General features: G+C 39.8%; 2 protein-coding genes and 1 non-coding gene across 6 annotated transcripts in view; all 3 read right to left on the bottom strand.

Annotated features, from left to right (window-relative positions):
* Positions 1-74,831, bottom strand: part of PSEN1 (presenilin 1) — a 75,383-nt gene extending 552 nt beyond the window's left edge. The window contains exons 1-12 of one of the 4 annotated variants that reach the window (XM_044231158.1): positions 74,702-74,831; positions 64,003-64,081; positions 63,771-63,910; positions 38,512-38,765; positions 36,238-36,379; positions 29,119-29,186; positions 28,101-28,321; positions 23,617-23,715; positions 15,472-15,558; positions 12,392-12,565; positions 2,324-2,442; positions 1-702 (exon numbers count right to left, since the gene is read on the bottom strand). The exon at positions 1-702 is cut by the window's left edge and continues 552 nt beyond it. In XM_044231158.1, coding sequence (XP_044087093.1) covers positions 547-702; positions 2,324-2,442; positions 12,392-12,565; positions 15,472-15,558; positions 23,617-23,715; positions 28,101-28,321; positions 29,119-29,186; positions 36,238-36,379; positions 38,512-38,765; positions 63,771-63,857 — 1,407 coding nt within the window. In that variant the 5' untranslated portion in view covers positions 63,858-63,910; positions 64,003-64,081; positions 74,702-74,831 and the 3' untranslated portion in view covers positions 1-546. Of the gene's footprint in view, positions 703-2,323; positions 2,443-12,391; positions 12,566-15,471; positions 15,559-23,616; positions 23,716-28,100; positions 28,322-29,118; positions 29,187-36,237; positions 36,380-38,511; positions 38,766-63,770; positions 63,911-64,002; positions 64,082-68,293; positions 68,600-74,277; positions 74,368-74,701 lie in introns of those variants that run through there. The other 3 variants (XM_044231161.1, XM_044231160.1, XM_044231159.1) reach the window with 3 other exon arrangements.
* A 9,353-nt stretch (positions 74,832-84,184) lies between these two features.
* Positions 84,185-143,722, bottom strand: RBM25 (RNA binding motif protein 25). The gene is made up of 19 exons (XM_044231209.1): positions 143,534-143,722; positions 135,156-135,276; positions 127,681-127,730; positions 124,487-124,654; positions 117,818-117,875; positions 113,024-113,184; positions 106,668-106,853; positions 104,619-104,672; positions 104,309-104,392; positions 100,520-100,806; positions 98,815-99,037; positions 97,965-98,054; positions 95,333-95,406; positions 93,942-94,092; positions 91,210-91,534; positions 90,559-90,833; positions 90,129-90,227; positions 89,031-89,078; positions 84,185-84,629 (listed from the first exon to the last, which is right to left on the bottom strand). The coding sequence occupies exons 2-19, from the start codon at positions 135,259-135,261 to the stop codon at positions 84,537-84,539; spliced, it is 2,532 nt and encodes an 843-aa protein (XP_044087144.1). The 5' UTR covers positions 135,262-135,276; positions 143,534-143,722; the 3' UTR covers positions 84,185-84,536.
* On the bottom strand, positions 98,167-98,357 carry LOC122894773. The gene has a single exon (XR_006381839.1). It is a non-coding gene; the product is annotated as a U2 spliceosomal RNA (small nuclear RNA).
* Positions 143,723-144,179: the final 457 nt, after the last annotated feature.

The raw sequence follows: 144,179 nt of genomic DNA, 5'->3' as shown, positions 1-144,179 counted from the left end.
TGAAAGTGAAAGTTGGAGTCCCGTTTCAAAAACCTTTTCGTTTTGCTGCTGGTGCCCGCTCTCCTTACAGTACCTCCCGCAAAGGTTCAGAATTCAAGACAGGTTCGTTAGGTTGATCTTCAACATGTAGTTTAAGATGAGGAGTCCTGTTTGGTTTACACCACGCCGTTTAATTTCTTGGTAATGGTAGTCCTGAGAGTCTGCAGTGTTGGTAAAATCCACCTGTGACCAAGGGTTACACTGCTGGTGGGAGCACAGCAACTTCGTGGTCCATCCCTTTTCCTCAGCCACGTCCCTCAAATCTGGTAGTTTCTGCACCGAGGGACTCAGTCCATCACAATGATGTATGTTCGAACCGTTTTCTGGAGACATCTCCTTCCAGCGCCCAATGGTACAGGTGGTTAGGAAGACTTGGAAGGAAGCTGCAAAGAGTCCAGCTGGGAATCTTGCCTTTGTTAGATGTGGACACAGGAAAATCATCTTTTCCTCCCCAGATTTTATTATAGTCAAAGGAGAAAAATCCATGGGATTCTAACTGCAAATATGCTAAATATAAAATTGATGGAATGCTAATTGGTCCATAAAGGGCTGTACAAGATAATCTGTGGCAAAGTAGAAAACAAGCCCAAAAGTGATAGAGATCGGAAGAGCTGGCAACGCTTTCTTGAAAATGGCAAGGAGTAATAATGTAAGGCACAAACCCTGTGGAGAGGAGGGGAGAAGACACGAACTCAGACAAAATTTGGAAGTATATCATGCAAGAACCACCGAATCACAAGTCCTAGTCTTAATTCAGTTCACTGAATACTATCCTTTGAGGTTAAATTTTATGACAATTTTTTAATCTAAATTTTGAAACATTTATTTTCCTTTGCAGCACAGAGTTCATGAGGCACACACTGTTAAATTTTACCCCTTAATCCTAGGTAAGAAATAGAATCCAAAAATAAGTAAAACTATTTTAAATTAAATAATACTGAAATTTCTATCTAAAATATTGAGTCGGCTACTGCGAGTTCCGTGTGGCTGGCTAAAATCCCAGACGTGAAAAGCATCCTCTGTGCTGTACGGGGGCCAAGAGGTGCTCAGGGAACAAACCAGTCAAGGTTTATGAAGCACACACAGGCTTCTCTCGCTATCTGAAAGTAATGCGTTCCTATGAACTTTTTGTAAGCCAAAATGGCATAAAGTGAAGTATATCCCCATTTTCTCAGAGTTCAAATTAAGCCACTTCACTTTTAGGAAAGACCTTCACTAGTACGGGAATGTTTTATTTTTGTATATGCAAAAATCCTCCTCTGATTTCTTTTGGTTAGCAAAAATAGCTAAGCGAACTTTCAGACAGTGGAGGACGATCCGTAAATACAGAGCAGTCAAGTCATATATACGGTCCATGTTTTTACCCTAGCTATTGAGACAATGTCTGAAAACCGAGCATCATTTCGGCTTCATCCAGAATAAATCACTTCCTTCTTAAAAGATCACACATGCAGAAAACTAACCTCCAAATAAAAATAAAACACGTAAAAATTTGAATTGTTTTGTTATCGTGACAAACCACAGACGAAACCATAAATGTGGAAGTCAAGGCTCTCCTCTAACTTCACTCACGTATACCGAAGACATCTCATTAGCAAAAATACCAGTAAGAGACGTCTGATGACTTGATGGTTTTGAAAGCTGCAGGGTTCATGTTGTGACACTCAAAGCAAGACCTACATGGCATCACGCACTGTGTTGGCTCTTCTTGCCTCAAACTTGCTGCCCAAGGAGCACCGTCTGCTGCAGGTTGCAGCACTGAAGGCAAAATCACCACCAGACTCAGGGACTAAATAAGAACCCAAGTACCCCTTTCAGACTGACTAGCACGCCTAACTTCTACATGTCTACGCCGCCAGGCTTAAAGTAGCAGTTCCTAACTAGAGGTGCCTATCAGAACTCTCCGGGGCACTTAAAAACAACAACAACGACACACAATTATAACTTTAAATATCTCAGGGCAGGGGTCCTCTTGATCTAAGGGTTGGGAGTTCAAACCCCACGCTGGGTGGAGAGATTACTTAAATAAATAAAACTTTAAAAAAAAAAAAAACCTCTCAGGGGAGGGATGAAGCGTTCTAAAAGCACACACGTGATTTTAATGGATGGCCAGGTGACAACACATTCAAGTAAGTTTCTTTTCTTTTTCTTTTTTTTTTTTTAAAAGCGCTCCAGGTGACTGGCACACTCAACCCAGCTGGGGTGAAAATGAACCACCTTAAAGGGACAACATAAGCAGAGTTTTGAGATGAGCTGGGACATGTTTTTATTAATGTGTACTTACAATTAATATGGCTACAAAACAGGCTATGGTTGTGTTCCAGTCTCCACTGGCTGTTGCAGAAGCTTTACCAACCAGAACACTGTAGAAAATGAAATCTCCTAATCCAAGTTTGACTCCCCCTAAAAAAGAAGAATTATGAAGTTTGTTACTCTTTGCGATCAATTCAAAAGTGTAGGGGCCCTTGGGTGGCTCAGTGGGTTAAGTGTCTGCCTTTGGCTCAGGTCATGATCTCAGGGTCCTGGGATCCAGCCTCGTGTTGGGCTCTCTGCTCAGCAGGGAGCCTGCTTTTCCCCCCTCTCTATGCTTGCCTCTTTGTTTACTTGTGAACTGTCAAATAAATAAAATCTTTAAAAAAAAAAATGTAACTGTTCTCCCCCTCCCCAAAGTCACTGCTGCATTCCATCCAGTACTGAATGAGAAAGCAGTAGATGATATATAAAATTCGGCTTTAGCTACTAGCTTTTCTTTTTTGGCCCCTCCATTATGAGTTTCGGATTCTAGATAACTAACTCTGGGGTCTTCAACAGTAGATGCTGTTGTTATATATATATATAAAAAGAACAATAACTGTCCTCTACAGAATGGTTCGTTTACACATAGCATTTGCTCTCATAAATCCTCACGAGAACCCCTATGAGATAGGTATAATGTATTTCATAAAATAAACCCACTATAACTGTACAGTTCAATATTATAAAAAATTTATAGAGCTGTCCAACCATCACCACAACCCACATTTCCATCACCCCAGGCCTTACACAACCACTGATCTGTTCTCGCTATATGACTCTTCTAGATGTCTCGTAGGAATGGGACTCATAACAGCATGTCGCCTTTGTGACTCACTTCTTGCAATGAACATATTTTTGAGGTTTATCCATGATATTACATGTGTCTGTACTGTTTCTTTTTACTGACGAATAGTTTTCCATTGTATGGAAATACTGTATTTTGCCAGTTGACAGACATCTGGCTTGTGTGCAGTTTGGGGTTATTACGAATAACGGTGCTATGAACATTATGCTGTGACCAAGGGTACTCATCTTCGTGTGGACAGTTTTCACTTCCATTGGGTAGATTCCTACAAGTGGAATTGCTAGGTTATACGGTAAGCTTATCTTGAGTTTTGTAAAAACCTGCCAAATTGTTTTCCATACTGGCTCTACCAGTCTACATGGCCAGCAGCAATTCGAGAGTATTCTGGTTCCTTCACATCCCTCACCAGCGCTTGGTTCTGCTAGTCTGTTTGATTATAGGTTTTTTTTGTTTGTTTGTTTTTTTGTTTTTTTTAAAAAATATTTTATTTATTTATTTGACAGAGAGAGAGATCACAAGTAGGCAGAGAGGCAGGCAGAGAGAGAGAGGAGGAAGCAGGCTCCCTGCTGAGCAGAGAGCCCGATGTGGGACTCGATCCCAGGACCCTGAGATCATGACCTGAGCCGAAGGCAGCGGCTTAACCCACTGAGCCACCCAGGCGCCCTGTTTGTTTTTTAAGATTTTAGTTATTTATTTGAGAGAGAGGGGGGTGGAGAGAGCGCACACAGGGGAAGAAGCAGAAGGAGGCTCCCCGCTGGGGAGCCTGATGTGGGGTACCCCAGGATCATGACTTCAGCTAAAGGCAGACACATAACCAACTGAGCCACCCAAGGGCCCCATGATTATAGGCATTCTGATTAATGATGTTGAGTAACTTCTCATAGGCTTATTAGCTCTTATATTTCTCTGCTGGTGAAATATTTAGCCAAACCATTTCCCTATTTTTTATTAGGGTTATCTTTTTTAAAAATCTTATTTAAATGTGAACCAGAAATATTTACTGCAGAAATTTAATCAAAGTTCTCATCTGGTGGCCCCTGTTAAGGTTGGAGTGGGCCCCTCTGTCCAGGGCTCGACATATCTGAGCATTTTTTTTTTTTTTAAAGATTTTATTTATTTGAGAGTGAGAGAGAGAAAGCATGAGTGGGGCTTGAGGGACAGGAAAGGAAGAGGGAGAAGCAGACTCCCTGCTGAGCAGGGAGCCTGACAAGGGGCCAATCCCAAGACCCTGGGATCATGACCTGAGCTGAAGCCAGACGCTTAACCGACGGAGCCACCCAGGTGCCCCCGAGCCCTTTTTGTAGATCCTCAACACAAGTTCTTCAACAGGAGTTGAAATATGACTTTGTAAATATTTTTAGTTTGTGTCTTCTCTTTCCTAATAGTATCTTTTCTAAAAAAAGTTTTTTTTTTTTTAAAGATTTTTATTTATTTATTTGATAGACAGAGAGAGATCACAAGTAGGCAGAGAGGCAGGCAGAGAGAGAGGGGGAAGCAGGCTCCCTGCTGAGCAGAGAGCCTGATGCGGGGCTCGATCCCAGGACCCTGAGATCACGACCTGAGCCGAAGGCAGAGGTTTAAACCACTGAGCCACCCAGGCGCCCCTAAAAAAAGTTTTTTAATTGTGGTAAAATACACAAATCAACGGCATTAAATAAACTCATAGTAGTGTGCTACCATCCTTATCCTCCATTCCCAGAACTCCCTGTATCTTGCAAAACGAATGCTCTACACCCATTAAACACAAACGCCTCCTTCTCTCCCTCCAGCCTCTGGCAACCACATTCTGTTTTCTGTTTCTGAGTTTGACTACTCTTAGTACCTCATGGAATCATACAGTATTTGTTTTTGTGACTGGCTTATTTCACTTAGCATAATGTCAAGTTGTTATAGCATCTGTTAACAATTTCCTTCCTTGGGGCACCTGGGTGGCTCAGTCAGGTCAGTGTCTGCCTTAGGCTCAGGTCATGATCATTGGGGTTCTGGGATTGAGCTCCACGGTAGACTCCCTGCTCGGTAGGCAGTCTGCGTCTCCCTCTGCTGCCTGCCACTGCTCTCTCTCTCTCTCTCTCAAAAAAAAAAAAAAAAAAAAAAAAAGAATGTCCTTCCTTGTCAAGGCTGAACAACACTCCATGTATGCACACACATTTTATTTATACATTCATTCATCAGCGGACACTTGGGCTGCTTCTACCTCATTGCCACTGTGGATAATGTGAAGAAGTAGGGTGTACAAACATCTCTTCTTCTTCTTTTTATTTATTTAAAAAAATTTTTTAAAGATTTTATTTATTTATTTGACAGAGATCACAAGTAGGCAGAGAGGCAGGCAGAGGAGAGGGGAAGCGGACTCCCCGCTGAGCAGAGAGCCTGATGCGGGGCTGGATCCCAGGATGCTGGGATCATGACCTGAGCTGAAGGCAGAGGCTTTAACCCACTGAGCCACCCAGGCGCCCCCTCTCTTTTTAAACAACTCTTCTCTTAATGGCATCTTTTGAAGTGCGAAAGTTTTTAATTTTGGTGAAGTCCAGTCTATCAATTTTTTCTTCCATGTACTAGTGTTGTATTGAAGAACTCTGCCCAGCCCAAAGTCATAATGTTTTTCTTCTGTTTTCCTCTAGAAGTTTTAGTTTTACCACTTACATTTCAGTTTATGATCCATTTTTTTTAATTTTTTTTTATTTTTATTTTTATTTTTTTATGATCCATTTTGAGTTCATTTTCGATTGTGTGCCTGATGGATGGAGAGGGCGAGGCAGGGGTTTCCATTCATTCTTTTGCATGAGGACAGCTAATTGTCCTCGCACAATTTGTGGAAAAGATTATATTCTTTCAGCACCTTTGTAAAAGCTACTGACCATAAACATAAGGGTTCTGTAATTCTGTTCCACTGATTCATATGCCTGCCCTTGTGCCTTAATTGATTACTATGCCCTTAGAGTAAGTGTTGATGTCAAATAGTTTTAAGTCCACCAATTTTTCTTCTTTTTTAAGATTTTATTTATTTGAGAGAGCTAAGAAAGAGAGCACAACTAGGCAGAGCAGTAGGCAGAGGAAATGGGAGAAGCTCTCTGCTGAGCAGGGAGCCCGGTGTAGGGCTCGATCCCCCGGGATCATGACCTGAGTCAAAGGCAGCTGCTTAACTGACTGGGCCACCCAGGCGCCCCTTCTCTTTCAAAATGGTCTTGGATATTCAAAATTCCTTATATTTCCATCAACTTACAGACACTGACAAGCTGATCCTAAAATTTGCAAGAAATGCAAAGGCCTTAGGTTTTCTGTTATCAAACATTTTTTCCCCTTCAAATTCTTTTCAAAGTAATAAGGAAAGGCTAAACAATGGATTCAAAAGATATGTTTTAACTTTGGGGCCCACTACTAATCCATAAAGCTTTACAACTGCCTTTTACCTTTCCGTTAAGTAACTATTCCCAACTGAAGTTTGAGCCTGGTCTTAAAGGTTAGAGAAGCACTCCCAGGAGACAGGTGGAGGGCCCTGAGAGGTATGGTCCTTTCCACATGTTGGGGAGAAAGAAGCAGATTGCTGGATAATAAGATATTACTGAGAAATCAGTGTTCTTCTTGAGTTGTGGGAGCCAGGGTGAGCTCCTCCTTAGTGGAAAAGCTAAACATATGACCCATGAAATCTGAAGCTGTGAACCACCCTTTAACTTGCTAACATTCCCAGACTGATGAATACACTCTCCGGTTTCATGTGTACAGAACAGGACAGCTCTACTACTGAAGTACTTGTATGATCCGGAGCAAGTTGATTGAATTTCTCTAATCCTCAAATCCCTCAGCCCTAAGATGGGGATTACAAACAGGCCATTTCATAGAGTTGTTATCAAGAGTTAAAAAATAATACAGAAGGGGTTCCTGGGAGGCTCAGTGGGTTAAAGCCTCTGCCTTCTGCCTGGGTCATGAACCCAGGGTCCTGGGATTGAGCCCCACATCGGGCTCTCGGCTCAGCAGGGAGCCTGCTTTCCCCCTCTCTCTCTGACTGCCTCTCTGCCTACTTGTGATCTCTGTCTGTCAAATAAATAAATAAAATCTTAAAAAAAAAAAAAGTTGTTTAAAAAAGACAGATAAGTGTAGGTGAGGATGTGGAAAAACTGGAGCATTCACACACTGCTGGTGGGAATGTAAAGCAGGATGGCTGCTTCGGAAAACAGTCTGGCAGTTCCTCAAAAGGTTAAACAGAATTACCATATGACCTAGCAATTCCACTCCTGGGTATACACCCAAGAGAAATAAAAACATGTCCACACAAAAACCTGTACATGAATATGGACAGCAACATTAGGCATAACAGCCCCAAATGAAAACAGCCTCGATGTCTGTTAATTGATGAATGGGTAATAAATGTGGGATATACGTGAAATGTAATATTACTTGGCTATAGAAAGAAATGGAAGTACTGACACATACTACAACAGAGATGAACTTTGAAAACATTACCCTAAGGGAAAGAGACCAGTACAAAGGACCATATATTGTAGGATTCCATCTATATGAAATGTCCAGGATAGGCACCTCTATTAAGAGAGTACATTTGTAGGGGCGCCTGGGTGGCTCAGTCGTTAAGCCTCTGCCTTCAGCTCAGGTCATGATCCCAGAGTCCTGGGACTGAGCCCCGCATCTGGGTTCCCTGATCGGCGGGAAGCCTGCCTCCCCTCCTCCTCTCCCCCTCCTCCTGCTTGGGTTCCCCTCTGTCAAATAAATAACTGTTTAAAAAAAAAAAAAAAAGTATACTTGTTGGTGTTGGTGGGACATGGGGGCTAATGAGTTCAGGGTTTCTTTCTGAGGTGATGAAAATGTTCTAAAATTCACTTGTAGGGCAGCTGCACAACTCTGAATATAATAAAAATCACTGCATTATGTGTTTTAACTGGGGGGGGTGAGAGGGACTAGAGAGCTGGACAGCTAAGGAGTGTGGGTTCTTTTTGGGGTAATGAGATAGATCCGGTATTAATTGTGGAGACGGCTGAACAATTCGGTGAATATACTAAAGTTATCAAAAAGTAAACAAAAATGGAGCACCTGGGTGGCTCAGTCAGTTGAGCCTCTGCCTTCAGCTCAGGTCATGATCTCGGGGTCCTGGGATAGAGCCCCACATGAGGCTTTCTGCATGGCAGGAAGCCTGCTTCTCTCTCTTCCTCTGCTGCTCCCCCTGCTTATGTACTCTCTCTCTCTGTCAAATAAATGGGTAAAATCTTAAAAAAAAAAAAAGGTAAATGAAAATAATGTATTAAATCAAAGCTTTTAAAATCACAGCCTCGGGGGCGCCTGGGTGGCTCAGTGGGTTAAGCCGCTGCCTTCGGCTCAGGTCATGATCTCAGGGTCCTGGGATCGAGTCCCACATCGGGCTCTCTGCTCAGCAGGGAGCCTGCTTCCTCCTCTCTCTCTCTCTCTGCCTGCTTCTCTGCCTACTTGTGATCTCTCTCTGTCAAATAAGTAAATAAAATCTTTAAAAAAAAAAAAAAAAATCACAGCCTCGGGACTCCTGGGTGGCTCAGTGGGTTAGGCTGCTGCCTTCGGCTCAGGTCAGGATCCCAGGGTCCTGGGATCAAGTCTCACATCGGGCTCCTTGCTTGGCAAAGGAGACTGCTTCTCTCTCCGCCTCTGCCTGCCTCTCTGCCTGCTTGTGTGTTCTCTCTCTTTCTGACAAACAAACAAACAAATAAATAAATAAATCTTTTTAAAATAAATAAATAAATAAAATAAAAATAAAATCACAGCCTCACTTTTTTTTTTTTTAAAGATTTTATTTATTTATTTGACAGAGAGAGATCACAAGCAGGCAGAGAGGCAGGCAGAGAGAGAGAGGAGGAAGCAGGCTCCGTGCTGAGCAGAGAGCCCAATGCGGGCCTCGATCCCAGAACCCTGAGATCATGACCTGAGCCGAAGGCAGTGGCTTAACCCACTGAGCCACCCAGGCGCCCACTCACTTTTTCATTCAAAGGCTTATGTTTAGGGGTGCCTTGCTGGCTCAGTTGGAAGAGTGCCCAACTCTTGATCTTGGGGTCAAGAGTTCAAGTTCCACACTGGACGTAGAAATTACTTAAATAAATATTTAAAAATTTAAAAATAGGGGCACCTGGGTGGCTCAGTGGGTTAAAGCCTTTGCCTTCGGCTCAGGTCGTGATCCCAGGGTCCGGTCCTGGGATCGAGCCCCGAGTCGGGCTCTCTGCTCCACAGGGAACCTGCTTTCTCCCCTCTCTCTCTCTGCCTGCCTCTCTGCCTACTTGTGATTTCTCTCTCTCTGTCAAATAAATAAAATCTTAAAAAAAAAAAAAAATTTAAAAATAGGCTTACGTTTTCTGAACATAATAAAAATAAATTTAAAAAATAGGCTTCCATTTAACAGAAATATTATGGCAAATACTATAGTTATATTTCACAGAATTCATTTTAATGAAGAGAAAGATATACATTATTTATTAGCAAAATTAGAGTAAGGAAACAAGTAACCATCAGTTTTTTTCTTTAGGCATTTACTGAAATGTCAAGTTTTATTCACCTACAAGCAGAAGAAATTGAAGCAGAATAAAAATCTAAGAAATATCATATTGCTCAGGAATTTTTCTTTAGATAGCTCCTTTTGATTTATTCAATCAAAATTTGGCCATAGCCAAATAACTAAAACCACAGCAAAGGAAACTGCTTAAGTTGGTCAAAACGAATGAGCAGTATTCTACCAGCAAGTGTTAATGGTAGGACTGGCTGCTAGTATTTTACTGCTATTTGCTAATAGTAGTCTAGGCCTTCTATTGTGTTGTTTTGTTTTTATTAACTCTGAAAAATAATCTCAAGTAATACGGTGTTCCTTGACTATTAAAAGGAGCATCTGTTGGTCTACCAAACATAAAACATAGTAAAGACAATAAATGATGATTATTTAATTGTAAGATTTCTCTAAACAACCTCTAGCTGTGTAATATTTGCTAGCTTAAATGTAACATAAAAAATACTTCCTATTAACTTTTAAATAAATGTAAACATCTTAAAAACTGCCTGAAGGGTACCTGACCCAGCTGGCGGAGCGTGCGACTCTTGATCTCCGGACTGTGAGTTCTCGAGCCCCACACTGGGTGTAGAGATTACTTAAAATCTTTAAAAAAGTGGGGCTTTGAGGGGCTCCTAGGTGGCTTAGTCGGTGAAGCATCTGACTCGTAGTTTCAGCTCAGGTCACGATCTCAGGGTTGTAAGATCGAGCCCCACGTGAGGCCCTGTGTGCCGCAGGGAGTCGGCCTGAGATTCTCTTTCTCACCCTCTCCCTCTGTTCCCCCTCCCTCTCTCAAGCTCTCTCTAAAATAAATAAATAAATCTTACTAAAAATAAAACAAAACAAAATACTCAATACCGCCCGACGCTGCACCTGGTGGCTCAGTCAGTTAAGTGTCCAACTCGGTTTTGGCTCAGGTCATGAACCTGGGTGCTGGAATGGAGCAGCGCCTTGAGCTCTACATTCAGCAGGAAGTCTGCCTGAAGATTCCCTCTCGCGCCCTCTGCCCCTCACTCGCTCATGCTCTCTCACTTTTTCTAAATAAATAAATAAAATCTTAAAAAGAAAGTTCCTGAAAGGTGTTATTTCAGGAAATAATACATTTACTACTAAAATCTCTTCTTCCAGGGCACCAGGGTGGCTCAATGGGTTGAAGCCTCTGCGTTCGGCTCAGGTCATGATCCCAGGGTCCTGGGATCAAGCCCTGCATCGGGCTCTCTGCTCAGCGGGGAGCCTGCTTCCCCTCCACCTCCCTGCCTGCCTCTCTGCCTACTTGTGATCTCTATCTGTCAAATGAATAAATAAAATCTTTAAAAAAACAAAACAAAACACACACACACTCACACACACAGACATAAAAGACAAAGAGCACACAAGGAAATGATCAGGAGTGAGCACTCAAGTAGCAAGGACAATCATGAAAGAGTCAGGCTGCTGCTATGGTCAACAGCTATATCTTCTTTCCTTCCTTTGGCTGCAGGCACCCTTGAGAAATGAGAGGAAGGGAAGAGGCAACCTGACTACAGTGGTAACTTTGCAGGCAGAGAATACACCAGCAAAGACAAGATCAAGCCTGGCTGTAAGCCGAGGCAGCCGTGTCTAGTCTCCCTGGAGTATGAAAGTCACAGGGTGTAGCAGGCTCTAACATCTGGAAAATTCAGCCAAGCACCAAAGTCAAGGATACACCCAGGTTTTGACCAAGTTAAAAGAGGAAGGCTGAGCTGTAAGAAGTGTTCTGCTTAAGCTGAAGGATAATGTCCAGATCATAATAATCAATGATCAGTAAATAAAGAAACTAAGAAATCTAGGTGTTTCTTTCTCTAAAATTACTTAATATTTTTACTATAATGTTTTAATCCAGAGCTTCACTTTTGTGAGAAGAAAAAAAAAACCCACCAAGAATAATTTAGTTGGAAACTGTATTAATCTGTTAATAAATCACATCTTGGGGCACCTGGGTGGCTCAGTGGGTTAAAGCCTCTGTCTTTGGCTCAGGTCATGATCTCAAGGTCCCGGGATCGAGCCCCGCATCGGTGGGGGGTCGGGGAGTGTCTCTGCTCAGCAGGGAGCCTGCTTCCTCTCTCTCTGCCTGCCTCTCTGCCTACTTGTGATCTCTGTCAAATAAATGAACAAAATCTTAAAAAAAAAAAAAAAATCACATCTTTAAGACTAACTGAAGAGATGACTGAGCCCGAACCAAAGGGGCTCTTGATCATGTTCCCAAGAAGCCCCAAGTGCTAAAGGAAATCCAAGTGCCAACATATTTTAGACATTAAACAAATGTTTGCATTTCTCCCCATAACCTAAATCCCTTTGATTTTCTTTAAAATTCATAAAATACAGTGCTTGCTAGCAAAGGGAATATGTAAAAGGCTGAAATACTCAAGTCCACAGGTCTCTGCACAGGAAGAGGAAATGTACTAAGGAAATTTTTGTACACAAATATTGCTGTCATAAAGCCTTACTGCAATAATAATTCTGAAAAAAATCTTCTACCTTATAAAACAAATGCCTAATGTTCAAGCTATAATTGGCCATTTCCAAAAATCTAAGGAGCAGAATTTGGCCCATTGACAAACTGAACTATGAGAAAAGCAGTTAATTTTGAGCATGTCCCACTAAAAGCTTCAATCTGTCATTCAGAATTAGACCATAACATTCTCTATTCATTTTATTTTTGAGGAGTTTGGTAACGTAGCACGTAAAAGAACCCATGACTATTTAACACAGAGAAATGCACGTACTTTCTTCTGGGTCCTCACTGGTGAGGATGTTGCTGGAAAGTTCCTGCACAGCAGCTCGTGTCTCAGTTGTAGAATGATGAGGCCCTAGGCGACTGTCCCTCTGGGCTTCCCACTCTTCACTGAAGCCACCATCGTCGCTCTCTGTCACAGGGTCTTGGGACTCACTTTCAGTGCCTTCAAGAGAAAGTGGAAATTACAGCTAACATTTTAGAAAAATTTCTCAACACCTTTAATAAACTACACGGGAATAATAACTACCCAACTGTCATGTAACTAGGTTAGTTGGCTCTTAAACCACAAATCGTAAGCTGTAAAAGTGTCTGGAAGTTGCTTGACCGATAACCACTTCCCTTGTTTCCTGAGGGCAGAGTCCTGATTGGTTTGGGTTTCTGCCTCTCACGCACATGACTCTGGGGGTAAATCATGATCAAGCCAAGCCAAGCCAAGCATGGTAATCTCATTCCTCTTCCCAATAAAAGCTCTAAAGGTGGGGGTGGTACTAGCCAATGCGTGGGGAGGCAAAGTCTGCTCTGAATTTGGGGCTATTTTCCTCACTCTTTGAGAGAATCAAGGAAGAAACAAAACCGCCCCTTTCTAAGCCTGGATGATGTCTCATCTGGATATGATGTCTGGAACAACAGTTGTCATCTTCTGATTATGAGAAGCAGTGGGCTGAGGACCAAACCTGTATCTAAGAATGGCAGAGCAGGAAGATGGAAGGACTCTGGGCCCTCGATGACATCAATGGATCATAAAACCGACCAGCCCTACAAAGGCCTACACCTCAGGACTTCTGGTCACACGGGAGAACCTAATTCTTCTTTGTTTAAAGCAACTGACTTGGGTTTTCTGATCTTGGCAGCTGAAAGCCCAACCATGGCTTTAGTGACTAAGATAAAAAGCAGACCATTATGGGGGAGGTGGGGCAGGAGAGGGGGGAGAATTTTTGTAAGGACCAGCCATTGTGTCATAATGACTATCAATCAGACTCAAAATTGTATGCAGAACATCAAAGTCCTGAGAAACACCCATACATCAAAGATAATTAAAATACAGAAGTGAAGTTGATAAACTTTTTTTCCTCCTTTATTATTATTATTTAAGACAAGTAAAACATGTTCATAGAGGTGGATTTACCATGAAGACTGCAAGCCTCAGGCCTCTCACTTACATGGAATACTTCAGAGAGGCCATAGCAATTCTGTATTCATAACTTGCATTCTTTTTCTTAACCAAGTCCTCACAAATCCTGAATCATCCATGGTTTGGAGTTTACAAAGTCATATAAGCATAAGATTTATAAATAAAAACAGCAGTCCCTGCTCTGCCCCATCCCTCCTCACTTCCTACCTGTGAACCTTTCAAGCCACCCCTTTCGGAGCCCTGTGTTTTTCTGTTCCAATCTAACTTCTAGTTCTCCTAACACAGTCGTTTTTAGCCAGTGGGTAGCACCACCCCTTCCAGGGGGTGTTTGGAAATATCTAGGATGGAGGGCTTTCTGCCTACCGTAATACCGCGAAACCAAAATCAACATTTAGAGGGAGAGGCCAGAAAAGCTAATAACCTGCAAAGAGCAAAGCCCCACACAATGAAGAACTGCCCACCCAAAATACCACAGCACGCCCACTGAGGAACTCTGTAAGTTCACCTAGCTCCTTCTAACTCCAAGGCTCTTCCCCATTGTTTCCTCTTCTGGAAAGTTCTTCTACTTGTCAGTTGGTTGTCACCTATTATCACTTCCTCAGGGAAGCCTTCCTGACTTTCCAGAGTAAATGAAATTCCTCTACCGTAAACTTTCATAGCACGCATACTTCTCCTTTGTAGTGCGTATCATAACTGTATGAATTATTTATAAAATTATTTGTTGAACATTTGTATCTGTCCAAATAGGTCATGAGCTCTGAAGGGACAGGATATCTTGTTCAGTGCTGCATTCTCAGTGCCTAGTTAAAATACGAGGCACAGAGTTAGGCAATCAATATTTGTCATGGGGCACCTGGGTGGCTCAGATGGTTAAGCATCTGCCTTTGGCTCAGGTCATGATCTCCAGGGTTGAGGGATCGAGCCCCATGTTGGGGCTCCCTGCTCAGCAGGGAGTCAGGTTCTCCCTCTCCTCCTGCACATGTTCTCTGTCTCAAATGAATAAATAAAAATCTTTTAAAAAATTTTTGTCTAAAGAATAAAATGTTTTTCACTTACACTCACATATATACTCATAGACAACTCATATTTTAATTGTCTTCAGCTTAACACAATAGCTAGACTTGTAGCAATTGTTTCCGATATATTTCCTTCTTCTCCATCAGGTCTCCTACTGGTTCTGCTGCAAAATTCCCAGTTGAAAATGTGCTCTTGCAATTACCCGAATTTGAACTCAGCAGATCTCATGGGTCTTTAAACCTATACTTTCCTTTTTCCATTAAGGCCCTTTTTTCTTCTCTTGCCACTGCTCTGCCTATTTCCCAGCTTCCTCTAAGGTTAGCTCTTTGTTTTTCTTATCAAGTTTCTTTTCTTCTTGACTATTTTCAGTGTGCCATTATTCCAATTCTTCCTAACAACTCCTAACTTACGCCTGCCTGGACATCTCTGTATCCACAGGGGCCTTTCCATCTCCCAGCCTGATCCTCCGGCATCATCTACCCTCCTCCAGAATGTCATGTCCACCGGGAATATTTTATCTTCTTGGTATAAACATGATCGCATCTTAAGTCAAATCATGTTTAAGTTACCCTGGCCATATCAGGTAAGAGGCTCTCATTTTTACATGTTTGGAGAGCAAGATTACTGTTTCTTTTTTAAATCACAGCCTCAACTTGAACCTTTCCATAATGGTATTAATGGCACTTAATGGCAGAAATTCTTTACCTAGAGTCCCTTGGCGGTATGGTTGGGTTCAGAGCACCTGAACTTCTTAAATATTTATCTGTATTTACTGGGTATTACCACAGCTTCCAGGAGATTCTCAAGAGTCCATGACCAAAGACAGAGGTTAAAATCATTGCTTCACAGCTGTTAGCCAATATAACAGGACAATGACCCGGAAAAACCAGTCAGGAAATTACCAAATAAAAGACACCTACTTTGTGCATTATAATTGGAGTTTTTGGATACCTTCCTTTGGGCTTCTGGATCTCCCTCTGCCATATTCACCAACCACACCATTGTTGCTGTTGAGAAAGACAAAAGTCCAGTTAAAAACTTGAAACCCAGAAAGTACATATTGAATAGAGAACAGGCCATTATCTCTCTACAGAAATCACCAATCTTCTTAATGTTATCTTAAGAATCCTTAACAATCAGAAGCAAATGCATTATTGAAAACCACACAAGATTTTCCCTGATTTTGGCAGATTAAAGAAAAAATTCTAAAACTGAGCATTCACTCTAGCCTTCAAACTACAGTTGCTACTGTAAAAACCATAAATTTCATTGTTTCCAGTCCCTGAAAAGTAATCAGAGGAACTGTTCAGGCCAGCAAGATCTATTAAAAAACAGCTGGAGGGCTGAACATTCTAAAATAATGTGATGAAAATTACTTATTGGAACTAAATCAGAGAACAAACCGGGACTCAAAAAAGCATGACACAACCATTATGATTCTAAGGATGCCTGACCTCTGGGATTTTCGATAATGCTAAACTGTGATATATAAGGAATAAAAAAAGTTAAAAGCAATAAACATAAAGGGGATTGTCAACTGGCCTATTCTATGTCCCTTTCACAAAAATACATACATATCCATATAGATCTAAGTATATACACACACACCCCTCTCACATTTTAAATCTTTTTTTTTTTTTTTAAGATTTTATTTATTTATTTGTCAGAGAGAGAGAGGAGTGAGAGTGAGCACAGGCAGACAGAATGGCAGACAGAGGCAGAGGGAGAAGCAGGCTCCCTGCCGAGCAAGGAGCCCGATGTGGGACTCGATCCCAGGACGCTGGGATCACGACCCGAGCCGAAGGCAGCTGCTCAACCAACTGAGCCACCCAGGCGTCCCACCTCTCACATTTTAAAAAACAACATGAATACATTAAAATGGTACTTCTCCTATATTACAAGTGGAATGAAAAGTGGAATAGCCCCTATACAGCCCCTATTGAAGGGAATTTGGTAACATCTAACAAAACTACATATACCGTTACTCAGTCGTAAGAATGAAATTGGGGCACCTGGGTGGTTCAGTCAGTTAAGCGTTAACTCTTGATTTAGGCTCAGGGCCTGATCTTGGGATTGTGGGATCCAGCCCCACGGGGGCTCTGCACTCAGAGTCAGCTTGTCCCTCCCTGCGCCCCCCTCTGCTGCTCACTCATTCTCTAGCTCTAAAATAAATAACATCTTTAAAAAAAACACAATGAAATCTTGCCATTTTTATACTGTTATGCTAAAACAAATAAATAAGACAAACAACACAGAAGCAAACTCATAAATACAGGGAACAAACGTCTGGTGGTTGCCAGAGGGGAGGGGGGGAATGGGCAAACTAGGTGAAGGGGATTAAGAGCTACAAACTTCCAGTTTTTTGTTTTGATTTTAAAAATAATTTATTTATTTATTTGACAGAGAGAGAGAGAGAGGGAGAGAGAACAAGCAGGGAGAACAGCAGAGGGAGAGGGAGAAGCAGGCTCCCCACCGAGCAAGCAGTCTAATATGGGGCTTGATCCCAGGACCCTGGCACCACGACCTGAGCCAAAGGCAGATGCTTAACCAACTGAGCCACGCAAGTGCCTCAAACTTCCAGTTATAAAATATATCATGGATATAAAATACAGCAAGGGAATATAGTCGATAATATTATAATAATTTCGTAAGGTAACCGATGGTAACTACGCTTACCATGGTGCACATTTCATAATGTATATAAAGAATCACTATGCTGTACGTCTGAAACTACTATAAGACTGTATGTCAAATACACTTCAATTAAAAATAAAAAACTAGGGGTGCCTGGGTGGCTCAGTGGGTTAAAGCCTCTGCCTTCGACTCAGGTCATGATCCCAGGGTCCTGGGATTGAGCCCCGCATGGGGCTGTCTGCTCAGCAGGGAGCCGTTTCCCCCTCTCTCTCTGCCTGCCTCTCTGCCTACTTGTGATCTCTCTCTCTCTGTCAAATAAATAAATAAACTCTTAAAAAAAATAAATAAAAAATAAAAAACTACCTGTGCCTTAACTCTTTGACCCAGGAATTCCACTTTTGGGAATTTATCCTGAAAATACACCAATGATAATATAAAAATACATATAAACATGTACATACAGGGCTGTGGCAGGAACCAAATGCCAGCAAAAACCTGAGTCCAATCTGTTATCACTGGTACCCCCAAAGGACTGCATTTTTTTAAAGAACAAATAGTCAAGAATATTGATTTAAAACTTTTTAATATTTGTGTTTATTTCCATGTCAGGGGAAAAGTACTGATTAATAATACTGCTGCTTTAAAAAAATAAATAGGGAGGCCTGGGTGGCTCAGTAAGTTAAGCGCCTGCCTTTGGCTCGGGTCATGATCCTAGGGTCCTGGGATCGAGCCTCACATCTGGCTCTGTGCTCAGCAGGGAGCCTGCTTCTCCCTCTGCCTGCCATTCCCCCTGCTTGTGCAGGGTTAATAACATATATGTAAAATTCACTTAAAATTGGAAGCTTAAGAGGCGCCTGGGTGGCTCAGTGGGTTAAAGCCTCTGCCTTCGGCTCTGGTCATGATCTCAGGATCCTGGGATCAAGCCCCACATCGGGCTCTCTGCTCAGCAGGGAGCCTGGCTCCCCCTTTCTCTCTGCCTGCCTCTCTGCCTACTTGTGATCTCTGTCAAATGAATAAATAAAATCTTAAAAAATAAATAAAAATAAAATAAAATAAAAAATCAAAATCCTTCCACTTTGACACCCACAATTAAGTTTTTAAATAACACAAAGTACAGGGACGCCTGGGTGGCTCAGTTAGTTAAGCGTCTGCCTTCTGCTCAGGGTATGATCCCAGGTCCTGGGATCAAGCGCTGCATTGGGCTCCTTTCAGCAGGGAGCCCGCTTCTCCCTCTGCTTCCCCACTTGTGCTCTAATTAAAAAAACTTAAAAAAATAAACATAAATAAATAAAAATTTAAAAAATACACAAAGTACAATTAAAAACTCTACAAGTAGAGAAAGTATAAAGAAAAATGTAAAAGTTACTTCCATCTCTAAATCCCACTTCCCAGGGGTAAATACTATTAACCTTTTGTCAGTTATTTGTTTATTTAAAGATTTTATTTATTTATTTGACAGAGATCTCAAGTGGACAGAGAGGCAGGCAGAGAGAGAGGGGGAAGCAGGCTCCTGCTGAGCAGAGAGCCCGATGCGGGGCTCGATCCCAGGACCCTGGAATCATGACCTGAGCCAAAGACAGAGGCTTTAACCAACTGAGCCACCCAGGTGCCCCTTGTCAGTTTTTTAAATGTATCATTGGGATTGTATATGCACAGACACCAAACATAACTCCCTTCCTCCCATACAATATTGCATTATTGCTTTAAATCTCGCTTTCTTCTTCTTTTTAAAAAGATTTTGTTTATATATTTGAGAGAGTGAGAGCACACACCCAGGGGTGTGGGCAGAGCAGGGGCAGAGGGAAAGGGAGAAGCAGACTCCCCGCTCAGAGGGGAAACCGATGCAGGGCTCGATCCCGGGCTCGATCCCAGGACGCTGAGAACACGACCTGAGCCAAAGGCAGATACTTAACCAACTGAACCACCCAGGCGCCCCTAAATTTGCTGTTTTTAGTATATAATCTTTAACATTAAAAATACAATTGGACAGGGGCACCTGGGTGACTCAGTGGGTTAAAGCCTCTGCCTTCGGCTCAGGTCATGATCCCAGAGTCCTGGGATCGAGCCCCGCATCGGGCTCTCTGCTCAGCAGGGAGCCTGCTTCCCTTCCTCTCTCTCTGCCTGCCTCTCTGCCTACTTATGATCTCTGTCAAATAAATAAATAAAAATTAAAAACAAAAAACCAAAAACCCAAGAAACAACTGGACATATACAGGGCTACCTCATTCTTTCTAATGGCTGCACAACTCTCTACTGTATGAATGTACCGTAATTATTTGAAAGTGTTCCCACTGATGGATACTTAAGTTACTTCCACTGAGTATTTACTATCAACATTTGGTGGAACATTCTGTATGCACAAATATAAAATATGTAGTCAATTTTAATTTCCAGGAATAACACATAAGAAGCTCACACCCAAATGCTGATTAAGAGGAAAATGTTGATATTCAAAACTTCACCTTTTTTCTGCCAAAAAACACAGGAAGCACATGATGATAAATTTATATTGGAAAAAGAGCAAAACAAGATCCTTGCATTCCAGACAATGAGTTTTCTAACATTTGACCAGACTTCTCCACAGACAAGCACAGTCCTTGCCTCTCCACTTCCCCCAAATGATCTCACACTGAGTTCACAAGAAAACAAGGTCAACTACCTCATGCTCCGAACTTTACCTCTCTTTCATTAAGTCTCACTACCTTCTGCTTTTGTCTTCCTCTTCCCTCCCTCCAAGTCTTTCCTGTTCTCTTTTTAATTCCTTTAATTTTTAATTCCTCTTCCTGAATTCTCAAGGCAATTTTTTGGGAAAGATTTTTATTTATTGAGCACCTGGGTGGCTTAGTCATTAAGCGTCTGCCTTTGGCTCAGGTCATGATCCCAGAGGCCTGGGATCGGCCCCTCATCGGGCTCCCAGCTCTGCGGGAAGCCTGCTTCTCCCCCTCCCTCTCCCCCTGCCTGATCTCCCCTCTCGATGTCTCTTTCCCTCTGTCCAATAAATAAAGAGAATCTTTTGAAAAAAATATTTTTATTTATTTGACACAGAGCCCACGCGCACGTGAGAGTGTGAGCGCACAAGCACAGGGAACGGAAGGCAGGCACAGGAACCCCATGTGGGGCTTGATCCCAGGACCCTGGGATCATGACCTGAGCTGAAAGCAGCCACTTAACTGACTGAGCCACCCAGGCACCCCTCAGAGCAATGTCTACCTGCTTTGTTGATAACCTTGGTCCATGAACTATTCCTTCTTGTTGGTCTCATCAAAGGCTTTCTCCACTGGCTCCTTCCCCTCAGCCTTAGAGACACAGTTACATCTTCTGTCTCCTGGAAACACCTTTCCTCAGGCCTGCTCTCCCCTCAGGTCACCACTGCCCTGTGTGTGTGACAACAACCTCGGCAGTAGGGGATGTTTACTGAACCTCCCCTCCTTCACCACCCATTCTCTGGCTATACCATAACCTCCACTGCCAGCAACAGCAAAACACAGACACACTGTCTTCCCTTTGCAGCACTGCTTCTAGCCCTCCCACTCCACTGAAACTGTTCTCTTAAATGTCACCGAAGACATCCAAGGCACTGAATTCTCTATGGTTTACTTAGTCCTCATCTTTGGCTTCTTCTAGAGCATTTGATGTTCTTCTTGAAACTCTATTTTTCCAATAACCCAACAGAAGATTAGGCGGAAAAAAAAAAAAAAAAAGCCTACAAAGATACATCAAACTAGTAACAAGGTAACTGCTTGGTAAAGTATTAAGATTAGAGATGACAGTTACAGTGAAATTTAGCTTTCTTTACAATATTTAATTTTCTTCCAGCATAACAAATTAATGCATTACTTATGCAATTATAAATTTTGAAAATATAGAAAAGATTATACCCAGTCACAAAACAAGAAATATATGTAGCTTTTTTTTTTTTTTAAAGATTTTATTTATTTATTTGACAGAGAGAGATCACCAGTAGACGGAGAGGCAGGCAGAGAGACAGATAGAGGGAAGCAGGCTCCCTGCTGAGCAGAGAGCCCGATGCGGGACTCGATCCCAGGACCTGGAGACCATGACCGGAGCCGAAGGCAGCGGCCTAACCCACTGAGCCACCCAGGCACCCATGTAGCTTTTTTAAAAAAAATGAAAAAAGTCCAAATACCCATTAATAATTATTAGCTAATAAGCCAAAATCAAAATAAAACAAGAGGGGGTTTTTTTGCCTCTTAGTTTCACACACACATAATACTGAAGGTATAAGGAAAGTGGTGCCTTACACTATGAAAGGAAAAGCCTTTTTAGGAGGCAATTTGGATCCATCAAAATTTACATACATGCTTTGACTTAGCAATTTCATTTTTAAAAACGTATTATACCAAAAATTTCACGAAGATGGATGATCTCTGCAAGCACTGTTCGTGACAGAAGATCAACAAGGACACCCTTTTCTGAGTACCTAGAGAATACTGTGTAGCCTCTTCCCGTGCTGACATGGAAAACATGTCCTGATATTGATAAGTGAAAAATCCTAGCTACCCCAATTTTCTTTTCTTCCCTTTTCTGTTGTTGTCTCTTCATTTTCTCCCTCTTTAAGCACAGGAGCTGACAAACTTCTCTCCTTGACATCTTCTCATCCACTTCTGTTGAACTGCTCATCCACTCCCGAAGTTTCAACGGCCTCTGCTACGCTGTCAGTTCTGTACCTCTGATCAACCTTTCCCCAAGCACTAGAACTTCACTTCTAAACTCACGCTGGGCATTTCTACCTGGTTCACAGGTCCCACCAACTAAGGAAGATGTGGGCCACAGACAAAACGAAACGTTCCTGAACCAAGAACAACACCCCTCTTCATCACTTTTCCTTCAGGCCTGAAACTTCTCTCATCAGTTGCTAAGAACCACTGATTCTACCTGTACAACCTCTCATCAATCAGTCCTCTTCCTGGATCTGCCATTAACAATACCACAGTTCAGACCCTCATTATTTCCCTCCTAGATTACTATAGTATCTGCTTAGTTATTTAGACATTACTTCGGTTCTCCCCACCCATGAATCAGTCTGCACAACGCTGTAAGCCTGCGGAGCCACAGCTCTGATCACATAACTCTTGTGCTCAAGAACCTCTGCTTCCCAGCTATCAGCGAATAGCATACAGATATCTAAACCAGCCCCTCAAAGCTATCCCTGATCTTGCCCTAATCTGCCTTTCCAAATCCATCCTCCTAGAACTCTCCCCCATTTTTACTCCATGTTCTAGTCAATCTAAACACCTGAAACTTGATAAAGATGCCCCACGCTTCCGTCTCAAAGCCATTCTTTGCGACAAGCCCACTTACGGAATCAACTCTTCATCTGTGTTTGCTGAAATCCCCCCCCCCTTTTTTTTAAAGATTTTATTTATTTGACAGAGAGAGATCACAAGCAGACAGGCAGGCAGAGAGAGAGGGGGAAGCAGGCTCCCTGGTGAGTAGAGAGCCCAATACAGGGCTCCATCCCAGGACCCTGAGACAATGACCTGAGCCAAAGGCAGAGGCTTGAACCCACTGAGCCACTTGGGCGCCCCAAATTCCACCATCCTTAAAAAATTTAATACAAATGCTATCTCATCCACAAAGCCTTCCCTGTTTCCCCAGCCAGGTTTTCCTTCTTCTCAACTCTCTTTACACTTCAATTGTGCCTCCTCTGAATCTGGCAACAATGCTGTATGTTGCTTATTTATACATTTGTCTTATCTCACCTCTAAACTATAAGAAAAGGAGTTCTGGGTAAGGCAGAGCATCTTAAACATCTTTATGTCCCCCACAGTGCTCTGTGGCAGAAGGTCAATGCCCAAATGCATATGTACTGAATGATTAGGAAGAACAGGATCCCAAAATAACCAAAAGGGGCACATTGTGAAGGAACAGTACAATTTTTCTGGTAAGCTAGGGCAAGATTCCTCTGTAGTAAGTGGCTCAATAACTCTTGACTAATTAGATTTTATTTTATTTATTCTTTAAGATTTTATTTATTTGTCAAAAAGAGACAGAGAGAGAGAGATGGCATAAGCAGGGGGAGCAGCAGGCAGAGGGAGAAGCAGGCTCCCTGCTGAGCAAGGAGCCTGATGTGGGACTCGATCCCAGACTCTGGGATCATGACCTGAGCTAAAGGGAGATGCCCAACCGATTTAGCCACCCAGGCATCTAATAACTAGTAAGATTTTAGTTGAGAGAAATGGCTCCCCACTCTCTAAATATTTCTTCTATTTCTACATCTACTGAAAACTCTCTTGAACCAGCGTCAGGTGGAAGACAATAGTTTGCAAGGAAACAGGGATATGTAGAAGTTCTCTTAATGTTATGCATTTAAGACGAGAAAAAGTATAATAATGACTATAATTACATCTGTTTGAGTTCCTATAAATTATAAGCTGAGTAGTAATTTAACATCATTCCAAAATACTTACAGGAGTAAATAAGAGCCGGAAAGAGAGTTTCATTCCTCTCCTGAGCTGTTTCAACCAGCATACGAAGTGGGCCTTTTGGACACAAAACAGCCACTAAATCTAGAAAGAGAAAATTAAAAAAAAAAAAAAAAGTCTGCAAAAATGTATTGGCCAAGTTTACAAATGGGTGTGTCAGGGAGGAATTAACCAAGGGAAAAGGGGTTAATGTCTTCTTTACACAGGAAGATGCTGAACCATATGTAATAAACAGGAGGTACACTGGTGGGGGAAAAAACAACCTACACAAAACCACACAGAGGATCCGTGTAAACTTCGTTTTGGTTTTTGCCTATTTGGTTAGTTTACAGTGTATCATCACAGAGTTCCAGGAACAAGTCTTCTCTGAGTTTGAAAAAAAAAGGGCAGAGATCAGAACTACTCTGGAGCAGCTGTCAAGTTCCAATAAGCAAAAACAAAGAGAAGCGACTTCTGAACAAATCATATCTATGGGCCATAGATGGAAGCTTTACAACAAGAGGAATATAAGAGAGGGGATGACTGAATTTCTCAAAATATGAAGAGCAGAGTAACAGAGACTCATTCCCTCTCCTTTTTAAAAATAGTGTATGTGCTACTTAGGGATACCTGAATTAAAGGACAGTAAGTTTAAACAAAACAAAATAAATCTTTGCGTGAAATCCTTTTAGTATTTCTTTGTACCTCTGTCAAAAGCACTTCACAGTATCAGATCCTAAATGCATGTGGTACTGAAAAGTGGCTTATTTTACAAACACAGCAACTCAGAATAGGAGCAATCTGCCTAAACTATTCCTGATTCTACCACATTCTCTTTCCATCATGGCGATTTTTCTTACATTTTCTGTGCCATAAAAATTCACAATATAGAAGTACAGAAAATCTCAAACATTTAAAAATATTAAAACAAGTGTAGCTAAATTTGCGAAGGAAGACTTCACAGCTAATGTTGCCATCACCATCATTCAGGTGCATTTAAGTTAAAAAAAAAACCCTCATAACTGCAGGTGGTCACGTCTCCTTGAATATTACATCGACTACCACTAATATAATAAAACACACACACACACACAGAGAAGTCTCTGCTCTCACTGCTTCCACTTTGATTTGTTTGGGATGAGAAAAGGGAGATTTGCCATGCTCTGAAGTAAGGAGCTTTTCAACCTGTTTGGAGCTGCATGTCCTATAACTATCTTGGCTTTATGACATGCTGCCCCTAACAGAAGTGCTAAATGATCAACTACCTTATTTTTAGAGCAATTAAAGTGAATTTTGTTTCAAACATTTTAGAACTGTGGGACAAATTTAAAAATCTTCAGATGTTGTAAAAAGGGACTTGAGAATCACTCCTCTAAATCGTGGACACAAAAGTCTCTTACTTTAAAGGAACTCAAAGGTCTGGAGAAATGATCATTTGTATCACGTATGGAAGGAGTTGCTGATGGGAAATACTGTGACGCAGTACAAAGAATGCTGGACCTGGGATTCAGATTCTAGATCCAACGCTGTAAGCTTGGGCAAACACCTTCTCTCTCTAAATCTCAGGTCTGTTAGCAGTAACACAGGAAGTACTGCCTTGACTACTTTACAGGATTATATATTTTAAAAAATAACGGCTAACATTTACTGATACTGTTCTAAGTGTATTATAGGTATTTTTTCTCATTTAATCTTCACTTAAAGGTTGATCACTGTGCTAGTCACTCAGCCAAAACACGAAAGGAGAGGAGCCTGGATTGAGCCAGACATGGCTGCCTCCAGAACGGGCGCTGTTTTTGTTTTTGAACATACAAAAATAGAACCAGACTCTTTATGTCTGATGTCTGGCTGATGATAGATAGATACCATGTTTCATTTAATTAAATTTTAACTTGCTTGAGTATGTCACAATGGTGCTCTGTGAGGTCTGTAGCCCAAGGCTGGTGGGAATGGTGCAAGTCCCACTGAAATTCTTGGTCAGGAGCCCAGCATTGTATACTTCTACAGGTGAGATGGGCACTATTAACAATGTCTGGAAGTCCACAATGGAGAAAGTGAGGCTTGTACTGTGGCTTTAATATACACAGAGACATTTGCAACCTTGATATATATTTTGAGCATCTGTGAAGCCACAGGTTCTCACAGCCATTTTCCTCAAAGAGGAAAACCTTGGAGAAGTAATTGCTGTTGCTGTCATTGGTGGAACCAGATGACTAAACCATGGCAATGGCTCCAGAGTCTATAAAAATGCACAGATGGAGTCAACTGTAGGCTAGGATAAGATGACCTGCTGAAGTTCATCTTACTTTGCTTAGCCCTGAACCCCACTCTCTGATCAAGGATGTCTGGATTAGGTAATGAAAAGGAGGAGCCCTTCAGGAAGTAAGCTTCAGCACATGTAATTCTGATGTTGTGCATGAGGGGTGCAAACGCCCACTGCCGTTCACTTGATCCCGAAGGGCTCCCCAAGTAGCCGCAGGTCCAAGAAAGGGGTGAGCTCCTCTAGCACTCTGTCAACTAGTAAGGGACTGAGGACAGAAGAGGCCACCTTTCTTTTAGGTGTGATACTCTGGAAGGGACAGACTTAGCTCTATCTTGTAGCAGGGAGGCCCTGGTAGCTGGCCTGGGCTTATAGAATGCTGCCTCCATGACTCACAGAACGACGTGGAACTTCACAGGTTCAGGACCTGTGAGAACCTATTTCCAGGAGAGCTCAGTATGCACTCTCCAACCGCTTCTCTGTGTACAGCATGGGACTGAGGACAGTTTCTCCCACCAGAATCCACGGGCAACTTCTGATCACCACAGGCGGTCTAGGGATTTAAGGTGTGAGAGGAGGCTGCTATAGCTTCTACAGTGAATGATTCTTTGGAGGGGACACTGACGGAAGTGACTGTTCACTTACATCTAGACAGATTCTAGAGCCATTTATTGTAGGGGGCCCCAATTCAAGAGCGGCCAATTTGTAACAGTATACATAGGCTTAAGTGAAATTTGTAAATGAGGAATATGCTGCCTCCAGATCCCAAAAAGGCTTAAAAGATACTGGGCTTGTTTTAACATTGTGGGTATAGGGAGGCTCTGTTGCTATTTCCTGACTGCGCCAGAGATACAGAAGCCCTTAGCTTACCAAATAATTCTCAGGAATTCAACTGGGGTGGCAAAGCCTTGTGCAATGTACAGGTAAATGCCCACCCCCTTTTTTTTGAGCTCCTGTGTGAATATTTGTATGTCTTCAATGAATATGTGAAATGAATCTCTTCAGAGGTAAATATCATTGATGTGATGTTCCATCTGTGCTCCTGGAAAAAGTTGGATGTGGTTAAGATCTAGCCAACAAAAATTGTATGCAATGGTAGGGCTGTGGAAGAATTCCACCAGCAGCCAGGTAGAGATACAGCGTGTCCCTCTGAGGTGAAGGCGAACTGTAGCTGTTGAAAAAGGCACTGAACAGAAGAACCTATTAGTAATGTTCTGACTGCAAAGTATTTATCAGTTGCTGACCGAATGGGGGCCAGAGTTGGCCGAGCAAAGCAGCACAGTGATAGATGAGGACTCTGTAAACCATCAAGTGCCAAATCACCTAAGGTCTCTAGGAAAGACACAGAGTACATGGCTATAGTTCTAGGACTGACTGCTCAAATACAAGAACAGAACCAATTTAATTCTATTTCCATGGACTTTTTCTTCATCAAATAAGTGGGCATGGTGAGGATTCTACTCCAGGGCATCTGACATTTTAGTAAGCATTTGAATAGGGATAAAATTATAATCTGGAGAACACATACTGACCTCTGACCTCTGACCGCTGAAAGTGGATCCCTTTCTGGCTTTCATGCTGGGTGACAGCCACAGAGCTCACACCTATACAGTGGCTTTTGTCCTTCATGTCAAGGATACTCTGGGACTGTTTGGAACCCATGTGACACTGGTTGTTAATGAATTTGAATCTCACACGGCCCAAATAAGTTTAATTTTTCAAAGATAATTCTACCCAAGTTGCCTTATAAAAAGTGGAAGTCCTAATTTTGATTTAAAAACTAACTGAGCATTTTAAGTGTGTGAAGCACTCTGCTAGTGCTTTTCAACATAGGTTCTAAACTCTTACACCTCTGGGAAGCACTGTGCCCACTGTGTTTCTCCAGGAGGAAAGTGAAGCTCAAGGAGTCTGACACTCTTTCTTAGCATCACAAAGACTGCTGGTGGTGGAGACAGGATTTAAACCTCAGTCTTCTAAGAAGTCTGGATCCTTCCACTAATCCCTCACTGGCTTAAAATGTGGGCAGTAAGAAAACATTCTTAAAGAACTCAACCTCAAAAAGAAAGGAAATCTTTATAAGAAAAAGATACTCTAGCTAATTAATTATTTTCTGAAAAGCTATGGGATGTTAACTGTTACCATTTTCCTAAGTCAAGATAACTGGAAAAGGAAGGGAAACACACCAGTGAGGTACTTCTGTGATGAACAAAATGTCAGTCTTGAGTTTTACCATATACTGAAATCACAGCCAAGATGAGCCACGCTGTCCATTCTGGAAGGTACTTGATAAATACCAGGGCCATGAGGGCACTGATCATGATAAGATATGCCTGCTGGAGTCGCAGAGGCCCTTTCCAGTGAATGGCAATCATTCCCACCACACCAAAATTCCAGATCAGGAGTGCAACAGTAACGTAGTCCATGGCAACATTGTAGGTTTTAAACACTTCCCTGAAAAAAATTAAACAGAAATCTAAAAATATTTATGTACACTAATTTTCATCAAATCATTGTTCAGAATTATGATTCCCTCAGATTAGATATTCATAGCCTATCTTCATTTTTTTACCATATCTTTTATCAACCTGTGCTATTTAACAGTTTTTTTTAAATTCACTTTTTCTCTCAAGTTGAGCTTTCTTTAGCAGAAAACTCTGTATCATTCATATAAATAGGAAACCAGTATCACAGGTCATAGCTGTAAAAGTCAGTACAAAAACTAAAAAAAAAGGCCACATGTCACTTAAAATGCCACAATGGGTGGGGCGCCTGGGTGGCTCAGTTGGTTAAGCCTCTGCCTTAGCCTTGGGTCCGGATTCCAATCCCAGGATCAAGCCCCATGTCCAGCTCCCTGCTCAGTAGGAAGTCTGCTTCTCCCTCTGTCTCTCCCCACCTGATGTGTTCACACTGTCTCTCTCAGATGAATAAAACCTTTAAAAATAAAATAAAATGCCACAACGGAAAGAAACCCTAGTTTAAAAATACCTGAAATTAGAAAAATTAAACATCCACAATACATTTCATATGGCTAGGACACAGGATGCTATTTTTGTAAAATGAAATTTAGTGCAGCCATGAAAAAAAATATATATATTTTATAATACTAACCAGTCTTAAGCATACCAAGTACAAACTATGTATGGAAATGATCATAATTTAAGAGTATTTCATCAACAAAGTCCATGGGTTTAAGTGACAGTTATATAGCTCAGAGTTAATTCCTGAAAATTAAGTATTTCACCACTTACCCCAAGTAAATGAATGAGAAAAAGAACAGCAACAACAGAGATGAAATAATAAGCCAGGCATGAATGACCTAGAAAAGAAAGCATTTCAATATAACTAACAGATCCCATATCCTAAAGGAAGGCAAGTTTCTTACTTCAAAAATAATATATTATTTCTGTGAATGTTACTCTTTTCAAATGGCAGAACTCAAACTGACTTTGGGATCAGCGCATACTTATATTGGAACTCTTTGCTACCGAACTACTCAGAATAGAAAATAGAAAATTCAGCAAGACATATACACACACTTGTTCCTTTAGAAACATGTGAAAGTTTTTAAATAATGCATTCTAAAATAAAATATCAACAGAGACAATAGTCAACATCTAAAGCTTAAAGCAGCAATATTTTCAATGGAAAAATTCTGTTGTATTTTGGAAATAAACAGAAATAAATTGAATAAAATAAAATTCAGTGAACCTGAAAATCACAGTCCATTAAATGACTTACATATATATACATTAACTGTATTTTAAAAAATAGGCCTTTTAGGTTATATAGCCATTTTAATTTTTTTTAAGTTTTTTTTTTTTTTTTTTTTAGATTTTATTTATGTATTTGTCAGAGTGAGAGATGGGAAGTGTACAAGCAGGGGGCGCGACAAGCAGAGGAAGAAGTAAGCTCTCAACTGAGCAAGGAGCCTGATGTGGGACTCAATCCCAGGGTCCTGAGCCCAAGGTAGATGCTTAACTGACTGAGCCACCCAGGCACCCCCCCGAAAATCATCTCTAAACTGGAATATTATTTTGTCTTCATTAAAAAAAAAAAAAAAATCGCCCACACCCACCTCCCAGATCCAGTTGTTCCAATAATCAGGCTCAAGCCTATCAAAATCTAGTTATGATCAAAATACATGTTAATTTTCTCTTGTGGTTTTCTTCTGGTCACCCAAGGTGATCTGTAATTATTAATTCCTTTAAAAGAAAAGATTTCTTAAAAATTCTTGCTGTCTCTTTTTCTTTAAAATAACTTCAGGGGCACCTGGGTGGCCCAGTCGTTAAGCGTCTGCCTTCAGCTCAGGTCATGATCCCAGGGTCCTGGACTGACACCTGTATCTGGCTCCCTGCTCCATAGGAAGCCTGCTTCTCCCTCTCCCACTCCCCCTGCTTGTGTTCTCAGGCTGTATCTCTGCCAAAACAAAACAAAAACTTAAGAAAGAAAGGGAGAGAAAGAAAGACAGACAGACACAGAAAGACAACTTCTTAAGTGGTACAATTAGGGAAAAAGTTAAAAGAATGCCTTTACATGGAAGTTGATATTCTTTGGACACATGAATATTCTAAACTGACTATCTGAATAAACAAAGTTAATTTCTGGTGTTCTTCCACAAAAAACTCCCCTAATAATTTATTATAAAAAATTTCAAGTGGTGCCTCAGTCAGTTAAGTGTCTGTCTTCAGCTTAGGTCATGATCTCAGGGTCCTGGGATCAAGGTCTGCATCTCCTTTTCCCTCTGCCCCTCCTCCCCACTTGTGCGCGGGTGCGCGCTCTCTCTCTCTCTCAAATAAATGAAATCTTCAAACAAAAAATTTTTTTCAAACACACGCAAAGTTTAAAGAATTTTACAGCCACCATTCACATTTTGATATACTCACTTTGTAGCATTTCTATTCATTTCTTTTTATTTTTAATACATATCAAAGTAAATTGAAGACACCTGCACATTTCCCTCTCAAAATATTCAACTTTAGCAAAATATTCTATAGGGAGCCCTTACTCTATTTTATCAGCAGAAAACCCAATAAAGCTTAAGCAGAAAGGAATCTCCCTGCATGCTTCCCACCCCACTGTACTTACAAGACTCAGCTTCAGAGACAATCCAGGTTATAAAACTAAAAAGTAGATGAAATATTACAAAACAGAAAAGCTTTACAAAGTGGAAGATGTACATTGGTACTCTGTATTAAGCTCGACTTAAGGGTCAGAGTAAATACTGAGTATTAGAAATTCTCATTTTTCTTTTTAATTTTTTAAAAAAAAAAGATTTTATTTATTTATTTGACACAGAGAGAGAGAAATCGCAAGTAGGCAGAGGGGCAGGCAGAGAGAGAGGGGGGAAGCAGGCTCTCCCCTCCACCCCCCACCGATGCGGGGCTTGATCCCAGGACCCTGAGATCATGACCTGAGCTGAAGGCAGAGGCTTAACCCACTGAGCCACCCAGGCGCCCTAGAAATTCTCATTTTTCTTGAGAAATGCTTGTTACCCTTATTTTTCTCAGCAAGAGAGCATGGGGATTGTGTTTATTTTAAGAAAGCACTTTTCTGAATACAAAAGGAACATACATGTATAACACTGAGAAGCTAAAGAAACACTAAAGGAAGAAAACCATTCCCACTGACCAGTGACAACCAATTAACGTATTTTTTTCAGGCATGTTTTCTGTCTGCATGTATAAAGGCCTTTTAACAACATTATAATCAAGTAATATAGTTCAGCATTCTGCTTTTTAAAACATTTTTTTATTACAGACATATTCTCATGCCACCAAATACTTTTTGAAAATATTGATTTTTGTAAAATGAGAGTCCTTAGTCTTTTGTGTGGGGACTCCCAGCTGTCCAATCCTATTGATGGGTGAAAATATGATTTCTAAATGACTAAATTATAATATTCTACATATATGGATGAACCCACAATTTTATCTTCTTATTTATTTAGCTTTTTTTCTTATTTATTTAAACTTTTCTTATTTATTTAACCTTTTCTTATTCCGTATTTCTTATGAAACTTATGGTTTTCTACTTTATTCTAATTATAATTTATGCTAGGATAAAAATTCTAGCGTATAATTATTTTTCTGCATTTCAGATTCTTTCTCTCAGATACATCATGAAAGCAAAATTATGGAATCAAAAAGTATACATTTTTTCTAATTACTATTGATACATATTGGCTTAGTGACTTCACAAAAAAAAACCCTATATTAATCTTCACCAAGTCAATAGGTGAAATATGTTAATTTATTATTTTAATATGTTTCTGTTTTTACCATTGAGGAAACATATATACACACATCTATCTCTGTCTCTCTCCTGGCCATCTATACCATCTATATTTCTTCTTTTTTTTTTTTTTTTAGATTTATTTATTTATTTATTTGACAGACAGCGATCACAAGTAGGCAGAGAGGCAGGCAGAGAGAGAGAGGAGGAAGCAGGCTCCCCGCATGAGCAGAGAGCCTGACGTGGGGCTCGATCCCAGGACCCTGAGATCATGACCTGAGCGGAAGGCAGAGTCCTTAACCCACTGAGCCACCCAGGCGCCACCTGGCCATCTATATTTCCTTCGTTATTCTTCTGGCTTGGGTTTTTAAAAATTTCTTAGAATGTTCATAATATATTTTTTTAAGATTTTATTTATCAGAGAGGGGTGGGGAGAGAGTGAGCACAGGCAGACAGAATGGCAGGCAGAGGCAGAGGGAGAAGCAGGCTCCCCGCTGAGCAAGGAGCCCGATGTGGGACTCGATCCCAGGACGCTGGGATAACGACCCAAGCCGAAGGCAGCTGCTTAACCAACTGAGCCACCCAGGCGTCCCTCATAATATTTTTTATGATTTTTTTTCCCTTTTTAAAAATTATTTATTTATTTATTTTCAGAAAAACAGTATTCATTATTTTTTCACCACACCCAATTTTTTATGATTTTTTAAAGTAATCTCTACACCTAAGGTGGGGCTCAAACTTAGAACCCCGAGATCAAGAGCTACATGCTCTAATGTCCTATAATGTCCGTGTTCCTAATTTTCTGAATGATTTATAAATGCTCTTCATATTATAAAGATATTAAATGCCCTCCATCTGTAATAATGGCTTTTGGTCACTGACGTTGTGATTTTCTGAATTATTATTACCTGAATTCAAAGCCTCTTGGGATGATGACTAAATAGCACTTCCCCTTTTTCTAGAACATCAGGTGGTAAAGCAGGCTTTTCCCTCATCTTGCAAAAATCCCTAGTTCAGCTTTCCTGTGCTAAAGGCTCTGAAAGAAAAGAGCCCTGCTTCAGTACAGAACAGCAAGCATCTCCTCTAAACCCTGAACTGTCCAGGCCAGAAATCGCACGGCTTTAATAAGTTACATAGTTCCGTCTCTAACCGTGATATGTAAATAAGCCTTTTCAGTCTCTACCTTTTTCAAGTTTGTTCGGTTTTTCAACTTCTTGTGCTTCTCACAGACATTGCACAACCAACCACTGACAATAAATCCTCCAGGTTTATTTCCAAACAGGCCCTGGCAAGTTTCTGAATTTCTGACTCAAAAGCTCCTTTTATTTTGGAGTAGAAATCAAAGTAAACAACTTGTTCCTATAGAATTGGCTGTGCCTGCTAAGACTTGAACTTAATGTTAACAAAACAATATGAACAAACAAATGTGGAAATGTGGCTGAAAACAAACCCTTCTTAGACGATCTAAAATGAGACGTAACTAAAAGATGCACAAAACTGACCAAAATACATCAAGACAGGTTTGAGGCGCCGTGGAGCGAGCGCACACCTCCCCTCTCTCTTGCCGAATCCAACCATGAGAGCTGGCCAGAATGCGTGCAGCCGCTAGGTGAGGACTCTGACAAGTGAAGAGTCAGCTGGGCTGGGGAACTGGAAGTGAGTTTAGCACGTTTTCCCTCCAGTTCTAGCCTCCTCCATCAAACTCACTGCAACCCCAAATGGGCATTGGCAAGATGGCGGGAGCTCTAGGAGAAGTCTACTTCTGGATAAGCAACAGGAAAGAGGTCTCCTAACACCAAAAAAGAATGCAAAAATCTCACTTCACCATCTTCTCACATCCAGCCACCAGTCCTGCGGGGGTGGTACTGAGGGTTGCAGGAGCCTAAAATTCTGAGGGAGGGGAAGCTTCCTCTCTAACTGGAGGAGCGGTAGTTCCCCCAAAGTGGGGCAGATGGCACTTGCTTTACTTTTCTCTCTGCCCTACCACTTCTTGGCGCTGTCATTGGTAAAATAAAACCAGCTCTCTGGCTGGGACATCCAAAAGAACCAAAAAGTACCAGGGAGATCACAGAAAGGAAGGCTCAAGAAAGCAAACTTATAACTGGTATGAATTTATAGGCTCTTCCTTAAGGTGTGCAGGTGTGGGTATGACTCTAAACAGGATACAGACTCCCCATAAAATGCGAAGAACGAAAGTAGCATATAATCCAGATTAAGAGTCACAAAGTGAAGGGCACCCAGGTGGCTCAGTCGGTTAAGCGTCTGCCTTCAGCTCATGTCATGATCCCAGGGTCCTGGATTCGAGCCCCACACTGGGCTCCCTCCTCAGTGGGAAGTCTGCTTCTCTAACCCTCTCCCCACTTGTACTCTCTGATAAACAAATAGAATATTAAAAAGTCACAAAATGAGTCTAATAAAGCAGAGAAGCAGAACTAGCAGGTAAACACATATATGCAGAAAAAGTAACTGCCATGAGGATATTTCAGCAGGGGTAGGAGGATGCTCTGCAGCAGGGTTTACAGCATCTGCTCTTCGGTTTTCTAAGTATTGATGACTACCTCCCATGATCATAGACCCCTTTGTCTTCAATCTTTTCCACTTGCTAATGTCAGACTGCAGACGGTCATCACTTGGGTTAACACTTCCACCCACTCAAACATTCAACAAGCAGGTTAAATTGTGTATAATTTTGAAGTTCGTCAACACTGGAACGGTATTTGATCTTACTGGTAATTAACCAAATGCAAATGAAGGCATTTTGTTTAGCTTATAAAAATTAGCACAGAATTTTAAAAATTCAGTGCTGTGAAAGGTTAAGGTAAGACAGTCTCATTCACTACTAATGTTAAGTACAAATTGATACTATCATTTTGAAAAAAGGAATTTTGCACACCATGATAATGAAAAAAAATGTAGATGGGGCACTTGGGTGGCTCAGTCAGTTAAGCATCTTTGGTTTGGGTCATGATCCCAGGGTCCTGGGATCAAGCCCCATGGCGGGCTCCCTGCTTAGCAGGGAGTCTGCTTTTCCCTCTCCCTCTGCCCCTCCCCACCATGGCTGCTCTCTCTTGCTCTCTTGCACTCTCTCTCAAATAAATAAAATAAAAATGTAAAAATGTAGATAATTTGCTCCATAAATTCTGTGTTGAGGATTTTACCCTAAGGAAACAATATGAAAAATTAAAAAGGCTCCATAAAGGCTTTCATTGTTTTTTAGAGTAGTAAAAAAATGGATATGACTTAAATGTCCAGCATCAGGGAAAATAGGATAAGTAAATTAAAATACACTCATTGAGTCAAGTGTTACATAGCCTTTAGACACATTTTCTGAGGATTTAAATATGGAAAAATGCTTATGCCAAAGTAAAAGTTAAGAAAAGACACATATTTATTAAACATTTTATTTTAACTATGTTAAACATATACAGACATAAGTACTAGAGGGGAAAAGAGTAGACTTCAATATCTGGAAAGTTATCATTTATTTCTTTTATTTGAGAAAGACTGTAATAATTTGTGATTTCTCGGAAGCATGCACCTGAAATATGGCAGGTGGCTAAAATTTAAGAGTGAATCCCTTAGCTAGAGGGTGAGCTAAGGGAGCAGAGGTTGGGAGGGTTGGGCCTGTGTCTTTGCTATACAATCTCCCTCGCCCTCATTTCCCAAGGAAAGAGCTAGTGCTACTGAAGGAGAGACAGTGAGGGAATGCATGGCTCCCAGTGTAGAAAGGGAATATAACCAGTCACCAGTGAGTTTAACATCAGTGTCTGAAGGAAGCTCTAGTGGTCTGCACTCAGCAAAATCTGAAATTTTTAAGTTATATTACTTTATGGGGACAATTATATCCTACAGTACTATTCGCGAATGAGGGAATTCACAAAGGTCTTAGGACTTAATCTGGAATGTTCTAAGTGTACTGCAAATCAAAACGTTAAAAACATTTAGAATATGATAAGAAAAAAAATTTTTCCCCATAATGTCTTTTTGTGTTTTTAAATGTTCTACAATAAGGGGGAAAAGCAAAAATCAGTTCTAGAATATAAAGTTCCTTTCTCTACTGGACCAAGTACGGTGACAGGAAAACCCAGTCACAAAAAGAACATGCTGAAAAGCAAAGTTCCTTGTCTCATGCTCACCTTATAGCACCTGTATTTATAGAGAACCACCAGGAGAATAGTCATGACAACAATGACGCTGATCATGATAGCAGCATTCAGAATTGAGTGCAGGGCTCTCTGCCCCACGGTCTCTGTATCTTCCGTGAATGGGGTATAGATTCTGTAATAAAATACAGAAGTGCGAAGTAAGTGTTAATGGGTATCTCAAACCACAACCCTCTCCAACACCAGTTTTAGTTCCTTGATTCAACTGATATCTTATGACTTTTCTCCATCTCAGCAATCTCGCCAAGAATTTCAGCTAAGAAAGTTAGCTATACTCAAGTTCTTATATACAAGTTCTTCAAAATAAAAGGAGAGATCTCAAATGTGGAGAGGTGGACTTTTGTGAGCCAGACACTGGCTCCATCTAGTGGATGCTTTACACTAAAATCATTACTTACCAAATGTTCTCTCTCCAGTTTATTAGTGATTTGTTTAGAGAACTGGATTCTACCACATGAACTACCTGAGCTATAAGTACTTGTCAAAGGAAGGTGGCTTATATAATAATGGCTTACAATTATTTTTTTCACCCACAGGGTAACTACAATTGGAGTTGTTTTAACACAACATCAAATACCCATCTTCCCCTTGGTATCTCATTCACAAAAACACACTTTTATTTCAGGTTCCAGCGTTCCCAGCTAAGAGACTTTATTTCTGACTCCCTTACAGTTAGGTGTGACCATGACACAAAGTATGGCCTATGAGTTAAAAGCGGATGTGTTGTGTAGAACTTCTAAGAAAGGCATTAATTCTGCTGGGAGATATGTCTTAGGTCCTTTTCTCCCTCACCACTTCCTGCTTCCTGTTGTCTGAATTGAACAGGAAGTTCAGTAGCAATAAGGAACTGGGGCTTCAGTACCAATAAGGAACCTTGAATAGCCTAAAGGATAGAAGCCAAAGGAAAAGGAAAGAAGAAGCCTGAGTCCTTGAGGAATGTGAAGACATACTATTAATCTGGACTGACCACCTTGTACCACTCTCTGGGAAAGAGATAAAATACGAATATCATTTAAACCAGTTGTTTTGATTTCCTATAACAGAGTCAGGAAACTTTCTGTTAAGGACTAAAGAGGACATATTTTAAATTTTGTGGTCTATATGGCCTCTGTTGCAACCACTGAACCCTTGCCACTGTAGTATGAAGGCGGCTATAGACAATGTATAAATGAACAATATATATGAATGAACATGATTATGTTCCAGTAAAACTTTATTTACAAAGATAGGTGGTTGCAGGCGGATCTGTCCTGTGGGCACTATGGCTTACTATCCCTGTTCTATAATATACAGCCAAAACTAAATCTAAGCTATACATATAGTACTCCCCAGTTTCTTTTAACTGTGGTCTCCAACCCCTGCCCTTTACTCCTGTCTTAGCCTTTCTCCCAAAGGGCTAATACCTTGGCTTTTAGAACACCACACAGTTTGCTAATTCAAATTCCAAAATTCATTTAAAACTTTGTTTGAGCCCTTAGGGGCCCTACAGAGTTCTAGAGACAAAATTAGGTGAATCTGAATCAAAGTATTTTCCTTGAAGGCAAAGGGCTCCTACCAACAGCACGACAAAACCTATACAACAATCCCCCCAGGAGTCTAGAGAACGGAACACGGAGAACGGGAGCATGCACTAATTCTTCATCCTTTCATTTAGCAACTTTTTTGTTGTTGTTGAGCACTTGTTACATAACTAGTCGTAGAGACAATTTGCCCTCATAGGCCTTACCCTACAGAAGAAAACCAGGCTTAAATAATGTAAATAAATATTTGCATATTGTGACAAGTGAAAAAGAACAGGCTGCTATAAGAAAGAGTATCCAAAAGGACCTAATTCTGTTACAAGGATCAGGGAAATCACCTTTGAGGACTTAACATTTAAGCAAAGATGAAAATGATGATAAGAATTCATCCATCAAATCTAGAAAAGGGAAGAATGTTCTAGCAGAAGAACAATGGGACCATTGGCCCTGAGGTGGAAAAGATTAATATTCAACTCTTTAGCTGTTCAATTTCAAATAAATTTAGCCTCGCCCAGTGACACCACACATGAAATAAAACTCTGTAGCTCTCATTTTCTCTGCTTAAAGCAACAAATAGTAACTCCTCATTCTGTCAACTGCTCTGGTTGTCAGAGAGGACAAACTCTCCAGCCTTTGTGCTCCCTCAGAGCAGAGGCCTCCAAGGTGATGACGACACACTTTTAGGAAAGCCAGACCCGTCTTGGAATTATTAAGCACTCATACATACAGCTGTCCATCTTTCCGGGTATAGAAGCTGACTGATTTGATGGTAGCCACGACCACCACCATACAGAGAGTCACGGGGACAAAAAGCATGATCACATGTTTGGCGCCGTATTTCAACGTCAGCTCTTCATCTTCCTCCTCTTCTTGTTCCACCACCGGCCGTGAGTTACCCTGGGGTCGTCCGTTAGATAATGGCCCAGGGTTGCCACGTCTCCGCCTTTCACTGCTGTGCTCCTGCCGTTCTCTACTGTCATTCTAAAAGCACAAGAGAAACTTTTTTCAAGAAGTCAGACTCTTAGTAGAACCAAGGTATTTTATAAAAACAGAAAACGGAATAATTAGACCTGAGATTAAGGAGAGGCCCATCATTACTTGAGTTCTAAAAACTCAAAGCAAGAAAGAATCAATTCACAAAAGGCGTCCAATTTAAAACTCTAGATGAGGCGCCTCTGGGTGGTTCAGTAGGTTAAGCGTTTGCCTTCAGCTCAGGTCATGATCCCAGGGTCCTCAGTTGAGTCCCACATGGGGCTCCCTGTTCAGCAGGAAGTCTGCTTCTCCCTCTGCCTGCAGCTCCCCTTCTTGTGCGCTCTCTGACAAATAAATGAATGTATGTATGTAGGTATGTCTGTCTGTCTAGATGATTTGCTGCTCTTTGGTGCAGGAACCCGGTCCTCCCTCTCACCCAGCTCTTTCTGGGTTTTACCTCTTTCTCCTCTTCCATTCTCAACCTAATACAACTGTAATCCTCTGAGGTTTGGCTTAAAAACCGATACCTGCATGAAACCTTATTTATTACAGCTGCAAGTGTAGTAATCTGACCTTTTTCAAAATTAAGAACTGTTTTCTACCTGCAGTTTCATACCAGTTATACAAGGAACTATCTCACTTTCATAATTTTAACTAGGCTCTACAACCAGCGTGGGGCTTGAACTCATGCCCCTGAGATTAAGAGTTGCCTGCTCCACCAAATGAGTCAGCCAGGCGCCCCAACCTTCATTACTATTATTTTTTTTTAATTTTATTCACTTGACAGACAGAGACCACAAGTAGGCAGAGAGAAAGAGAGGAGGAAGCAGGATCCCTGACAAGCAGAGAGCCCGATGCGGGGCTCGATCCCAGGACCCCGTGATCATGACCTGAGCCGAAGGCAGAGGCTTTAACCCACTGAGCCACCCAGGTGCCCCCCAACCTTCATTATTTTATTTTTTTTTAAAGATTTTAATTTATTTATTTGACAGAGAGAGATCACAAGTAGGCAGAGAGGCAGGCAGAGAGAGAGGAAGGGAAGCTGGCCCCCTGCTGAGCAGAGAGCCCGATGTGGGGCTCGATCCCAGGACCCTGAGATCATGACCTGAGCCAAAGGCAGCGGCTTAACCCACTGAGCCACCCAGGCGCCCCTCAACCTTCATTATTAATAAGACTTAAAATCCTTACAGTGATATACAAGGGATCTATTATTTCTTACAATTGCATGTAAATCTACAATTATTTCAAAAAATTATTTAAAAGATTTTAAAAAATCTTTACAGAGAGAAATTAGGCCTTAAACAATTCTGATGCTCCTCCAGCCAGAGGCGTCCTCACCTTGCCCTGTATAGAATGAACAACAAATATTTGACAAATGACTGAATGAAACTAGAACCTTTCTTAGATTCTACTTTCCTCGGTTTCTTAATCCAAACACCACTTTTATCCTTATGCTAGGTTTACCCTTTCGTATCTTTCAAGTTCAACTTCCTTTTTGGTATCACTGTTCATATCTAAAACTCAACTTTTTGTAAAGGAGAGAGTGACTCTGAAGAGCATTAATAAGAATAGTAAAAATAACAGATAAAAGGAGGAAAAGAACAGCACTCCTCCTAGGTCAGTACAGAATAGGAGAGGAAAGCGGACTGATAGCCACTGTTGCTGGTAAAATGTAATCAGCTTAGTTAAGATAAGAACAGGTTCTCTTAGGAAGATCGTGTGAGAACGTGCCACTCTTTTACCTCATTTTTGACTACGCAGTGTAACTATTACTGTTAGTCATTAAAAATACATTAACTCTTGGGACGCCTGGGTGGCTCAGTTGGTTGGACGACTGCCTTTGGCTCAGGGCGTGATCCTGGAGTCCCGGGATCGAGTCCCTCATCAGACTCCCAGCTCCATGGGGAGTCTGCTTCGCTCTCTGACCTTCTCCTCGCTCGTGCTCTCTCTCACTGTCTCTCTCTCTCAAATAAATAAATAAAATCTTTAAAAAAAAATACATTAACTCTTAATAATGGCTTAAAATTATTAGGATGTACTGGACTGTGATACGTGCTTTACAGTAAATTCTCACAGCCACCCCGTCATCACCACTTTGTAGGTGGGGAAATGGCCGTAGCTAGGAAGCATTACAGAGAGGGTTTGAACCCAGGCATGACCAACCAGAAATCAAGCTCTTAACCACCTTTCAATGAGCTCTTCACAAGACAACACAGGAAAGTCCTGGCTGAGTTCTTTTTCACTTTACTTTGAAAATATTCATCCTGTAAGTAATTATCAAAATTCTATATTCCAGGTACTGTGCTATGGCAATACTGAAATTAAAAAGATCCTTCAGATCATAAGTTTGCTTTAATACAGGATAAACAGTATATCAGAGACATGAATAAAGTGCTACAGGACTGATAATTCTATGTGGTCCAAAAAGGCAGCATAAAGATAAGATCCTTTAAAAAAAAAAAAAAAAAGATTTTATTTAATTATTTGATAGAGAGAGAGAGAGAGAGATACCAAGAGAGAGAACATAAGCAAGGGGAGTGGGAGAGGGAGAAGCAAGCTTCCCGCTAAGCAGGGAGCCCAATGCAGGGCTCAATCCCAGGACCCTGGGATCATGACCTGAGCCAAAGCCAGACTCTTAATGACTGAGCCGTCCAGGCACCCCAAAGATACGATTCCTGAGAAAAGTGAGTGGAAGGTGAATGGTCTCCAAGCAGAGATGTGACAGTGGTGTAAAGGAGTGAAACTGAAAAATAAAGCCTAAACAGAATACCAGTGAGAGGGGTGCCCGGGTGGCAGTCATTAAGCGTCTGCCTTTGGCTCAGGTCACGATCCCAGGGTCATGGGACTGAGTCCCGCATCTGGGTCCCTGCTCAGCAGGAAGCCTGCTTCTCCCTCTCCCACTCCCACTCCCCCTGCTTGTGTTCCCTCTCTTGCTGTCTGTCAAATAAATAATATCTTGGAAAAACAAAACAAAACAAAACAGTGAGGACTCCTAGGCTGGCTGGGGAACACAGTTTGTCAGGACTGGTGGCAGGAAAAAGTTAGGAACAGGTTGTAAAAAATCTCATTTGCCACGCCCAAGGGCTTTAGACTTTGTCCTATAGGAAATAAAAAGTCATAAAAATTAATAAGGTTGAGGTGGTGACACATTAAATTATGTTTCATTTTAAAGAAACCTGACTGCGTGGCAATGAAAATATGCAAAAGGTATGTCAGAAGCAGAACTGACAGGGCATTGTGGCAAATTACATGTGAATGGTCAGGAAGGAGTCAGGGATGATTCTGGAGGTTTCTGGCATAAGGGACGGGAAGGTGATGATGGCATTGATACAGCAGGGGACACAAGAAGATGAGCAGGCACGAGGGAGAGAAGAAGTATTTTAATTAGGGAGATAGGTGAATGTGAGGTACCGGCAACAAGGCAGCAAAGTCCAAGGGTACAGTCCGGCATTCATTAGTTTCTACAGTTATGGAAATGCATGAAATCTCAGGGAGAGTACAGATTGAAAGCGGAACAGTATGGACTTGGTTATTACGTAATCCAAAAACTATGGAAAGAAAAGCAGAGTTGGATACGACCAAGGAGAGAAGTGAAAAACTCCTAAGCTTTAGCAGCAGGTTGTAGGAGAAAAACCAGCCAAAGAAATTAAGAGAAAAATAGGGGAGAGGGAAGAAATCCCAGAAGAATACATGACAGCAGCCAAAGGAGTACATGTCAGACGTGTCACCAACAGTCTGGGCATAGGAGAGTTGAAAAGCCACTGAATTTAGCAGGGGAAAGTTGGCCCGTGTTTTTACAAAAGTAAAAGAGTTAAGAGGGTAACGAGATCATAAATCATAAAATGGAAGTTGAAGAGTTAAAGGCAATCATTCTTTGAAGCAAAAAAATACAAGATGTGACAAAAGAAGGGATTCACATTTGAAAACATTTCAGGAGTGTTAGACCTGAGCATACTTATCGGGTCCAAGCACAGAGTTAGGACTAGCAGAAGAGATTGAGGAAACCAGACTGGGAGATGATAACTCATGGAACAGGGCAGGGGTTAAGTGGAGGGGAACAAAAGAGAGAAATTTGGCTTCACAAAGGAACTGCAGCCCCTCTATCTCAGTCTGGAGGTCAGGAAGTAGCAACTCTCTGACCTCACACAGAAAATATTTATGAAGATTTAAACCCTATGAGGAACGGAAAGGAAACTATTCCAAAGCACAAAAGGCAGAAATATATACAAGACTCAATAAGAAAGGTAATTTTTGCTGATCACAAGTCTTTGGAGTGACCAAAGTCCAGTAGGAAGGCAATGTAGGCTCTGGAGGCCAGGGACACAGTGTGACAGACGGCTGAAGAAAGTTGAGGAAATCCATACTTCTATTTTTTTTTTTTAAAAAGATTTTATTATTTATTTGACAGAGAGAGATCACAAGTAGGCAGAGAGGCAGGCAGAGAGAGAGGAGGAAGCAGGCTCCCTGCTGAGCAGAGAGCCTGATGCGGGACTCGATCCCAGGACCCTGAGATCATGACCCGAGCCAAAGGCAGCGGCCTAACCCACTGAGCCACCCAGGCGCCCCTTCTATTTTTTTTTTGAAGGAGGTAACTAAGTCATATGCTAAGAATGTTTTGTTTGCGACTAATGTTCAGCAATACAATTATGACCAAGTGAATGGGTTGATTACTATGCAATATAAACCAAAATGCACATAACAATAGCTCTTTTTATATGGTATTTGATAATTTACAAAGCATGCTCACATTATTTCATTTATTCTTTGTATATATAGAGAGGTATTGGTAGATTGATGTTAAAATAATTTGTTTAAAATCTCAAGGCCAGAAAACGGTAGACACAGGAATCAAATTCAAGTTTCTTGCTTCAAAATCTTTGTTCTTTCTATGGCACCACAGCTGTCCTATTAGGCTCCATGAACAGCTCAGTTGGGTAAGTCCAGCATGAAAGAAGCAATCATAATATGTTCATTCACAGTACTCAACTGGATATTCTGGTTTCTAATGAACAAGAGCCAAACCCACCCTGCCCCACCCTTGAAGCTGATATGGGATGGAGAGCACTGTTCAACGCACCCTTTCTCTTTATAGTACCTTTGATACTACTTTTAAAAATTGACTATATGTTCCAAAAAAAAACCAAAAATAAAATTGTATGTTTCAATTTCTTTAAAATAAAGTTTCTTTAAACAGGTAAAATTTTCACACGATTCTAAAGTCAAAGAATGTAACAAGGAATAACATAAAAAAAAAAATCTCCCACATAACTCTCTAATTATATAATGCTCCAGGTTACCACTGTAATTATTCTCTGCAGTTTCTTGATGTATATGCAAGCAAATACAAATATATATTCTCATTCCCCCTTTTTACACAAATTATTTTAGTATAATAAAGGTACTATCCTGCACTTTACTTTCTTTGCTTAACTATGTATCTTAGAGATTTTTTTACATATCAGTACATAAGTACATCCTTATTCTTTGAAAAACTTTTTATTTTTAAGCATCATTTTTTTTTAAAAAGATTTTATTTATTTATTTGACAGAGCGAGATCACAAGCAGGCAGAGAGGCAGGCAGAGAGAGAGGAGGAAGCAGGCTCCCTGCTGAGCAGGGAGCTAGATGGGGGGCTCAATCTCAGGACCCTACGATCATGACCTGAGCCAAAGGCAGAGGCTTTAACCCACTGAGCCACCCAGGCGCCCAAGCATCATTTTTTTTTAAAGATTTTATTTATTTATTTGATAGAGCGAGCAGGAGCAGGGGAGCAACAGGCAGAGGGAGAAGTAGGCTCCCCGCTGAGCAAGGAGCCCTCAGGGCTCCATCCCAGGACCCTGGGATCATGACCTGAGCCAAAGGCACGTGTTCCATGACTGAGCTACCCAGGTGCCCCCCAGAAAACCTTTTTAAATCAGCTACATAACCAGTGTATGAACGTATCATAATGTATTAGGCCAATCCCCTAAAGACAAACATTTAACTTGCTTCCATCTCTTTTTCTTTTTTTAAATTCAATTCAATTTAGTTAACATATACTGCATTATTTTAGTTTCAGGGACAGAATTTAGTGATTCATCAGTTGCATATCACTCCCAGTGCTCTTTACATCAAGTACCCTCCTTAATGGCCATCACCCAATAATCCTATCTCCCTACCCTCCTTCCCTCCAGCAAGGATGTTTGCTTCCCTGAGTTAAGCATCTCTTATTGTTTGCCTCCCTCTCCATTTTCATCTTATTTTTCCTTCACTTTCCCTATGGTCAACAGTTTTGTTTGTTAAATTCCACGAGTGAAATCATAGGGTATTTGTCTTTCTGTGAATTATTTCATTTAGCCTAATACCCCCTAGTTCCAACCACATGGTTGCAAATGGCAAAATTTCATTCTTTTTGATGGCTGAGTAGTAATTCCATTACACACACACACACCCCATCTTCTTTATTCATTCATCTGATCTCTCAGTGGACATCTGGGTCTTTCCATATTTTGGCTATTGTGGACACTGCTGCTATAACTATGCTTCCAACTTTTTGCCATTTACAAACATTATTCCAGTGAATGCCCCCTACAAGTTATTTCACATGTGCAAAGCATATCTATAGGGTAAGTTTCCTGAAGTGAAACTACTGGGTCAAAGTACATATGCATTTAAAATTCTGGTATGTATTGCCAAATCACCCTTCCTATGGGGTGTATCAATTTAAAGACCCAAGCAGTATAGGACAGTTCCTATTTCAACAAGCCCTTATTAACAAAGCAAGCTATGAAATGCTTGGATTTTTACCAACCTAATAGGTTAAATATGGGAACATGGTGTAACTTCTTTTATTATTAGAAAAGATGAGCATTTTTTTCTATGAACTAAATATTCATATCCTTTGCCCTTAGCTCATGGTACTCAGGACCATATTTGGCTTATTGTACAGTTTTAGTTTCTAGGTTTAATCATTATGGTTACTAATTTTTTTAAAAAGCGAATGCCAGGGATATAGCAGTCAAAAAGATAGATAAGGTCTCTGCTCTCATGCACTGATTTCAAGCAGGGGACAATAAACAAGATAACCGGAGCTGGATAGTACTGTTAACAGGGTGATGTGATTTTTAAAAAAATGTGGGATGGGACTACTTTTAGATAATGTGGCCAGAGCAGATCTCTTTGAGGAAGTGACGTGTGAGCTAAGACCTAAAGAATGAAAAAATGTGAAAGGCCTGTAGTGTAGTAAGGGATTAACTCAGTAGGTCAGGGGTGCCCAAATCCTGCACAGGACAGAGAAAGATTTGGCCTGGTGACTGGGAGATAACCTCTAAGCCCTTGGAATATCCCGCCTGTGAAGAGTGTTTTTATTTACATGAGGCTTTGGGCCACACTGCTAACAATGTCATCTATGGTGAAGGTCTTGGGCCGCAAATAATCTGCTTGACCTTGGGAGGTGCTAGAGAATTATGGTCAGTCATGACCAGCCCCCAGTAAAATTCCTGGACCCAAAGCTCAAGTAAGCTTCCCAGTCAGCATGTTCCTGGGAGAATTAAGCACTCACTGCTCCTATGACTGCCAGGAGGAAAAAACTGGAAGCTCATGCCTGGTATCTCTTGGACTCTGCCCTTCAATGTGTTTATTTGTATTCTTCCGCTGTAATAAGCTATAGCCAGTGAGTGTAACAGCCTTTCTGCGTTCTGTCAGTTCTTCTAGCTATTCACTGAACAAAAGCATGATCCTGGGGAGACCCTAGTATACTTGTACACTGAAAACTACAAAATATTTCGTAAGAGAAGTTAAAGAACAAAAGCAGACATAGACAAATAAGACACTATCAAATTTTAAAACTTCTTTGTTACAGGGCGCCTGGGTGGCTCAGTGGGTTGGGCCTCTGCCTTCAGGTTGGGTCATGATCCCAGGGTCCTGGGATTGAGCCCCGCATCAGGCTCTCTGCTCAGCAGGGAGCCCGCTCCCCCGCTCCCCGCCTGCATGTGATCTCTCTCTCTCTCTGTCAAATAAATTAGCAAAATCTTTAAAACACAAAACAACAAAAAAAAACTTCTTTATATCAAAGAAACAATCAACAGAATAAAAAGGAAACCACAGAATGGGAGAAAATATCTGCAAATCGTGTATCTGATAGGTGGTAAATATCCAGAATATATAAAGAACTCCTAACAACTAAAAAAAAAAAAACAAAAACAAAACAAAACAAAACAAAAAAACTAATTTTATTTTATTTCATTTTTAAATTTTATTTATTTGACATAGAGAATAAGACAGCACAAGCTGGGGGAGCAGCAGAGGGAGAGGGAGAAGCAGGTTTCCTGCTGAGCAGAGAGCCCGATGAAGGGCTCCATCCCAGGACCCTGAGACCATGACTTGGGCCAAAGACAGAGGCCCAACCCACTGAGCCACCCAGGCGCCCCAGGCAAAGATTTCTTAGATGACACACAAAAAAAGAGCCACAGAAGAAAAAACTGATGAAAGAGACTTCCATCAATATCTAAACTAACCTATTTCCCTTCTCAAAAAACAGTTATGAAAATAAAAAGACAAGCCATAGACTAGGAAAACATGCTGCCAAGCATACATATTATAGAGAATTTGTATCCACAATATATAAAGAACTCTCAAAACTCACAAAGAAAGCAAACTACCGAATTTAGAAATTGGGAAAGAGATTGGAACAGACACTTCCCCAAAGATATGAGGATGACCAATAAGCACATGAAAAGATACTTGCCATCATTATTCAGAAAAATATAAATTAAAACCACAATGAGATATTACTACATACCCTCCTGAATGGCTAAAAAATTAAAAAGACTGACTGCACCAAGTATACCAAGGGGAAGAACTAGAACTCTTATACAATGTGTTGCAAAAATCTACAACCAATTTGGAAAACTGGCAGTATCTTAAAAAGTTCAATATATACCTATTACATTGGATCATATTCTACTCTTACTTACTCAAAATAAATGAAAGTGTATGTCCATTCAATTATTTGTACATGAATGTCCATAACAACCTTATTGATAACCCCAAACTGGAAACAACACAAATATCCATCAACAAGTATGGATAAAAAACTGTGATCTATCCATATAATGGAATACAACTCAGGAGTAAAAAAGAATAAATAATTGATACATGCTATGCCATAGATGAATTTCAAAATTCTCAAAACTGAATCAAAGAAGCCAGGCAAAAGAGTATATACCACATGAACTCATCTGTGCAAATGTCTAGGAAATGAAAACTAGAGTGTAAGGACAAAAACTTAATCGGTAGTTGCCTGGGGATGAGGAGTAGCTAGGGAGAGCCAAAAGGGACAGACCGCAAAGGAACATGGGGAAAATTTGGGGGGTGATTAAGTTCATTATTTTGACAGTGGTGGTAGTTTCAAGCGTATATATACAAATACCAAAACTTATCAAATCGTATACTTTATTTTTATTTATTTTCTATTTTTTTAAGATTTTATTTATTTATTTGACAGACAGAGATCACAAGTAGGCAGAGAGGCAGGTGGGGTTGGGGGTAAGCAGGCTCCCCATGGAGCAGAGAGCCCAATGTGGGGCTCGAACCCAGGACCTTGGGATCATGACCTGAGCCGAAGGCAGAGGCTTTAACCCACTGAGCCACCCAAGTGCCCTATTTTTATTTTTTTAAATCGGATTTGAAGATGTTTATTGCATTCCGTTTGGTGAAAAATAAACATAATGTATTTAGCGTAAGAAATCATATACTTTAAATATGGGTACTTTACTGTATGCTAATTACAACAACAACAACAAAAAAACCCTGAAGTGTCTTTCTCAAAAGGGGTGTGTAGGTGCTTTGAAACTGTTAAAAAAAGGAGGATGACACTAGGCCACCAGGGTGGCTCAGTCGGTTAAACATCTGCCTTTGACTCAGGTCATGATCCCAGGCTCCTGAAATCAAGTCCCTTATGGGGCTCCTTGCATAGCGGGGAACCTGCTTCTCCCACTCTCTCTGCAGCTCCCCCCCCAACCCCGCTGTGCTCTCTCTCTCTCTCTCAAATAAATAAAATGTTAAAAAAAAAAAAGGATGACACTAGAACTACTAAGAGATTTCCAAAATGAAAAATCCTGGCGGCTAAATATTAAGATGATGACTTAGCATTATTTTTAAGACTAATTTAAAAAACATTTTTTATTATGGGAAAAGTTCAGACAAATACCACCAAGTGTAAAATGAAGTCCCATGTACAGTTTACTCAGCTTCAATTACTACCAACTCACAGCTAATCTTACTCCATCTATTTTCCCACACACCTTACCTGTCTAGCATTGAGATAAATTCAGACAGATCATTTCCTTTGTAAATATTTTAGCATATACCTCTAAAAGATTAAAAATATAAAGACATTCTGTGTGTGTAGCTTGGTAGGTCATTGCTAAAAAGACAGACTTTACTTTTTATAAGCAGTTTTGGGTTCACAGCAAAACTGAGCAGAAAGTACAGATTTCACATGCCCTTGCCTCCCAGCCTTCACCAACTACCCCCACCCCCGCCATCAACATCCTATACCGGAGTAGTACATTTCTTTTTTTTTTTTTTTTTTTTTAAAGATTTTATTTATTTATTTGACAGACAGAGATCACAAGCAGGCAGACAGGCAGGCAGAGAGAGGGAGAGGAGGAAGCAGGCTCCCTGCAGAGCAGAGAGCCCGATGCGGGACTCGATCCCAGGACCCTGAGATCATGACCTGAGCCGAAGGCAGCGGCTTAACCCACTGAGCCACCCAGGCGCCCCCGGAGTAGTACATTTCTAATCAATGAATCTGTATTAACATGCCATTATCACCCGAAGTTCATAGTTTACATTAAGGTTCATTCTTGTTGTTACACATTCCATGAGTTTTTAAAAAATGTATAATATGTATCCATCACAGTACCATATACAATAGTTCTACTGTCCTAAAAATCCTCTGTATTCTGCCTATTTATATATATCTCTCTCCACTACAACTCTGGGCAACCACTGGTCTTATTATTGCCTCCACAGTTTTGCCTTTAAAAGCTATTTTTAAGGTTTAGAAAAACAAGTGCTGTAGCCATTATAAATGATTTCATTTCAGTGGCAGAAGGAAGGATTACTCACTATATAAATGTTGTAAGCGTCAGGGAGGGTGGAGTCCTAGGGGAAGTGGTAAGTATGTGGGAAGTGAATTCCTATGAAGCCAGATTCTCTGGGACTCCTACACCATTAAGTCAGAGTCTTCGTTTTAATTCTTTCTCCCTTTTTCTTACTTCAAAACGTGATGCAAGTACAACTCTGGCCACCAAAAGCATGCGACCCTCAAGCAAGGGAGAGTATTTCTCAAGCAGCAAAAATTGTGGAGGTATTTTTAATACAGTGTAGTGCCTGTTGTTTTTTTTTTTTTAAGCCTTGTTTTCTGCCTGCCCCCGCTTTTTTTTTTTTTTAAGTTTTATTTTTGTAATTAAAATACTATAAACAGGGGTGCCTGGGCAGCTCTGTCGGTTAAGCGTCTGCCTTCAACTCAGGTCATGATACCATGGTCCTCAGATCAAGCCCCAAGTAGGGCTTCCTGCTCAGCGAGTCTGCTTCTCCCTATGCCTCTGATCCTCCCCCTGCTTATGCTCTCCCTCAAATAAATAAAATCTTGGGGAAAAAAACCAAAAGACTATACATGAACAAAAATGTTTATAAAGAGAAGTTTATAAACATTTTTTACAAGTTTTAAAAAGTGTTACAAACTTTTGTTTCTAACATAGAAAACTGTCCTCCCTAATCTTTGCCCCACAATATGAACATGGTGAACAATCTTAAGTACCTTTAGATTTTTTAATTTTAATTTTAAGTAAGCCCTACACCCATCATGGGGCTTGAACTCACAATAGGAGGTCAACATGAGTCAGATGCTCTACTGACTGAGCCAGCCAGGCACCCCATACTTCTAGATTTCTCTTTTTACTTTTTTTTTTTTTTTTTTTAAGATTTTATTTATTTGACAGAGAGAAATCACAAGTAGACGGAGAGGCAGGCAAAGAGAGAGAGGGAAACAGTCTCCCCGCTGAGCAGAGAGCCCGATGTGGGACTCGATCCCAGGACCCTGAGATCATGACCCGAGCCGAAGGCAGCGGCTTAACCCACTGAGCCACCCAGGTGCCCCTAGATTTCTCTTTTTAAAGCCATATTCTATATTTGCTTTTGTCACCTAATAATGTATCAGATACCTTTCTATGCCAGCAGATTACACCTGTCCTCACAAAAACAGCAGAGTAACAACACTTATGATAATAATTGCTAAGATTTAATGACTACATATGTGTGGGACACTATGCTAAGCACTACAGGCGAGTAATAAACTCTGAGTTTATTAATACTATAAACTTCATTATTTAACAGAAAAAGAAACTGAAGCTTCAAGGCCAGAAAATTTACCAAAAAATCAGCGCTAAGGAGGTCTAGAGCAGGGATTCTAATTCAGACAGTTTAGTCATCCTATTATTAACCATTATTTTATAGTACTGATTGGATAAACCATAAGGAACACAGAATTAAAATTATCTTAAAATTCCCATTGTTACACATAATGTCTCATCAAATATGTTTGTCTACATTTCTTGGCACACTTGTGCTAATATTTTTATAGGATAAATTTCTAGAAGTGGAAATTGTTAAGTCAAAAAGTATGTGCATTTTTAGGGGCACCTGGGTGGCTCAGTTGGTTAAGCGTCTGCCTTTGGTGATCCTAGAGTTCTGGGATCGAAACCTGCATCAGGCTCCGTGCTCAGTGCGGAGCCTGTTTCTCCCTCTTCCTCTACCTGCTGCTCCCCTTGCTTGTGCTTGCTCTCTGTGTGTCAAATAAATAAATATATACATATATGGAAAAAAAAAAGGTGTGTATTTTTAGATTTAATTGTCAAATTATTTGCAAAAGACCTCCACATTTGCAGACTTGACAACTTACCTCCAAATAAACACAAATTAAACTCCCATGAACAGCACATGGGAATGCCTATTTCCCCATACCTTAAGTAGCATTGGGTGGGGTTTTTTTGCATTTTTCTTTTTAATAAATCTTTTTTGGAATGATTTTATTTATTTGACAGAGAGATCACAAGTAGGCAGAGCAGGAGACGGAGGGGGGAGGAGTAGGCTCCCCAATGAGTGGAGAGCCCGACGTGGGGCTCGATCCCAGGACCCTGAGATCATGACCTGAGCCGAAGGCAGGGGCTTAAGCCACTGAACCACCTAGGTGCCCTGCGTTTTTCTTTTTAAGATTTTATTTAATTGATTTAAGTAATCTCTACATCCAACATGAGGCTTGAACTGAAACCCAGATATCCAGAGGCAAATGATCTACTGACTGAGCCAGCCGCAATGGGTTTCAATCCTTGCTCACTGATAAGTTAAAAAAAAGTTTTCATTTCTGTTTCTTATTATTAGGGAGGTTGATTAACTAGCCTTTTCATGTATTTATTGACATTTATATTTCTTCTTCCTCCTTATATACTGCTCATATCCTTTGGCAATGCTCTTACTGAGTTATGTTCCTTTTGACTTAATAGGAATTCCTTATGTGTTAAGATCCACCTGTCATTATGCATTACAAGCCTCTGACAATTTATTTTTTTACTTTATTCATGGCAGTTACTGCCGCACTTGTTTATAATTTTATATTGCTGCATATGAATGTAAATGATTTTATGAGGAAAACAACTTATTCTTACTACACTCCAAAATCTGTTTTTCAACATACATACATATTTACAGTTATAATGTTCATAAATATTGTGTCCTGCTTTTTTAATCTAATATTATTTCACATATGCATTTTCATGTAATAACAATCAACATGCCTAAAAAACTACAATGAATTTCATTATGTTGATGTGCTTACAGTCTGTATATTATTTACTTAAAGTCAGTATTCATTTATAGCAAAAAGTAACAATCCTGTAAGACTTTATGGAAACTGTCTGGATTTCTAGAGTGAGAAATGTGCGGCTCCTGAGACTGCAGTATAGGAAAAACTAGAAGAGTGGCTTGACTGAAGAACGGTCAAGTTATGTGGAACACTTGAAATATTTATTAATCATAGGCAACATGTTTCCAACAGCACACAGAATTCCATCCAGCATCTGGCCAAGATTCAGGATTCCCTGAAGTCAGAGCTTTAACCATTACTCTAACATGAAGGAAGGCTGTCATTTCCATGAACAGTTGACGTAACTGGTTAAAGATAACATTTAATATTTATGGGGCTGTTGTGTTAGGCTTGAATCTAGAGGTTTTTTTTTTGTTTGGTTTTGTTTTGTTTTTAACAAACTCTTAAGATCTGTAGCAAAGATCTCTGACTACTCTCATGCAGAAGGAAGCACGTTCCTCTGGAGGTCATCAAGACTAAGTTTTCTTTCTCCTTACTTCATTTTGACATAACTGGGAAAATTCATTACTAGTCATTACTATACACTATAACAACACTGCCAAAGGCTTATTGGGCCCGGTTCAGTTTAAATTTAGATCACTCCTTTCTTTTATTTTCTCAAGGTCCCAAGTACTTAAACACTAAATAGCTTATAGGTCTGTCTGCTGCTTAATTTTATAGAATTTCTCACACTCAAAAAAAAGTGACCCATCATCATTTAGAAAACAAAGTTAGTTCTGCCAGTCTATGATTTGCTAACAACTTAATAAAGTTCTTTCCATTTAATGTTTTGAATTAAAAAAAAAAAGAGAATGCGGATAATCTTAGTTTGTAAAGACTAAACATGCCTTTTTTACATACTTTTCTTTTTTTTTTTTTTAAAGTGGGCTCCATGCACAAGCATGAAGCCCAGTGCAGGGCTCAAACTCATGACCCTGAGATCAAGACCTGAGCTGGGATCAAGAGTCAGAGGCATATTAGCCCACTGAGCTACCCAGCCAACCCAAGACTAAACTTGGGTTTACATACTTTAATGTAAATTTAGCCGTTGAAGGTAGCAGACTTGTATAAGTGTTCTTCAGCAACCGCTTTATATAGAGAATCCTTATTGATCTCTCAGTGGATTACTACTTTAAGGCTTCTTTTTTAGTAAAAATAACTGATTTTTTTTTCTACTGTAAATGAAAAAGGCTGTTGACAATTTCTTTCTTTAAAGTCTAGAAAATTTGGGTCAGGATAAACTAATATGAATAAAAATACTGAATATCCTATTTTTTAATCTAATTATTTTTCTCTGATATCACTCTCCCTTTCTTTCTTTCTTTTTTTTTTTTAAAGATTTTATTTATTTATTTGACAGACAGAGACCACAAGTAGGCAGAGAGGCAGAGAGACAGGGGGAAGCAGGTTCCCTGCTGAGCAGAGAGCCCGACACAGGGCTCGATCCCAGGACCCTGAGATCATGACCTGAGCCGAAGGCAGAGGCTTAACCCACTGAGCCACCCAGGCACCCCTCCCTTTATTTCTTCACCTAATAAATTAGTTCCTAAACCGTAAACCAAAAGTACCAACAAGATCTGGGAATGGGTCAGAAATGCAAATTCTGTGATCTCATCTCAGACTTACAGAATCAGTAACTTTGGGTTCGGGGGGCCAGAGAATTTTTATTAACAGTTCTTCCAGGGGATTCCAATGTACACAAAGGTTTAAAAAAATCATTGCTCTAGTACACATTTAAAAAGGGTTAATAGACAATATAAGCAAACCTTAGACTTACTTAATAAAGAAATCCACAGGTTTCTTAGGAAACTAAGGTGTGTGCTAATCCTCATTAAAGATGCAAGTCCAGGGACGCCTGGGTGGCTCAGTTGGTTAAAGATGCAAGTCCACATCAAATCAAAACATGAATTTTTACTCTTCTGAAGTTTGTATTTTTAATTTCCTCTAGTTTTAGTATATCCCTATCATCTCAGCTGACATGGAGGCTGACTTCTGGCAAAGAATAGTGACTGGTCAAGGAAAGAGAGCTTTACCAATTAAAATTTTGCACCAAAATCAAAATAAAACCATACAAATTATTTTAATAGGTACAGTAAAAGTAAACCTAAGGATTATGATGGATCACAAACCACAGAAAAAGGCCCAGACAATGTTCTTGTTAGAGCTACTTTAATAACCAACCTACACAATACATTTTAACCTTTTTTTTTTTTTTAAAGATTTTATTTATTTATTTGACAGACAGAGATCACAAGTAGGCAGAGAGGCAGGCAGAGAGAGGGGAGAAGCACACTCCCTGCTGAGCAGAGAGCCTGGGAGCCTGATGTGGGGCTCGATCCCAGGACAGTGGGATCATGACCTGAGCCAAAGGCAGAGGCTTAACCCACTGAGCCACCCAGGTGCCCCCCAACCTACACAATACATTTAGGAAACCAAGAACTTCAACTATTTCACAACTTGTAAGCTTTGTGGCCTTTGTCAGAAATAGTTGTCATTAGTTTACCTTCTAGACTCCAGTCCCTACAGACATAGCCAACTAACAGCAAAACCAAACATGAAGTCCATGCTAGCTTCCACGTGAGGTGATGAGTAAACTAATGGAAAGAAGTAAAAGTTTTGACTGAATGCCATCTCTAAGGAAGCAGAGACAATTTGTTGAGGGAAAAAGAACAGAATGAAGACTCGGCTTAGTTCTTGTGACATACTGAAATACTGTTTGAGCCGTTCTACATAAAACTGGAGCTCTGCCCCACAAGGTGACAGCAGCGCAGACGTAACATGGCAGCAACAGCCGAGATGTAAGATGGCTAAGGGAAGTGTGTGCAGAGACCACGAAGCCCAGAGAAGCCTTTCACACAAAAGGTGAGCTAATAAGACTCACCTCAGATTTTTATTCGCAGATACAAAACTTAAAAGTGTTCTTGCTAATGTGAGAAAAACCTGGGAGACTTGTAGGGAACTGGTTTAGAGATACTGGGTGATCAATAAACTCCAAAGGCAGAAACATGAACAAAGTTCTGCTTTTAGGGACTTTACAGACTAGATGGGGTCAATAAGCATCTGTTATCAGTAGCAATTAAGATGTTTTATATGGGTTGGTTTTGCAGATAATCAAAGTTTAAAGGTTAAATCCAAAAACTTTTATTATTGTTGAGGAAAATATTCTAAAATGCATTGTAAACATTTCAGTCTTAAGCTGGAGAATGGCTTAGCGGGAAGCCTGCTTCTCCCTCTCCCACTCCCCCTGCTTGTGTTGCCTCTCTCGCTGTGTCTCTCTCTGTTAAATAAATAAAATCTTAAAAGTAAAATAAAATAAAAGTTATCTTTTAAGGGGTGCTTGGATGACATAGTTGGTTATGCATCCGACTCTTGGTTTTAGCTCAGGTTGTGATCTCAGGATTGTGGGATCAAGGTTCTGCACTCAGCAGGGAGACTGCTTGAGATTCTCACTCTGCCTTTGCCCCCTCCTCCCATCAAGCTGTTCCTCTAATATAAATAAATCTTTAAAAGAAAAAAAAAAAATCCTCTGCCCTTCCCCCCAGCTTGCTCTCTCTAAAATAAGTAAATTTTAAAAAAATAAAAATTTAAAAATACAAAGATTTCTTTTAAAATTATGAGATAAATATATTAGAGAACATCCAGAAAAATAAAAGGGAAAAATCACCAACATCACCAGTATTCTATTTTTATTTTTCTGATGCAGATGTAAGACAATGAACAGAACAGCTCAACTAGTTGGACAACACTGCAGTGTTCCCTATGCTAGTTTAGTTCAGTCTTCCTTTATAAGAGATGGAAAAGCTTTTATCATATTCAGGACTTATAATCTACACTGCAAATTTTTCTCATACTATTTCTTTTTTTAAATGTTATTTATTTGAGAGAGAGAGAAAGAACACAAGTTGGGGGAGTGGCAGGCAGTGAAAGAGCCCCGGGCCGGGATCATGACCTAAGCCTAAGGCAGACACTTAACCAACTGAGCCACCAGGTGCCCCTCTTAAACTATTTCTAATTGAAAAAATACAAATAAATTTCACTTTTAAAAGGAAAGACTAATTCATCAATTTAAAACATTTCAACTATGCACCATAAACAAACTGAAGCTGCAAAACTGGAGAAAATATTTCAGAAGTATAAAGCCAACATGAGATTAGCATCCCTCCTCCCCACCAAAATATATGTTTCAAAAAAATCAGTAAGAAAAAGACAACCAAAAAAGAAAAGAAAAAAAAAAAGGACAAAAGAGAAATGGGCAAAGAACATAAACAGGCAATTCACAGAAAAGGAAATGCAGGGGTGCCTGGGTGGCTCAGTGGGTTAAGCCGCTGCCTTCGGCTCAGGTCATGATCCCAGGGTCCTGGGATCGAGCCCTGTGTCGGGCTCTCTGCTCAGCAGGGAGCCTGCTTCCTCCTCTCTCTCTCTGCCTGCCTCTCTGCCTACTTGTGATCTCTCTCTGTCAAATAAATAAATAAAATCTTTAAAAAAAAAAAAAAAGGAAATGCAAATGGGCAATAAGCATAAGGAAAAAAGCTCCACCAACCTTATTAGAAATTAGGGAAATACAATTAAAATAACATGGTGGGGCAGGGCGAGGGGGCTCCTGGGTGGCTCAGTCGTTAAGTGTCTGCCTTTGGCTCAGGTCATGATCCCCGGGTCCTGGAATTGAGTCCCGCTCACAGAAATCCTGCTTCTCCCTCTCCCCCACGCACCCCCTGCTTGTATTCCCTCTCTCACTGTGTCTCTATCAAATTAAACAAGTAAAATCTTTAAAAGATAATAAAGTAAAATAACATGAGGAATCATTTCAAACCCATCCAACTAATACACACTAAGTCAGACAATACCAAGAACTAGCCAAGATGTAAAGAAATGAAAACTGCTGTACGTTCTTGATATACAACCACTTTGGAAAGCATACTGGCAATCTGTAATGTAGTTTAAGATCTATATACCCAATGGCAGCAATTATCACTGAGAAACTCACACACATGCAGGTTTAATAAATTAGAATGTCATTGAAACACTGTTGGTTACTGTGAAAAACTGGAAACTACTAAATACCTATAAACAAAAAAATACATTTTTATATATACACAAAATAAAGAAAAAACAAAAAAACTAAAGCTATATGCATCTATCAATATATCAATTCCAAAGACATTTTTTCTGTAACATGTACCTACACATTTCAAAAATGTGGTAAATTTTCTTCTACAACTTTCACACACAAATACATATACTTTATATACTTTCAAAACACGCAAAGTGATATATTAAATATCATTTATGTTCATAAATATAGTATGGTAAATACTAAATTCAGGATAGTAACTACTATTCAGGGAAAAGAAGGTGAATGTGGGAGAGGTGCTTCAATTTTATCTGTAATTTCTTTTTGTTACAGAACTAGACCATCCGTTCAAAATAATTTGCAAAATTTTGTTTTATTTGGTTCAGATTTTGTTTCTGTAGATCAATATATAACAGAAACAGAAAAAGTTTAGTGAAAATAATCTTCAAAAATAAAACATACACAGCAAAAAAGACAAGATGTTAAAGTTTAATAAAGTTGGGTGGTAGGTACATGGGTGTTTATTATATTACTTGTCATACTTTCTCTATATCCTTAAAATATTTCACAATAAAAAGTTTAAAATTTTTTAAATTTAAAAATTTAGACTTCTAAGTTTTAAAAAAACCACTATTTTTCAGCTCTCTAATCTCATGAAACTTCAACTCCCTTTACTGTGAATAGGATTACCCTTAATAAGAGCTTACAAAAGGAAAACATCTTTTCTGGGCTAAGGCAGCCTATCACGTCTATCTGCTAAGGATAGAAGAATGAAGCCATGGGCAACATTTCACTTCTGGGAAGAGAAAAATGTTTTATCTGCGTGAACACTAACACTATATCACTGCAATAATGCTTGAAGTTACACAACAGAGTCATCTAATTAATTGAGTTAGACTGGATTAATCAGATCCAAAATGATTTCATTATGCTTCTGATAGGGTAATCAACCTGATCCTATTTTCTTAGGACTGTCCCTGTTTTAACATTTTATTTATTTATTTGACAGAGAGAGAGATCACAAGTAGGCAGAGAGGCAGGCAGAGAGAGAAGGGAAAGCAGGCTCCCCGCTGAGCAGAGAGCCCGATGCGGGGCTCACTGGACCCTGGACTCGTGACCTGAGCTGAAGGCAGAGGCTTTAACTCACTGAGCCACCCAGGCGCCCAGGACTGTCCCAGTTTTAAACTGAAAGTCTTGTGTTCCAGGGACCTGTCAGTCTCGGGCATACCAGGACAGTTGGCAACTCTTAACTCCTGGTCACAACAAAACTCCTGAAAGAGAATCTATGTAGTAAACTATCTTAATTTTACAGATGAGAAAAATGAAGTACTGAAACTACACACAGCTGTTTCAAAGTACAAGTGGATCCAAGTTAGTTCTTTCCTGTGAGGGATCGATTTGCACATCACTCAGCCATAGCCCCTAAATGCCAATTCATTGGTGTTGAACAGTTTTCAGTATCTGGTTATCCTCATATATCTTTCCCAAACTCAAAGGACTGCCTCATAAAAGAAATTCAAGATTAGGGATGCTCCTGACCTTGGAGGAAGATACTGAGTAGAGGAAAGGAAGAGTAAATCCATTTCTTGACACTGATACTTGAATAAATTCTGTAGGAAAGTTACTTTTTTTCCAGTTTCAGAAATATTTTTAAGTGAATGCTCATTTCTTTTTGTAATATTTAATGTAAAATAGCCTATTTGTATACTCTAGAGGATATATTCATATAGAGATGCACCTTATTAGACCTTAATAGCACTTTAATTCAACGAAGGGGACGACCAAAGGAAAATCTGCTCGCTTATGGTGAATGTCCCCAGAATGCAAGGCCCTAGAACTAAGGTTTCTAACAGTACCTTGCAGAGAGTCCAACATACTGAAGACAATCAAGATGCTAGTTTCCTTTCCTGAGTAGTGTGGAAAGATTGCAACTTTCTCTATCTCTCAATTTCCTGGATTCCTCTTAACTAGCCACTGTGCAAATGAAGAAGAAATAAGCCCCATAAGGCTTTTTTATGCCTGCAGAGGCTTGTCTTCATGTGCTTGCATTTAACAAATCCAGGATCCAAGAGGAGAAATAAAAGAGCTGCTTTCAATTAATCCACAAAAACAGGCATCTACATTCAATTTAAATTTGGACTTACCCCCATTTTTTCCTAACATTGAAGCATATACACAATGGCTTCTTTATAGCCATAAAAGCTAACAATGAGATTCTTTTCCTTTTTCTTTGGGTTTCTTTCTTTTTTTAAGTACGCTGGTACAAAATGAATATACACTTAGTGCTTTCTTTCCCCAGAATTTTTTTCATCCAGTATCTCCTTTCAGTTTTCTAACATTTTTCTGGGGTAAGAGATGGTTGGGAGAACAGAAAGAACACTGGAGGAAGTCTGACATGAGAAAGTACAGTTGTATGTTCCAGGTCTGTCATTTAACTTTCTATGTGATCCTGGACAAGCATTTAAACTATCAAAGGGGAATAGGGCACCTGGCTGGCTCAGTTGGTTAAGTGCCTGACTCTCGATTTCAGCTCAGGTTATGATCTCAGGGTCCCGGGATTAAGCCCTGCCTCAGCCTCTGTGCTCAGGCTCGGCAGCTAGCCTGCTTGAGGATTCTCTCTTTCTCCGCCCTGTCCTCTGCTCTCTCTCCACCCCCCCCCCAAGTAAACAGATCTCTCTTTCTTAGTATTTTATTTATATATTTGAGAGAGAGAAGTGAGAGCGAGCACGAGCGTGTGAGCATGCACAAGCTGGAGAAGAGCCAGAGAGAGGGAGAAGCGGACTCTCCACTGAGCAGGGAGCCTGACGTGGGGCTCAGAGGCTCAATCCCAGGACCCTGGGGTCATGACCTGAGCCGAAGGCAGATGCTTAAGCAACTTAGCCCCCCGGGTGCTCCATAAATAAATAAATCAAAATAAAACAGGACTAATACCTATCCAATGGTAACTGGAAAGTATTAGAATGTATACAGAAGATCTTTTAAGTTGTAGAAGACTTTTTTTTTTCCTTTTTTAAGTTTGAGAGAGCGAGCAGAGCGTTCAAGAGAGAACATGAGTTGGGGTGGGAAGGGTCAGAGGGAGAGGGAGAAGCAGACTCCTCAGTAAGCAGGAGGCCTGATACAGGGCTTGATCCCAGGACCCTGGATCACGACCCAAGTCAAAGGCAGACTCTTAACTGTTGGAGCCACTCAGGCGCCCCTGTAGAAGATATTTTTGAGAAGATAAATAAAAGATAAATTTATTTAATGTCACATTATCAAATGGAAGGGTTAAAATTAAATAAATCAGGCATGATATTCTGAGCAGTGGTGCCCTAAGAGATCTGGAAGGTACCACTGAGAACATTAGCACTAAGACTTACTAAAATATTACCTAAGTACATGTAATTATCAATAAAAATCCTGTGTCAACTGTACCTCCCCCAGAGCACCCTTTATTTTAATATGTTAGTCACTAAGGCGTTAAAAAAAAAAAAAAAAAGAAAAGAAAGGCAATCCAAAAAATTACCATGAAAGCCCCACAAAACCTGAAGGTGAGGGATATAAGTAACACTGCATTAATAACGGAGAGCTCACTACGTACCAAGCAGTGCTCGTGGAGCTGGGGATTCAGGTTTACACGGCAGAGGGAGGCAGGCAAACACAAGAAGGCAGCAGACAGCAAGCTAGAAATACTAGGTAAGTGCTACACAAGGAAAGCAGAGACAGGGTGTAAGGGGTGGCAGGGAAGGGCGGCTGAGGAAGGCAAGGCCTCACTGATAAGGTGACTCCGAGGTGACCTAAATAAATCCAGTAAGGGAGACATCTGAGAAGATTGGGAGAATAATCCAGGACCCAGAGACCGGACTGAGGAAGCAGTCAGGGAGAGCGAGGGTGCTGAGAGATAAGATAAGAGAGAAGATAAGATACGTGGGCACAGGATGGGGAGGTTAAAATAAGACCTCAGGCACGTCTGGGTGGCTCACTGGGTTAAAGCCTCTGCCTTTGGCTTGGGTCATGATCCCAGGGTCATGATCTGCATCCCACTCTCTGCTCAGCAGGAAGCCTGCTTTCTCCTCTCTCTCTGTCTACTTATGATCTCTCTCTGTCAAATAAATAAATAAAATCCTCAAAAAAAAAAAATTAGACCTCAGACCAGATTTTATGCTGAGATGAGACTCCTGTGAAAGGTTTGGGACACATAAGTGACATATACCTGGTTTTTTGGTTTTTTTTGTTTGTTTGTTTGTTTTTTCCCAAAATATGTTAGTTGTGGAATCTTTTGTTCAAATGAATCCACAAGATAATAGATAAAACAGGAGCTGCTCCAGCTAAGGAAGGGGTACCCAGAGACTAAGTTGGGGCTGTCCCCACTTTCCCTCTCTCAAGTAACAGTTTAAAGATGATTATAAAGTCTGTAGTATCCAAACTACCAAAAACTTCATGATCTGGCCTCATCCTAACTTCTCAAAAAGCTATTCCTAGGAAATAGCAAAAAGGAGCAAAAGCAGCAACTGTTGCAAACAAAAACCAGTCTTTGTAAAACCCACTGTCCCCCAGGAACCAAGAAAGCAGCAGCTCCTCTGCTCTCCCTTCCCCCACACACCCCTCAGGCTACACACTACCCTTGACAGCTTGGGTTCCCTTTCAGGGCTTCCCCCAGAATCATTTTATCTTGATTTCACTTGATTAAAAATGTTTTGGCAGTACAGTGTGATCTGCCTCTGATGACATAGCTCTGGATACTGCCTCCCTGTCTATTTATATTTTAGGAAAATTCTCCCTGCACTAGTGGGATTTCTTCCACCAGTGAGGACACCCGGGTTGCTCTATTCTAATCTTACCCATCCATCAAAGTCTACTTTGTGAAGTCTCTTCCTCACATGTTGACCCTTGACTGGAATCCTAAATATGAGTCTGAAGGGAACTTCCAGGCTATCCAGTTGCTGCTCTAGCTCACTGCTCATTCCACAGACTAACCAGACTAATCCTTTGCAGATCTGGTTGGCAGTCTTCCAGCTTCTGTGACTGCTTTTAGTGACAAGATAACACTACACCACACCCTTGCAGCTGTATGGTAAATTGTGAGACAATTCTTTTTTTATTGACCCAGAACCGGTTTCCTTCCACCACTGGTTCTGCTCACTGGTTCTCATAAAGGGAAGGGTGACCCCACTCCACCCAACCTGACCCCTCGCAGCCTGCATAGTTTATAGTTGGCCTTGTTGTTTTCCCCAATTCCAGATCGACCTCTAAAAATCCTACCCATTTGCCAGCCATCTCACAGGCCATTTGTGGGGTCTAAATTCAATCTGTAAATGACTAGCTGTCAGAGTTGCAGGTTGATTTGATGTCTGTGTCCCATGCCACTGGTTACACCACCCCCTTTTTTTAAGATTTTATTTACTTATTTGACGGAGAGATCACAAGTAGGCAGAGAGGCAGGCAGAGAGAGAGAGGGGGAAGCAGACTCCCTACTGAGCAGAGAGCCCGATGCAGGGCTCGATCCCAGGACCCTGGACTCACGACCTGAGCCAAAGGCAGAGGCTTTAACCCACTGAGTCACCCAGGCGCCCCTACACCCCTTTCTTGACTCTCTCCCTTGAACTCTCTTAGGATTTCTACACTTAGCCTTGCACTCATCACGTGCATTCCGTCAGTGAGCACGTACTGGGCATTGTGTCAGGAACCACGATAGGCACTGAAAAAGTAAGAACCATGAAAGGCACTGAAAAAATAAAAGCAAATAAAATGTCCTCAACCCATGGTAGAGTAAGAGCAATACAGGTGAAAGAATAAACAGCTGGGGAAGCTGAAGGCTTTAATGGAGGAGGCAATATCCGAGGCAGGGAGGAACTGTATCAACACCCATGTCTCACACAGCCTCGTGTCCCCAGCACTAAATGGTACAATGCTTTACCATCACTTTAAGTTCAGCAAATAGGGAAACTCGGAAAAGTAGAGAAAGTCTGCTCAGCCCCCTCAGCCTCTCTTGGACATGAGGGAAGGTGGTCACTAAATCCATAGTCTGGCAAGGGCAATTTCAGAGGCTGACACTGTACCTGGCTACGTACAGTATTGCTCGGGTGGTTGTCCTCGGACATCTGTGCATTCTGGAAGTAGGACAAGGGTGCAGGTAACTCTGTCATTGGAGCAACTGTATAGAAATACTTTTTCACAGAAAACAAAGCCTCTTAGGGTTCTGAAAAGGGAAAAAGAAAATAATCCTTTGTGCATTACAATTATACTTTCATTTTTAAACACTTTTGTAAATTGCATTCAACAAAAACAAACCTTTCTTTCATGTGTTCTTCTCCAGGCCAAGCTTTCTAAGGACCTCGAAGGCTGTCACTTGTGGGCTTCCGGATTACGTCTGAAATAGGATTTTACCAGGTCACCCAGAGTAAATCTATTCACACCAATCAAGTACTTAGAATCTTTCTGTATTTTAATTTGTAAGCCAGAAATGTATACATCTGCCATCAATTTCAAGTGACAAACTTTTGTTAGCTCAAGATATCGCTTTGGTAATCAACAGATCTACTTGAGAAACCAAATACTTTTAATCAAAAAATATCTAATGATTTCAGATTTAGAGCAAACGGAGCTAAATGATATTAAAGAATGTTCTCATCAACATTCCTTTTTCTATGCTGACTAATTCAACCTAAGCTTTCTATCTCCATAAAATTGTGTAGTGCTTTTACTTTGGCAAAATTTTGTCATCTCATTTTATCCTTACCAGAATGCCCAAGCCCAGGTGAACAGGTAACATAACCTGTTTTATAAAAGCAGAAGAGAACCTAAGTTCACTGACTTGCTTAAAATCACACAACTGGGCAGACCAGGACAAAAATCACAGACTCCTAACTCCGAGCCTTAGGTCCCTCCCTTGCATCCTGGCACAGCCTTATTTCCACACATCATTTGCTCTCCCAGAGTTCGCTCTCCTGGTGGGTTGGGAGATGGGGGCGGGGGGAACGACACACATTCCCATTTGCTGTCTGCCTTAATTTCCATCACCCAATTCTTTATGATTTCAACTTTGCTTTTCTTATTTTTAAATTCGTTTTAGAGGTAGAATTTAGTGATTCATCAGTTGCATACAACACCTAGTACTCATTACATCAAGTGTCCTCCTTAATGCCCATCACCCAATTACCCTTTCCCTCCAACCCCCACCTCTCTTCCAATAATCTTGTTTGTTTCCCAGAGTTCAGAGTCTTTTATGGTTTGCCTCCCTCAATTTTCATCTTATTTTATCTTTCCTTCCCTTCCCCTATGTTTATCTGTTTTGTTTCTTAAATTCTACACATTAGTGAAATCATATGGTATTTGTCTTTCTGTGACTGACTTATGTCACTTAGCATAATACCCTCTAGTTCCATTCAATTTTCCTTTCCACAGAAAGTTTTCAGAAATACAGAAAGAAATCTGTTCGTGTATCTAAGCAGTATTCTCATTCATAGTGACTAAAACATCACCATGTACACACTTTCAACTTCAGGATCCTTGATCCTCTAAATACTGTTTTTATATTCTAGTGATTTTTTTCATCAAAAACACAGAAAGCAGGTTAAAAAACAAACAAGGAAAGTAACTTTTTCTCTAGTACTGAGTTCAAATTAACTCTTAATTACACATGTATCTAGATCACTTAAACCATGACGAATTTTTAATCAAGGTATGCTTCCCTTCTATCCCCCAGTTTTATACACCATGCCAACCTTTCTCTTCCCTTCCAGCTTCAGCCCACGATTAACTGACATGGATCAGGGATTGCAAATTAATACTAACGAAGACACAATTAATGTAAGTTTGTTTTAAAATAAAGTGAATTAGGGGTGCCTGGGTGGCTCAGTGGGTTAAGCCGCTGCCTTCGGCTCAGGTCGTGATCTCAGGATCCTGGGATGGAGTCCCACACTGGGCTCTCTGCTCGGCGGGGGGCCTGCTTCCCTTCCTCTCTCTCTGCCTGCCTCTCTGCCTACTTGTGATTTCTGTCAAATAAATAAATAAAATCTTTTAAAAAATAAAATAAAGTGAATTAAAAATACAAATAGAGAACACTTACTTTTATGGTGGTTATTTGCTCAAAGGGGGATGTGGGAAGCTTTGGGGGGTACTGGTAATGTTCTGTTTCTCAATCTGAGTGCTAGTTACACAGGGATTTCAGTCTGTGAAGATGCACTGAGCTGTACCCCCACGATACGTACCTTGCTATATACTTCAATTTTATACTCAGAGATTTCTGTAGACATAAACCTCTATTTACAGTTATTCATACCATTGGTCCTAACTTTTTTTTCTCTTAAGATTTTATTTCTTTATATGTCAGAGCGAGAGAGACAGAGAGACTGAGCACAAGCTGGGGGAGCGGCACGCAGAGAGAGAAGCAGTCTTCCAACTGACCAAGAAGCCGGACACAGGACTCGATCCCAGTTCCCTGGGATCATGACCTGAACTGAAGGCGACACTTAACCAACACGCAGGCTTCCCTAGTCCTAACTTTTAAAATGAATAATATTGAGTCTTGGCAGCATGTATATTACCTTATCCAAAAGACAGGTGGAACGCCAATAGAACAAATATATTTTCTAAGTACAATAGTACTGAGTGAGAGTAAATGTTCTGACTTGTGCTTCTAATTTTTTTTTTTTTTTTTAAGATTTCTTTATTTGACAGAGAGAGACACAGCAAGTGAGGGAACACAAGCAGGGGGAGTGGGAGGGAGAAGCAGGCTTCCTGTAGAGCAGGGAGCCTGATGCAGGGCTCCCTGAGCTGGAAGGCAGATGCTTAACAACTGAGCCACCTAGGTGCCCTCCCCGCCCCCGCTTTTAAAAACATTTTATTTATGCTTCTAAGATTTTTAATTTAATTTAATTTAATTTTTTAAGATTTTATTTATTTACTTGACAGACAGAGATCACAAGCAGGCAGAGACGCAGGCAGAGAGACAAGAGGAAGCAGGCTCCCCGCTGAGCAGAGAGCCCGATGTGGGGCTCGATCCCAGGACCCCGGGACCATGACATGAGCCGAAAGCAGAGGCTTCAACCCAAGCCACCCAGGCGCCCTTATGCTTCTAAGATTTTTAAAAGTTGATTATCTAATTGAAGTTTTGATATTGATGTAGCATTAACGGATAGCAAACAGAGGATATATTATTCCTTCTTTACCATAAAAATATTTAGTACAGTACCTACTACTGCAGCTAACCCAGAAATGCCATAGGATGGCAAACAGAAAAAGCTGCACTTGGTTCCTCCTACTGGCTGCCCTGAAGACTATACCGTATCATTTGAATTACACCTCTATTACAGAAAAACCCTTAGAAATCTGTCATTAATATTTGCATTTGATCCCTTAGAAACAAAATAACAAATAAGATAGTGTTAGCCAACTGAAACAAGCAAAGGAAGCAAGAAAGGGCCATGCAAGCAAAAATAAAAAGTAAATAAAGAAAAAAAAAGTAAATACAGTATATTACAGTTACAGATAAAATAGAAGAAAAGTGACTGTCCATTGACTAAGGAGGAGTTTACTGGATGTCTATTTATATCAAAACTCAGAGACAGACACTGAGAGGATTTACCTAATTATATTCTATATATTACCTATATAGAATATATATTCTATATATTACCTAATTATATTCTATATAACTAATTATATTCACTTCACCCACTTTACATATGAAAACAATGTGGCACATAGAAGCTACTCGCTTGCCCAAGGTCACATCCAGTGAGCAAAGGAGCAAAGAGTAAAGCCTCACATAATATTCTATGTTGCCTCTGTGTAAAACCATCCCTGCTCTTTAGGAGTTTACAGTGAACATTAAGTTATATTGAGCTGGGAGGGGAAAAAAAGTACATACAGACAGAGAGCGAGAAGATTTTTACTACTACTAAAATTGCTGCTTAGAAGTAAACATCTTTGAAAAAGTAGTAAATGAGATCTTAAACTTCAATGACTGGTCTAACTATAAATTAAAAACTGAAGTGTCAAAAGCATTCCCAATATATAGTCCTAGTATTTATTTATTTATAGGATTTTATTTATCTATTTGATGGAGAGAGAGAGAACAAGTAGGGGGAGCAGCAGGCAGGGGCAGAGGGAAAAGCAGGCTTCCCGCTGAACAGGGCTTGATCCCAGGACCCTGGAATCCTGACCTGAGTTGAGGGCAGATGCTTAACCCTGCGACTGAGCCACCCAGGCTCCCCGACTAGTATTTATTTAAAAAAATAAGTTGTAATGAGAATCTGGTCATTTTAATTTGGTTTCCATTATTAGGCCTTATGTTTACAGGATCTGTTCAGCTATCACAAGAAACCACACAAACTGGTTATCAAACTGAAGTTTTCTCAAATTTTGGAAGAAATCAGTAATACCGTGGTCACTTTAGCATATCCTGAGAGCATTTTCAAAGGCACATCTGTATTTACATGTGAAAACTGAGGGTCAGGAAAGGTGACCGAATCTGGCAGCGCTTGACTATGAGGCAAATGACATCTGTTCCAGAACCCAGGTGTTCTGATGCCCAGCCCACGTCTCTTCCAGTTCTATTAGGGAAAGCTCGTCCACTAACCCTTTGAAGATCATAACACTACAGGGTGATCCTTTCCTTCCCCTCCAGGGAGGAAGAGCTGCTCTTTACATGGAGCTTAGTAGGAAGCAGAGGCAAGTAACAGGGGCTAGGTCTTCAGTCAGGCCTGGAACAAACAAACACTGTTGGTACAAAGAAAGGCACAGGCAAAGCCCGATTTGATTCTGGTCCAGTAACAGCTGAAAACAATTGATGACTGCATGAAGGAGGCCGGAAGGCTGTGTGTCCAGGCAGCACGGCAAGGCAAAAGACACTCGTTGATTTTATAACATTCTTAGCATTCTTGCCCTGAAAACAAAAAAAAAGATAGCTGCTGGGAAGTGAGAATCTTGTGACCTGGACTGCAAAGGGGGGAGGGAAAGAACCAGAGTTGGCTGTTTTCTCTCTCTGGCCACCTGCTAAAGATTTTCTGAGACTGACAGGGCATAACCCTTGAATTCACTGCCATCCATTTCCTTTTTGTCAAGACACTTGCTAAATCAGATAAAAGGAAAGAGAAATCCTTCTCTGATGGGCAACTACAATTTCTATTATACACAAAGAAACTGAAAACAAACAAACAAACAAAAAACCCAGGAGAGTATGAATAATCTCAAGGCTTCGATGTGCTGAATTTAAGTCTTAATCTACGAAAAACCTATCCATCAGCACTTCAAAAAGTATCAAAGGAGCAAAGCTCTCCCTCTGCCTACCACTCCCTCCCCCCACCTTGTGCTCAAGCGTGCCTACTCTCTCTGACAAACAGATAAAAATTAAAAAGAAAACAAGAAAACCATGAAAAGTATGTTTAAGTATCTTTGTATTGTGATGCTAAGTTTCTTAGGTTTCAAATGAACTTGTGATTTAGTCTTTTTCCATGAAAGTTGATTTAATCAGCCTTAGTGTTACCTTGACAGCTTCTTCCTGCAGGAACAGTCTAAGTTCTGACTGCACGAATGGGCTGGGAGAGCCTCTATTTGAGTTTTCAAAAGCTCACATCCAATAATAAATGTAACCAATCCCCAAACTGCATTCATAGTTAGTTAAATAAAAATAATTTGAAATTAACTTACAACTTCCAGAATATATGCTGGAAAGACTCTGAATTTCAAGAGACTAGGGAGCAAGTAAGTTCCCCAGTCCTACAAGAGGCTCTGTGAAGGTGGCAGACTCTAAAAAGAGCAAGGATAGTGATCCATCTATTTGGTGATTTTTTTTCTTTCTGCCATCCCACTCTACTTCTGTGAGCCATCTGTGGTAGATTAGACTATTATTCAGCAAATATTCACTCCCTCCCCAGGCATCCCTGAGGGAGAAATATATTTCTCCACTCCAGTGATGTTGGGCTTGGCTCTGAGACTTGCTTTGGCTTCAAGGTGGATGCAGTCTACTCGCCACCCATGCCTTTCGGCACAATCACCTGACTTGCTTTGGTCCAAGGGATCTTAGCAGATGTAGCACACCCAGACACCTGAACTGTGCTTCTTAAAACTTTTTTTTTTTTTTTTAAGATTTTAATTATTTATTTGACAGACAGAGATCACAAGTAGGCAGAGAGGCCGGCAGAGAGAGAGAAAGGAAGAGAAGCAGGCTTCCCGCAGAGTAGAGAGCCCGATTCGGGGCTCAATCCCAAGACCCTGGGATCATGACCTGAGCTAAAGACAGAGGCCTCAACCCACTGAGCCACCCAGGTGCCCCCTGAACTATGCTTTTACAGTTGGACTTAACTTCTGTTAGTTCAGCTGTCACCTTGAGAAGAGCTTACCATGGGTAGTCACTGCCCCTTCAGCCTGGGCCCCAGAATAAAAGATACAAAACAGAACTGTCCTAGCTGATCCACAGTCCTCTACCTTGAAGCAAAGCCCCGAGTCAGAACAAACACTCTTTAAGGCACTGGGTTTGGGGGAGGTAGGCTACCTGGAATTACTATAACTGTTTTAAAATAATAATGGTTACATGAGCTCAGAGGATGCAATGAAAATGAAGAAAGACGTACAAATCCAGAATTCTTTATCTGAAATCCTCAGGACTAAGTGTTTTTAGAATTCCTAATTTTTTCAGATTTTATAAAGGTATAAATACTATGTTTTAAAATGCCCTACCTCTCTGCCTACTTGTGATCTGTCTGTGAAATAAATAAATAAAATCTTTTTAAAATAAATAAATAAATAAATAAAAGGTTAAAATGCCCTCTCAAGGTCATAGATAGAACTACAAAATCAAACACATTAATAAGTATACAGTGAAACATATAAATAATCTTAAATTGCAATAATAGGTTCAGGTTAGAGTTTTCTGTCAAATGAATTACAAAAAGCCTTTCAGTTTTTTCAGCTGCTTTTGGACTTCATGATTATAAATATGAGACTATGGTCTTATACTATCAATATTTGTAGTAATTATAAAGAATCTTTCCCCAAGAAACCTTTACTTTTTTTTTTTAGGATTTTACTTATTTATTTGACAGTCAGAGATAGCAAGTAGGCAGAGAGGCAGGCAGAGAGAGAGGAGGAAGCAGGCTCCCTTCCGAGCAGAGAGCCTGATGTGGGGCTCCATCCCAGGACCCTGGGATCATGACCTGAGCCGAAGGCAGAGGCTTTAAGCCACTGGGCCACCCAAGCACCCCAAGAAACCTTTACTTTCAATAAGCCTACATGAAAAGTATGATCACTCCCAGTTTGTCTCAAATTCGCTGTGGAAATGGATCGAATACAACTAATCTTTAAAGAAAACATGACTACTCACACCTAATTAATTTATAAATCATTGGTTATACTCAGCAATGCTTGCCATTTGTGTGCTTTAGATCAGTTTAAGGAACTGTACAAGGCACTATAAAAAACAAGTATTAACACACTTTAAAAAACCCACACTTACTGGTTTTTTTCTACAAAACCAGACATTGTGATAGGTGCTGGGGATGCTAATAGCAGGTAATACTTTTGTTTACTTAAGAAGCTTACTATCTAGAGGAGGAGTCAGACAAGTATATATTTATATTAATTACATGTTGAAATGAAAATATTTTAGATGGGAGTGCCTGGGTGTTAAGTACCTAGCTTTGGCTCAGGTCATGATCCCAGGGTCCTGGGATGGAGTCCCACATTGGGCTCCCTGCTCAGCGGAAAGTCTGCTTCTCTATCTCACTCTCTCTCTCTGTGCTCTTTCTCTCTCAAATAAATAAAATCTTACCAAAAAAAAAAAAAAAGTAAAAGAAATAGTTTAGATGTAGGGTGCCTGGGTGGCTCAGTCAATCGAGCCCTGAACTCCTGATTTCAGCTGTCATGATCTCAGGATTGTGAGATCGTGCCCCACAGCTGGGCTCCCCACTTAGCGAGGAGTCTGCATATCCTTCTTCCTCTGCTCCTCCCCTTGCCCCGGCGCTTTCACTCTTGCTCTCTCAAAATAAATAAATTAATTAATAAATTTAAAAATATTTTATACGTACTGGGTTACATAAATTATATTATTCAAATTAATTTTATCTATTTCCTACCTTTATAAAACTTGTTTATGAAAAAGTTTTAAATTAACATTTGTAGCTCACACAGTTCTATTTTTTGTTTTTTTTTAAGACTTTATTTATTTCTGAGAGAGAGAAAGCAAGCATGAACCGAGGGAGGGGGGAATAGATGGAGAAGCAGACTTCTCGTTGAGCAGGGGGAGCCTAATGCAGAGCTTGATCCCAGGACCCTGAGATCATGGCCTGGGCCCAAGGCAGATGCTTAACCGACTGAGCCATCCAGGTGGCCCACTCACACAGTTTCTACCAGACAATGCTGCTCTAAATCGTCAACTCTTTCAGCTATACCCACCAGATACTAAAAATCCCTGACAGTCTTTTCCTTCCCAAAGCTTCCCTTCCTTCCTGAGCCTTTGACACTGCACTACAGAGGTTTTCTTCCCTCACTAATTCTCCTTAGCCAGCCCCTCTCACCCTTCTCCCACTCCTTCACTGTAAGTGGTCTGCCTGGGCCTCTTTATTTCCTTCCTTTCAGTAGGCATCTCCTCCAGTGCTCCAACGTCAACTAGTAAGTCTATTTAAATTACTTATTTACAGTTCCAGGCCCGTCCATGAGACAGCTTCGCATGCTGGCAATTCAAAAGTGATACCCCCAAACCACTTCCTCATCTTCCTCTCTAGACTTAGTTCTTTGCTTCTGAACTTCCTTATTTCTACAATCATCTCTACCATTCCTCAAACTTAAAGACTTCCAGCTAACTCTACAGTTTAGCCCTTGCTTTTCAATTAGCTGCCATGTCCTGTTCCTGGTTTTCCTGTTTTTATTAAGATTTTATTTATTTATTTATTTATTGTGGGGGGGGGGCGAGAGCATGAGCAGGGGTTGGGGAGCTTAGGAAGAGGGAAAAGCAGACTCCCCACTAAGCAGGGAGCCTGGCTACAGGGCTCAATCCCAGGTCCCGGGATCATGACCTGAGCCGAAGGCAGACACTTAACCAACTGAGCCACCCAGGTACCTTGTTTTTTTTCTCCTAAGCCTCTGTCATCACCAAAGATCAAACTCTCATCTTATTTCACCTGCATTATGTAAAAGTCACCTCAATTCTCTCATCCATTCTAGTTCCCACTATCAGATTAATGCGCCTAAAGTTCTGAGCACAACAGCCCCACTCTTAACACACCTTCCGTATCTGCCTAACATCTATCACATGAAGGAGAAGTAGGATTAGAGTTTTTTTTTTTTAAGGATTTTATTTATATGACAGAGAGAGATCACTAGTAGGCAGAGAGGCAGGCAGAGAGAGGGGAAGGGAAGCAGGCCCCCCGCTGAGCAGAGAGCCCGATGTGGGACTCGATCCCATGACCCTGAGATCATGACCTGAGCCGAAGGCAGCGGCTTAACCCACTGAGCCACCCAGGCGCCCCGGATTAGAGGTTTTTTTAAAGGTTTTTCAGAATATGTTGTAAAAAGGCTCGCCTATGATATGCAGTATTTGTGGGAAAGCAGGAGCAGAGAGAGCCTGCATCTGAGAGAAGAGGACCACATATGCTATGGCAACAGAAAAATGCTATATTTTCCTGCTAGGGTGGTTTTCAGAGATCAACTTCACTCCTCCGGTTCCCCGGACATGGAAACTCATGCAGCAGTCTACGACTAGTTGCAGCCATTAACTTAAAATTCAGCAATAAATCACATCCATTCAGTAGAAAGTATACCCAGAATTGTGGGAACTGTCTACCCAAGGACCAGGAACAGAATGGAAAACCAGAGGATAGATGCCACTTCTGTTACCTACTGGGAGGAGGGGAGATGGGGCGGGAAGGAATCCATACACTAAGTAGGATCCTTTTCTTGTAGTTAAGCGTTTATTAGATGGCGCAGGGAGGAACCTTAAGTTGGCTGAACTCTGCAAATGAATTAAGAAGTAAAATAGGCTTTTGCAGGTGACTGAAATTAGTCAAATGCAACTAGCTCCAATCTACTTTCCTGTTTTATTTTCCTTCATAATAGTTAATGTTCAGAGTGGGTCACTGGACACTTGTGATTCAGAGGGTCCCTGTTTGTAATACCTCTTCTGATTACGATGCCCTATCCACTTCCACGCCAGGGGTGAAAACCTTTCCACCGTAAAAGATAATTCCAATAAGATTCCCTGACCAGGTGTGATCTCTACCTGCCTCAAACGTCAAAAAAATGTTGCGAGCTTTACAGTCTGCTCTGTCATATTGTCATTATACATACCACAGTTTTTGCACCCTATTCTTATCTCCCAGAGTAAACCCCGAATACTATATCCAGCTTGTCCAAAGCAGGCAGCAAATGCTTTTAAATTTATTAGTCTCCTACAATAGAAGATTATTTATTTGAAAAGAACCTGAGCGGGAAGAAAACGCAAATATCTAAGACACATGCAAAGCACTGAACATCATGCCTCGCGACAGTCCCAACCAAGGCAAAAGCATCAGACCCTGTTCTCCGCCTCGAACATAAGACATAAGGGACTCAGCCCTGAGCGCCACTCACTTCCTCGGACAAGGACACACTCAGGGCATGAGGCGCGGAGTTTCACCAGTTGCTCAACCAGACCCAGGGCAAGGCGCTTCCTCTTTCTCCTGCTCCACTCCAGTCAAGACAGTCAGTCCCGGCCCCCGGCACCTGCGTCCTGAAACGTCTTCGGGAAACCAGCACTTCCGGACCCAGCCTCCGGAGAGGAATCGCTCTTTAACCTGATCGCGCGCTGCGCCCGGAGCCGGAGAAACGGGCCGCCCCTGCTCGTTCCCCACACGGGGTTCCTCCGTGTCCGCCCGGCCGCGCCCCGCTCCTCATCCTCGAGAACACCAGCTGCGCGGCCCGGGCGGCGACAAAGGGCCGGGCCCTACCCGCGACCGCCCGTGTACACACCGAGTGAGGGACGCCTTCCCCTCTCCCCCAACTCCCCATTACGCACCTACTCTTCCCTTGCCGCCGCCACCCGCCGCTCGCAGGGAAACCTCCTTCCCGAGCAGCCGCTGTTTTGTTTCCGATGTGAAATCGCGGCCTCTAAAGCTGCCCGGCCCAGGCCCCGCCCAAAAAGCTTCGCTGATGTCGTCATTTCCGGCTCTGGCGTCGTTGGCGGTCGGCCGGGGGAGGGGCGGGACACACTGGCGTAGGGGGCTGGACCTTGGTAAAGAGGGTGGAGCTTCCGGTGGCGCGCGCAGATTGAGGGGCAAACGCTGCGCTCGAGCGGCCCCGGGACCTAGACGAACTTGCCCAGAGTGCTAGCGTTGAGTTTGAAATCGCCTGGGATTCGAGACTGCTCAGGAGCTGAGGACCAAAGTTTCTACGTCACCTAGGCCCCGCGTTGCTTCTTCCGGCCTACAGGTGATGACATCTTAAATCTAACACTTATCTATTACTACCTATTTGTAATGTTTATCACTGCAAATCAGCTGCACGACAGTCATGAGGACTGATTAAAATTACCAATACCTGTGCTCTTCACATCCTACCCAATGAATCAAAACTTATGGCGGGGGGCAGGAACCTGAGAAACTGCATTTGAAACAAGCATAGCCCAGGATTCTTAGGCTCCAGGTTTGAGATCTTAGATGATACGCTTCCAGAGAGCATGTGTGTCTTATTTTTGAAATCCCCAAACCAGAGTAACTGGTACACAGTGAATTACACTTAACGATCACTTAATTTCCGCACCTGCCAGCTTTCCGTCCAAATTGCGGTTTACAGTACACTCATCAGAAAGCTAAAAGTAAACAATTAATACAATCATGTAAAACCAAAGCTGAAGAATGGAGAAATGTTCAAATTCACAGGTAACAGAAAACTGACAATGAAATCAATGATGGATAGCATCTGGCCAAATGATCTTTTTCTTTTAAATCCCTCCCCCAAGAGAGCCAGCCTCTCATATTCCTGCAGCACCAGTCCCCAGTCCTTCCCTCCTCTCCTAACCCAGTACATGAACAGATTTAAACAGGTTTTACATGCTTCATATTTAAGAACATCAGTAGTTTTTTCCATTAACAGGGAAAAGATAAGTTGGGGAAATAGAAATGTTGACAGCCCACTGTGAAGATATTTTTTAAAGTGCTCATTTCCCCTTCCCTCCTTAAATTTCACAGGGGTAAGATTTTTTTTTTCCTATTTGTTCACTTCTATATTACAAGTGCTGCGAAGTGTCTAGCACATGAAACAGTTAAATACATTTGTCAAACACGCATAGCTAAATCCCATCTATTTGTGAACTGACTCAATCTCTTTGAATACAACCTGGTAACGGGAGCAGAGTCTTAAAACTTCTGGTAAACTATTTCTAGACACAATCTCAATACAAAATATTTGTGCAAAGATATTCATAAAGTATTTATAACAAATATTGGAAAGCTGAACATCCTACAATAAATTATTCATTCACTTCAAAGAATGTTATTAAAATTATGAAGGTTGTAACATTCTTATTAAGTTAAAAAGACACAAGATGTATGTATATGTATAAATACAACTATGTCAGAACACATTCCTGCAAAAAGTAAACAAAGGTGATAAAAAAAAGCAACCAGTGACTTTAAGTCACTGCACTACAGATAACTTTTCCACCAGTTTTTGCTATGTCTTCTCTTCGTAGAAATTCAAACACCTTTGGGGCATCTGTGGAGCAGGTGACTCTCTTGATCTCCAGGTCATGGGTTTGAGGCCCATGTTGGGTGTAGAGATTACTTGAATAGATTTTTTTTTGAAGATTTTATTTATTTATTTGAGAAAGGGTGGGGAGAAGCAGAGGGAGTCTCAAAGCAAAATCTCAAGCAGAAATTGGAATCTGGACTCTAGAGCAGGATTGATCTCAGGACCCTGAGATCATGACCTGAGCCAAAATCATTAGTCAGTTATGTAACCGTCTGAGCCACCCAGGCACCCAGGCATAAATAAATCTTAAAAGAAAAAATTTAAGGGACGCCTGGGTGGCGCAGTTGGTTGGACGACTGCCTTCAGCTCAGGGCGTGATCCTGGAGTCCCGGGATCGAGTCCCACATCAGGCTCCCAGCTCCATGGGGAGTCTGCTTCGCTCTCTGACCTTCTCCTCGCTCATGCTCTCTCTCACACTCTCTCTCTCAAATAAATAAATAAAATCTTTAAAAAAAAAAAAAAAGAAAAAAAGAAAAAATTTAAAAATTTTCTAATTAAAATAAATGCAAATACCCAGGATTTGCTGAGGAAGAGCCAGCAAAGACACTAGGAGAGACACAGAGTTAAGACCAGGGCAAAAGTAATATCCTAGACACCAAACAGCAAATGTCCATGGTGGACCCTTAAAGCTAGGGTTGAACCTCTCACAAGGTCACAGCGTCTACTTTAGGTCCTCACCAGTCATCAGTGGAATGGTCATACAAACATTTGAGACTAGAGGCATTTGGAAGGCACATGTAACTATAAGCTACTCTTTGTGGAATCTCAATAAAGTAGTGGAAAGCAGATAGGATCCAAGGCTAAGTTTTTGTGTTCTTTAGTCCCGACTGAAGAATGAAGATAAGAAAAATACTTGAGCAAGGATCAAGAAACTGAAAGTTAGAAACCAGAGCCAGTGGAATGGGGAGGTCTTCTGGATAGGATGGATGGAGTTATCTATCATTAACTATAGAAAGCAAAGTTTTAAGAGGCATGTCACCATAAAGTGGAAAGCTAGAACTGGAGAATATGCCTAATGACATTTTTTTTCTTTTTTAAAAGAATTTATCCATTTGTCAGAAAGAAAGCACAAATAGGCGGAGGAGCAGAGGGAAAAAGCAGGCCCCCCAAGCAAGGAGCCTGATGTGGGACCCGATTCCAGGACCCAAGTGGAAGGCAGACACCCAACCTAATGAGCCACCCAGGCATTCCACCTAATGACATTTTTAAAGTTAAGGTTGTTAAACTTGAGACTTACTTGCTGGGGGGTAGGGAGAATCAAAGGACTTTTACTCGTTCAGTGAATATTTTTTCTACAACCACTATATAGCTCTGGAGGTTCAAAAATAAAAGCTAGAATGTGTGGAAAGGAGCTGGAGTTCAGTAAAAGAATGCGAAGTACACCACTGAAGAACAGCACTCAAGGTCCAAAATATGTGTAGTGGTGCATTTTTATCTTCCCAAAAGTGTTTGGGACTTGGGAGCAGGAATGGAGAAACAAAACAAAATAAATGGTGGCAGAAGCCAATACTAAGTGGTGATAGATGAAGCAGATGGGAAATCCAGGGTGCCAGACCTGTTAGAACCACTTGGTGGGGGGAGAGAGGCTGTCAGAGACTAAGGCTAGCTCAGACACTAGTCACTAGTATGTGAAGTTGAGACCTGGTCAATCAGAGAACCAAGGCCAGTTATTTACACTTGACTCCAAATCAGTGCAACTCAACGCTTCCCACGTAAAAGCAGTCTACCTTCTTTTAAACTCTGCTACCTTCGGGCTTGAACTCACGACCCTGAGACCAAGAGTCACAGGTTCTATCAACCGATACCCCTGTCCTTATTTATACATGATGTCACTGCCCTGTTTCTTACAGGAATAAAGAACTGAACTATGACAATAAATACTGTCACCAGAGTTTGGTGCTTGGCCACTATCTTATCATTTTTCACTTCGTTCTTATTCTTTGCAAGGATTCTCTTAGACTTGGACTTGATTTTTTTTTTTTTAAAGATTTTATTTATTTATTTGACAGAGAGAGATCACAAGTAGCCAGAGAGACAGGCAGAGAGAGAGAGAGGAGGAAGCAGGCTCCCTGCAGAGCAGAGAGCCCGACGCGGGACTCGATCCCAGGACCCCAAGATCATGACCTGAGCCGAAGGCAGCGGCCCAACCCACTGAGCCACCCAGGCGCCCAGACTTGGACTTGATTAAGGTTATCTTGTATTTTTAGCTTTCAGTTCTGCTTGTCAGTATTTTATTAAATTCTAATTTCCTCCTTAACCAAGAACTTGGGCCCTCCTTTCTAAAAAAATGTGCCTCAATAAAATACTTGAAAATAAAACTTTTATAGCTTTCTATAGTAACAATTAGTAACAGTGCAACCTCTACAGTAACAATCCAATCTATTTGGTACAGTGTACTTCCTAGTATTTAATTGACAGTAAAGAAATGAACCTTCGGTTTTTGGATTCTACAATGTAAAGTGTTCACTGGTTTTTCTTTTCTTGTTATTAAAAAAAAAACGGGAAAAATAGTTGTTTAGCACTATTTTTAAATTCACACCTAATAATTTTTGCTTCAATGAAGATTTACTAAAAGTGCTTCCCATGAGATTTTATAAACAAGCATCTCCTCTCCCCTTGGGTTGATATCAACATCTAGACCAGACCTGTCCAATAACAGCTTTCTGAAACCATAATAATTTTTTCTTAAGATTTTAAAGTAATCTCTATACCCAATGTGAGATTTGAACTTACGGCCCTGAAGTAGATGAAGAGTCACGTGCTCTACCAACTGTGCCAGCCAGGCGCCCCAAACACAATTATGTTCTATAATCTGCAATGTCCATATGGTATTGCTAGGCACTGGCTATATTTGGCTGTAGAGACCTCAACTTTATTGCAATTAAAAAAAAAAAACAAAAAAAAACACCTGGATTTTCTTAGTCACATGACATCTAAACATTTGAAATATGCTTATGTGTTTGAAGAACTGAATTTCAAAATTATTTAACAAACTTAAAACTTTGAGGAGCACAGAGCGAGACCATGAATTAGAATCCAATATATGTATAGGCCTCCAGACACCCACCTGTCAAGAACACTATAGTAGTGTTGCTTTGGGTAGATAAATGTGACCTTTAAGTTCCCTTCTAGGTATTACTACCTCTGTTGAGAATCTTCCTACTGTCCCTTCCTGCTTGACTATCAAATTAGCACAATCAAGTTTGACAGTTGGTAGAGTACTTTATGTCTATTAGTATTCCTATCATGATTCCTCCACCATTATTAGACTATCAGAGCTATTAGAGGAATCTTGTCTTATGTCTATCCCTCTACCTACCATTTAAGATGAATGCCGCATATGAAGTGCTTCAATGGCTAAAAAAAGTTACCCAAAAACCAGAGGGGCTACCTGTTAACAATTCAGCTGCCACTCTGGGCATGAGAAGCTAGATCATAAATCCAACTACTATGGGAAGGGGCACAGCAGGCATACTTGGGAGTGTCATTTAATGAAAACAACATGGCTTGAAAAGAACTTTTACTTACTTTTGCTTATAGAAATTATTTTTCATTCCTGGGGATTTTAGATTGCTATTCCTAATTTGGCCTTCATACAAGACAAGTGGTAAAATCAAAGGCAAAAATCCTATCAAATAAAGATGAAAATGTAAGCACTCATGCAAACAAATCATTTCAATAATTCAATATAATTAGGGGTGCCTGGGTATAGCTTAGTTATTAAGTGTCTGCCTTCGGCTCAGGTCATGATCCCAGGGTTCTGCGATCAAACCCCAAATGCCGCATCGGGCTCCCTGCTCAGCGGGAAGCCTGCTTCTTGCTCTCCCATTGCCCTTTCTTGCATTCCCTCTCTTACTCTGTGTCAAATAAATAAATAAAACCTAAAAAATAAAATAATTCAACGTAATCACAGTTCAAAAGAATCTACCATTTATCAAAAAATTATAAGCTTACTTTGGCCTATAGTATGAATGCTATAGTACTAGTTCCTGGGTTTGAAATACATGAATTTCCCAGTTTTCTTCCTGACACCCAGACTAAGTGTTTCTTTGCCTATTCGGGATTCTTTCTCATACCCTTATATCTGGGACATTCAGACATCAATTTCATCATCTTTTGCTGAGCAATATAGGACTTCTTAATATTGGACTGTTAAAAGAAGGCTGAAATATGACCTGAAAATATCTGTAACCATTTTGACATAAAACCTTTCAGCGCTTTTTGCGTTAAAAATGTGGAAACATTTATAGAGCTCATCAGAAAAAGGGTAAATAAGCCTCATATACATACTACTTATTAACAATATCACTTCTTTATTTCATATATAAGAAAATGTGCTTAGTTCAATTTCACTTCCAAGCAGCTTCTCCACTTGTCCACTGTATCTAGCATTTGTGCCTGATTAGTACCTGAAACAGCACTCCACAAAATCATCACTAGCCTCCACCTCATAGAAAAGTGCTATGGTAAGATCCAGAATAAGTAAAAACAGAGTTCTCTAAGGAGAAAATGGCTCTGGTACTGGCTGGGAATAAAGCCTAGAACATTAAGAGTTGTTCTTAGGCACCTTTTTTCGAAGACTGCTGTATATTCCTGAACATACATATTATGCATCTATTTGTCTCAAAAAGTGCTCTCTTTATAATCTACTTAAAAAGAAAATTGAGGGGCGCCTGGGTGGCTCAGTGGGTTAAGCCGCTGCCTTCGGCTCAGGTCATGATCTCAGGGTCCTGGGATCGAGTCCCGCATCGGGCTCTCTGCTCGGCAGGGAGCCTGCTTCCTCCTCCTTCTCTCTCTACCTGCCTCTCTACCTACTTGTAATCTCTCTGTCAAATAAATAAATAAAGTTTAAAAAAATAATAAATACATAAATAAATAAAAGCAGCACACAGCCGATGCATGCATCTAGGGGTGCCATCAAGTCCCTTCCCAGGGACTGCATTCAGCATCAAGCCACCACAGCTTTGAACTAGGTCTGTGAGCATCTGTGCTTTATCTCGATTTATTTCGTGCACCTGTTAGCAAGATGTATTCTAAGGTACCAGGTAAACCTGGGAGAGATTATTTTTTGGTGAGGGAGAACTCAAACAAAATTCCCATATAAATTAATGGTTATTGTTGCTTTGCTTTATGCCATTTCAGCTTCCAAAACGTTTCACAGGGACACTCAACTTTTGGGATAGCAGAGGAATCCTGTACTGGGTACATACATTCAACTGCTAATCAAAGTGAAGTCAGTGCTTGGATCAGCTAGCAACTGGCTTCACCTGGAAGCTGGTGAGCAATGCAAAACGTCCAGCCCCACCGTATTTACCCCTCCCGCATCAGTCTACATTTAAGGAGATCCCTAGGTGATTCAGGTGCATGAGGTTTGAGAGGAACTTCAACTTATCCTTCCTCCTGTCAACAAATGTACATATTTAAAATTATAAGGTGAAATGAGGAAAAGGTGTATTCATTTTCTAACTGCCAGATCAAGGATGATTCTCAAGGACCACCTGACTGGCTCAGTCGGTTAACTGGGCTCATGTCCTGATCTCAGCGTCCTGGGATCAAGTCCCATGCTCAGCAGGGTATCTGCTTCTCCCTCTTCTTCAACCCCTCCCTCTGCTCCTGCGCTCAAATAAATAAAACCTTAGAGGGGGGAAAAAAAAAGGGCAATGATTCTCAAGACTTTGATACAATTTTTTAACAATTGCAATGGGCAATATAGATGAAGATTTCCAAACTGAAATTAATCTATGGGCAAACAGTAAGGACAACCCAGAAAGCTCAAGCCATTTATTGTAAATTTCTTATGTGTATTATCCCAGATGTTAGAATATGCCAGTTTATGTATGTCCAGTTCATTATATGCAAATCTGAAAACAAGAAAGTTGAAAACCTTAGAACTTTAAGCTTGATAGCAAAACGGGTCTTGAGCAGATGTGAAACTATTATAAATGGTCTTTAACCCAAGGGCTCTGAGAATTCCTGTTCTGATGCAGAAATGTTAAGGCAGGAGTTTGGGATCTAGACACAAATCTCACTGGAGGTGTGATGCCCTGTATGTTATGTGCCCTCAAGACTTCCAGATAAGGGTCCCTTAAGATACATACAGGAAAGAGCTAGAGAAGACGAAACCAAGTACCTGAATAAATCTTCATGCTAATGTTGGTTAAAAAAACAAAAACAAAAACAAAAAACCCAGTATGATGCCTTAGAAGTAGTAATACAGTTAGATGGGAGTAATAAATTGCCTGAACTTGAACTGTGAAGCTCAGTGCGGGGAGGGGGTGTCAATTTGTGAAAAGGCTAGTAAATGAATTTACAGATGGCAAGGAGCATGAACTTTCTGAAATTTTCCCAGACCAGAACTTAAAAATGATAAGAATACTAAAAGGGGGTATTCTCCACAAATGTATGATTAACCCGAAGTAAGGTAAATGGCCCATTTTGACCTTCGTTACTAATACTCATAAATATCAACTCCATCAAAAATTAAGCCCACATCTTCAAGTTATGTTTCTAGTATGCACTGCACAATTACAACATGTTGCCATTTATTTAACAAGACTCTGAAAGAATGGGTCCCCAAGATCAAATATATACAGTTTTAATATTGGATATATTTACATAATGGAACCACCTCATGGTCCGATGTTAAGAACAGTGTTTCAAATTCCTTTTAAAGATGTAAAAAAAAATCTGGTAACTCAAGCTCAATTATGCTTTTTAACAATTCCACTACCCCCCCCCCAATTTTGTCTTTCTTTTAAATAAATACTCAGACCTGGGCACAACTGCACCTAATTTATGTTAAGAACTGCTTAAAACCTGTTACATTTTTGGGTAATTTTGCTCCCTGGTGAAGTCCTGTTCTACAATAAAGAAAGCCCCATGTATGTCTCTAAGACATTTTTAAACTTTGATGAGCAGAGGTAAAAGGTTGTGTGCGTGCATTTATATCACTTACACTCATGAGATATAAACCCTTTAAAAACAAAAAATTACTGGTAACTGCCTTAAATGATTTACTTTATCCTTAAAAATAAGATGTAAGCTTTGCAAATTGCCATTCTGAATTCCTACTGCATTTTTTCAAACTTTCCTGGTCTGTATTGCCTAACTTTACCTTTTGTTTTTTAGAAATGAGTTTTTTCATTTATGCTTTTTAGATTAGGGTGGGTTTTTTTTTTTTTTTGTTTTGTTTTGTTTTTAAACAAAGGAGTACACCAAAAAAGGACCAATTAGTGAAAAAATGCATCTAATAAGGCTCTCCAGAATCTAAGGATCTGCCTCATTTCTGAACAATGAAATTAAGGGGAAAATCTCTTAAAAAAGAGAGGCTGAAGCAGCCAGCTATCAACAGGAAAGCTTCATTCCATTCACCACACTATTGCTTGCCACAAGAGAATACCATGCTCTGGGAGACTAATAACCTAATTATCCCAGACATTTGGGTTGGCACAACACCACGTTTCCTTTACGATTCTACTCTTCAATAAGGAAATGTTAAAAGGAGCCCTCCAAAGAAAACTAGGGAAAAGACATTTATACATACATTCACACGAACACATTCATACAGAGATACAGTGGGAATGGATTGTCTGCTAATCTTAGCATTCTAATTTTAAATTCCATGCCTTCAAGGAGGGCTTGCCATTTTTGATCAAGGGATGGGAAGGGTAATAGGTATGATCGATATTCTTTCAATTAAAATTATTCATATAGGTTCCTATACAGTACAGTTCAACATTAAGTGCAATTCTGCAAAAGAATTGGGGAGTCATTTTAATATTTACAAGAAATAAATCAGCAGAACAAGATTATATCAGATAGGCTGTGTACAGTAGCTGCGGCTTATAAAACATACCAGTAATTTGTACCTGGTGAGTATAAAGAAAACCAAGGCAGGATTCAGATGTCTTTACAACCAAGGGAGTACACAGGGCATCAACAAATTAGAGGACAAAAAAATTCACATTTTCTACATTTAAAAAAAAAAAAAAAAAAATTACAGATCTCACAAATGTCTTTGAAGACAAAGAAAAAGCCAAAGTCCTCTGAAGGGTGGGGAAGAAGAAGAAATCTGAAACGGAACTCTAAATGTAAAAAGAGTTTTACTTCACAAGACCAATTTTCTTGGCTTCTGTTTCATATATCAATAATCTCCACATTTTGACTATAAAAACTTCTGCTTCTTCATCAAGTACCTAGAAAAGAAAAAGAAAAAACTCAAAAAAACCAGTAACACATGTAAGATAAGCAATCATCAGCATCTCCCAATAGTGACTGGTATTTTATCACTTCCTGTCGTTGTTCAAGATTTTATTTATTTGTCAGAGACAGAGACCAAAGCCAAGCAATGGGAGTGGCAAGCAGAGGGAGAAGCAGGCTCCCCACTGAATGAGCACTGATGCAGGAGGACCATGACCTGAGCCAAAGGTCACGCTTAACCCACTGCGCCACCCCGACATCTTGTAACTGGTATTTTATTTTTTTTTTTAATATTTTATTTATTTATTTGACAGACAGAGATCACAAGTAGGCAGAGAGGCAGGCAGAGAGAGAGGAGGAAGCAGGCTCCCTGCTGAGCAGAGAGCCCGATGCGGGACTCGATCCCAGGACCCCGAGATCATGACCCGAGCCGAAGGCAGAGGCTTAACCCACTGAGCCACCCAGGCGCCCCTGTAACTGGTATTTTAAAAGACTTTATACATTGACAATCATTTACTTTCAATAAAATTACATGAAAAGAAATCGGTCTAGTGTGAAAAATGTTATTTAGTAAATAAAAATTACAAAAAAGGATTGTGGGATGGGGGAGAATGCATTCAGCCAAATTCCATGACTTACTAAATACTGACACCAAAGTATTTTATACAACTTTCATTCTTTTAATTTTACAAATACATATATACATATATTGAAAAACTATTTTCTAAAGAAAGCATTTTTTTTTAAGATTTTATTTATTTATTTGACAGATGGAGATCACAAGCAGGCAGAGAGACGGACAGCGAAGCAGGCTCCCTGCTGAGAAGAGAGCCTGATGCGGGACTTGATCCCAGGACCCTGAGATCATGACCTGAGCAGAAGGCAGAGGCCTTAACCCACTGAGCCACCCAGATGCCCAAAAAAGCACATGTTATAAAAAAACATACTAATTTAGGCAGAAGTAGTTATACAACTGCATAATTATTTAAGAGTACCTGATCTACCCCCAAAACAGCCTTAAAATTGTAACTTATTAAGTCCTTATTACGTACATGACACTGAATTAAATATTAAGTGAGAATATATGTAAAGCATTTAACAATGCTTCTGGGATACAGTAAAAAACAGTATGTGAATACTATCATCACCAAAAAAGACATAAGGCTACTGAATAAATAAATGGTCTTCTCCCCTTGGGAAATTGGTAAATCATCTTCCTATCTATTTATGAGGTAGGGGAATTGTATTGTTCCCTACTCCTGCCCTCACAGGACATGCAGATTTGGGCCTCTACACCAGAGTTACACTGAGTAAAATGAACGGCATGTTTCTTTCTACAGGTGGCAGCAACGACTGAGCTCCAGGGTATCACTGCTGTGATGGAATGTGGCCTACTGTTGCCAGGTCTCTGGAGCAGCAGATTAAGTTAGCAGGTAAGCAAATGGGGGGGCCGCCTGGGTGGTTCAATCAGTTGGTTAAGCATCTGCCTTGGGCTCAGGTCATGATCCCAGGGTCCTGGGATTGAGCTCTGCATCAGGTTTGCTGTTCAGCGGGGAGCCTGATTCTTCCTCTTCCTCTGCCGCACGCCCCCACTTGTGCTCCCTCTTTCTCAAATGAATAAATAAAATCTTAAAAAAAAAAAAAGTTAAGCAAACCAGATCTTGGGCAGACCACGTAGGTTCAAATGCCACTTCTACCTCTTATTAGATATATGTCCTTGGCTGAGTCACTTAGCCACAATGAACCTCAGTTCTCTCACCTGTAGAATTGAGAAAACATTATCTACATGATACTGTCCTACTGTGGGAGTTAAAAGAGCTAATAGATACAAAGTGTTTTGGAGAGTGGTACCTAAGTGATCAGAAAGTACCTAAAAGAAGCCAGAAATATTTTTTTGTTTTGATTTGTTGAGAAATTTCCCCAAATTTCTAAACAATGACAAGTAATTAAAGAACTTTTACTCAGAATTCTATGAGCCAGACTTGAGCAGCAATTTGAGAGAACTACGCTGCAACCTTGGAAATAATACAGACCTAGGCACAAAAAATCACCAGTTAATAAAATGAGGAAACGTACAGTTTGAAAAATCAGAATTTTTTTTAGAAGAAAAAGTCAGATTTTTAACAAGAGCAAAGTACTACTTGAACTAAATTTATCCAAATAAAGAAGTATCTAGAAGGTGAGCTTTTGTCAGAACTGGTTGACAAAACTAGCCAACTGTCTGGTCTCTTCCCACTCTGATCAACAATGAGCCAGAAAATTAAAACAATGTAAGTAATTAACCAGTAAAGAATCTAATTATACTCCAAATATCAAAATATTTCCACAGATCAAAATGGATTAACAAGTGACATCTTCACTGACAGAAACCGTAACTCAGCCAAAGCCAAATACTAGAACACTGAGGGTGTGTTTGTTTTTTGTTTTAAATTCCTTAACTCAAGCCCAACTATAAAACACTCTCTTGACCCAGCGATACTTTCCTAAAGAGATGGGAAGGCCAAGGAATTGCAAATTCTACCCCCAAGGACCAGGATCCATTCATGTTTCTCCTTTCATCTGAGGCTCAGCAGTATGAAGTCAACAAACTTTTCACAAATTATCAGAAATTCTAAAAAAAAGAGCTGCATCAGCCTGGCTGAGCAGCAGAAAACTAATGTCACCTGGCTTTAGACATCATATAGTGCCTGGACACATCATATAGTGCCTTGACCTTGGAGCTCCCTTTGGTTAGCCCCCCCCCCCACTATGCCCCTCCCTGACAGCTCTGCAGTGGAGAATGCAAGCTCTCCCAGGCACCTGTCATCTTATGACATGCTTGCTGTTTCTTCGGACTCATCTGCCCTCTGCTGCCTTCCCACCTTCCCACTCTGCCCTCCATTACCTTTTTTTTTTTTTTTTTTTTTTTTTTTTAAAGATTTTACTTATTTGACAGACAGAGATCACAAGTAGGCAGAGAGGCAGGCAGAGAGAGGCCAGCGTGGTGGGGGGTGGGGGGAAAGCAGGCTCCCCGCTGAGTGGAGAACCCGATGCAGGGCTCGATCCCAGCACCCTGGGATCACGACCTGAGCCAAAAATAGAAGCTTTATCCACTGAGCCACCCAGGCGCCCCCCTCCATTACTCTTTCCACTAACCAACCTCAACTTCTTTAATCATTTTTTTTCCTCTATTTACCTGAAAACTTGCTGTGTCCCTGAAAGACCCTGAGACACTGCAGCCTACTCAGGAAGTTCCATACTTTCAAAGCCTTCATCTCACAGGAGAGAGGAAACTGCTGGATCCTTCCTATTTCTCTCTGTAAACCGTATCTTCATTAAGATTCATGAGATCTCACGACGCTCCCTTTCCACTCCAACAGCAGCTATCTAGCAAATACCTAGTCTTTCATCCACAACAGATGAGCACTTTGGCTGTTGGTTCCCATATTTCTCTTCAATCCCTGTCCCAACACACAGAAGTTTCCATTTCTATGTGCACGACACAGGCAGAAAGTTATATTATAGTCTTTATGACATCAGCTCTATCCCAGAAACTTTCTCCCATGGCCAAAGATGCATCCCACCATCGTCGGGACGAATCCACCACTTGTTCTTAAACATTCTACTCTCTCACTATATCCACTCTTTCCAACACACCTCCCACAGCGTCACTGGAACAACCACCCCGATTCACGTAACCGCTGGCTCTATCCCGCCCTTACTGCCTTCTTTTCCTAACTTGGAGCTCACAGTACATTCAACCACTCTCACCTCTACAGTCAATTCTCTTCCTTCTTCCTTTCCTCACAAAATCACATTAGATAAATGCAACCACTGACCCAACTCTAATATCCAAATTAAATGCAAGTGGGGATTTGATGTTTACTCAATGGATACCTGTCCAAGTGACAAAGTTACACAAGTCTCTTCAAGTCTCAGTTTAGATGGTAATTCCTGTGATGCTTTTCCTAACTGCCCTCCCTACCATCAGATACTCCATCTCCTCTGCCTTCTACATTTTTTTTACATATCCCCATGACTGCAATCCCCATGACTTACAATACCAGGATTAGTATATCTGCCTCCCTGCTACTTCTTTAAGAACAGATGTTCCACCTTTTCATGCTTCTAGCGCATTGTTCAACCCAGTAAGCACTTAATTAATGTTTTCTAAATGTATGAATAGATCCAGGATTTGTGTTTATACATACAAACACCAAAGGCAGAATGAGAGTGTTAATGTAGTCTAAGGACATCCTAATGTGAGTGCTTTTAACCTCTTTTAATGCAGATTCATATCTTAATTGGGGCTTCTAAAAAGAAAAGATTCTGGAACCAACACAGGTAAAAAATTAACCAAATACAGATTAGTTTGTTACAGATATTAGAATATTAGTAACAGTAAATTTCTGACTTACCATGGCAACATCATCTAAAATGCTCTGAGGTGAACTATGAGCCATAACCTAAAAGAAACAAGTTAACTGTCATTTTCAAAATAAAAAAAAAATTAGCAATACAGCCAAGAAAGTTTAATGTACACTCAAACTAATATGGGAACTTCTTGTGGCTGAAGAAACCTTCTGTAATTTCTTAATCTTCAGAATCCTACTCTCTTCAATGGAAGTTTAGACAACCTGGGATCTTAATCACTATACTATGTGCTCTAATTCAAATACAGAGTTACAAATTTCAATGCTACAATGATTACAAGTGGAAAGGGCAGACCAGATTTGCTATTCCTAATATTAAAAGAGCAGTAGTGGTGGAAAAATAAGCATTTCCTTAAAATGCAATTCGTTATTCCTTTACAGATATACAGTGCTTCTACTATTCTGTCTTATTAAAGATAAGACTTTGCCTTCAGAAGACAATGGAAGGATGTGGTATACCTCAGTGATTAAGAGCACAGACTTAGCTCTTACTTATTATAGGACTATGGTCAAGAACTAACCTCCCCCTAGGCCGCAATTACTACATGTGTAAATAGGGATAATAATAGTAATTTACACTTGCTATGGTTGTTGGGAGGTTTAAAGGACCTAAGATTCTATAAAATGCTTTAACACAGTACCTCCCAAGAAGAGAGCCTGGGTCACAGCAAATTAACCAATAAAAATGATTATTATTATGCTGTGAAGAAAACTATTCTGCTCCTCTTCCAAATAGATGACTGAGAAATTCATGGGACAGGCTATCAGCTGTCTCCACAAAAACCCCTTCAACTGTATTTCAGCAGCATTCTGACCATTAAGACATGGGTGGCAACGCATTCTCTGAGGCAGGGAGAGAGCAAAATTGGCAGCAGGGAGCAAATCTGTCCTCCTTGACCCTCTGAAATGAAAGCATGTGGCGTAGGGGTCTTGAAGTGGAGGAGTTAAGTAGCCATGAAATCTCTTAAAAAGTGAGAGTAAACTATCATAGACTTGGCTTTGCAAGATCTTTTATTTTAGAGAGTGTCTAATATTTTAAAAATATAAAACAAATGTTGGAAATGAAGGGAGATCAAGACTAACCTTAGAACAAACAAAATCAACTAATGTAGCTTCTTCTTCACCTATGTATTCTATAATTTTCTTATTAATCCATGGTCTAATCCGTCGTTCCATCAATATCTGCAAAGTAATGCGTGGTTATTAAATTAAGGAATTTTCATTGTATTTACTACTACGTCTATAGCCTCATGATTTTTCTTAAAACTAAAATACACCATGTTCTCATTCATGAGTTGAACTAACACAGGTATGTATCAAGATACAATCACTTGCTTCTAACTGATGAAGACTTCAAAGTACCACCAAGAATTTCCTCAATCATCTACCTAAATTCCCTGGCAGGCCAAGACCCCAGCCACATTAGCATCTCTACTAACAGAATAAGCAGACTTTATATGCTATGTTCAAAACCACTTCCAATAAAAATGATGAAATACAATTTGCTACTCACAGAATCCACAATAGACCAATCCAGGGGATAAGCAAAGAGCTCAGGTTTGGCTGTAGGAATTTTCTCAATGAGACTCTTAATGTGTTTACGCTTTTCTTCAGTGTTTACAGTGCCTTTGGCAGCATTTTTATCATCTTCACCATAATCCAAGGGAACCAGTTTCCTTTTTCGGGGTACATCATCACTGTCTTCGTCCTCAAATTTGTTAAAGACACTATCTACCGGGAGTTTCTTTCTCTTCACAGAATTAGGCTGACCAGGACTATTGGAAGCACCTATAGTAAAAATACCATATTAGCATGATGACTTAATTTTCAAATGTTAATTACGTTTTACAACCCACCATCCCTCAAGAACAGTGCATAATATACTTTCACAAATCTCAGAGAAAGATCCCAACTGTAAAAAATGACTCACTACTCACAAGTGCTAGAAAATTTAACTTTTCACTTCTTCTCAGAACTCGAGGCAGCTGCAGATATAGGAGCACTAGTAGAACTACGAAAACAATCATGAGCTAGAAAGGCATTTTTGAGTATTTTTCTATCTACCTACCAAGCAGCACATATTTATTTTTTTCCTTAAGGCAAAACTGAAGTATATGTAGGGGATTAAAATAAAAGAAAGAAGGAAGAAAAAATGCTAACATACCCAGTTTAAGACTTAGTCCTATTTTTGGCCTATGTTCCTCAGGCTGTTGTTGATCTGGTGAATTTTCATGAGGAATAATAATACCACATGGAGACTCATCCCCAGGAGTGTTGGGGGTTGCATTGCCACTGGCAGAGGAAACGGATGGGGCAGAACTGATGGGCCTCAGAGTTGGTTTGAGACAGGGCTTTTGCTCCGGCTCTTCTTCCTCTTCCATGGGTTCCTCTCGTTTTTCTTCTTTTTCTTGCTTTTCTTCTTCTTCTTCCTCTGATTCAGGTTCTTGCTTTATTTGTGGCTGTCTGCGCCTTTCAGCCTCTTGTTCCATCTAAAATAGAAAAATAACATGACTAACAGACCACAACCATACTCCACTCAACCAGCTTTCTGTTTTCCATGATCTTTCATAAAACCTTTACTTTTCATTAGGAATAATGAAATACCCCTTGCTTCTATCATCAGAAAGCTGAGCAGGCCTATACAGTATCTTAGGTACTCAGCAAAATGTTTTCTTATGCTTTTAACATTTACATATAAAATTCATTAAGCTCTTCAGCTATAACAAAGGCAAATACATAATAACAGTAGCTAATTTAAAAGGAAAAGGTATGTTTTTATATTTTTATTAAAATTATATCCCGAAGTTTCAATTTATCTTTAAAGATTTTATTTATTTGAGAGAGAAAGAAGGAGAAAGGGAGTGCAAACAGTAGGAGAGTGGGGGTAAGGGCAGAGAGAAAGGGAGAAGCAGGCTCCCCATGCAGCTGCAGGGCTCAATCCCAGAACTCCGTAATCATGGCCTCAGCTGAAGGCAGATGATTAACTGACTGAGCCACCCAGGAGCCCCCCCGAAATTTTATTTTAGAACCGCATAGACAACCATGAAAGAGGCAACTCAAATCCTCAGCTTGGTCATCAACAATGATTTGTTCTGCAGTAGCTGGCTCGCTCAGCCAGGAGAGCATGCAACCCTCAATCTCAGGGTTGTGAATTTCAGCCCAATGTGAGTGCAGCAATTACTTAAAAATAAAATCTTTAAAATGAAATTATTTGGTTTTCCTAGGTCTCGCCTAAGGATGGTAGTCACTTTTGTATTCATGAACAGGGAAAGAAAGAACTAGAAGGGAAAAAATTTTCGGAATCAAAAGTCTATACCAAAATGAACACTTTCCCTGAAATCATGAAAGATTAAAAAACAACAACAACAGGGGCGCCTGGGTGGCTCAGTGGGTTAAAGCCTCTGCCTTCAGCTCAGGTCATGATCCCAGGGTCCTGGGATCGAGCCCCGCATCGGGCTCTCTGCTCAGCGGGGAGTCTGCTTCCTCCTTCTCTCTCTCTGCCTGCCTCTCAGCCTACTTGTGATCTCTGCCTGTCAAATAAATAAATAAAATCTTTAAAAAAAAAAAAACAACAACAACAACAAAATGACCAATAAGAGCATTATAAAAACTTGAGTAAATTCATCAATAACTTTTCTGAGCATGAAACAAAGAATGGAACAAAAAGACCCCGGGGATGCCTGGTTGGCTCAGTCGGTTACACGTCTGACTTAGGCTCAGGTCCTGACCTCAGGATCCTGGGACTGAGTCCATTCTCAGTAGGGAGTCTGCTTCTCCCTCTCCCTCTGCCTCTGCCCCTCCATCAAGCTCATGCTCGCTCTCTCAAAGAAATAAAATGTTAAAAAAAAAAATCCAGAACTATGTACCAATTAAAAATTGATGCATGACATGACTTAACCCCATCTACCAACTCACAAAGCAGTACAATCTGTGAGGCCTTCAAACCAACTAGTAGAGAATTAAAACAAAAACACACCCAACCTAAATGTTACAATGGTAAGGATTTAAAAGACCAACCATATACCATGATAGTCAAGGAATGAAAAAAGACATAAAGCTATAAACTGGCCATACTCTGAGTGAAGATTATACCCAAATTAAAAGCACATCAGAAAAGAGCGTGTAAATTACAATCCCACTTACAAAATTTATGTGAGGGTATACATATGCCTGGGTGATGAGATTTTAAAAATCACAAATCTCTAATGATTGTACCAGGCTGATAAGAAAACATATAGTTTTTCATTTTTTCACTATTGTGCTGCATATTGTCTGACTCTTCTATTTACTCATGTAAGTACTTTATCAGAAGGAAAAAGAACACAACTTCATTTTGAAAAATAAAAGGGACATGTAAGAAAACATGGCTTCTGTTGACAAATAGGATATAACAGATTTTTTCAAGTTGATATAAAGAACTTACAATATTATTAGATTCACAATATATTAAGAACTAAAAACTTTTCTGAAATGACACACTACTCTTTTTTGACATACTCTTAAAAAAAGAATGGAGTATGCTATGTCCTATGCCAAAGTCCTTTCCTTTTTTAAAATGGCATGTTGCTCATGAAAACACCTTTATTTAGGAAATAAAAAAAATTTAAGGTGGCCCCAAAAGTCCTGAAATGTCAGAACACCTTATAGGAAGAACAGGTTTCTAGGTAAGTTTTATTAGATGACATTCATTTAACATAGGTAGTATTTCACAGAAAGAAAGGAATAAGACACAGAAGGATGTTTAGAATAATTAAAGCTGTAAATCAAATAACACTGATGATGTGTATAATAAAATAAGGAAAAACCACTAATATCCTCCCCCAAAACAGCAAGATCCATGGAGCATAAACTGCATTTCCCTTATGAGAACACTGTTGTGGACTTGGGGTAACTCACCCTCTGGAGCTCTGCATCTGGATCCGGATGCCCTTCAGCCAGAAGGCGCTGCCTGATTTCCTCTAGCTCTTCCTTCTCTCTCTTCCTATCCCGTTCATCTGCTTCCATTTCCTTTTCCCTATCACGCAACCTTTTCTGAAGAGCGCTTCCTCTGAAAAAGTAAATCGTAACAGGCTTTGATACTCAAGGCAACTATTACAACAGCTAGTATCTCCAAAAGTACCTTCTTTCAAAACGGAAAGCTGCACATTGAGGGAATGAAAAATGTCTTACTGTTCTGTATCTGAGAACACCCAAGACAGTGTGCTCTCTACACACACGTTTAATAAGGAAGCAAGGTCTTGTCATTTACCACCATGCCTCATTCTCAAGTCCTTCTGTAAGTAGGAGAAAACCATTTTCTGAAGAAAGAAAGCTCTCATTCCACAGGGAAAGCCCAACACACACACTGTGTTTTCTTGGATGTCAAGTTGTGAAAAACTACTACAAGAAATAATAATACCACTAAGAACAGTTCTCTATCTTCAATTCAAAGCAATTCTTCCCCTTATGGAAAAAATCCTTGAAAGAAGTAGTGTATAATCAACAGAAAGCAGAGCCGCTCTCTAGCCAGCAGTACATCTCAGAATGCTGAAATTATGTACTACTACTGATTTTATGATTCGGTAATTTTACTTTTTTTTTTTTTCTTCATTTTCTACAAACTCAAAGCGTTGGTATGCTTTTGAAGTGGCTAATTCCGATGTTTTGATTATGTGGGAGTACAGTGTATTAAAATTATATACTAAATTCCTTCACTACATGCCCTGCTCATGTCAGATACATAAGGTTAAAAAGAGAAATCAAAATATTGTCCATATCCTTCCAAAAACTATAGTTTGGAATGGAGGAAGCAGAACAGAGCCAACAATTTTACCAGTCTGCCAAGGTGCTAGAATAAGAGTAGTTTAGAAATGCCATGGGAACAAAGACATGAGGGAAGGCAGGCTTTACAACTCTCACTTTACAATAATGTAACAGTAGGGCGGGAGATGAGATGGCAATGGGTTTGCTTTGCAACATTCTTGAATGCAAAAATTTTTAGACCACCTTGAATAGTTACCAACACTAGTTATAACTGGCTACAAAAATTGGATCTCTATAAAACACATGAAAAACATTAATTTGTTTTAATATTATTATATGGACCACCACCCCACCAAAGACAGAATTGTTGATCCCTTTCCAACAGTTCTCCTCCACACTCCCAAAACAACATATCAAATATGGAGGTAATTACAAGGTAGAATATTAAGATTTTCTTCCTTACTCCAAATGTGCACCCTCTGATAGAGAAAATACACCTAGTAAAACACTCAAAAGTATGAGCTCATGAAGCAAGGGTTCTTTACCTGTAATATTTGGGATCATCTCTATCATCATCATAATCTTCTAAGAATTCTTTCAGTCTTTTAGCTTCTTTTGCCTTTCAGGAAATAAAAGACAAAGTGTGCAAAATTAACATGAAAATCATATAGACTATCCTCTCCTTCCTGGAGATAGAGGTTTCTTACCCATACCACTGGAATTTTATAATTCTCATGTGCATTGCATGTTAAATAGCATTAGAGATATTTTATCTTTTAGTCATAAATAACAAGCCAGATTTAGAACTTATTTCTGCAAAAAACAAAACAAAAAAAGCATATAATATTTCCTCTCTGGATATAATCTTCAAAGTACAATAATGAAAACAGAGCATACCAAGAAACAAAACTGAAAGTTATTTTATTGAATCTATTATTAACTCAACAAAAATATTTTACATTTGTTGATAGATAATGCTAGAGAAAAGTTTTTACAAACTTTGGGTACACAAAACATCAAAGTATAGGACTCTCTCTCTTATTTTCGGAATTTCAAATAACTCTTATATTTAATACCACTTATAGCTAACAATTACATACAAATATGCAATACATAAAAATACTTATTTATACTCTATATCCTTATCTACTCTACCAACTATTCTAGCTATTATACCTATATATAAAAGGAGATAATAAGTTTCTGAATATAGTAAAAATTTAGACTACAGTAAGATTTTAATATATTGCAAAGTTCAAATATTACCTCTCTGTAGAGACTCCCCTAATCTAACCATCTATCCATCACCAATTCCCATCCCCAGAGCTTTCTCTGCACTCCCAAAACTGTGAACAGACCTTTTCATATCTTAAACACTCATACACTATAGTAACTACCTACCTCTCTGACAATACCACCCATTTGTTTCAAAGTTAGCAGCATTTAGTTACTCCTGTATACCCAGTACCTAGCACAAGCACCAAGGCTAGGATATAACTTACACTCAAAATGCGTCAAATGAACAAGCGCAGATTTGTTAAGTAGGAATGACAAAACTTACAAATATTTAAATAAAACACTGGAAGGTCCATTAGTTACATACTAAAATATAAACATAAATTACCAGTCTTGAGGAGTAGAAACCTTTACTTTTTACATCATTTACTTCTGTTACTTGAGTAGTTTTATAAAATAAGCAAGTTTAACTGCTTTGGTAATGTATTTTAAAGCTCTCCAACACAAAATAATAGGAAAAATCAGATTTGCATGTAAAAAGCAGAATCACTTCAAATCTATCCCACTATGCTGTTCACGGCAAACAACTCTTCAAATAATCATTTCTCATCATATTATTCTCTTCCTATTTTCTAATCTAGGGATAAAAAAGAAATTCTACAATGGGGGCGCCTGGGTGGCTCAGTTGGTTGGGCGACTGCCTTCCGCTCGGGTCAGGATCCTGGGGTTCCGGGACTGAGTCCCACATCGAGCTCCCTGCTCAGCTGGGAGTCTCCTTCTCCCACTGACCTCTCTCCTCTCATTCTCTCTCTCAAATAAAGGAATAAAATCTTTAAAAAGAAGAAGAAAATGGGAGCTACAATTCAGGGGAGTTGAAATTACTGTCAATAATTCTGTGGCATTATAGATCTACTATACAGAAAACCCATACTATCTATCCAGCTGCTGCATGCACCCTCTGTTGGCTACTTAAAAAACTCCCACTATGTCTTATGTTCAAAAGCTATATGAAGATTTCCAACGTCAGTGAAGTTTTAGGAAGAATAACCTCCAAACTGGAGATAAAGAAACTTTCATGAAATTCTGGCAAAGAGAGAACACATGGAACATACTACTCAAGAAAACACTATGCTAAAATCTTTCTGTCATTCTTGTTAGTAACAACCTGTGCCAACGGTTTCACTATTTACAGTTTATCAAACAACGTAAACGCAGAATACAAGTTTCACTTTTATGACCGTCATGTAACTAACAGGTAGCGTAAGGAAAAACTATAATTCATAAATGTTATATATTGAAGACAATAACTGTGATTTATGAAAACAGTTCTTTACACTGTATGTTACGTGGATTTAAATAAAAACATGAAAAACAAAAGAGGTCTTCTCATGACACTATTCCCATGATCCCCATGTGCCATACTAGTACAGAACAGAATCTATTAATGCTTCCTCAAATTCAAAATGCTACAGACTCTTAATCAAAGAACATTTTATAAATTCTCATTTTATATATGACTCTAGGGCAGACTTAATTAACTTCAATGGTACGCCAAGAGATAATTTTGTTTATAGCCAGCAAAAATGTGAAAATTAAGCGTAAAAAAAGAGTCTGGTGTACTGGAATTGCCTGAAGATTACTTGAAATATATAAAAATTAAATTATGTAGGGTTGCCTGGGTGGCTTAGCCAGCCAGGCGTCCAGACGCTTGATTTCAACTCGAGCGGCAATCTCCGGATCATGAGATGCAGCCTCACTGGGTGTGGAGCCTGCCTGGGATTCTCTCTCTACCCCTGCCTTTGTCCCTCTGCCAACAAATTAAATTGTCTTGAGAAATTACACATTTTAATGACACCTCTAATCTAGTTAATGGTCAAGAATTTGACCTGATTTTTATCTTAAAAAAAAAAAAAATCAATGACTTATAATCTAGACTATTACCATTTCTCTTCTTCTTTCTTCTTCTCTTTCAGCCTCTTTCTCATATTCCCGAGTTTTCTTCCGTTCTCTGATTTCCCAATTCTTAAGGCGCTAAAAAAGAAATTGTCAAATTTATTAATACAAATGTATGCAAAGGGCTCTGAAATTTTTGACTAACCTACTGAGTAGCAAGTTGGTTTTTTTTTTTTTTTTTAAACCCCCGAGGGGGTGCACCGTTCCTGGAAGTACTGCAATACCAGGTCAATGCGTGGAGTAGACGGAGCAAGCTCCTATTCCATCTCCCTGCTCCAAAAATCCATTTAATATATTGTCCTCAGATAGAGGACGTATCAGATATTAAAATGATAAGAACAGATACAACACTTGATCTCAGCCAAAAGGCCGAGAAGCGACTGAGTAGCAAGATTTAATAAAAGCATTTCCTAGGGCATCTGGGTGGCTCACTTGCCCAGCTTAGTTAAGTGCACAGCTCTTGGTTTTGGCTCAGGTCATGATCTCAGAGTTGTGAGATCGAGCCTGTGTATTATGCTCCATGACCAGTGGGAGTCTGCTGGAAATTCTCTCCCTCACCCTCTCCCTCTGCGCATATGGCTGCATGCTCTCTCAAATAAATAAAATCTTAAGAAAAAAAAGGGGGGGGGGTGCCTGGATAGCTCAATTGGTTAGGTGATTGCCTCCAGCTCAGGTGATGATCCCAGAGTCCCAGGATCAAATCCCACATCGGGTTCCCTACTCAGCAAGAATTCTGCTTCTCTGACCCTCCCCTCTCTTATGCTCTCTCTCTTACTCTCTCAAAGAAATAAAATCTTTAAAAATAATAATAAAGAATAAAAGCATTTCCTCAATTTACCTCTTGGTAAGCAGCTTCTTTCTCTCGGAGTTTTCTTTCAAGTTTTCTTCGTTCATAAGCATCTTCTTCATCCTCTTCTCGGTCACGCTTTTTGTCTTTCTCTCTCTCTCGTTCCCGTTCTCTTTCTCGTTCTCTCTCTCGTTCTCGTTCTCTTTCTCGTTCCCGTTCTCTCTCTCTCTCTCTTTCTCGCTCCCGTTCCCTTTCACGATCTCTGCTCTTTTCTCTATATAAACAAAAGATTTTAAAAATCTGTCAGTCTTTCAGTTTTCCATTATAAACCAAGGGAAAGGAGGGCAACATATATTACAAAATAATACAGAAACTCATAGGCCAGAATTTAGCACCTGATTTCTGCAGAACGGTAAACTTCTCTGTATTTATCAGGATGATACAATGTAACTCTAATCTCAAATTCTGAACTGCATTTTAAATTCAATGTTAATGCTTATCAGTATCTCAGAAAACAAACACAGCTGGACACAAGAAATACAAAGGGCTGACAAACATGTTAAAAGACAGCCTTCTTCACTAGTGATCCAGGAATAAAGGTGTTGGCAAAGATGTGGAGAAAAGAGCATTTTGGCATATTGCATGGATAAATTAGACCTATACTACTGGCAACGAAAAGTTTTCAAATATTTGAGAGTGGTAAAACCAAATTGCAGAATATACATAGTATGATGCCATGGATCTAATTAATACAATACAGTGTTTATGGATTCACATCCATGGTAAAAGTATGTATACACTGATTGTATATATGTCAAATCCTTGATAATGGTTACTCAAGAGGGCAATAGTTATTCCAGAAGAGGAAGAAAGGGAAGGATTTTAAAGCCCAATAAAGATAAGGACACTGGGGGGCGCCTGGGTGGCTCAGTGGGTTAAGCCGCTGCCTTCGGCTCAGGTCATAATCTCAGGGTCCAGGGATCGAGTCCCACATCGGGCTCTCTGCTCAGCAGGGAGCCTGTTTCCTCCTCTTTCTCTCTCTCTGCCTGCCTCTCTGCCTACTTGTGATCTCTGTCTGTCAAATAAATAAATAAAATCTTAAAAAAAAAAAAAAAAAAAAAAGATAAGGACACTGGATTTCTAGTTCCAGCAAATGCGACTTCCTAAAAGTGGACCTCCTTTCAGCTACAATCAGATGAAAATTTGCAACACAGAAATGTATTATCTGAAAACCAGCCTGGGAGAAAAAGATGAGCTTTTCTTCTTTCCCCACTTTCTTCCTTTGTTCATTTTTGCTTTACTCCTTCCTGAGGAATTTGAGGTGATTCATCCAACAAAGTCAATATAAGAAGAAAAAAAACTTAAAAGCAATGTAAAATTACAAGGAGTCCTAAACTGAGAGCTAGGTGAGTTGTGGCCATATGGGCTATAGGACCAAGGAAAGACAACTGGCTAAAAGCAGGGGTGCTAGTGATGATCTCCCAGGATGCAGGACCTCAATGAAATGGTAAATAGAAAAGATGCCCCAACAACCCAGGGAGAAAAGAGGGACTCATGTCTGCCCAGAACACTGGGTGGACAGTGGCTGTGCTCTGGTCTGTGTATGAACTAGCTTCAGCTGGAATTAACCCTGAAGTTGAAAACTATTACTCGACTGGGCTGAGGAAGTCCTCCCCTCATAAATATAAACAGTGTAGAGACTGCCCACTCAGTTCTACTAAAGCATCAGTGAACAGTGACTTCCACCAAGCCTTACCTTGATCGACTCCGATCCTTGTTCCGATCCGAGCTCCTTTCCCGATCGCGGTCTCGGTCTCTCTCACGGTCCCGGTCCCGGTCTCTCTCTTTTGTCCGGTCACGATCCCTATCTCGTTCTCGTTCCCGCTCCCGTTCCTTCTCTTTTTCTCGTTCACGTTCTCTTTCCCTTTCTCGTTCCCGTTCTCGCCTTTCTCGTTCCCTTTCACGCTCCCTCTCTCTTTCTCTCCGTTCTTTCTCAATTTCCTGTCTTTCTTTCTCCTTTTTGCCTTTCTCTTCTTCCAGTTTCTAGAAACCAATAAAAGTACTTTTAGAGTTAACTCTGTAGCTCCAGTATTCAGATATTTCCCGGCGCAATGCCCAACATAAGGAACAAAAACAACCAAACCACTGGCACTTTAATATTAAGTACTTGTGGTTTTACTGGACAAATTAAGCTGAAGCAATCACAACACTAAATAGATTGCGTGCAAACCCATATACTCTACACAGACCAGGAATCTCCAATCTTGGATGCTGGGAGATTGTGTCAAGTGTGGTTGGCCACTCAATGATTATCTACTAACTAAATGACCATGAGGAATGTGATGATTTGTAATAATTTCTACAAATATAATCACTTAGCTAAAATGTAATTCCCCTCATTATGAAATTTTCTGTAAATCAGCGTGACTACTGATTTACTATTGATACTAAATATAACCCCAGACTTCCCATTACCTACAGGTTACTACTTGAAGATTTCCAAGGGGAGGTGGGGGAGGAAGAGTCAGGTTGCTGTAATACAACTAAATAATCTTCTACCCACTGGTTTGCCCACCCTCCAAAAGGTTAAGCTGAATTCAGCCAATATTTGCCCTATTACCTAAATGGAAACGTTTACTCCCACCATTACAAGATGGATAGCCCACCAAATACAAAAAGTCTGAAAATCACTCACTTCAAGCAAAAATGTACATAACTGTAATATTCTCATTTCATTTAATTTTAAAAGCAACATATTTATGCCCATTATGCCTATAAGACAATAAAATATATCAACAGTGATAAATCCATCCTTGGAAGGAACGATTGCATATGAACTTACAGATGCTGTGCTAGGACATGGATCGCCAACACTGGATTAACCTTGCCTACAAGCTATGTTTCTGGGAGGAAGAGCAAGTACATGGTTCACAAATAAACCAAATAACAAAGTCAGACCAAGTTTGTACCCTGACAAGATTACCAGTGTACCACACGGTTTCTACACAAACTCAGGAAAAAAAAACAAAAACAAAAACAAACAAAACAAACAAAAAAAAAAAACCCAAACAGGAAAAACAAAACAAAAACAAAATACATTTATCCCTTTGGTTCCATGTTTAGTGTCACCGAAATGAAATTTAAACTGCAACAATAAAATGTGCATTCTTTTGTCTTTTCTCAGTCATGTAAAGCATTTAAAACAACTTTAAAAAGTAATCTTACCTGTTATACTTTTTCTCTTGTTCATGGCTCAGAGAACTGATAGAGGATTATGAGAGAAAAACTAATGCATGAGAAATCAATATATTCAGCTGCTGTGCCAGTCTATATCAAACGAGAATGTAGGCAAAGCCAATACTGAATACACTGAGGTTACAAAGAGAAGAGAAAAGAAATGACAGAAAGAGGGCAGAAACTGAAAGCTATTTAAAGGGGCGAATTCTAATTTCTGAAACAGTTCTAAAGAACTATAAAAATTTGTATTATAAAATGAGGCTAGACTACATAAAACTTACCTCAGTGTCATACACTTATAAAGAAATATTTATTTCTGAGATAATACTTACAGATTTATTTTAGCTGTTCCAATAATAATTGGCTTTATAGAATTTAATTTTTACTTTTGCTTATTCACTGTACTACTTATTTCTTAGTAGTGTATACTTCCACTTATGTAAATAATAATTTGTTTCAGAACTCATTTCTAAAGTTTTGTTCTAAGTAAATGAACAAGTGAGTGAATCTGGACCACACTGAATGCATTTCTAAAAAAGACTATGTATGCGGTTAAGTAGATGCACACATACGTACGTATATGTATTTTAAGACAAAGACTAAAGATAAAGAAAATAAAGTGAGTCTAAAAAGATGTAAGGAAGTAATGAAATAACGAAGAGGAAAGGACAGAAAAAAAAAATCATAAATCTTACCTTATTCTCTCTTCAGACTCGTCCGTGCTGTAAATGGACGCCCCCTGCCACGCTGATACCCTGACAGTCCGTGGTTATTTAATAAACTCATACCAAAACATGCAAAGGTTCACTGAGCTCATTTTTTGTTACTGGAGTTTCAAATGTTCCCTTTAACCATACCACCCAACAAGAAGAACTGTTTTTCATTTTCATCTGTTTTTTAAAGTACATTTTGGAAAAAACATCCCCCCCCGCCCCCATAGTGAAGTAAGTCTAAGGCAGTCAAATGCCTGGCAGCTTCTCAAACTCTGAAGCAATCATCTTTTGAATTATATTCTTAAAAACACAATTTTCTCATATACTGTACCAATGACATGACAGGGTTTAACAAGTAACAACAAGGGGGTAAACCACACACACAACTGTATACCATTTTCAAGCTTACTCAGACCCTGAATTTAAGTACTGGAACCTAACCAAAAGTATGCCTCGAAAATGACTTCCCACGGACTACCTTTTAAACTCAAAATTAATTTGGGAAAATTTTATTTGTGCTTTTAGACATACTTAATTCCTGAAAAAGCACTGTGTATGTGAGCTAGGGCTGGGCATCTGGATAATAAGTGTTCAGCAGCACTGATTCAATGACACGGTCAACTTGGGATTTTGAGAGCAGTAAGAAAAAGTTTAAGATTAAATAAAGAAAAAATGAACACTTAACATTTCACTGAGTTAAAGATCACTCAGTCTTTAGAGTAAAAACCAGTAACATCTTATTATCTCTAACAACAAAATACATTTCATGCCATGTTTGCATTTTACCGTTCATAAGCATCACCTTCAACACCAGCGAACATTCACAAATGCACTGTCATTGAGAGAAGCTTTCAATAGGCAAAACTCGTGAGTGGGATTTACTATGCACAAATACCCATTTCCAAGCCAGTTACCCCTTTGCATATTTTTCTGAGGGGGCATCCATAAATATAATAAAAAACAGAAGCTCATACTTACATCCTATTCCTTGTTACTTTCCAAGCTGAGAGTTTCATCTTGCATTAGTCACCATATGATCTCTATCATAATGGTGGGGGTCAATGAATAGATTAGCTTTATGGGAATTTACAGTTCTTCCATGCATCTAAAATTTGGTAAGTCTGGTAACCACTGACCTACTTTTTAAAATCTCCCCCTCTCAACTTAAATCTACACAAATATATATCTTAAATTTTAATCTCAGCTCTAAAGAAAAGATTTTCCTAAGATTAAGTTAAATAACTGCCCCAGAAATAAACTACAGTGTAGGTTATCCTGCTGCCCCACTGAATCTAATGTAAATCTGACCTTGATGTTTATGTTAAAATCTAAAAATAAAATTAACTTTTATTCATATTAAAGTGAGATGACTGCAGAGTAGTCAGTAACTGAAAAAACTAAGTACAATTATGTCCAGGACCACTTTAATATGGTATTGTTCTTCTGTTTCTTTGTCTCTAAATATTAATTAACCTATAAAAAGCACTTAAATTATATTCTAATGTAAGGTTGATTTTTTTTTTCTTTTTGTCTGTTTGCTTTGGGTTCTGTAAAAAGTCTAGATTGGTATCAAGTAAAAAAACCAAGAATACTACCTTGTGTGTGTCTCTGAATTTGCTGATCTCTCTGGATATCAGGTCTCTTTTGTCTTCTTCCATTTCTATAGCATTTATATCCTCCTAAAAAAGATAGAAGGGATAGGAGAGAATACATTAAAGATTAATCCACCACATCAACACAGATACTAAAAGATATTCTGTACCATCTTACAAAAGAGACAATAATTTATATAGTATAAAAAACTAATGATCTAAGTTAAATAGTGAGAAATCAGATGAAAAAGAATCACAAGCCTGGCCAATAGCAATAAACATTTATTGTCAGTATCTTGTAATGTAAACGAACCTTAGTGATGAGTGGGTAGGGGATCAGTGGGGCCACTGGAAATCTGCGGAAAATCTGCGGAAAAATCCACAAAGATTTAAAAAAGAGCAAGAGTTTACATTATTCTGCACAACAATTCACTGTATGTTTATAATGCAAGCAAAGTAAGATTTCTGTGACATTTCTTGATTTCAAATTACTTAATAAAGAAGATTTCACTTACTCTCTTTAACACCTCCTGTCACCCTCCTCCTCACCCTCCAACCACCTCAGGCAAGGGAATAAGGGAAGTCTCACACTAACTAGACTTTTTCCTTCATCCTCTGGAAATAATCATACCAACAAAATTTACCCATAATTCCTGCCACTGAGCAGGAGCTCTTTGAGCCTCTCCTCCAAACACCTATGAAACAAATACTCTAGCTACTTTCTCCTTTCTTGGTAACGCTGGGGAGGAAGAACAAGCTCTACAAACCTCAATTACTCTATACCTAAAGGACTACCAATTCCCATTCCCAATGACTGGCATTTTACTAGACAGGTTTTTATTACCACATGAGGAAAAACAAGCCAAGTAATAAAAATATATTTGGCCACAAAGCAAACTGAAGATAACCTAATAAGGCACTCAAATTCAAAATAAAATGAACCATAACCACCCAATACTAAAAACCATACTATATGATTCCTGGTACTTTTCACGGCACATAAAATCCATGCACACAACATACTCCCAATATTTTTAAAGAATACTCCCCACAATTTCTCTAAATTTACCCAAAAGAAATGAATGTTAAAAACAAAACAAAACAAACAAACAAAAAAACATTTTTGGGGTACCTGGGTAGCACAGTCAGTTAAGGTTCAACTCTTGGTTTCAGCTTAGGCAAGCCCTGCTTGGGGTTCCAAGCTAGGGGCGGAATCTGCTTGAAATTCTCCCTCTGCCTGTGCCCCTCCCCCTCAAGCTTGCTCACTCTCTCTCTCAAACAAATAAATCTTTTTTTTTTTTTTTTAAGATTTTATTTATTTATTTGACAGAGATCACAAGTAGGTAGAGAGGCAGGCAGAGAGAGAAAGGAAGGAAAGCAGGCTCCCCGCTGAGCAGAGATCCCGATGCGGGGCTCGATCCCAGGACCCTGGGATCATGACCTGAGCCGAAGGCAGAGGCTTTAACCACTGAGCCACCCAGGCACCCCTCAAACAAATAAAATCTTTTAAAAAAATTTTTTTTCCTTTAACCTTAACTCCCTACTATTCAATTAGCGTAGGCTGGCAGAAAGTAATAAAATATAATACACTGGGGAGGAGTGTTTCATCTTGCCCTACTCTTCAACTGCCCTCCAATTAGAAGTTCAACTGCAGGGGTGCCTGGGTGGCTCAGTGGGTTAAAGCCTCTGCCTTTGGCTCAGGTCATGATCCTGGGGTCTTGGGATCGAGTCCCGCAAGGAGCGGGCTCTCTGCTCCGCAAGGAGCGTGTTTCCTCTTCTCTCTCTGCCTGCCTCTCTGCCTACTTGTGATCTCTCTGTCAAATAAATAAAATCTTAAAAAAAAAAAAAAAAAAGGAAGAAGAAGAAGTTGTTCAACCGCAGTACTGTCCATAGAGGGAATGCAATGTGGTTTAGAACAAAAGATGGCAAGATTTAAAGAATGGGTAAAAATCTTCAGTGAAGGATATCTGGTGTGTTGCTTGAAGCAGAGATAGAACAATATCCACGAGTAAGGCAAAACAAAGCCAGCCCCTTCACAGCCAAAAAAACAGAACAAAACAAAACTTCCTTTGTCCCTTAATATCAGCATCTACTTCGTAAGTCAAGGGCTTTTTCCTTATGTAATCTGAATCCACAGATAAACATAAGCATCCATGCCAGTATATTTCAAACATATAAAACAAACATTTTGGTGAAAAGAGTGAGTTACTTGATAAAACATGGTCAAATTAGGTTTAAAGTATATTGTGATAAATCTTAAGTCATTTTCTCCTTGAAAGCTGCAATGCAATGAAAACACAAGAGTGACACCGTAAAAAGTCAACCACAGAAAGGACTATTGCCAGAAATCAGTAACACATACGTCCTCCTTCTTCTCCTTCTTCTTCTTCCTGGGGTGAGAGTCAGATTCCTGTGAGGGGGCATTGAGCTCACTGGAGTATTCTCGTATTAAAACTTCAATGGCCCCTTTGATCATCTGATCTCTTCTCTTTGTTTCTTCATCTAAGGCTTCTTCATCATCATTCGTGACAGTTTCTGGCCTCGCAGTCTTTAAAAAAAAAACAAAAAAACAAAGCAAGTTCAGGGGAGTGAAGAGGAAAAAGAAATCCAGAAAAAAAGAAAGAAAAAATAAAATCATTCTAAAATAAGTCAGTACACAAAACAAACATTTTTTCTCTAAAACATCTGTGTAGTCCTATTAAATGCAGACTTGGCTTTGTTCTTAACTTCACAAAACTACATTAAATTACTGATTTTTCTTAGATACTGATACTTCATCATTTTCTTTTCCTTTTTTTCCTTTAATAGCTAATATTCTAACCTCTGACCAGTTACAGGAAGATCAAACCACAATACAAACACACTACACAACATACCTGCCAAGCTTTCAGTTTTTCAGATTCTTTCTCAAACACTTCCACAAGCTAATGATGGTTACTAAATTAACCAAAACACAGCTGAAAATTTCATTATGTGAAAAAAGCAGAAATACAGTTCTATGTACACTGTAACAGCCACCATTTAAAATTTTTAAAATGTATGTGCAGGTTAACAAATGTAAAATACAAGGCAGCTATATACAACAAAACGCAAGCATCAAAAAAACACAAACAAGAAGGCGAGCATCTGACCTGCCAGGGGCTGAACAATGACATCTTTTCCTGCTCTGTGGGAATGTGGGTATACCACTTACAAAAACCATGTACTTATATATTTAGAAGAAACCAACTCTAAATACTGCCCAAGTATTTCTCCCATGACCTGCACATGTAACGTTATAAAAAATAACACGAAATTCATGTGGTAAAGCTTCTCACAAGTAAGTAACTATTTGTAGGACTTTGTTTTTTTTAAAGACTAACGTAATTGTATTGCTGTGAAAAAAAAAATTACTGACTTCTGACATACTATACTATTCTTCTTCCTTTTATCTTAGATTTATTTTAAGGCCCCTGGTTAAGGAATTAATTCAGTTCAAACTACACAACTTAGAGAATAACCTCAAAACTCTGGATAATTTCATTACTCTCAACCAGTCTTTTTTTTAAATTAGGAAAGATGGGAAAGTATTACAAGCAACAAGATAAAGACATGTACAAAACTTTTTGTAATTTAAAACTATACACATATACATCTTAAGGTACTTATCAGTTTAGTTGGTAAACATAAGCCATGTGCATTTTCAGATACAAATAAGACAATGCTCTTCTGCATAAATACTGGCTCTTGCATGGCACAATGCATGCAGCTATATGAGATAGTTGCATACACTGTGGCTCCTGAATACAACTTAGCAGTGATTTCATATTTCATAATTTCCTAAGTCTGAAAGCTATCTCTAACAGATACTAATTCAATAGGTATTTATTTCTTGATTTGCTGAACAAAATTTTTTTATTTAAAAATATTTTCTTGGGGCACCTGGGTGGCTCAGTGGGTTAAAGCCTCTGCCTTCAGCTCAGGTCATGATCCCAGGGTCCTAGGATTGAGCCCCACATCAGGCTCTCTGCTCAGCAGGGACCCTGCTTATTACCCCTCTCTGTCTGCCTCTCTGCCTACTTGTGATCTCTCTCTCTCTGTCAAATAAATGAATAAAATCTTTAAAAATATGTTCTTGAGTTGCCTTGGTGGCTCAATCAGTTAAGTGTCTGCCTTCAGCTCAGGTCATAATCTCAGGATCCTGGGACTGAGCTCAGCATCTGGCTTCCTGCTCAGCGGGGAGTCTGTTCTCCCTCTCCCTCTGCTCCACTCCTGCACTCTACCTGTCAATTAAGTAAGTAAATGTAATTGCTACACCCAACATGGGGCTCAAACTTACAACCCTGAGATCAAGAGCTTCATGTTCTACTGAGCCAGCCATGCACCCCTGGTTCAACTAATTCTTAAGAGCCTACTGTGTGTGCAAGATACTATGCTAGAAGCCAAAAATAATTCGATATTGGAAAAAGAAATCACCTTGCCCCGAAGCATTTAGCAAATACGGTAAGCAGTTACGCTACAGATAACTTCAAGTCAAGTCATAATGTGCAGTATTTTAAAACTACTCTGAGTTCCTTACTCTTCATCTGATCTTTCTTTTTTTAAAGTTAGCTCCACGCTGGGCATAGAGCCCAGAGAGGTGAACTTATGTCCCTGAAAACAAGAGTCGGATACTTAATCAACTGACCCACCCAGGCACCCCTTTATCCAATCTTCTTCTGCCAACTTACTACTTGGTATCTTGGATAAAAATGAGCAGCTTCACCCAAGGACTGTAAATATCTGTTAAAATTATTTACCAAAAGCATTGTAAACTATAATCATGGTGATATGTTTTTACTTTAAACCAATAATATATCCCAAGAAGGTCTTTGTGCAGCTTTTACAAAAATCCCCTCAGTAATACTATGCTTCTCCACAGGTTTTAAATGAAAAAATTAACCCGACACTAACTTGCACTGAACCTTAGGTCGTAAGACCCACATGGGCCAATTCAACCCAAACCCTCAGCTACTGATACCTAAATTCTTTATTATGGAAATATACTGTATGACAGAGCATCAAGTCTGTCACCAGCATCTTCCCCACATGCTAAATTCCTTTCCACGAACCCTCAACATCTCCAAGATTCTCTAAGCATAAAGGCAGAAACCGGGTGGGGTGCCTGGGTGGTTCAGTCAGTTAAGTGCCTGCCTTCAGCTCAAGTCATGATTCCAGGGTCCTGGGATGGAGTCCCAGCCTTGCATTCCTGCTCAGCGGGGAGTCGGCCTCTCCTTCTGCCCCTCCCCCAGCACTTGTGCATACACATGCTCTCTCAAATAAACAGAACTGTTAAAAACAAAGAAAAAAAGATAAAAGTGAGATTATATAAGTCTGAAGGCCTAGTCATTTAAAAATACTCATAAGCCACCAAATTCCCCACCACCACCATTTTAAATCAAATATAAGTATCAGTACAGCTAGTCTTACCTAAATTAGAAATAAAGCAGTTGGAATGAAGGAATTCACATTATCTTCTGAATAACTATTGCCCCTTGATCCATAGGGGTAATGTACATTTTTAGAAGGAGAGCTTATTAGCTGAAGTCTCTTACCCAATTCTTAATGTAAGAAAACCAAAAATAATCACATGTATCACAGAAGGAAAAGTTTGTGTTTCTTTTTTAGTCCAAGAGAACTACACAACTACTTGCGTTCTGTGTTCTGAATGACAGGAAAATGCCTGACTCAAGCACCACCACACAAGCTCCTCGAGGTCTCTGCTCACATCATCCATCTTAGATCACTGTTTTCCAGACTTCTCCCAACAGTCAACAATCAAGAAGAAAGAACAATACCCTCTCATATTTTATCTTGAAAAATCATGACAAATCTGTCATCTAGTCCCACAACAGTTATACTTGCTTAAATTATTTGAAAACAAATTTTTATCTGACAGAACAGCTAAACTTTTTCTTTTTACCAATATCGTTAAGTTAAATGGACATACCAGCAGATTACATCATGTCTGCTTGTGGCTTCAAGTACCTCTGGGCACCATGCCATGCACACCCAGAAGTCATGTCTGTTAATGTTTTAAATTCCATCTGTTTTGAAATAATTGTTCTATTTTTAATGGAGGTAGCTCCAATTCCATTTTTTTCCCCCAATGCCATTTTTGAAGATATAAACAGATTTAAATCATGGTTCCTCTCACTAATAGTGATTACAAATTAAAGTTACACAATTGTGCATTTCCTTATTTACATATATAGTGAAGTCATTTACTTCATGTTCAGAGTACATTATTTGCAATGTTACAAATCAAACCACCTCACCAGTTGATGATTAAACAACAGAGGGGGAAAAAAAAGACCCCCAGGGAATTACATAAAAACCTGAGAAGACATTAATTTCATTTAATTCCATCCTTTATTTTAAATAATTCAGCTACCACTACAAGGAAAATCTGGAAAGTCTTATTTCAGACAGTTGTTTTTTTGATGTGACAGGCTACACTGCTCATCTGCGATCTAATTGATACTATACAGAAACCGAGTATTATTATTTCTTTGTAAAGCTAGATAAAGAAAGAATGATCATCAGGTGAACGATGTAACTGCAACTGATACTCAATGAAGGATCATTCCATTCTTGCTATGGGCAAGACACTGTCTTAGGTTCTGTGCAAGTTCAAGAGAAAGACACACAGTCTGTGAACTTACTTGCCGTTTCTATCTTGTAATCAGATATGGAAATAAAGCAGGATATAAGGGGTGTGAGAGACAGAGATACCAACAATGTATGTTACAAAGCACCGACCTAACAGCAGTAAAAACCTGAAAACAAAGTGGGAAGAGGAATTAATTCTGCCTAAGAGAAATCGAAGGTAGGACTGACGACGGCTATTTGAATTAAACAGCACTATAATTAGAACTATATAGACAGAATTGCAACGGGGAGCTTGAATGGGCCCCAAGGACATGAGATGTCAGCAAAGAACGAAAGAAGTTTGTAGGGATACATGACTGACACATGCAGAATGACTAATAAGAAAAACCAGAACGGAAGACTGAATAAGCCTTGAATGCCATACTAAGAATATGGACTTTATACTCTAAGAAATTCAAAATCATTAAGGATGCATGAAAAGCAGGTTGATATAATTAGTTTTAGAAATAAAGGCAGTGGAGCGCCTGGGTGGCTTAGTCGTTAAGCATCTGCCTTCAGCTCAGGTCATGATCCCAGAGTCCTGGGATCGAGCCTCATATCAGGATTCCTGCTTGGGCTTCCAACTAGGCGACAAGCCTGCATCCCTCTCTCCACCTCCCCTCTCTGTGTTCCCTCTCTCTGTGTCTCTGTCAAATTAATAAGTAAAACCTAAAAAAGAAATGTAAGCAATGGTTTAATAGATGAGAGAAAAGAAAATGCAGAGAATCAGTTAAAATATTATTAGAAGTACAAAAAAAGATACAATTTAAAAAAGCTAATTATACAATACTTAGAACTCAATCCTGTATTTATGAAAGAAAAACAAATTCATATATTCCAATTGAAAACTATATTCATACACAGAAAAATCTCTGGAAGAATATACAACAAAAATGTCTGCAGTATGGGGCGCCTGGGTGGCTCAGTGGGTTAAGCCGCTGCCTTCGGCTCAGGTCATGATCTCAGAGTCCTGGGATCGAGTCCCACATCGGGCTCTCTGCTCAGCAGGGAGCCTGCTTCCCTTCCTCTCTCTCTCTGCCTGCCTCTCTGCCTACTTGTGATCTCTCTCTCTCTCTCAAATAAATAAATAAATAAATCTTTAAAAAAAAAAAAAAAGTCTGCAGTGGTTCCTAATGGTGATGGGATTACTAGTGGTACCTAATTCCTTCTTTATAGTTTGCTTTATGAATTTTTTACAAAGAATATACAATGTTATTTGGAAAGGAGGGAGGGTTAATACCAAGAAAGCTGTTTCTATTTCCAATGAGAATGAAAACCTTAAAGCAGCAAAAAGGATTTTTTGGTTTTTTGTAGAAACAATAAAGTAACAATAAACCTACTTTAAATCCATCACGATTGAAGTTCCAAAAGGTAATAGGAAATACACCAGGTTTTTGTTATTTTTTGTTTTGTTGAAAAAGAATAATGATATATACAACACAACATGTAAAAATTTCTTTTACTTTATCTTCGCTTAATATGGCTGCCAATCTGAGGTAAGTAAAAAGACTTATTTTCATTTATTTTAGAACTTTTTTTTTTTTGAGGATACACTTTTTTTTCAAGGCTCCACGTCCAGCACTGAGCCCAACACAGAGCTTGAACTCATGACCCTGAGCTCGAGACCTAACCTGAGATCAAGAGTCAGATGTGTTAACTTGTGTACTTCTAAAAGCGAAGGCAACTAATTAAAATTAATGTGCAGGTTGAAATATATTTTGTTGTACTTACTTACAAAGCTGCCTTAATGAATTAGCTCTGTTTGGAATAGTCTGTACCAGTGTTTTTTCTGGCAAGTTAACCTTGTCCAGCCTCCCTCACTACCTTCATACCAACCTGGAACAAGCAAACCAACAGTCATCCACCCATTATGGGTAGATAAAAGATTGAAAGTAACTATAAGCTATAAAAATACCCTCCTGCATTTTAGCCACAAGGACGTATGATGAGGATGATCCTGGGAAGCCCCATAGCAGATTCACTTATAAGAAGTATTTACACTGGAAGAACACAGTTGGCCTTAGAAAAGATAACACTGTAGACACATACCCCATTAGAAGCTTTCTTCTTTGCTTTCCATTCATCTAGTTGTGCCTTTGTCTTTGCATCAACTTTAACAAGGAGCTTCTTTTCTCCAATCTGCAGGTCATGCAATAACCTGAGCGCGCGGAGGGTAGACTCGGGTTCCTTATACTCACAGAAGCCAAAGGCTAAAAACGGATGTAAAGAATTACTGAAATATCAATACAGTTGTGAAAACAAAGTATTTATGGACAATTAAAATCATCAGAGACCAAATGTTCTACTAGCAGAATTACTCATGTTGTCACTCCTCCCTTTCCTTCAATTACCCTTCATCATTTTATCTTTAGCACCCTCAAACTATGACAAGAAAAAAAGAAAACAAAAACAGGGCAAAGAAGAAAAATTCTAATCAAGCAAACTGCTACCTATTAGAAGTGCTAATATTTACCAGAAGCAGCAGATTTCAGAACTGAGTCTTTTATTTCCTGAATCCATTCCATCAGACCTCCTCAGCTAGTGACAACAGCCTCCTTAAACTATCATAAGAACTTCCTTTTTTTTAATAGGATGCTTCTCCTGTTTTTTAAGATTTATCTTCTTATTTTAGAGACAGTGTGGGAGAATGGTGCATGCCTGTGAGCACAGGAGGAGAGGCAGAGGAAAAAAGGAGAGAATCTCAGGCAAACCACCCCCCCACCCCAGTGAGGAGGCGGACACAGATGGACGCCTCACCAACTGAGCCACCAAGGCACCCCACAAGCACTTTTCAATTCTGAGAAGTTAAACTACAAATGTACTGACCTTTCACCCTCATAGTAAGTTTAATCTTTCTCTTTTTTAATTTTAATAACTAGTCTCACCATTATTACCATGCCTTTAAACCAGAGATATTAGAACAAACACTTTAAAGGAGTAATCTAGGGGCACCTGGATGGCTCAGTGGGTTGGGCCTCTGCCTTCAGCTCAGGTCATGATCTCAGGATCCTGGGATCGAGCCCCACATCGGGCTCTCTGCTCAGCGGGGAGCTTGCTTTCCCCTTTCTCTCTGCCTGCCTCTCTGCCTATTTGTGATCTCTCGCTCTCTGTCAAATAAATTTTAAAAAATTTTTTTAAATCTTGAAAAAAGAAAAAGAGTAACCTAAAAATTGAAAATAAAACAAACGAATCAAAATACGTACAGTTAAGGACGCAAACACACAGAGATGAACTATTCAGAGTGATTTTAAAACAACAAATTTGACCACAGGTTTTTTGAGTGATGTATCTTAAGACAAAAGACTTGCCAATTAAAAAGAAAATTTCTATCATCATATCGTTGATGATTAGCAGTCTTAAACCTTTGTACATGAAGTATGAGATGAAGCAAGCCCATAATTAATTTAATAGTCTATCATCCCAATGTCCTTGAAACTAAGAATTTTCAGTATGGGGGGGGGGAGATACATTACAGAAAAGGTTAAATAAAAACCTTTAAGTCCTGAATGTAATCTAATGTGCACTGGAAAAACGTAAAGGCAAAGACTAAACAAGTGTTTTTTTTTTTTTTTTTTAAATATTTATTTAAGTACTTGCTAAACCCACCCTGGGGCTCGAACTCATAGCCCCGAGATCAAGAGTTTCACGGCCCAAGATCAAGAGCTGCACGCTCCTTGACTGAGACAGCCCGGCTCGCCAAGACTAAACAAGTCTTATGAGGATACCTAACTTTAGTTGGTGGTTTTTAAAAGCATTTCCCACTAAAAAGAACCTGAGTTCCTTAAAGAAATGGCTAATCCTAAGCATGGGACAGAAAAACTTCTATGGGTCCTGGGTGGCTCAGTCCTCATGGTTCTGCCTTCAGCACAGGTCATGATTCCAGTCTTCTGGGATCAAGCCCCGAATCAGGCTCCCTGCCCTGTGGAAGGCCTGCTTCTCCCTCTCCCACTCCCCCTACTTTTGTTCCCTCTCTAGCCGTCTGTCAAATAAATAAATAAATAAAATCTTTAATAAAAAGAAAACCGGGGGAAAAAAAAAAAAAACTTCTAGATGACTTTATAGAGCTAACTTAAAACAATTTAAGCTTCACTAGTGAGAATGACAATTCTTATTAAATGTAAGAAACTGAATATGCTTCAATCCTTAAGTTCAAATGCTTCTTAAAAAATGTCACTGCAAGGCGCCTGGGTGGCTCAGTGGGTTAAAGCCTCTGTCTTCGGCTCGGGTCATGGATCTCAGGGTCCTGGGATTGAGGCCCGCATCGGGCTCTCTGCTCAGCAAGGAGCCTGCTTCCCCCTCTCTCTCTGCCTGCCTCTCTGCCTACTTGTGATTTCTATCAAATAAATAAATAAATAATCTTTAAAAAAAAAAAAATGTCATTGTTGGGGTGCCTGGGTGGCTCAGTGGGTTAAGCCTCTGCCTTCGGCTCAGGTCATGATCTCAGGGTCCTGGGATCGAGTTCTGAATCAGGCACTCTGCTCAGCAAGAAGCCTGCTTCCTCCTCTCTCTCCGCCTGCTGCTCTGCCTACTTGTGATCTCTCTATATCCGATAAATATGATTTTTAAAAAAAAGTCACTGCTGAGGCACCTGGGTGGCACAGTCGGCAGAACATTCGACTCTTGACCTCAGCCCAGTCTTGATTTCAGGGTCATGAATTCAAGCCCTGCACTGGGTTCCACACTGGGCGCGGAGCCTACTTTAAAAAAATAAGTCACTGCTTGGGGTGCCTGGGTGGCTCAGTGGGTTAAAGCCTCTGCCTTTGGCTCAGGTCGTGATCCCAAGGTCCTGGGATGGAGCCTCGCATCGGGCTCTCTGCTCAGCAGGAAGCCTGAGTCCCCGCCTCTCTCTGCCTGCCTCTTTGCCTACTTGTGATCTCAGTCTGTCGAATAAATAAATAAAATCTTAAAAAAAAAAAAAAAAAAGTCACTGCTAAATGATGCTAAAGGCATCAATACATTCTTTTGAAAAATGAAAGAACCGCAGCATTTACCCTGTTTTCCTTAAATAAATTAATTCTGATAAGGAAGATTTGTACTTCAATGAAGGAAATATTCTTCAAAATAGACTAGCACATTTTGCAGCCCTCCAATGAATGAACCAATCCAGGAATAGACAACAGCTGCTACAACAAAAATTTTAAAAAATTAAGAAAATAGTGTCTCATGATGAAGAACACTGCCTTTAAAATATTCTTACAAATGAAAAACAAAAGCACATGCAAACTCAAATCTGATTGAATCTCAAGATACAAGCAGTTTACATAAAATAAAGAGGACAGAAAAGCACTGGCACATTATTCTATTAGACCTGCAATCAGTAAATCCACACTCCAGAAATGCTACTGAGCAAATGAACCACTTTCTTCCACAAAGATTTCCAAACGAAGAGAGAACTTAAAATATTAAAAGAGACTCAAAAATATGCCAACCAATTGCAATATGCAGACTATATATGGATCCTCTATCAACTATTAAAAGACTTGATATTTGCAACAACTGGACATCAGAAAACTGACTCAGGATATTAAGAAAAAAAGTTAGTTTTTGAAAGTCTTATAATAGCATTTTCAGTATGTTTTTAAAAAACTCTTATGTCGGGGCGCCTGGGTGGCTCAGTGGGTTAAGCCACTGCCTTCGGCTCAGGTCATGATCTCAGAGTCCTGGGATCGAGTCCCGCATCGGGCTCTCTGCTCAGCAGGGAGCCTGCTTCCCTCTCTCTCTCTGCCTGCCTCTCCGTCTACTTGTGATTTCTTTCTGTCAAATAAATAAATAAAATCTTTAAAAAAAAAAAACTCTTATGTCTTAGGCACACATGCCAAGATACTTACAGGCATAATGATGGACGCTTGGGATTTCTTAAGAAGAGTATGAGGAGGGAAGGACAGAGTACAGATTAAGCACAATTGGGCATCAGTTGATAAATGTTAAAGCCAGGTGATAAGTATATAGAAATTTATTGTGTTTTAATTTTATATATGAATTTTCCCATAAAAAATACTGTTTAAAGAATGCACTGTTTAAAGAATACTGAGCACCTGGGGCGCCTGGGTGGCTCAGTGGGTAAAGCCTCTGCCTTCGGCTCAGGTCATGATCCCGGGGTACTGGAATCGAGCCCCACATCGGTCTCTCTGCTCAGCGGGGAACCTGCTTCCCCCTCTCTCTCTCTGCCTGCCTCTCTGCCTACTCATGATCTCTGTCAAATAAATAAATAAAATCTTTAAAAAAAAAAAAAAGAATACTGAGCACCTGGGTAGCTCAGTGGGTTAAGTCTCTGCCTTCAGCTCAGATCATGATCTCAGGGTCCTGGGATCGAGCCCCGCATCGGACTCTCTGCTCAGCAGGGAGTCTGCTTCCCACCCCCCTCTCTCTGCCTGCCTCTCTGCCTGCTTGTGATCTCACTCTGTGTGTCAAATAAATAAATAAAATCTTTAAAAAAACAAAAAAAGCAAGCACATCAAACAGGTGCTTTTATGAACAAGTATGAAAAGAACAATTTGCTTCTAAGACTAACAGGTCATCTCACCACCTGTTCTGCTTTCTTCCTAAGTCGTAATTGTTGATCATATACTCCTGCTCTGAGAAAAAAAGGACTTTTCAAAATAACATTGTAAAAAAACAGTCTGAGTAATTTTTCCTCTCCTACCTCTTTCCTGTTAATACTTTTCCACTTTCTAATCTCAACTCAGCTAAATCTTCCAAATGCCTTTAATCCTATTCCAGTAAGGAGGAAGACAAGAAGTGCTGACAGAATACTCCCATGGTTAAGGGCAATGAGAGCAAAACATGCAACAAGTGACTTAAGCACACAAGTTAAAATGATCTCAGTAAGAAAAAATTACCTACCTTGAAGTTTTCCAGATGCACCTTGTACTCTCTTCCAGCTCAAAACCAAGCCACATTTCTTAAAGAGAAAAATAAAACAAAAAATGATCATCACCATTTGACAAATCAACTAATCAGTAATGAATGTAAGAACACAGCTGGTATTTCCACCAGGAGGAAAATATAAGCAAAAATTTGAAAAAATCGTAACACCTGTTAATTTTTTTTAAAATTCCCTCAATTCCCACATATCTATTATATAAAAGAAATATATAATACATCATTTAAAAGAAAAATATAAATTCTTACAAATTCTTATTTGCAGAAAATTGACTACCTTTTAGATTTTATTTATTTTGGGGGTGGGGAGAGAGTGAAAAAGAATGGGAAGAAGAACAGAGAGGAAGGGGTAGGGAGAGAATCCCAAGCAGACTCCGAGATGGGCGAGGAGTCCAACGTGGGGATCCATCTCACTGAGATTACAACTTAAGCAGAAAACAAGAGTCAGAAACTCAACCAACTTAACTATCCAGGCACCCCTTGACTACCTTTTAATAAATTAGAAATTTTACAGCATTATTTATCCTACCCAAAATGTATACATTAAAAAAACAAAATTACCAGTATTATAATATTTACTAAAAAACTACAGTCAATTCAAGTAAATACTGAGTCCATAAAGATTATGTTTCAAAACATACATCTGTATTATAAAGAACTTTTCAAAAATATTTTTTTCTTTTTTTGGGGTGCCTGCGTGACTGGCTCAGTGGGTTAAGCCTCTGCCTTTGGCTCAGGTCATGATCTCAGAATCCTGGGATCCCAAGCCCCACGGGCTCTCTGCTCAGCAGGGGGTCTGCATCCTTTCCCTCCCCCACCTCTCTGCCTACTTGTGATCTGTCAAATAAATAAATAAAATCTTTTTTAAAAACAGATTTTAAGGGCGCCTGGGTGGCTCAGTGGGTTAAGCCGTTGCCTTCGGCTCAGGTCATGATCTCAGGGTCCTGGGATCGGGGCCCGTATCGGGCTCTCTGCTCAGCAGGGAGCCTGCTTCCTCCTCTCTCTCTGCCTGCCTCTCTGCCTGCTTGTGATCTCTCTCTGTCAAATAAATAAATAAAATCTTTTAAATAAATAAATAAATAAAATAAAAACAGATTTTAAGATTTTATTTATTTGACAGAGAGAGAGAGAGAGAGAGAGACAGAGCAAGCATGAGCAGGGGGAATGGCAGGAAGGGGAGAAGCAGGCTCCACACTGAGCAAGGAGCCCGATGTGAGGCTCGATCCCAGGACGCTGGCATCAAAACCCAAGCCAAAGGCAGCCGCTTAACCGACTAAGCCACCCAGGTACCCCTAAAGATCTTTTTTTTTTAAGTTTTCATTTATTTATTTGATAGAGAAAGATCACAAGTAGGCGGGGGGGTGGGGGTGGCTCCCTGTTGAGCATAGAGCTGGATACGGGCCCAATCCCAGGACCCTATCCCAGGACCCTGAGATCACAACCCCAGCCAGAAGCTTAATCCACTGAGCCACGTAGGTGTCCCACCCCTAAAGATTTTTTTTGCCCCTAAAGATTTTTTTTAAAGTAATCTCTATACCCAACGTGGGGCTCAGACTCACAACTCTGAGATCAAGAGTCGCATGATCTACTGACTGAGCCAGCCAGGCGCCCCTTTTAACATGGAAAAATGCCTGACATGGGATGCAAAAATAACATGGGACACAGAATTCCAGATAATATAGTAAGACTTTATGTAAAGAAAAAAATTTCCATAAATCAGAAATATTAATAGGGCAGGTTGTCTGAAGAGTAAAACATTACATTTTGTTTACTTTCAAAGTTTTTAAACAATATTTCTTTGTTTTACTGAAGAGATATTTATTTGAGAGAGAATGCACAAGCAGGGAGGGGGCAGAAGGAGAGGGAGAGAATCTCAAGCAGACTCCTCTGAACAGGGAGACCAACACAGGGCTCGATCCTAGAACCCTGAGATCATGACCTGGGCTGAAACCAAGAGTTGGACACTCAACTGACTACACCACCGAGGCGCCCCAAACATTATTTCTAATTATTAAAGTAAAAACTAGAAGGTTAGGGAGAAAAGTTATTTGTGGGAAATGGTAACTGAAGATTGCCTGTCAAAGCTTAGAGAATGCATGAATTTTTCACATTTCCCTTCAGAGAAACCAATAAAATGATGATTATCTAGGAATATAAAAGATAAAAATCCATGAGGTCAAACATAATATGGGTAAACCGCAGCAGCAGTCAACAGAATTTTGAAAAGAAAAAACACAAATGCAAGGATGGGAACTCATTCAGTAGAGCAAAGAAGGCTAGAACTCCCAAGTACCTACAGATGAAGGTACTCATAAGAATTAGGCTAATTGATTCTACAACCCCAAGACATCTGGACTGGAGGTAAAATGTACACACAGCAGAGAATGGGGCCGAAGCACGAGGCTGAATAAAAACAGGTGCTTGTGGAGTGCCTGGGAGGCTCAGTCAGTTCAGTGTCTGCCCTTGGCTCAGGTCATGGTCTCAGGGTCTGAGGATCAAGAGATCCCCAGGTTTCCTGCCCAGTGGGGAGTCTGCTTTTCCCTCTACCCCCATCCCCCGTGCTCTCTTTCCCAAATAAAATCTTAAAAACAAACAAACAAAACCAGGTGATTGCCTGACAATATGAATATAGAATAATCAAAGCCTCGACTTCTTTTCAAGCCAACGACTTTACTCCTCACCCCTCGAGAAGACAGCCTGCAGGCTTTACAGGCAACTATACTTAATCTCCATCCTCAGGGAAGACAGAATGAAGTTGCGTGAAGAAAGTGAAAAGAACAGGCTTTGGATACAGAGCAGCAGATAGCTATGAAAGATCAGGATGGGACACAGAACGGGTAACAAAGAAAGTAAAAGTATACGATACACTTCAATGCAGTTCTTCCCCCCCCCAACCCCATATAGGCAGCCAATCATATACTCACTAGGCAAGAAACTGGAAGTTTTCTAGAGAAACCAATCAGCCCTCAGGAAAAGAACTCCATATACTAACATTCAAAACCTCTAGCTGCTGGCTAGATTACAATGATGCTCACTATTTTAAAAACCCACCTTATGCATACAAAACCTTTTCTTTTAAATTTCAATAAATCTCTACACCCAAAATGGGTCTCAAACTCAACCCCAAATCAAGAGACGTGCGCTCCACTCACTGAGCCAGCCAGGTACCCCCAAAACACTTCAATTCCTAACTCGAATCTGAAGACAATCCTTGATCAGACATTCAAAGAATGCCTTAAATGAGAAATGAAGGGAAGCGATAAATTCAGGAATGAAGCTGAAAAAGAAAACATTGTGCTGCAGGTATGTCAGGAACAGGTTTAAGAAGTGGCTCTGCAGCACCTAGCTGGCTCAGCTGGTTAAGGGTCTGGCTCTTGATTTCAGCTCAGGTCTTTATCACAGGGTTGTGTGTTCAGGTCCAGCTGGGCATGGACCCTACTTAAAACAAACAAACAAAAAAATGAAAACAAAAAAAGGGGGGGGGAGGGAAAGAGAGAGATTTCAACTAGGAAATATAAATGTATATATATCTCCTCCACACACATGCACACAAATATTCATGATACCCAAGAAGTAGAAACAACTCAATTGTCCATCAACTGATGAATGGATAAATAAAATGTGGTATATCCATTAGAGAGAATATTTGGTCATAAAAAAGGAATGAGATACTGATATATGCTACAATATAGATGAAGCCTGAAAACAATATATTAAATGAAAAAAGACAAAACACGAAAAAATATATATTCTGTGATTTTGTTTATACCAGATGCCCGGAATAGGCAAATCTATACCAACAGAAAGAGTGGTTGCCATATGCAACGGGAAATTACTTATAGAATACAGGGTTTCTACTTGGGACGATGAAAATGTTCTGGAATTTATTACAGGGTGAAGTTTGTACAAGTTTCTGAATATACTAAAACCCACTGAATTATACATTATAAAAGGATGAATTTTAAGGTCTATAAATTATATCACATAAAGATGGGTTTTCAAAAAATATTTTATTTATTTCTTCATGAGAGGCAAAGGGAGAAGCAGGCTCTCCACTGAGAAGGGAGCCTGATGCAGGACTCCATCCCAGGACCCTGGTATCATGACTGAGTTGAAAGCAGGTGCTTAACCATCTGAGCTACCCAGGTGCCCCACAATAAAGATGGTTTTTTAAAAATGTCCTCCCAATGTTCCACCTCAGGAAAAAATTGGCATAATCTTGTGAAACTGAAGAAAACATGCCCTAAGACTCAAAAATTCCACTTCGAAAAGAATACATGATAGAATTTTTTTCATGTGACTGAGGAAGACAATCACCAATAATAACACAACCAAACACAGTATCAAGAAACAGAAACAGGCCATATAACCATCATTGGAAAACCGACAATTAATGGTGCATTTCTACAATGCAACGTTATACAGCAGTAATAAATAAGTAGAGTTATATATATGTTAGGTGAAAAAAGCAATTATCGAGTACAGAATAAAAACCTGTGAATTGTGGATTTTTATGAATACATAAATATGTAATTAAAGTAAAAAAACAGGGCCACCTGGGTGTAAGCATCCACCTTCAACTCAGGTATTGATCCCAGGGTCCTGGGATCCAGCCCCGTGTCAGGCTCCCTGCTCAGCGGAGAGCTGGTTTCTCCCTCTGCCTCTGCGGCTCCCCCTGCTGGTGCTCTCTCACTCTCTCTCACTCACTCTCAAGTAAATAAAATCTTTAAAAAAATAAAGTAAAAAATACACAAAGGAATGATAAACACCAAATTTAGGATAATGGGTGACCCTGATGATTACCTCTGTGGAAGAAAGAAGTAGGCATGAGGGCCAACTGTAATGTTTTACTTCTTTGGGAAAAACATCTGAAGCTAGTATCACAATACTGAATGCGACAAAGCTAGGTTTTGTGGTGTTTATTTTCTAAACTTTTTTTTTTTTTTAAAGATTTTATTTACTTGAGAGAGAGAATGAGAGAGAGAGAATGAGAAGGGGGGGGGGGTTCGAGGAAGAAGGAGATTCCCTGCCGAGCAGGGGGCCCAATGCAGAACTCAATTCTGGGACTCCAAGATCATGACCTGAGCCACCCAGGTGCCCCTGAACATGTTTTAACACAAGGATCATACAACTTACAAAACAGAAACAGCAAGAAAATCAAGAAGGAAAAGATTTTAAAATAAATTCTCTAAAAAACAGTGGAGGGCATCTGGGTGACTCAGCGGGTTAAGCCTCTGCCTTCGGCTCGGGTCATGATCCTGGTATACTGGGATCAAGCCCCACATCGGGCTCTCTGCTCTGCAGGGAGCCTGCTTCCCCCCCTCTCTCTACCTGCCTCTCTGCCTACGTGTGATCTCTGTCTGACAAATAAATAAATAAGTAAAATCTTTAAAAAAAAAAAATAGTGGAGATTATGGAGAGGGAGTACCAGTACTCTTATTTTTCATTATAAAATCATTCAGTGTTATTTCAGTTAATGCTCATTTCTCACCAAGGTAACAATTTTTCAATGAAAACAAAAAGGAAAACCACTGACTTCATGAATGCAAAAGAACTTACTATTTATCCTCAGAATAAAAACCTTAAAAGTAATTAATTCCCCACTAAACACTAAAATCATTGTTTTAAAGGCTGCCAGGGAGAGACCTGCAAAAGGACACAACTCAAATGGTCTCAAAACATTAACCCAGAGGTCACTTATTAATGACAAAAGGAAACAAGGTAACCTCACAACAGAGAGCTGGGACCACCATGTATCTAAACTGAGCATTACCAAACGCAGGACCAAGAGACACCATATACCTCTAATTATGCTGCACTGAGGACATCACCCATGAACCATTCGTACAAAAAATGCTTACTCTGAATCTATGAGCAAATAGATTTGCAAAAGATCTGGACTCTTCAAAAAATGTTAATGTCATGAAAGTCATAAACAAAACAAGCAAAAAAACAAAAACAAAAAAACCCAACAGGGAGCACCTGGCTGACTCAGTCATTAAGCCTCTGCCTTGGGCTCATGTCATGATCCTGGGGTCCTGGGCTTGAGCCCCACATCAGGCTCCCTATTCTGCCGGAAGTCTGCTTCTCCCTCTCCCACTCACCCTGCTTATGTTCCCTCTCTTGCTATTTCTCTGTCAAATAAATAAATAAAACATTAAAGAAAAAAAAAAAAAGACAAAGGTATTCTGTATTACAGAAGTTGTCTAAAGAGGTATGACAATTCAACGCAATGTATAATCCTTGAATGAATCATAGAAAATAGATATATTTAGTTAACAATACTGTATTGGGGGAAAAAGAGCAATACTGTATCAGCTTAAATTTAAATGTGATGATGGTTTTATGATCATATAGGAGAATGTCCTTGGTCTTAGGAGACAGGAGAAGTACTCAGAGATGGAAATGTCATGTCACAACTTACTCTCCAATTACTGAGGAAAAAAAGTTTGTGTGTGTGTAGAAAGCATGTGGCAAAAATGTGTTATAAGAATGTTCATTTTGCTTCTTATTCAACTTTTTTGCAGAACTGAAATTTTTCAAAATAATAATCAGAATCCTCTTCCTGCTTTTTCATAAATTTGAAATCTGTAACAATAAAATTTAAAAGTGAGAATCCATTTAACTTACAGCAAGGAGCTGTCTTATAAGCATGTCTGAGGCTTTCTCAGAAATGTTGCCAACAAAAACTGTAGTAGTGGGACCACAATTTTCATCATTTTCTTTAGCCTTTAAGCCTGGGTGATCCTTTCTTGCTCCCAAATGCTTTCCGACCATGGACACAGTGGGTACTAAAACCTAGAATGAAAAAAAGCAATAAAATTGGAACTGGCAATTAAATTTCCTATCATGTTTAAAGTAACATGTTTTTAGTCTAAAAACAATTTTAAAGTACTAAATATACAGCACATTATTAAAAGTTCTACATATTTAATCTAAAGCTTCTATCATTTTTCATTAATACAAATTTATTCATGACAAGTTTCACTATTAGATTACCTTTTTTTCTTTTTCTTTCTTTTTTTTTTTTTTGCAACAAGATTTGAGAGGACACACACACAAGAGGGGGGAGTGACAGAGAGGAAGAGAGAATCTCAACTCCCTTCGGAGCCCCAATGTGGAGCTAGCGACCCATGAGATCCAACAACACTGAGATCATGATCTGAGTCAAAGTCAAGTCAGATGTTTAACCAACTGAGCTATCCAGGCACCCCAAATTACCTTTTGAAAACATCTTTGAAAAGAAAATAAAAATAGCTTGGATGGAAATTTTGTTAATATTTAAGACCTAATTCTAAATGTCTAAGACACCATAAATCATTTAAAATTATCAAATATCAAATATATCCAGGACCTTCTTCACAACTTTACTCTGTACTAATATAAAAGCAAATTTCCAGGGTACCTGGCTGGCTCAGTCAGTTAAGTGTCTGACTTTTTTTTTCCCCTTATTTATTTATTTGACAGACAGAGATCACAAGTAGGCAGAGAGGCAGGCAGAGAGAGAGGAGGAAGCAGGCTCCCTGCTGAGCAGAGAGCCCGATGTGGGACTCGATCCCAGGAACCTGGGATCATGACCTGAGCCGAAGGCAGAGGCTTAACCCACTGAGCCACCCAGGCGCCCCGTAGGTGTCTGACTCTTGATTTCAGCTCAGGTCATGACTTCAGGGTCCTGGGATACAGCCCGCATCAGGCTCCGTGATGAGCAGTCAGTCTACTTCTCCCCGCCCCCATCTCCTTCTGCCCCTTCCCCACTTGTGCTTGCTCTAAAATAAGTAAGCCTCCCCAAATTTTTTTTAAGTAAGCACAAATTTTAATTATCCCCACTAATCCTCTGACAGAGCATCTGAATACTCATAGTACTCTCCAACACTTAGATTTTACTTTTATCCGTTAATTACACTTTTATTTTCCCTTTAGAACTTTCAACTTCCCAGAGGAAGGAATAAACCTCATTTTTTTTTAATATTTTATTTATGTATTTGTCAGACAGAGATCACGAGTAGGCAGAGAAGCAGGCAAAGAGAGAGGGGGAAGCAGGCTCCCTGCCGAGCAGAGAGCCTGATGCGGGGCTCAATCTCAGGACCCTTGAGATCATGACCTGAGCAGAAGGCAGAGGCTTAACCCACTGAGCCACCCAGGAGCCCCAATCCTACTCATTTTTGTATCTGGAACTAAATTTAGCAAAACATGAACAGTAGGCACTGAATAAATAATGGTTAACTGAGGGAGCTCTTCCACACCCCACCTTTTCCTATACTGAAATGCAAGAGAGTAAGAGTACCTGCCATGTAGAGGTTTCCCAAAATGACCAAACAGTGGGTATCCAATGCAAGAAAAATTGGACTCCCCCCTTGGTCTGCAGAACCATATCTTCTCAGTGGTCTGCCTCACAGCAGATTCCTGTTTGCCACAGAGTTACCATCTCCTTTTTAAAATGAGTAACACTCCCTTTCCTCCCTCTTCAAAACCCACTGATAGAAAAAGAATTAAAGTAATGAAATCCACGCCCCCCCATGGTGGAATTCCAGAAGTTTGATACTCTACCACTTAACTCAAAGAAAAATCCTGGTTAAACAACAGTTAAGGGGTGCCTGGGTGGCTCAGTGGGTTAAAGCCTCTGCCTTCAGGTCAGGTCATGATCCCAGGGTCTCAGGATCGAGCCCTGCATCGGGCTCTCTGCTCCGCAGGGAGCCTGCTTCTTCCTCTCTCTCTGCCTGCCTCTCTGCCTACTTGTGATCTCTCTCTGTCAAATAAATAAAATCTTTAAAAAAAAACAACAACAACAGTTAAGAGGGTTCTTATTCATTCATGTGTTACAGCTTAAAGTATACAAAAGCTCTGATGAATGTAAAGAATTAAGACTTAAGAAGACTGAATAATAGGGACGCCTGGGTGGCTCAGTCAATTAGGAAGCTGCACATCGGGCTCCTTGCTCATCACAGAGCCTGCTTCTCCCTCTGCCTGCTTTTCCCCCTGCTTGTGTTCTCTCTCTCTCTCTCTAATAAATAAAATCTTAAAAAAAAAAAAAAAAGACTGAATAATAAAACACTTTAGCAGAGTAAAGACTTCAAGAAAACTTTACAAAGCTTAAAGATATCATACCAGAGGACAGAAAAAAATTGTTTGGAAGGGGCTAAAAATTTAGGTAGATGAGAGAAAAGAATGGAATACATTCAACACAAATTTCACTTCAAAATTTAAGTTTCTATAAGGATCATTTCTAGTTTTTTCTTTTTTTCATTTATGAGATTAAACGTGCCTTGATCATTCTATCTCCCAGGACCAAGATAAGAATAGGGAATGATGAAAGACCCAATGAACTAAATCTAATATAACAAGTTTAAGAAGAGTCTAGAGAATCTAAGGTAAATCATAAACTGTTTAGGGACCTTATTTTATTTTTTTTAAGGACCCTATTTTAAAGGCAACTGCATAATATGCATAGCTGAGTGAAAATGATAGTCAAGTAGTATGGTATACATGCTCTCCCTATTATTCTTCTAAATACTAAAAATAATTTATTAGGTTTGTTGTTTTGTTTTTTTTTTTTTTAGCTTTAAATGCACTAAACATGCGGCACATGGGTGGCTTGGTCCTTAAGCATCTGCCTTCAGCTCAGGTCATGATCCCAGGCTCCTGGGACTGGACCCCACATCAAGCTCCTTGCTTGGCGGGAAGCCCGCTTCTCCCTCTCCCACTCCCCCTGCTTCTGTTCCCTCTCTTGCTTCATCTCTGTCAAATAAGTAATAAAATCTTTAAATAAATAAATAAATGTAGTAACACTACTGTATCTCTTTCTTCCTCCTTAAAATTATACTTACAGTTGGAGCAGGAGCCATAATGCTCATTGGTACAGGAATCATTGGGGTCCCTAAGAAAAAAGCACATTAAATCTTATGAATATAAGTAAATATGACTATATTCTATATTACATGGCACATATCTCAGGATCCTGGGATCGAGCCCCACATCGGGCTCTCTGCTCAGCAGGGAGCCTGCTTCCTCCTCTCTCTCTCTCTGCCTGCCTCTCTGCCTACTTGTGATCTCTGTCAAATAAATAAATAAAATCTTTAAAAAAAAAAAAAATAGGTATCCTCACTCACAGTTAATTTAAGTAGAAACATATGACTAATGAAAATTAGATTATTGATGAATGTCTTATTTTCAAAAGCAATGTGGTACAGGCTGGTCTATGTAAACTTACACAACAAAAAACTATTCTAAAAGCAAGACGACTACCACTATAGCATACTTCTGTCTCAGGAGTTTAAAAATCTGGAGAGGTCCTGATTCATGTTCATCTGATTCAGTACATCCTGAAAACCAGTAATTTATGCAAATACAGATTCACTAATGAGTAAACACTGTATTAATGAATTCTTTAAAAGTTAAAAAAAAAAAGTATCCAATGAGAAATTAATCCAGAAACCTTGAAAGAATCTTGTTATGGCTGTTTCTTTAATAAAAACAAAAATCAGGGTGCCTGGGTGACTCAGCTGGTTAAGCACCTGCCTTCAGCTCAAGTTATGATCCTGGGCTCCTGGGATCAAGTCCCTCATCAGGGTCCCTGCTCAGCATGGGATCTGCTTCTCCCTCTGACACTCTTCCCTCTCATGCTCTCGCTCTCAAAAAAATAAAATCTTTTTTAAAAAATTTTTAAATTCAAAAAAATTTTTAAAAATGCAAAAAATATGACCAGTAATCTCAGTGTCAAAGAAAATCCATAAATCATCTGTTGGATGCACTGAGGGTTTAAGAGGTGTCAATGGGGGACACCTCGGTGGCTCAATCGGTTAAATGGCTGCCTTCAGCTCAGGTCATGATCCCAGGGTCCTGGAATCCAGCCCCACATCGGGATCCTTGCTCATCGAGGAGCCTGCTTTTCTCTGCCTCTGCCTGCCACTCTACCTGCTTCTGCTCTCTCTCTGACAAAGAAATAAATATTTAAAATAAAAAAAATAGAGGGGTCAATGGGTTAGTAATAACTACATTTTTGTTTTAAACTACACGGTTTACCAAACAGAGTCCACTGTATTGAGTGTTCTTGTGTATATAACTAATGAAATCATCTTGCCATCTGAGCACTAAGAAGAACGCAATGAGAGCAAAAATCAGTGAAAGATTTGTCTACTTTTCTAATATAAATTTTAAAATGCTTTTTTAAAAGTGTATCTCAAGAAGTTCTGAAATTTCTCTTCAGTTCAAATTTACATCAATTTAAGAGAATTCTCCAGCTAAGACTGGTAATAAATTCTTAAACATTTAACATTATCTATTTATTTTCCAATAAAACTTTAATTAACTTGGGCGCCTGGGTGGCTCAGTGGCTTAAAGCCTCTGCCTTCGGCTCGGGTCGTGGTCTCAGGGTCCTGAGATCGAGTCCCGCACTGGACTCTCTGCTTGGCAGGGAGCCTACTTCCTCCTCTCTCTCTCTGCCTGCCTCTCTGCCTACTTGTGATCTCTGTCTGTCGAATAAATAAATAAAATCTTTTTTAAAAATAAATAAAACTTTAACTTTTAAATGAGAAAAATCAGGGGCACCTGGGTGGCTCAGTGGGTTAAGCCGCTGCCTTCGGCTCAGGTCATGATCTCAGGGTCCTGGGATCGAGTCCCGCATCGGGCTCTCTGCTCAGCGGGGAGCCTGCTTCCTCCTCTCTCTCTGCCTGCCTCTCTGCCTACTTTTAATCTCTCTCTGTCAAATAAATAAATAAAATCTTTGAAAAAAAAAAATAAAATAAATGAGAAAAATCAGGATTCTTAAACAATGTAGTCAATAAAAACACAGAGGTGCCTCGCTGGCCCAGTCAGAGAAGCCTGTGGACTCTCCATCTCAGGATCATGAGTTCAAGCCCCATATCAGTTGTAAAGATTATTTAAATCTTTACAGGTGTAAAAATTATTTAAATCTTATCAGGCATAAAAATTATTTAAATATGTACACAAACTTTTAAAAAAGAAAAGAAAAAAGACTTCAGACTCAAACCTAGGTACAACTTGGTCCTATCACCTCTAACTATGCAATCTTAGGCAAGCTCTTTAAGCTGCAGTTTCCTCAATTTTCCCTGAGGTAAATTCTTTAAAGCACCTATGAGACTGACTAAGATTATTTATGTGTAGCACTTCAATACAATGGATGCTCAGAATTATAATTCATCAATCCATGTATCTTCATTTTTCACTTTTAACTTTGCAAAACAAACAAACAAAAAAAAAAATTCAGGGCACCTGGGTGGCTCAGTCAGTTAAGCACCTGCCTTCGGCTCAGGTCATGATCCCAGGATCCTGGGATGGAGTCCCACATCAGGCTCCCTGCTCAGAGGGGAGCCTGCTTCTCCCTTTCCCTCTCCCTCTGCTGGTACATACATGTGCACTTTCTCTTTCTCTATCCCACTCTTAAATAAATAAATAAAACCTTCAAAAACAAAACCAAAAAAAAGGTAAAAATAAAGAAAAATTCAGAAAAAGACAGTGGGGAAAATGGTTTTTTCTTTAAACATGCTCTACACCCAACACGGGGCTCGAACTTACAACCCTGAGATCAAGAGTTGCATGTTGTACAGACTGAGCCAGCCAGGCACACCACTGCTTTGTCCTTTTTAATACTAAAAGGTTTTTTGTTTTTTTTTTTTTTAAAGACTGTATTTGTTTGTCAGAGAGAGCGAGTGAGCACAAGCAGGGGGAGGAGCAGGCAGAGCGAGGAGCCTGATGTGGAACTCGATCCCAGGACCCTGGGATCATGACCTGAGCCAAAGGCAGAGGCTTTAGCGACTGAGCCACCCAGGGGTCCTGACAGTTACTTCAAGTTTTACAGTTCTGCTTCCTACCTCAATTTACTGACACCATACAACAGAGAATTCATAGTGGAAAATGTATTAGTTCTTGTTACAAAGATCTACACATGCTGAAGTGAAAAGAAGCAAAAGTACGCAGAGTGAACAGTGTAGTACTGGTTGAATTATTAAAAAAACAGAAGTGGGGAAAGGGTAAACATAAGCAAACACACCAGGATATGTACAATGTGTCTCTGGACAGTTACACACTAGACGCTAATAAGAAAGGCTATGTCTGGAGAAGGAAATTCTTAGGAACTGTATGGGAAAAAAACTTCCTTTTTCTATAAACATATATTACGTTTTAGGGAAGATTTATAGTTCTTTTTCAAAGCAATTTTCTAATTTAACATAGAACGTGACAATCACACTTAGAACTAATTGCACTAACAGGCAAAACAAGAAATGTATACATGAATATGGGTATTATGGTCTTGAATTACTATCCTAGTTTACCATATTATTTCATTATTTACCTTTTAAAGTATTACAGCTACACACAGAATGCAGAATGAACTGCAACTAAGGTCTGCTTTATCATCTAAATATACTTCCCTAAACAGAAGTGATGGTGTATGCTGCTGTAAACAGATTCAGAATGAAGAGGTTACCACACTGAATAAATGCCCACATTAGTAAGGCACTGACCAACCAAGAAGAGAAACTGACAATCTGCTTTTGGGGTCTGCTGTCCCATCTTAAAAAAAACTATGCAGGCAATCAATAGTCTTAAGAAAAACAGATTTCATTCTTTTACTTCCATTTAACAATTTGATATAATGTTCATCAGAAAATATTAAATTTAGTGTTTGCTCTTTAAAAATTCAAACGAGGGCGCCTGGGTGGCTCAGTGGGTTAAGCCGCTGCCTTCGGCTCAGGTCATGATCTCAGGGTCCTGGGATCGAGTCCCGCATCAGGCTCTCTGCTCGGCAGGGAGCCTGCTTCCTCCTCTCTCTCTCTCTGCCTGCCTCTCTGCCTACTTGTGATCTCTCTCTGTCAAATAAATAAATAAAATCTTTAAAAAAAAAATAAAAAAATAAAAAAAATAAAAATTCAAATGACTTTAGGGGCACCTGGGTGGCTCAGTGGGTTAAAGCCTCTGCCTTCCGCTCAGGTCATGATCTCAGGCTCAGGGTCCGGGGATCCTGCCCCGCATCGGGCTCTTTGCTCAGCAAGGAGCCTGCTTCCCTTCCTCTCTCTCTGCCTGCCTCTCTGCCTATTTGTGATCTCTGTCTGTCAAATAAATAAAGAAAATCTTATAAAAACACAAATTCAAAAGACTTTAAAATCTTTTCTATAAAACCAACCAATCAGGAAGGAACTTAAGGCACTGCTTTTTCACTGTCACCTTTCCTGATTCTGAATAAGTGATTAAGTTCATTCCCAATCCCTTAAATTTCTTCACAAAGAAATAAAAAGTAAACTATTCTTCCCTATAAAACCATAACATAAGGGTTCTGTTAAAAAAAAGTATCATGGTTACCAGTTAAGGGCCCATAGATCTTCTTACGAGACTACAAATCTAAGAACAAAACCAGGGTATATGAACCGCCCCAAAATTGTTGCCCAAATGCAAACGGCTCTGGACACTATTGTTCCTATGTTACTAATCTGTTAGATGGTTGACAGCTTTATTCAGTTTCTTGTTAACATTATTCTCTCAATCACCCTATTCACCAGAAATTCCTTTATATAGTACATTACAGTAAAGCTAAATTACGACTAAAATTCAGCAACTGGTCCACGAAATACTAAACTGGTTTTAATTTAAAATTTTATTTTATTTTATTTAAATTTATTTTTTTTAAGATTTTATTTATTTATTTGATAGGCAGAGATCTCAAGTAGACAGAGAGAGAGAGGAGGAAGCAGGCTCCCTGCTGAGCAGAGACCCCGATGCGGGGCTCGATCCCAGGACCCTGAGACCATGACCTGAGCCGAAGGCAGAGGCTTTAACCCACTGGGCCACCCAGGTGCCCCAATTTTATTTAAATTTATATACATATTTCAACCTATACTCCTGGTAGCAGGTGGAAATAAATACACATCCATAATTACCAAGGATATACAACGAGTTGCTACAAGCATAAATGTCTTAAAAATTTGTATAAATATTGCATTCTATTCCATATATATGCATAAGTATTTGTTCCAACTTTTAAAAGTATGATTTACCCCCAAATTCCTGAAGTGTTAAATAATCTCCAGAAACATTGCCATGTTTATCTTGTGGCTTTTCACACCTATTTCAACACTGCCATACACTTGACCTAGGAGTAGGAGGGCCCCAAAGCTGAGCCTCTAGAATATATGTGTTACGAATTAATAATCCATCTTAAGAGTCAACTTCAATGTACTGTTGATTTCTCAAGAATCAAGCTCTTTAGAAAAACACTGTAATTTCAAATAGATCATCCAAAGGTAAAAACAGGTCTCTGATGTACAGCTTTCCTCAAAGTATTTCTGGATGATTTACAGGAGCATTAACTGATTTCAGCCTGAATTACACAGGTTCTACGTGGGGGAGGTGCTTAACATATAAATTAAGAAGAGCTCTTAAATATGGTCTTTTGGAAGGGAAAATGATTTTGTATCAAATGTTTTCAGTCCCACTAAAATATAAAAATATCTAACTACCACCCATAAACCTAAGGAAATGGGTTTTTTATGTTAATTATGTACCTTAAGATAATGGTTTTCAAATGTGGGTTCTCTGAGCTATGCTTAAATAGATGTTTAGGAATCCCGTTAAAAACTGTTAACTTCTAAAAATAAAAATTCCTGGGACGCCTGGGTGGCTCAGTCGGTTAAGCTAATGCCTTTGGCTCAGTTCATGATCCCAGCGTCCTGGGATCGAGCACCGCATCAGGCTCCTTGCTCAGCAGGGAGTCTGCTTCTCTCTCTACCCCTCCCCACTGCTCATGATCTCTCTCCCACCTAAATTAAATAAAATCTTAAAAAAAAAAAAATTCCTGGGCTCCAATATCTGAGGATCTGAATCTGTGAATTGGAGTGGAACCTAAATTTTTTTTTTTCCTGAGAGTTCGGGAGAGAGGAAGTTTTTATATGGTAATTTGGAAAACTCTCCAAGATGTATTGTCAAGCATAAAAAAGCAAGAGGCAGGGCACCTGGGTGGCTCAGTCAGTTAAGTGTCTAGCTTCAGCTCTGGTCATGATCCCAGGGTCCTGGGATGGAGCCCCACATCGGGCTCCCTGCTCAGTGGGAAGTCTGCTTCTCTCTCTACCCCTCCCCACTGCTCAAGATCTCTCTCCCACATAAATTAAATAAAATCTTAAAAAAAAAAAAAAAAGCAAGAGGCAAAATAGTGTATGTGTGTGTATGTATATATAGATAGATAGATAGATGGATAGATATATACACATAGATAGATGCTGCTATACATCTGCATTAAAAGAAAAATGGGGGTTCCTGGGTGGCACAGTCCTTAAGCATCTGCCTTCAGCTCAGGTCATGATCCCAGAGTCCCGGGACTTGAGCCCCACACTGGGCTCCCTACTCTGCCAGAAGTCTGCTTCTCCCTTTCCACTCCCCTTTTCTCGCTGTGTCGTCGAATAAATAAACTTTTTTTTTTTTAATATTTTCTTTATTTATTTGACAGAGATCACAAGTAGGCAGAGAGGCAGGCAGAGAGAGAGGAAGGGAAGCAGGCTCCCCACTGAGCAGAGAGCCCGATGTGGGGCTCAATCCCAGGACCCTGGGATCATGACCTGAGCCGAAGGTAGAGGCTTTAACCTACTGAGCCACCCAGGTGCCCCTAAATAAATAAAATCTTTAAAAAAAAAAAGGAAAGAAAAAAGTAAAACAGTGGATGAAAGTGTACTTAGGGGCAGCCTGGGTGGCTCAGTAAGTTAAGCATCCAACTCTTAATTTCAGCTCAGGTTGTGATCTGAGGGTCATATAATCAAGCGCTGTGTGAGATTCTGCACTGGGTGTGGAACCTGCTTGGGATTCTCTCTCCCTCTGTCCCTCCCTCCTGGCTCACCTGCTCACCTTCGTGCACGCTCTCCATCTTTCTTTATGAGGGGGAAAAAAACCAAACACACACAGACTTACAGCAGCTTGTAATGTACATTAAAAACTATCTGAAAGGATAAAGAAACCAACCTGTTTTGTTTCTGTCCTTTGTAAGGGAATAGTAACAATGGTTATGTGGAAATATGAGCAAAATCTTATACCTTTTTAACTACTGAATCATACAAATTAGTATGTATTTATTGGAATACGCATTTCCTTTTTAAATAAAGGTCTTTTTGAAAAATCTTCACAGATAAATTTGATACTCAGCCAGATATGAAAAGTACTGTCACAGGAAAATAAGGTATCACATTTACAGAAGTGTGCCAACATCTTTACTCAAAAACACAGTCACGTACGTACCATTTTCCTAAAGTTACCAGTATAATGACAAAAGTACAGTTAAAAATAATAGTATCCACAAACTTACCTGGAGGTACAGGTGGAGGAAAACCAGGAAACTGTGGGGGTGGGATCCCTGGTGGAAGCGCTGGGATTCCCATAGGAGGGCGATTCAAATGAGGGGGGAAAGACATTCTTACTGCAGCGGTCTAAAGAAAAAAATCATGACAAATCATTTTATTTGAAAACTTTGCAATTTGATATGCCTGGTTTGTTGGCCTTCATTTTTAGAGTATCTGCAAAATTCTAAAGTTTTCTTACCCAAAGGAGTTGGCAAAGACCCTCTTTTCTCTGTCTGTCCATTGAGAATTTTTAAAACTTAGATCTTTTCTAAAATAAGTTCCCAAAATGTACACGATCTAAATTCAGGATAGACTCCTACAATCATATGGGAATACATATAAAGGAAGAAAAAAATTTTGAGGTTCAGTTAATATCCAAAAACTAAATACCAAACATCAATGAATTTTTTTTTTAAACCAAACTCAGAATCCAGGAAAATTATCTAACAGTTTTTTGCTTTAAATGTTCTGAGGCATTCATTTTTTTTTATATACATCAGCACCTTGAAAATTAAATGTACAAAGTTACACAGTATCTGTTGATTCAGTGTTGGCCAGTTCCTCAAGGACAAATGAATGTCTCAGTGAACTATAAACCTGAGAGAGAAGAAACCTCCTGAAAGAAGGTCACATACTAATCTGTACTAACCACTCAGATATAGAGAGAACATACAAATTTTGACAGTAAGAAAAATGTCCTAGTTTGTGGTAAACTTAAAAGCAAACCTCTTAACCATTCTTGAATGATATTCAATGAATGAATGGAATTCAAGAATCAGAAGCTAACTTTCTTTTTTAGAAGCTAATTTTTTTAAATACAAGAATAATGAACTGTTTCATTTGGTTTGTGATATTATTACTCAAAATAAATTTAATTTTGTCCTTTAAACAAATATTTTAAGACTCCCCTACCACCAAATTTTATAGTTTCATCAACATACTTGAGTGTCCAAAACTATTAGAAAAAGTAAAAAAAAATTACATTAGGATGTCCTGGGAAGATTCCATGCACCAATTTTAAATAGCAGCCAAAACAAGTGATCTCATACCAGTGATGGCACTAAATAGCAGTGATTTGATCAACAGGAGATGTATCTGTCAGACACTAGGAAAAACTCCCCCCATACTCTTTGTAACTGAAGGAGTCTAGAGTTGTTTGAAGCTTTTAAAGAACATCTGTCTCTATTTTTTGTGTTTCATACATTGATTTACTCACCCTTCAGAAGAGAGAAGATAAAAAGTGCATGTCTTCCACTTCCTCGCCCCCTAATCCCAACAGTTTGGTATATATCGTTGTATTCTTCTAAATACCTTTCTATACACAAACTAATATATAATTATTTGTGTTTTTCTGCAAACAATATAATCATACTATATTGTTAGGTGCATTTCTCCCTCAATTATCATTAACATCTCTTCATTATCAGTTCATTAACTTCTATTCCAATCTTTATAATGCAGTAAATTACCATAATACAGGCATGCAATAATTATTTATTCAATATGGATGGTTGATTCAACATTTTGCCTCTTATAATACTAAACATTCTTGGACATATAAATCTATGCACTGTGCAAGAAATTCTATTGTACAGATTAGTACTGCATGTATCTACACTTCACCTCCAAGTCGTCCTCCAAAGCTAGTGTACAAATCTGTATCCCCACCACCAATGTATGGGAATGCCCTTTGCTCAGATCTTCACCATTGCTAGAATCAATCAGTGTTTAAATTATAACAACCTAACAGGTTAAAAAAAAAAAAATGCTCTCACTTCGATGAACATTTCCTTAATCACTAAGGAGACACTGAGTATCTTTTTACCTGTTTATTAGACATTTCTTTAAAATGGTCTTAGAAAAGCATGTCCTTCAGACTCAGAGCTGTTCTTCCTCCATGTTCTTTTGACTTAATTAGTTAGAATACAATATTCTATAAAATCTAAACTTCAATTTCAGAAAACAAGTACACTTAAAATACTTAGAAAGCTTTACAAATAAAATAAATTCCTAGGATTTCATACACTTAGAAAATAAGCTATTGCAAATACTTTAAAATATTAAGTATCAGCATAAATTAAAAAGGAAAAATGCAAATAATTAATGACTGTAGAAGTGTTGAATTTTTAAATAATCTTTTTATAAAACTTTTTGCCCAAAAACAAAAACAAATATTCTATATAAAAGGGGCAGGAGTGTATCTCCTTTTAACAGAGGGCTACTGTCCTACTTACAGAAACTCTTCTATTATCATTATAATACTCTATCTCAGCACTTTCTTAGGAGGGCAGTTGATATTAATACCTGTTGAATAAATAAATCAATGAATGAATCAGTAAACCGATTTATTAAGAAGCTCCCATGTGCCAATACTATGCTAGCAATGACCCAGTGCCTAGCCTCAAAATGTTTACAAAGATTGGAGCATGAATTCATCTCCAGAATCATTTATTGTCAAATATTAGCTATAAGTATTATTTTTTAAGACCTATATTCTTGGTGTTTAAATTCCATTTCATGACTTTTAAATGTATAATTCATTCTGTACAAATTAACCAGATTATGTCTTAGTTTATGCCAATATATCCATTCCATTCACTTCTAATTTTTGTGTTCTATGGCCCTTTCATTTAGCACCGTTCACAACTTGCTTATTCACAGGCGAGCTTCAAAAAGTGAAGGTATTCTTAGTAAGATAATGGTCCCTCCGGTAGCCAGAAAACTACAATTCTGGTGATCACTGATAAATATTAATGTTCATTTTAAGCATCCTAAAATGAGAGTATCAATACTTTTTACAAAATGAACTTCTGTTTTCAAATGTGAAAATGAGAATAAACTTTTATAACCAAAAGCAAAGTTCATCAGTTTTTATCTACAGTTGATAAACAGTAATACTCTCACTACAAATTACACAGAGATTCAAAGTTGGTAAGCACTTTGCAGAATAAAGTAGGGAAAAGACTAGGAACTACTAAAATATGGTGGTCAGGCCTCACCAAGAAGGTAGGCAAATTGAACAAAAGACTCCCAAGGGGCCTAGGCAGAAGCCCTGTATCTGAAGGTAATGGCCTTCCAAGCAAAGTGAACAGCAAATACAAAGAGCCTGAGGTGGGCATGGAGTGTTTATGGGAGGAAAGCAAGGCCAAGAGCTGGAACAGAGTACTTCTGAGGCAAGTCAAAGATAAATGCCAACCAAGTATTACTTAGGGGAGGGGATTCAGAGACTACAGTACTTTGTAGGCCACTGTAAAGGTTTTGATTTTTACTATGAATGAGATGGAAAACATATGAAAGACTTTTGACCTGACTCCTATTTTAACAGTGTCACTGGCCACTGTATTAAGACTGGAAAACAAGGGTAGAAGCAGGAGACTACTGCCAATAACACAGTTCAGAGAGGGTGGCCTGAAATAGGTGGAAGTGGCTAAAGTGTTAGATCCTGGATGCAGTACTTTGAAGGTAGCCAACTGCTGCTGAGGGGTCATGTGTGAGGTTTAAGAAAAGAAATGCAAAGGTTACTCTATTAACACTGAAATGACTTAAATAACATTTAAAAATACTTGTATTTTTTCACTTTTTTCACTTTCACTTTGGAGCTGATTTCACTTTTAGAAGGCTCAAAGCATTTTTACCCAGTAGGCATGAAACCTTATGGCCCAAAGTAACAAAAACAAGCACCTATGATGCAAGTGTTCCTTATCTCTAGCGTGGCAGTGGTCATACAGGTTTATTATGCATTTGTCAAAATTAACTGAAATTACAATGGTTAAAATGGTTTCATTATATTGCATGCAAATTTTATCTCAATAAATCTAGTCTCCTCCATCTAAAAAAACTTAAAAAAAGAAAAAAAAAAAGGGGGCGCCTGGGGTGGCTCAGTGGGTTAAGCCTCTGCCTTTGGCTCAGGTCATGATCCCAGGATCCTGGGATCAAGCCCCGCATCAGGCTCTCTGCTCTGCGGGGAGCCTGCTTCCCTTCCTCTCTCTCTGCCTGCCTCTCTGCCTACTTGTGGTATCTCTCTGTCAAATAAATAAATAAAAATCTTTAAAAAAAAAAATTTTTTTTTAATTTTTTAAAAAACCCTTTGCAAATAAGATTTATCTTTACCACTCAAAATATGCATGCATTCTGCATTTCTTCTTTTTTTCTTCTTCTTCTTTACATTTTTAAATCACTCTTTTTTTCCTACACTACTTACTGCTTACCATTCCTCCATTGCACATTTATCCCAACAGGAAACAAATTATTTCACCAGGAATAGATACAGTGCTAACCCCATCAAGACACTGTGCCAAATTTCAAATGGTAAGAGGTAAATGAACCAACAGATTCTCCTTAGTAAATGAGTATGCAACTCATTCACTCACTCAACAAGTATCTATCTCCAATTTTATGTCAGGTTCTATGTATTAGTTTTATTAGCTCTGAAAGAGCAAATTTAGGATATTATATAGTTACACAGCCAGCTCAGTGGCTCTACACTGAATATAAATGATCATGACTATAGAATGCATTGTTCACTTGTTTACAGCCTGCAGGGTACAATGGCCTCACATACCTGCCTCAGCCTAAGCAAAGCAAACCCTTCAAAACAGTTTCTCAAAACATTTCTCAAACTGAATTTCTACAGAAGTCAAGTCTTTAGGAAGTATTCCTAAGAAAAAGTGTTCCATGTCTCAAGAATGGAAAATGCTTGATTAACAAAAAATTTCTTCTGCAGGAAAACTTTTCAGAGATATGAAAATACTCAAGTCTCCAAAAAGGGAACTGATCTTTTTCTGAGATTTGCACTTAGCTGTTTTACCAATTTCAAAGATTAAAAAGCAATACCACCTACAGAGAAAAGTTAGTGACAGACTGGAGCTGCGGTGGGAACAAGGAGTGGCGCGCAGAAAGGAGAGAGGAATCCTTTTTGGGGTAACAGATGCACAACTCTAAACATTTACCCAAAAAATCATCAAATTACATGTTACAAAGAGTGTATTTTGTGTGTTAACTACACCTTATTAACAAAGTTGCTTTAAAAAGGGGGGGGCCTGGGTGGCTCAGAGGGTTAAGCCTCTGCCTTCAGCTCAGGTCATGATCTCAGGGTCCTGGGATCGAGCCCCGCATCAGGCTCTCTGCTCAGCAGGGAGCCTGCTTCCTCCTCTCTCTCTGCCTGCCTCTCTGCCTGCTTGTGATCTCTGTCAAACAAATAAATAAAAATCATTTTTTTAAAAAAAAGAAAAGAAAAGCAGTACCAACTCAGGGCAATTTCAGGCTAAATCCAATTAAGACTTGTAGATCAGACAATACTGAATCAGTATTAATTTCCTAATTTTGTTCACTCTACTGTTGTTAAAAGTGAAAATGTCTTTATTCTAGGAAATATACCTGAAGTGTTTAAGGACTAAGGGACACCTCATCTGCAGCTTACTGGTAAAACAATTCAGAAGAAAACTATGAAGAAAAAGGAGAGGATAAAGCAAATCTGTGAAATGTTATCATTTTGGGAATCTGGATAAAAGGTATTTAAGAATTCTTTCCATTGTTCTTGAAACTTTTTTGAAGTTTGAAATCATACCAGGTTTTAAAAAGTAGTATCAACAATTCTGGTGGTGAAAATACTATGTTCTTTTCTGAAGTTTCAAAACTCAAAAAAAAGGGTCAGAAAAAAGCTATTGAAAAACTTTAAGGGGGACTCAATCGAAACTCTTTTAGGAATGGCAGTGGTAGTTGTCAGAAAAGACTATCAAAATTAAAATACACAGAATGTTTTTGTAAGATACTGAATGACTCAATGACTACTTTTGCTTCCAAAGCTACAAAATAGTCAATATAATTTTTCTTTAAACCATACGTAACTGAGAGAATTATATAGCTAATCTGTGACCCAAAAAGTTACTTGAAAATTCTAAACTCGTAATAGATCTGAAATAGTTACCAATGTTAGAATGAACTCATCCTATTTTAAAAACATATTTAAGGGGCACCTGGGTGGCTCAGTGGGTTAAAGCCTCTGCCTTCGGCTCAGGTCATGATCCCAGGATCCTGGGATCAAGCTCCACATCCTGCTCTCTGCTCAGCAGGGAGTCTACTTCCCTTCCTCTCTTTCTGCCTGCCTCTCTGCCTACTTGTGATCTGTCTGTCAAACAAATAAATAAAATCTTTAAAAAAAAAAAAAAAAAAAAAAAATATATATATATATATATATATATATTTAAAAGCCTTACCACAGTGGAATAAAAAGATACCAAACCATAAAATAAAAACACTTAACCCAAACTATTATTAATATAAAGTGCCTCTTTTTTAACATTGGAAAAATAAAAACATTTTCTTCCTAGAAGTAGTTTGGAACCATACCTAAATAGGGGAAAACTACTCTGGGAATCTCAAATGGAAATCTGGTAACCCCAAGGAGATGATTTTTTTTTTTTTTTTTTTAAAGTAGGCTCCACCAAGGGTGGAAAACAGGTTGAACTCACAACCCTGTGATCAAGACCTGAGCTGAGATCAAGAACTGGATGGCTCAGGGAACCTGAGTGGCTCAGTCGGATAAGCATCTGGCTTTTGATTTGGCTCAGGTCCTGATCTCAAGTCTTGAGACTCAGCCCCGAGGCGGGTTCCCTGCTCAGCAGAAGTCTCCCCAAGGAGTCTGCTTGAGAGTTTCTCTCTCTCATAAATAAATAAATCTTAAAAAAAAAAAAAAAAAAGAGTTGGGACACAAGTGACTGAGCCACCCAGGTGCCCCAAAAAGAGCAATTATTTAATGAAAATATTACCTAACATTTCAATTTATTTGTTTACAAAAGTCTTCAACATATGTTATCCCACTGAATCTCCCAAATTACTTGGCACAGATACATTATTCATTTACAGATGAAGATGCTACCCTTTCCAAGGGAAAACAGTAAGTGGGCGGGGACTCCAAAGTCCCCACTATCCTGAAATTACCCATCCAAAGGCTGTTTTCACTGTATCACAATGCCTCTCTCCAGTAACAACATACCAAGAAGAAACTTCTTATTAAGGGTTAACTTTGATTTTATTTATAAAAACTTATTCAGAATACAGCAGAAGAAATGTTAAGAGTCCCGGCTTAGGCTCTTAAATAACAGTATCAGTTAACTTGGACTAAATACTATGTTACTTAGCCACTGCTCTAAGGATTTTAGGTATGTTTTTCTCAGTCCCCAAACACAATAACCGACGAGGCGGATACTACTCTAATCCTCAATTTACAGATGAAGAAAACCAAGACTTTAAGAAAAGTTAAATTAATTAGAACTGCATACTATCTGCTTGAATCATGAGGAAGCAATGACCAACTGGATGCCTTTCAAGGCCTCTGAAGGTTTTTGGATATCCTCTAAAAATTTAAAAGAGTCCCAAAACAACATAAAAATTGTCTACTGCCAACTACCTAATTCAGGATACTTCATACTACAGCAGTCCGGGACAAGAGAAGTCCAATCTCTACCCTCCTGTTGGTCTGCTCCACTCTGCCCAGTACCAAAATGGCTTTTCCATGGCCATACAAATCCCCATTACATAACTTCCAAAATAATCTTCATATTCCGAGATCTACTTCGAAAAACGTATTTAAAAAGTACTGAAGACCAAAGAAGAGTAAGAAACAAGGAACACATTTTAATGTGGCACTTGGTCACAGCCTAGAATGAATGGGGATATAGTTCACTGCAACCTCCAGAGGAGGAAGGGGGCAGGACCACCATCCTCGTGACAATCTCGAGAGAGCCAGGGGGCTGCTAAAAAAGGTGGGCATTAGCGGAATTCGGGTTGGGGGAGTGAGGGAGTCCACTCGGTGGCGGGCTCTGGATGACGGAAGAGGAAAGGAAAGGAATCCGTTGGTGACCCGGCACCTCGCTAAAAAGGATGGGTGCTCGATGGCTCGTAAGCAGAGCCTGGGGCAAGAGTGTCCTAGGCCCGGAAAATCTACAGGAGGGCTCCGCAAGCTCGGGTTAGAAAGGGGCCTCAGAGAAGGGCTCCGAAGGGGCCGACGGATCATTTTGTGGCATTGTGGAGCCCCGAATGGGCCAAGGCGATTCACTCTAGGGCGGACCGTGGAGGGGAAAAGGAAAAGTGGGCGACAATGCAAGGAGGAAAGCTCTGGCAGTAGATCCGGCCTCCACGGGCTCCAGATGGGCCCACTGGTTTTCCAGGCCTTAGAGAAGTGAAGAAACCCAAGCCTCGTGCCCGTCCCCTCCCCCACCCCAACCTCTCCTTTACCCCCCAAATCCCACCCCGGCCCTTTCGCAGCCTCCCTGGCTTCCCCTCCTCCCGCAACCGAGGTACCCGGTTTCCCGGTTCCCACACGCGTCCAGAGGCGTGAACTCACCCGCCGCTGAGGAAACGGTGCGGTCTTCGCGGTGTTCCGGGCTCCAGGTTACCAGCGGACTCCACCGGTTCGAGGTCTCTGCGCGCCGCTCGCCGGGAGTCTGGTTCCGAAGCGCCTACTCGCACAGGCCGCAAACACAGCCGCGCTGCGCGGGGAGCTTCTGGAGGTCTTCCTCTTGCCCGGCGTGCACTGCGGCCGGGGAGAGTGAAGAGGAGGATCATAGAGAAGAACGCGTATAGATAGTCCTCTCTTTGGCTCTGAATCACCACGCAGCGGCGCATAACCATAGAGAAGGAGCTCCTCGTGGGGACTAGAAAGGCTCGAGCTGTAAATTACGACCCACCCTGCCATTTTTGATTGGAGCTGATTAAATCTTATGACTACGAGACGCCATCTTGAGGTCAAGGTTCTGCTGCGCACGGCGCATAGCCTGTTAGAAATGTCTTACCTTTTGTAGTGTGGGTCTTGGGGTTTACAGCCTTCCTCTGTGGCTCGTTGAGGTTCGGCGTACTGCAGACCGGGCCTTACCCAACACCGCAGCGGAAACGGCGAGTGCTGACCTTTCCCTGGAAAACAGCTAACCTTGATACCAAGAACTAACCGGCAAAGGGCGTGGTAGTTTCCAGTGCACGCGCCCACCCCTTGT

The sequence above is a fragment of the Neovison vison genome, chromosome 13 (genome assembly GCF_020171115.1).
Source record: "Neovison vison isolate M4711 chromosome 13, ASM_NN_V1, whole genome shotgun sequence".
NCBI classification, from domain to species: domain Eukaryota; kingdom Metazoa; phylum Chordata; class Mammalia; order Carnivora; family Mustelidae; genus Neogale; species Neogale vison.
The sequence above is the reverse complement of the archived record's forward strand: the minus strand, read 5'-3'. Positions and strand labels throughout refer to the sequence as shown.

What these genes read in the sequence shown, in the direction of transcription:
- RBM25 (XM_044231209.1), bottom strand. Translation starts at nt 135,261, where the DNA reads ATGTCTTTCCCCCCTCATTTGAATCGCCCTCCTATGGGAATCCCAGCG. An exon ending in AAGAAAGAAGAAGAGAAATG is followed by an intron (nt 95,407 to 97,964) that starts GTAATAGTCTAG and finishes ATTTCCTGAAAG; the next exon opens with GCAAAAGAAGCTAAAAGACT. An exon ending in AGGACTAAGTCTTAAACTGG is followed by an intron (nt 90,834 to 91,209) that starts GTATGTTAGCAT and finishes TTTTTACTATAG; the next exon opens with GTGCTTCCAATAGTCCTGGT.